Below are 122,467 nucleotides of genomic sequence, written 5' to 3'. Positions count from 1 at the left end.
CTTCCCTTCCTTTTTCTTGTCTAGCCCCAGACTCCCACCCCATGTTGTCCCCAGACCAGCTGTCAGGCCAGGGGGCCTCCCTGAGGCCTTGGAAGTGCTGCCTCAGGAGAGAAGAAGAAGGAGGAAGATTGCTTGAAGAAATAGGGGAGACCTGGTCCTCAGGCTGACAGGGATCAGCAGGGAACCTCGGCTCGCCCACACCCACCAGCTCCCGCATGGCCCAGTCTGCCCACTATGATGCCTGAGTGGGTTTCGGGGTCCCAGCTGGCTCCTGGCTTGGATACCTGGGAAACACTGCGATTCCAGGACCCTGGCCTGGTCAGAAGTGCCCCCAGACTCCCCTCAGTTAGGTCTGACATCCACTCTTCCCCGAGAAGGCCCAAGAGAGCGAAGCAGACCCAGGGCCTGCCAGAGTCCTTTAGTTCCCGGGGACCTCTGCTTTCTTGACTTTCTGCCCCTCCTCCTCCCCATCAGAAGCTACAGGAGCAGCTGAGCAGCTTGAGGGGTGCCCCACCCACAGCTCCCAGGCCAGACCCCAACAGGGTTGTAACGTTGACCCTAGGGTGACTGGCTGGCAGGAGCCAAACACCTGTCTCCACAGCTCTGCCTATGCTCCGACCCACACTCCCACACACACACAGACATGCAAACACACACATGGAATGCTCAACCCAGGACCTGACCCAGCCTGCCCCTCAGGAGGTCAGAGAGGGACAGCTAGGACACTCTCCTCCGCCAGTGAAGTGTTAAGAAGACACTTGGAGGGACTTCCGCCAAGATGGAGGCATAGGTGGAAGCACTGTGCCTTCTCCCACAACCAAGTTTGAACACAACAAAGGTTTGGAGAACTAGGACACACCCAAAGACCAGAAAACGGAATTATACGGAAGTCCGGCTACATCTAACCGTTCAACGGGGACGGTAAGAGAGGCGGAGCAGGGTCGGGCAGGACAGATCCCCCGACTTGGGCACGCAGGCAGCCCAGACCCAGTCGGGGTGTGGGGCAGACTGACCGTGGTCGCACATTCGCGCACAGTGAGACGGACCACACAGGCCCCAGGGGGCGAACCCAGTGGTGGAGGGCTGACGGCGGTGGCACACTTGCGTGCAGTGGAACGAAACGCGTGGGCCTGGTGACAGTAGTGGCTGCGGTGCCGGTGGGGGCTGAGGCGGCAGGCGGCAGAGGGAAGCCATTGTCCCTCTTTGACCCCATACACCACATACAACGTCACAACCCAGGGACTTAGTTGCCCTGTTCTAGTGAACTCTTTAGGGCTCCGATCCTGCTACTTAACAGGCACGAACAGCCCAAAAGATGGTGCAAGAAGAACTCAAAGTCTCAGAACCAATAACTCTAAGCGACCGAGAAATTGCCAGCCTCTCAGAAGCACAATTCAAGACACTATTTATCAGGATGCTCACAGAACTGGTAGATTATAGTCACAAATTACAGGAACACAGTCACAAATTAGAGGAACATATGAAGGCTAAACTAAATGAAATGAAGGGAGATGCACAGGAAACCAATAGTGATAGAAAGGAAACTGGGACTCAAATCAATGGACCAGAAGGAAGAATGAAACATCCAACCAGAAAGGAATGAAGAAATGAGAATTCAAAACAATGAGGAGAGGCTTAGGAATCTCCAGGACATCTTTAAATGCTCCAACATCCGGATTATAGGGGTACCAGAAGGGGGAAAGAAACAGCCACAAGTGGAAAACTTATTTGAACAAATAATAAAGGAGAACTTCCCCAGTCTGGCAAAGGAAATAGACTTCCAGGAAATCCAGGAAGCTCAGAGAGTCCCAAAGAAGTTGGACCCAAGAAGGAACACACCAAGGCACATCATAATTACATTAGCCAAGACTAAAATGAAGGAGAGAATCCTAGAAGCAGCAAGGGATAAGGGGACAGTCACCTACAAAGGAGTACCCATCAGACTGTCAGCGGATTTCTCAAAAGAGACCTTACAGGCAAGAAGGGGCTGGAAAGAAGTATTCCAAGTCATGAAATCCAAAGACCTACAGCCAAGATTGCTTTATCCAGCAAAACTTTCATTTAGAATGGAAGGACAGATAAAGTGCTTCTCAGATAAGGTCAAGTTCAAGGAGTTCATCATCACCAAGCCCTTATTATATGAAATGCTAAAGGGACTTATATAAGAAAAAGAAGATGAAAAATATGAACAGTGAAAGGACAGCAAACTCACAGTTATTAACAACCACACCTAAAACAAAAGCAAACCAAGAGGACAGCTAGATCAGGAGTGGAACCATAGAAATGAAGAACACATGGAGGGTTAGCAACAGGGGAGTGGGAGGAGGAGAAGGGGGGAGAAGGCACAGAAAATAGCATAGAGGGTAGGTAGAAAATAGATAGGGGGAGGGCGAGAATAGTGGGGGAAATATAGAATCTAAAGAACTTGAGACATGTGGTTATAAACTAAGGGGGGAGAATGGTGGGGGAGGGAGTGTGCGGGTGGAGGGGAATGAAGGGGGGAAATGGGACAACTGTAATGGTATAATCAATAAAATATATTAAAAAAAAAGAAGACACTTGGGTCGAATGTCATGACCCCTTGCCCCCTCCCATGACCTCATGTGGCAGCTACTCCAGGCCAGCTTCCTCCAGAATCCCGAAGCCACTCCAGAGTTCCCTCTGTCTGAGATGGCTCTGTCATCTTTCTGCCACACTGAGGCCCAGATATGACCTGAGAGGAGTCCTCTATTCCCTTAAGCTGACCCTGACATCCTGGACAGAATTGAGTCCCCCTCTTTCCCAACTCAGTGCAACAACAGTCCTATCGCAGGGAGGGTCCTGAGCCCTGGTTCTAAGCTGCAGGGGCTTAAGCTGGACCTGGCTGATCAGCACTCTGAAGCCGGTGGTCCCTTTCACCCCAAATTGAAGACGGGCGGGCCTCCTGCACCCGGATGGGGCCCCTCCCCCTGGGGGCAGCACCTATGGACCCTGGGCTTCAACCAGGTCTGCTTGGGACAAGAGAAGACACTGAGGTCCGCAGCAGGATTTCCTGGGGACAGGGTGGCCCCTGTCCCCACAGAGCAGGGGCTTGTCTATTCTGACTGCAGGAGTCCCCAGGGGTCTGGGCTTTCCAGGTCAGAATTCCTCCTCTTTCTTTCTCCTCTTTGTCCAGGTGTCGTGTTCTGCAGGGAGTCCTCTGGATAAGCAAGAAGGACAGATGTTCTGACCCCTTCCGTGACAGAGTCTAGTAGTGAGGAGGGAAGTGGTTTGAGTGAAATGCTGAGCTAAGCAGATTTGTGGAGCATTTGAATCAACCAAGCACAGCTGGTGGGGGCTGGGGTGATGAGGACGTCTAAACAGAGGATGTGAGTGTGGGAAGGATCAGCCTGACCAGTGACGATTGCACTCAGAAGCAGGGCAGGGGTGAGGCAGTGAGGGGTGGGAGGAGGATGCTGAGGTGCTGGCCTGAGCCAGGAGCGAATCCCAGGGCAAAATGAGAAGCCTCCACCACAGTCATTTAAAGGCAACTATGAAATTGCAGCATCTGAACGTTGAGATGAGAAAAAGACCCTGAGACTGGAATTTCTGAGCAGTTCTGAGTTTCAGGACCTGCTCCAGTTGTGAATCCGAGGCCAGAGCAGAAGCTACGGCAAAGGGGTGGGAGCTTGGTTGCAAAGAGTCAGGGAGAGGGGCCGTGCTGACCAGGAAGGAGAAGGGAGTAGTGTTTGTTCTTAGCAGAGCCGAAGGAGCAGAGGGCCAGGGCCTGGGACGGGTGAGGGACCCTGCCCCGCTTCCTGGGCCTCAGGCCATGGAGAGAGAGCGTGCTGCACCCTGGGAGAGGTGGGGACAGGAGATCGAGAGACCATGTGACAGGCCTGGCCGAGTCGGGGACTTCCAGGCCGTGCCCCAAAAAGCTCTGAGGAGGCGGCAGTTACTGAGCAGGGGGAGGAAGCCCCAGCTGTGGTGGGCTGGGCACCGACAATAGCAAAGCTGCAGTTGTGTGTGTCAGACAGAGCGTGCACCTTGCAGAAGCCCAGATGCCCGAGACAAACCCACCCCAGATCCTGCCATGCCCCTGTTCATAGGGCACCCGCCCATTTTGCCACTTAAGCACTCGCTGCCCACCTTGCACCACAGAATGGAAGCCCCAGGAGGGCCTTTCTTCGCCACTTCATTCTGGCGTGTGGAGGTGCCCGTTCACTGAGCATACGTCGAATTTCGGCCTCGCAGCCGCCCCATGGCTGTGCTACTGTTGCTCTCACTTTGCAGGTGGAAAATGGGAGTTCCAAGAGAGTCTGTGGTTTGTTCAAGGTCATGCAAAGTCAGAGCAGTGGAGCCAGGGTGCGTGCGACTCAGCCCAGCTGGACTCCAGAGCCTAGTGCCTAGCCAGCAAGTTCCCTGGAAAGGGGGCTATCTGAGGAACAGGAATCCAAATAGCCAGGCCCGAGAGGGTGGGTCCTCTGGGAGGTTGTGGGCAAAGGCAGCGTCGTCTGCCCAGGCCAGCCCTGAAGGTCCAGAGTTGGGTGGGTGGGGGTCTTGTCCAGCTGCCCTGTGGACCTCTCTGTTCTCTTCCTAATGCTCACACTGGGCTTCTTTCAGTTCCCTTTGGGTGACACAGCTTCCCCCACCGCGTGTGTACACACACACACACACTCACTCACTCTAGCTTCCACCGGAACCAGGCCTCCCACCACACCCTCCACTGATGCCCCAGCCAGAGAAAGTCGAGGCAGGGGCCACCTTCCCATTGGGGAGGCCTGGACACACATCTCTGTGGAGGCTCCTGGGGCAGTGGAGGCCACCGCTCCCCCTTCCCCCTGTGCCCCTGGGGGGAACTGGGAGCGAGCTCATGGGGGTCGGTGTAGCCTCACTTCCCCTTTGCTGTGCTTCACCAGAAGACGGCATCCGGAGGCAAAGGGACCACTCGGTGTGGAAGATACTGATGGTGCTCTCTGCCCTGCCCCCCTCCCTAAGCCATGCCTCTGGCCCGAGTGGTTCTTGGCTTGAGTCCCCCTGGTCCTGGCAAGTAAGCCCCAAGCCAAGCAAAGCCCCTGAACAGCCTGCGTCCCTGGAGCCTCACCAGAGCTGTGAGCACAGTCACATCACCGCGCCCCCCCACCCCACCAGACAAACAACGAGACTCACAGGACCTGCTGAAGGTCACTTAGCTTGGACCCAACAGAGCTGGACGGAAGCTCAAGTGCGGTGCCCCTCCCCCTACACACGCCCCCCCCCCCCCCCCCGCCAGTGGCTCTTGGTGAAGTGCGGAGTCTCTAGGGGCGTGGATCCCCCCTGAGCAAGGGGGAGGCTGTGGGGGGGGGCAGAGTGCAGAATCCTGGTCTCCGTCCTCAAGACTGCAAGCGGGGGTGGGGGTGGGGGAGGGGGTGGGGTGGGGGAGGGGAGGGGCATTCGACAGTAAAAGGAGGCTCTTCCTGACTATGGCTCCAGCTCTATCGGCGAGTCCAACAAACGCTCTTTTCTATGGTGCGTTACAGGCCTCCAGTGCAAACGGTTCTCATTTTGTGGGTGACCACTTTCAACGAAATAGCAGTTCCATTTTTAAAGAAAAACAAAACAACCTACCTACCCACTTTTGCTCCATCCATGTAAATTTGCAAACACATGAAAGAGTGACATACTCAGCAGATACGAATAGTAAAGTGCAATTATATTTTATTTTATATTAGGGCTACAAAAAGTGGGGGATACCGAGGGCGAGACAGAAGAGAAGAAAAAAGGCCCCATAACGAGTGATGATACAGTTCACGGGTGAAGACCAACAACCCAGATTTTCCTCGAGGGAAGGCGAGGATCCAAGTTCTGATTCATCAACTAATATCCTATTTGTTAAAAACACAGGCGCTAAACTTTCAAGGGCAAATAGTACTTTCTGGAACTTATGTATTTTATTTGCTATCTAAAATTTAGTCCTTTAACTTGAAAATGTTCTTCTTTATAAAAATATTTTAATCGACGATTACTGTAGATAACCGTGGGAACGGGAGTGGTTCCGGAGGAAGCTGATCGCAGGGGAAACCAGACGTTCAAACCGTAAATGACACCGGCCGGGACCAGCTTTGGGGCTCGGGACCCCGCCCAGGAGGGGGCGCTTTCCAGAGCAGGTGGCGCCGGTGCAAGACTCGGAGCGAAGGATGTCGCAGGGAAGGAGCGGGCCCTGGGCAAGGCCGAGGTCAGCGAGCCAGGCCCATTTGTGGAACCGAAAAGTATTCAGAAAGGCAGATGGCTGGTCCACGTAGAGGTGAGTGAAGAGGGGGGACAGGCGACGAAGAGTCTGACCCCGAGCGGCCCCGAGGGGACCGGGAAGCGGGGCAGGCGGGGGGCGGAGCAGCCCGGGGACCTCCGTCCGACGGCACGTGCAGGAGTGTGGGCGGCCGGGGCGACCCTCGAAAGAGGTGCAGGCGGGGGCGCGAGGGCCAGGGACCCCCGCTGCGTCGCCCGCCGCACCCCCCTCGAGGCTGGGCGGAGGGCCCGCGTCTGCGGGGACGGGAGAGCCCGAGGCCGCGACCTGCGGCAGCTTCCGGGCCCGCGGAGCGCCGCGCCGGCCAGGGCAGGGTCGGGGTCCCGGCCGCCGGAGGCGCCGCGCCGTCCGTCCGGCCCCCGCGCCGGGGCGTCTCCGGGGGCTCTGGGCGGGAGGAGGGGCGGCCGGCCCGCCGCTCGGCCCGGGCGGTGGCCCCGGGGGCGGGGGCGCGCGAGGCGGAAGTGCCCGGCCGGCGGGCGGCGGCGCAGCTGCGGGAGAGCGCAGTCGGCCCCGCCGCCCGGCCGGTGCTCCCGGGCGCAGCCGCTGACAGGTAGGTCCGGGCCGCCCGGCGCTGCTCCCCGCGCCGGAGGACGCCTGCCGGGGCGGGAGGGGACGGGCGCGGGGCGCGGGGAGGGTTCGCGTCCGGCTCGCGAGGCGCCCGAGCTCCGGTGCTAGCCTGGTGCGGGGTGCGCCGCGCGGCCGGCGGCCTCCGCCGAGTCTCCCACACCTCGGCCAGCACGGGGAGCCCCGCGGTCCTCGCCCTGAGGCGTCCGGGGAGCCCCGCGGCCCCGCCAGCTCTGCTGCCGCCTCTCTCCCTCCGTCTCGCTGCGCGGAGGATGGATGGGGAGCCCCCGGCGTCCGGCCGGAGTCCGGCCTTGACCTTGGCCGGGCGAGGCCCGACCCCCTTTCTGTGCGCTCCCCCGGGTGCCCCTCACCCTTTCGCGTGGAGGGTGAGGTTTAACGGGTTCGCCCTCCCCGGACCGTGAGGCTGACGGCCGGGCCTGGAGCGGAGAGCGTGCGGGCAGGTGGTGTCGGGCAGAAGCGCTGGCTTCTGACTCGTGGCGGAGGGGACCGCGGGGCGCAGCACTTCTTGAACTGGTTTCTGTGCTTCCTTCCCCCGAACTCAAGCACGAAACAATTAAGATTCTCGAAGTGGAGGGAAGAGACCAGTGTGGCGGTGAAACCGTTCAGGAGACGCGAGTACCTGCGCCTGCTCCCCGCGCTGTGGTTTCCGGGACCCCGGGGCCGCGCGGGGACGGAGGGACTTTCCTGGCCTCGCTGGCACCCCGGACGCGCGGGGCGGGGAAGGGGACGGAGTAGACCCCGCCGAGGAGCGGTCTGTGAGCCAGACCCCGAGCCCGCTCCTTGGGGGCGGACCCTGCGAGAGCCGCCCGGAGCGCAGGGTCTAGCCTGGACTCCGGTGCGCCCAGGGTGGGGATAAATGACCAGGGCAGTAAAGGGAGGCCGCGTGCGGGGCCGATGGAGGAAGCTGGAGGTCCTTCGGAGGGGGCAGTCGAGCCAGAGGCTGAGTGCCCGGCTTCCCCTGAACTACTGGCCCGGGGCGCTGAGGCTCCCAGCAAGTCTAAGGAGGCGCTGGGAAAACACCCTTCCTTAAATAGAGTCCCAACTTTGGGGTTTCCCCCTGCATTTCGGCCTTCCCCCACCTCCTTCCCCTGGAAGGAGGCCGAGAGAAGCTTCCTCCTGCTGCATTTGCTGCCCCCGCCCCGTCGCCGCTTGTCTCAGAGTCTGGTCAACTCACCTGTAGGGGGACAGGACTTAGGGTCTCACTGGTGCAGGGACAGCCTCCCCGCACCCTTCTCCCCTCCACTTCTCCCTGAGCTTGGGCCAGGATTTGCAGAGACAACGTGGAGGTGGCAAGGGGCTGCTGCTCAGCCTCCTATGGAGAGGGTCCCTGGTGCCCACAGTGTTCCAGGCACCCCTGGTCGCTGCCTGCCGGGCCTTCAGGGCCCTGGTGTGTGTTGTGTGGCCTCCCTCACCCCAGTGGGCTCCTGGCTGCCCAGCTACATGCTCCACTTTCTGGGGCTCCCTCAGGTGTTGAGCAGCCCACAGGTCTTGTGGCGTTTCCTTGGAGCTGATGCAGGCGCTGCTGTCTTTCCTCACTTGGCAGGGCTCCGATCCCCAAGGCTGGGTCTGGGTGAGGCCGCAGAAATTTCACTCCTGGGAAGGCAGACGCTGCCCTCTGAGGGAAAGTCAGGGCTTCCTCCCAGAAGCCGGGAGGAGTTTCTGAGGGCTGCTCCGCAGCTCCTGGGCTCCCCGGGAAATGTGAGCAACTGCTTCCGTCTGGAGGGGACGTATGGATGGAGCACAAAGACACTGAAACCCAGAACTGCTGGCGTTAGGACAGTGTGAGCGAGGTCTAAGCCTGCCTCCCCGCAGGAGGAAGCCTCTCTGGGAGGCTGACACAGCCTGGTCCTGGTGCACCTGGCTGCAGGCAAGGTTCCCTGAGGCTGGAGAGCCTCTGCCCTGTGCTGGGCAGGCCCTTCCTTGATCTGTTAAACTTGTTGTGCGAGACCCTTTCCATAGCCCCTGCTGAGGCTGCCAGATGGGGGGTGTCCCTTTCTGACACTAGACACTTCCAAACCTTTGTGTGGACCAGCAGTGCTGGGCGGTGCTGGGCAGGGCTGGGCAGAGATGCACCCCAACTTCCTGGCCCTTTCTGCTCTCCCAGCTGCACCACCCGTGGCATGGTGGCAGGCCAGCTTTCCTCTGTCCACCTTCACTGAGCTGGAATTTCCTGCCACTGGTGGCTCTCGCCCCGTATTCCAGGACCAAGGCCTCTGGGGGAGGCAGCCCAAGGCTGTGAACCGCACTAAATGTACCAGGACCGCCAGCAGGCCTAGGGGGTGGGAAATAAATAGCTTACGGGGTGAGAGACTGAGGATTTGGTCTGGGGGACCCAAATGACAATTTCTCTGCACATCCATCCCTCCCCCAGCTCTCAGTGAGTCAGGTTTCTGAGTTGTCTTGTCTGGCCACTTTCATTTCCCCTGGTGCTGGGTGGAGGCTGGTACAGAAAGGGGAACTGAGCTACCCGTCTTCTGAGGCCTGGGGGCAGCGGTGGGGGCTCTCCCACCCTCCCTGGCCCAGCCTGCGGCTGGGCACTGCTCAGAGGAGAGACCCGAACATGGGGACACCTTAACAGGAGGTGGCACTTAGCAGCTACAACCAAAAAAAGGTACTGGGCAGGGAATTTCAGGGAAAACAGGCTCATTGCTCCAAGGCTGATTCAGACCTACAGCAACAGAGGGGAGCCAGCCTCCCGCCCAGGCGGGACAGGCCAGGAAGCCCACCGGGGCTTGAGTGCGCCAGGCAGCAGCCTGGCCTGGGGGTCCTGGTGTCATCCTGGTGTGGATTGAAACCCTTGTCCCTCTGTGTGCAGTGCTCGCTCAGATAGTAAGGATAGCTTTCATCCCCACCCCACGAGTGTCCACCTCACCACCCCGGATACCCCAGTGCCTTCAGCCATTCCTTCCCTTCTGGGCCTGCAGCCCAGCAGATTTCCTCTTGGGTCTGGTCTCTCTCTGATCGGGGAGGTCCTAGAGAGAGCAGGGCTCGTGGGGGCAGGCGGTGGGGGGACAGAATGCTTCCAGCATCTGCGGTGTGTCAGTTGGCTGGTGTTCTTAAGTCCTACTTTGGTCCAGTGAATGGCAGGGTTCTGGGTGAATGGCAGGGTTCTGGGCTGGGGGCAGCATGTGGAAGAAGGGCAAAGTGGGAGGCAGTCCTGCCCTTGAGCAGGTGGCCCACCCAGCTGAAAGGTAAACAGTATGGGGGGGGGGCATTGGTGCAAGGCTGAGTAAGTGCCCCAAACCGCTCATCTCAGCAAGCAGAGTTCAGGGCCACCCACGGTGCCAAGGAGAGTGGAGTGTGAGAGCAGGTGTGCCTACCCCACAAGGGCAAGTGTTGTCACCCTTGTTCTAGGTGGAGTAACCTCTGGGAATGCTCCCCCCAACCCTACGCCAGCCTCATTGCCACCGCCCCATTCCTTCACTTATGGGGGGGTCTTCTGAGGGGATGGAGGTACCAAGGACATGGGAGAAAAACACAGCCCAGGGCCAGGGTGTTGTTTCCTCTTACACACCCATCTGCTCGTGTGCTCAGAAACTAGAGCCCCGCTGAAGGCGGCCTGGTTTCTCATCCCGCTTTGTTCCTTATTTGCTGAGTGACAGCCTCCCCTCTGAGTCTCAGAAGTGGCTTGGGCCTTTCTGCCTCTGATTCTGGGCTCACAGGTTAAGGGCAAGGGCAGGAGAGACACCACCCAGGGTGAAGGGGGGGCAGGAGAGAGCTCAGGACAGTGAAGAGAAGTTTCACGTCCTGAGTCCAGAGACGGGCTGGCAGGGGCAGGGGAGGAGGCATGGGTTTTCAGCGTGGCCAGCTGTCCTGTGACTGGGGAAACGGAGACTGGCCCTGGGAGGTGGCCCCGGCTCCCCCGAGGAGCCACTAGACCTCACCTCTGTAGTTCCCAAGGCTCTGGGCAGCATGGGGCCTGGCAAATGTGAGGTGCTTACTAATTACTGAATGAATGCGTGGTCTGGAGGGGAGGAGCCAGTCTAGGAAGTTGGTGGCTTTCCAAGGACAGATCTAAGTCTGGTGGCAGCTGTCCTGATGATGCAGGTGGTAGACCAAGTAGGCTGATGGGACTTCTCTCAAGATGTCCAGGCTGAGGCGGGGTAGGGGGGCCCTGAGACAAACTGAGGAAGAAAGGAAGCTCTGAGGACTGGGTGGGGAAACCCTCCCTCCACTCGCAGGTCGGCCTCGATCTTGGGCCAGGTTTCCTAGAAGGCAGTGCAGTGAGGGAGGGGGAGGGTGGGGCAGGGCGAATGCTGAGCAAGGATGTGGAGTCAGCTGGAGGCTGGCCTCTGCCTGACACCCTGGGAGCCCTGGAGCATAGAGACCAGCCTTTTTGTCCCGTGTGTCAGTTGCTCACTGGCTGTGGGCTGTGTCCCATGGGGAGGGGTGGGCCTAGCCTGGAGTGTGGCCACAAGGAAGGGCAGCCCTGTGCCTCTGTGCTGGGCCAGCCTCACAGCAGCTGGGGGAGTGATGTCCTGTCTGGTAAAGGGCGTCTGGGTGGGGTGTGCACCACAGGGTAACAGGGTAAACCCTCCCTCCTTTGCCCCCAAACACAGCACAGATGCAAGGACCCTTCGATAAGAAAGATGATGGTCGGAAAGGGAATTGGCTGTGAGCACCCGGAGGCACTGGAGAGACTCCAGCCCCAGGGCTGGGGGGAAGGGAGAGTGCAAACGGCTATGCCTGGGTCCCCGAGTGCCCCCATGCCCCTCTGCCAAAGGAGTGGTCAGCAGCAAATGTGCTGATGCCCCCCCCCCCCCCGCTTTCTCTTGCAGACCCCTTTGCCATGAACCAGCCTGCCCCTGGGGCCCTGCCTCCGCCCCGCCGTGTGCGGCTGAAGCCCTGGCTGGTGGCCCAGGTGAACAGCTGCCAGTATCCAGGGCTTCGCTGGGTCAATGGTGAAAGGAAATTATTTTACATCCCTTGGCGCCATGCCACAAGGCACGGCCCCAGCCAGGATGGGGACAACACCATCTTTAAGGTAAGCCCCGGACGGGGACAGCATGGGCTTCGGAGACACCACCCCCAGAAGAGGGCCCCCCACTCTACCTCAAGTTGGCTGCTTACCCAGCTGCCTTGCTGCAGGTGACCCTGAGCCTGGACTATGGGGACACAGGTGTAACTATAGGAGATGCCTTTTGTGACCTGATCCCCACAGCAAGGTGGGGACTGGCAGGCCCCCAGGAGACGGTCCTGTAACTCCTCCTCCTCCACTTGTCCTTGTCTCATTCTCATTACACATGAGCACACATGTCGTGTGCATGTTGGTGAATGCACACGATAAAACAACAGACAGCAGTGTGATCGGAACATCAAGGTAACTCCATTTTTTGCGTATATTTTCAGGTTTCTGCACAAGTGCATATATGAAATGCAAACATTGAATCAAACTATATATTGTTTTGTAACCTGCATTTTTCACCCCAAAATCAGGACTGGTTTTTCACTCCCACACGTGCCTTGTCACTCTCTGGCCGATGAAGACTCCATTGGAGGGTTTAGCACAGGGAAGCCCCCGGTCCCAGTGTTTTGGGGTTGAGGACCACACTGCCAGGTGCATGCTCTACGCTCGCACCCACTGTGCATCTCCAGTGATGTTCTTTGGGGTTAGCTCCTAGAGGTGAACGTTGCTGCGTCACAGAGAATGCTTATTTTTCTTTTTCTTTATTTATTTGTAAAGATTTTATTTACTTATTTTAAGAGAGAGGGGAAGGGAGGGAGAAAGCGAGGGAGAGAAACATCAATGCATGGGTGCCTCTCACGTGTCCCCAGCCAGGGACCCAGCCATGTGCCCTGACTGGGAATCGAACTGGCGACCCTTTGGTTTGCAGCTGGCACTCAGTCCCCTGAGCTACACCAGTCAGGGCTGAGAATGCTTACTTTTAAAGCTTTGAATATATATTTCTTAGTCTTTGCACTTGGTATTTACCTTTTCAAGATTCTTTTCAAAGACATTTCATATTTTTGAGTAGTATAACAAAGTATACAATGGTTTACAGCAAAAAGTCTTCCTCCCACTCCTGTCCGCAGCCACCCACCTCCTCCCTAAAGGCAATTAGTAGTATCGGTTTCTTGTTTGTCCTTCCTAAAAGATTTTTGTGCATATATGAGGTCTAAAAGGTATCCTGCCATGTACTATGAAAAGTAGAGACATTTATTGAAGAAAATACAAGATACAAGAAACATTGTACACAGGACAATGACACTTCAGTCCCCTTCAAAGTAGGCACCTTGCGACCTCACACAGGTCTCCCAATTGCCAATCAGTACTTTTCACAAGATGATAGAGGTATATGTACACCACACATGCATGTTCTCCTGCACCTCATGATCTTGACGATTGCCACATGTCAGCATAGCAAAATCTTCCTCCTGTCCCCTTGCTGCCCAGTATCCCAGTGGGATTGGCCAAAATGTAACCAGACCCTGCTGCTGGGCATTTAGATTATTTTGGGTCTTTCGCTTTTACAAACTGTGAAATTGCACATGCAATGACTAATCTTGTATGTGCAGAATTTTTGTGTGGATGCTTCTGTATCTGTAGGATAAATTCCTTATAGTTGAATGGCTGGGTTAAAAAATAGAAACATTTGTAATCACCCCAAGTGCTCTCCAAATAATGTCACTAACAATTCACGGGTGTAGAGCCCATCCCCAGTGCAGGCACAGTTGGTGCCCAGAGCCCTCAAGTCTTCGCTGCCACTGTAAGAGGGTGGGTACCGTGATGGGGAGACAAAGCAGAGAAAGACAGTGTGGCTCTTCCCACACCACACTGCCCTCCTTAGAGATTGTAACTGTGTACCCTCGGGGCAGTGAATCAGTGCCTTTCAAAACACCTGGATGTCCTCCAGCTTGTTGGAGCCCTGAGGGTGCCCGGGAGGCCTGGCATCCCATCTCCCACCTGGCAGAGGGGCACTCAGCATGCCACTGAAGGTCTCTTTGCACAGCCACAACTCCCATTGGTCGACAGGGGCCAGGCTTTGTTGAGGGCTGAGGTTCTCTCTGATTGCCTGCCTTCTCTTTCCACTCCAGGCCTGGGCCAAGGAGACGGGGAAGTACATGGAGGGCGTGGACGAGGCCGATCCAGCCAAGTGGAAGGCCAACCTGCGTTGTGCCCTGAACAAGAGCCGTGACTTCCGCCTCATCTACGATGGGCCCCGGGACATGCCGCCTCAGCCCTACAAGATCTACGAGGTCTGCTCCAACGGCCCCACTGCTGCAGGTATGGTGCCGACCCTGCACGGGCCACCTAGGGGGCTGTGGAAGAAAGCCCAGGGCCCTTCTCGGTGCAGTGGTCAGGAGCACGCTTCTCGGTCATAACACCCGGGGCTTCCAGAGGCCACCTGGGGTGCGCCTTTGTCGGGCCAAGGATGGCTTTGGCATGGACCAGGGAGGGCCCCAGTGTGTTTTCTCCAGCCAGCCCTTGTTTTGGCTCTTGGTGGCCCAGGGAGCTCAGTGTCATGGAGTCAGGGAGGTCCCTACTGATTCCTGGAGGCCGTGCACCCTTCACTGCACTGATTGGGCAGCTCCGGGCAGGGGCGGAGCCACAGCAGGAGCTGCCGCTTGCGCCCCCGTGGCCTCCCTCCTCCTCTCCCACTGACTGCCTTCCTATTTCTCTTTCCTCTCCCTCTACCTGCAGAGTCACAGCCCACTGAGGATTACATTTGTGGCGTGGGAGAGGAGGAGGAGGAGGAGGAGGAGGATGAGGTGAGTTGGGCGTTCTCTCAGCGTCTGCCTGCGCTGCCACGGTGGGCCTGGTGGGGGCGCTCTGCTGTCCTGCTCTACCACGCCGCAGCCCCACTCCTCGGGATCCTGCTGCTCTTCCTGCAGCTCCACTCTGAGGTTCTTCTCTGGGATTCTGAGCATAGAAACAAGGTCACCACCTTGAAACCCCTGGGGCCTTGTGGGTACAAAACTCGCTCGCACGTTGCCTGACTGACCCTGACAGTCAGTGACGTTGCCTGACAAGACCCTGAGCAGTTGCTCAGTAGGTGCTATACCTGTTCTTAGGTATTGCACCAGAAGGCAGATGTGGAAACTGAGGCGCTGAGGGATCACTGTCCTGCCCGGGGCAGCAGAGCTGGGGCTGGAGGCAGGGCCTGGCCTCTGCTAAGCCGAAGCCCAGGGAATTGCCTTGTGATTCCCGTGTTATTTCTTTAGCATCAGATCAATTAAATAACCTGTCCTCCCTTCTCTTTGGCCTCTTCCCTCCTCCTTTCCCTTCCTCTCCATTTCAGCTCCAGAGGATGTTACCAAGCCTGAGCCTCACAGGTGGGGCTGGGAGGTGGTATGGTTGGGGGCCTAATATAAGGGGAAGCTGCAGGTACCCTAGGTACCTGGGTGAGGGGTGAAGGGGGGCTGGGGGCAGGCCCAGGGCTGGGACTAGGTGGGCCAGGGAGGCAGTTCCTAAGAGTGGCATTAGAGCTCTGTCCACCCCCACCCTCTGCAGAAGCGGTGCACCCTGGGCCCCCCATGGCACCCTATTCTTTACCCAAAGAAGATGTCAAGTGGCCACCCACTCTCCAGCCACCTGTGGCGCTGGGCCCCCCTGCTCCAGACCCCTGCCTCCTGGGCTCTGCCCCTGGGGACCCTGCTGCCTTTGGGGAGCTTCTCCCTGAGGTTCTGCCGAGCCTGCAGCCTGGGCCCCTGGCTGGCAGCCTGGCCCCCCAAGGCGAGCAACTCCTGCCCGACCTGCTGATCAGCCCCCACATGCTGCCCCGTAAGTAAGGAACCTCGGGCAGGAGGGCTGGGGGTTGGTTTGCCAGGAGGTTGGAGGGTGGCGAAGAAAAGAACAAAAATGCCCATGCCAGTCCCTCCGGGGGGTGGGGGGGCCTGTGTGTAAGTAAGTGGGAAAAGCAACACGATGACCCAGACACGGGCAGAGAAAGTTGTGGGGTGCAGCATGGGGAGGGGCTCACAGACCTGGTGGTCCTGTCCTCTGCCTCACAGTTACCGACCTGGAGATCAAGTTCCAGTACCGGGGGCGGCCACCCCGTGCCCTCACCATCAGCAACCCTCACGGCTGCCGGCTCTTCTACAGTCAGCTGGAGGCCACTCAGGAGCAGGTGGAGCTCTTCGGGCCTGTGAGCCTGGAGCAAGTGCGATTCCCCAGCCCTGAGGACATCCCCAGCGACAAGCAGCGCTTCTACACCAACCAGCTGCTGGATGTCCTGGACCGTGGGCTCATCCTCCAGCTACAAGGCCAGGATCTGTATGCCATCCGCCTGTGCCAGTGCAAGGTGTTCTGGACCGGGCCCTGCGCCTCAGCTAATGGCCTGCACCCTAACCCCATCCAGCGAGAGGTCAAGACCAAACTCTTCAGCCTGGAGCATTTTCTCAACGGTGAGGGCCCCACATCGTGCTCCTCCCGCCCCCTCTCACCCAGGCACACAGTTCTAGCCTCCGACTGATGGTCTTGTTCTCTCTGCAGAGCTCATCCTGTTCCAGAAGGGTCAGACCAACACCCCACCACCATTCGAAATCTTCTTCTGTTTTGGGGAGGAGTGGCCTGACCACAAACCCCGAGAGAAGAAGCTCATCACTGTACAGGTATGTCCCAACCCTCCCAACTCTGCTTTAGCTTAAATATTGGGGAATCCTGAAGCAAGCCCTTGCCCCACAGTGGAGGTTCGGGGCTCTCCGGGCAGTTTGAACATGGCAGCCGGTGGTAATCAAGGCCCAGGGCTCCCCACACATAAGTAGCCTGATGTAGCAGAAATTGGTGCCCCTGCCCCCTGATGGATGCAGTCCACCACCTGCCCCCTGGTGGATGTCCTCGGGCACAGCTGGATTTGACAGCCCCATCAAGGTTCTCACGGTTCTCTTTGCTCCCCAGGTGGTGCCCGTAGCCGCTCGATTGCTGCTGGAAATGTTCTCAGGGGAGCTTTCCTGGTCAGCCGATAGTATCCGGCTACAGATCTCAAACCCAGACCTCAAAGATCATATGGTGGAGCAGTTCAAGGAGCTCCATCACCTCTGGCAGTCCCAACAGCAGCTGCAGCCCATGGCCCAGGCCCCTCCCGCTGGCCAGGGGCCCTGGCCAATGCACCCAGTTGGCATGCAGTGAAGTTGCATATAGTGACTGAAGCAGGCTTCCCGGGAGGCTATGCGGACTGTTGTGGAGGTGTGATGGCCCCACTGGGCACCTGGCTGGCGGCAGGGTCCTACCTCTCAGTCTCCTGGAAGCAGATTTGGGCCAAGGAGATGGAAGAGAGGCCCGAGTTCCAGATTCTCCCTGCAGAAGCTGAAGGAGGCTGGGAGCTAGTTCTGCTTCGGGGCCTCTGACTTCTGGACATGCCTCTCAGCTAGCTCCGGTGTGCTGGCTCTGAAGGGATTCAGCCATCAACACCAGTGAGCAGGGAAGGGCTTCCCATGACGCCGGGGCCTAACTGTACAGAGGGAGTGGCCCCAGAGCGCCCCCATTTCCTCTGGCAGAAAGCCTGGAGTTGTGTGGCAGGTTCCCCTGGTGGGGCCTCTGCAGGTCATGGGCCTGATTTGGGGGTTCCCTAGTTTGAGCCTCACTTCCTCATCTTTCTCCTTTCTGAGACAGATTTGAGCACTTAGGTATTGCACCAGATACTTAAGGCTGGCAGCTACCTCCTTTCTTGTGAATCCAAGAGCTTGGGGTAGAAAGTGGAATTTTATGTATTTTTGGATTAATAAATGTTAAAGACACACTCGGCTGTTTACTTTTTCTGGCACTTGTTTCCATGCTGTTCTGAAAGACCCTATTTCTGATGCCAGCTGGCCCTCTGTCCCCAGCACCTGCCCCTCCACTGCTGGGGCCGATGGCACGGGACCTGCCTTCCAGGTTGGTGAGTCAGTGAGTCTTCATAAACACGCCCCAGGCTGGCTGCTTTCCAGGAGGAAGCTGGCTAAAGCAAGGGTGTGGATTTTTAAATGGGCGCAGAATCTAAAATCTTGTCCAAATCAATTTTCCCATAAGAAATGGGGGAAAAGGGCTGGTATTTCAACTCCATGTAGGGCCATGACAGTGTCATCCTCATGTATAAATCATATGCTATTAATCTAGTAGGACAATGCATGCAAATTGGTAGCTCCTTATTTGAATATGGCTCATAGATGTACTTTTCTGGCCTAAACAACTGTGTTGTTGTTCATCTTTTTGTTATGGAAGATTTCACACATTTGTCAAAGTAGAGAGACTGGTATAATATCCTCAAGTAGTAGCTTCAACAATTATCAATTTATATAGTCTTTCTCACCCAAACTCCCATCCATACCCCCAACTGGAGATTATTTTGAGGCAAATTTTACATGTAGATTTTTGTGTGAATAGTCAGAATATCTCTCTCAAGGACAATATATTCTCTAAAGAACATGTAAGAATATATATTCTTAAAAAAAGTATCACCTAACGTGACAAATAAATTTTTATCGAATACCTATGGTTTAAAACCTAAGATGTTAAGAGAAATTTCATTCCTTTGCAGTTTACTTGTGAAAGAAACCGCATTGCTCGCTCTGCGTCCTGCCCTTGCCCAGATGCCGCCCACCGCCTCTGCGGTGTGGGCGTGCTTGGTCGCTCACATTCCCTGTACACTGGTGCTCTGACCCAGACTCCAGACGCTCAGCTGGATGCAGGGTTTTGTTCTGACCATGTATCAGGGGGCCTTTGAGCTGTTCCCATCTTTAGTTACTGTACATCAGGCTACAGGTAACAGGCTTGTACTTATTTTTTTTTAAGATTTTATTTATTTATCTTCAGAGAGGAAGGAGAGAGGGAGAGAAATATCAATGTATGGTTGCTTTTCATGTGTCCCCTGCTGGGAGTTGGCCTGCAGGGAACCAGCCTGCAACCCAGGCATGTGCCCTGGCTGGGAATCGAACCGCGATCCTCTGGTTCGCAGGCCCGTGCTCAATCAGGCTTGTACTTATTTAGGTCTTTTCGTAGCTTTGTCAGTGTATCTTCGGGCTGGAGTCCCAGGAACGGAATTTCTGGGCCAAAGCATAAATACGTGCGCAACTGTGCCAGATATTGGCAGAATCCTGCCAAACCTATCAGTGTCCTGTCTTCCCAATCTCGCTGGCTCGTGCATTAACTTTTGGGGTTTTGCCAACCTGATGAGGGAGAGAATCTCAGGGCCACTCCTCATTAGGAGTGAGGCTGAACATCTTCAGACAGTTCAGGGGCCTGTACAGATTTTTATTATTATAATTAAAAAAATTTTACTTATAGAAAAGTTGCTAATAGAGTTTCTATACACCTTACACCCAGTTTCTCCAACCGTTAATACCTAACATTACTAGGGCATATTTATCATAACTAATGAAATATGAATACACTATTAACTCCATTCTCTATTCAGATGTTTTTATCTAGTTCTCTTCCATGATCCCATCCAAATTATCAAATTATATTTAACATCTATTCATCTTTGTTAGCCTCCACTGATCTGAGTTTCTCAGACTTTCCTTTTCAGAGTATATTTTACCCTCACATGTGGACATTTTTTTCATTGCTATTTTTAAATAAAGATTTTATTTATTCATCTAGAAAGAAGGGAATGGATGGAGAGAGGGAGAAAGTGATTAGTTGTGAAACCTGGTCTACAACCCAGGTATGTGTGCCCTGACTGGGAATTGAACCTACAACCTTTCATTTATAGGAAAATGCTCCAACCAACTGGGCCACACTGGCCTGGGCTTGAGGGTATATTTTAGAACGTCTCTCACTTGGGTTTATCTGATGTGTTTGTCATGGTTTTTGTAAGAAATGCAACAGAGGTGAAGTATTGCCTTCACAGTATCATATTGAGGGTACATACTATCACCATGACTTAATTACTGTTGATGTTGACCTTGATCACCTGGCTAAGGCTGCCTTTGTCAGATTTCTCCATTATAAAGTGACTTCTCTTACCCCCTGTCCATACTGCACACATATAGAGGTTTCGGAATTGTTAACCCAAACCCCTTTAAGAAACTTGACCTAGACTGAGTACGGTGCTTACTTACACAGTTCCTCCTGTCTTTAGTCTTAGTTTTCAGCCGTTTACCATGGTTAGCATCTTCCTCCCCATGGGCCTGTGTGGCTCTATTTCCTCTTCAGATTGAAATTCATTGTCAACACTTAAAATTAAAGATGTCACTTATCTGATTTCCAGCTTCTTTTTTTGCCAGAAAGTTGGCAAATTCAGAAACATCATCTCATGTTTCCCAATGCCAAGAATCGGCTGGAACTTTAGACGGGAATGGCCCCCGTCAACAGCCGATCCTCTTTCTCTCCTTTCACTGCCTGTCCTTGAAGGCCTTTGAGTTTGCCACCCTCAATAAACGGTGGGGCAGGGAGATGGCAAACAGATGAATTATGGAAGGTTGGAAGGAAAATCTGCACTACGTGACTATTCATACACAGATTTCTCCCATACTGCAGGCAGCTCTTGACAGCCAAGAATCTTCACTGGGCTTCTGCTTTTTAGAATTATTTATTTTTAAAAAGATTTTATTTATTTATCTTTAGAGGGGAAGGGAAGGAGAGAGGGAGAGAAATATCAATGTATGGTTGCTTCTCGTGAGTCCCCTGCTGGGAATTGGCCTGCAACCCAGGCACGTGCCCTGACTGGGAATTGAAGTGCAATCCTTTGGTTTGCAGGCCTGCGCTCAATCCACTGAGCTACACCAGCCAGGGCTGGGCTTCTGCTTTTTGACTTCTTAAAAAACAAACACAGAGACAGCACACCTGGCTATCATTTTTTTTTAAAGAATTTATTTATTTTTAGAAGGAGGGGAAGGGAAGGAGAGAGGGAGAAAAACATTCATGTACAAGAGAGACACTGACCAGTTGCCTCTGGCACGCCCCCAACTGGGGACCTGGCCTGCAACCCAAGCACATGCCCTGACTAGGAATTGAACCGGTACCAAATTTTGGTTCTCAGGCTGGCAATCAACCCACTGAGCCACACCAGCCAAAGATGTCATTTCATACAGATCTGAGTTGTAGTAGCTAGTTGTGGATGAACACTACCCAAAAGAGGGAACATAACCCATTCCAGAGGTAAAAGGCAGGGCAATGCGTGTTGGAATTCACCGCCCCCTAGCCATGCTAGAATCCCGCCTGGCAGTGCTGGTGCTGAAGCTGGAATCCACACAACACTGATGCTCACAGCCCTGGGAGTGAACACTCAGTGTTTCCCTCACTTCCTCCCCAGCCCTCCTTCGCCAAGTCAATCCTTGTATCCAGGTAAACATTCCCTTTTAACTCAAGACTACTTCCTCTGGCACTGCTTCTCACGGACATGAACAACTGTGCAGCATCCATAGAATAAGAGACGGTATCATGGCTTTTCCCATTTTTGTCACAGGATTTTCTTAGAAGCAACTTTCCTCATTTGTTGAAAATGTATCTCAAAAAAAAATTAGGCACACCTTGTTGCATAATCTTGGATTTTTAACTTCTCTAGATTTTGACTTTCTTTTTTGTAAAACAATTCAGTTAAACCAGGGCCACACAAGGTGGACGTGTATGTTGCATTCAGAAGGTGCCGATGCCATTCGAAAGTGCATGCTTCTTTATGTCTTATTTACCCTATATTCTCAGTTACTGAACTTTATAGAACAGGTACAAGAGCATTTCAAGTCCCTTTCCTTCAGTATAATCTTGTGGAGACTAGCCCCAATGGGTAATCTGCATTTCACATAATCATGACTAAAATTTCTTGGCTAAGGCAATCATGGAGATGAGGGAAAAAATCTGGGGACTTTGTGACTTCAGCAGTTCAGGTGCAAGGCTCTTGCTCTCATTCCAGCAGACAAGGGTACACGGGAACACAGTATGCACATTAGGGTACATGATTGCAAACAGGTCATTTTAATAAATTAATGAATCTTCACTTGAGAATAACTTTTCATTGCTTTTAGAGAGGGGGGTGGAGAGGGAGGGAGAGAGGGAGGGAGACAGAGAGAGAGATAAACATCGACGTGAGAGCAAAACATTGCCTGGTTGCTTACTGGATGAGCCCCATCCAGGGATTGGACCCACCACCTAGGCACATGCCCTAACTGAGGAACGAACAGGTAGCGTCTCAGTTTATGGGATGATGCTCCAACTGAGCCACACCGGCCAGGGCCAAACAGTTCCTTTTTAAATTAAAATTTAAGTGGGTATGCTCGTGCCGCCAGAAAGAAGTAACTATTTTTAAGAACTAGTCTGAAATACTCTGTAAGAGAGCGTGCGCAGTGAGGCCCTGACCCCATGACCAGGATGAGAGCTCTGGGTTCCAAAGGTAGGGCTGTGGAGATGCCGTCGATGTTATGCGAGGAGATGCACAGCACAGACCGGTTTTCAGTGGCCAGAGAGAGCTGGATGAAGCCCTCCACATGTTCTTTCAGTCCCTGGTACAACTTGGTCAGAAAAGCCAAATTCCTTAAACAAAAAAGTCAACCAGCTGCTGTAAGGACCAGGCTTCAAAGTTTTACTGTTTACCCAGAAAATGAGAGGAATGTCTGGGGTACTGTGTTGATCCCCAGTAACTGATCATCTCATTCCAAATACCCTTTCGCAGTTAAATTTTTCCCTCCCTTCCAATAATTCCTCTTTAGAGAATAAAACTAAGCCCCACTGATGTTATGCAAAAAACTCTGTTTCACTGATTTCAAATATTAGATATAGCTCTGCAGTCAAGATTATTAGCTCAAAGCCCAATTACGGTATCACACTGTATACTCACATTTATATAAAAGTCAAGAAAATGCAGACTAATCACAAAGACAGAGAGCAGATCAGAGGCCACCTGGGTATGTGGGAGGGACGGGAGATGCACAGGGAAACCTGGGAGTCAAGAACAGGTTCATTATCTCGGTTGCTAGTGATTTCATAGGTGTATCCTATGTCAAGGCTTATTAACTGTACACCTTGAATATGTGCAGCTTTCTGCATGTCAGCTGTACTTCAGCACAGGCTCTGTTTTGTTTTAAACATCAAATACTCAGGGGTTAGAAAACAATCAATCTACTGGGTGGCCACTGTGGGAAGAACATACCTCATTTCTGATCAACATGCCGAGTGACCCATTCTCTTTTCCGCTGAGGCTATATGGAAAGAGAAATGTAGCATGAAGAGTTTTAGGGCAAACGAGGAGAATAAAAGATGCAGGAAGAGCCACTCCCCTAAAATCGAAGGGTCAGTGGCACTGAGGACAGGGCACTTAAACTCCACCCCCGGACAATCAAATGGCAACTAAGTGGTCCGGCTGCACCGTTTCAGAACTACGAGGCAGCGAAAGGAAGTAAAAACAAACACTGATTAAATTTTAAAAATTTATTTTTCTTTTCTTTTTGTTTTTTTTTTCCATTGCTGATTTGTTCTTAAGATGGCTACAACACCAGCCAGAACAGCGCGCTCACACGTGACGCCTGGGCAGGGCTGCGATTTCTCTAAACAGTAAGATTTGCTTTGGACGTGGCGCGCTCACCTCCTCCCCATGAGGTCAAATAATTTCCACATTTTTAAGTAAAACACAGTTTAGCCCTGTAAACACTTCCCACATCCCCACTCTCTTTTGTTCTCTCATGTCTGTGGGTGACACATTAAAAAAACTCAAACTAAAACTTAGACCATATACTCGTATCCCACTCACCGCAATCTTGGCCCTCCTCTTCGAGGCTGATGGTAACCCCGCATGGAGTGGAAGTGGACTAGGGGACGGGACAGGACAGTCGGGGTTGGGGTGTACATAAGTTTTGGCCCTGGCGGGTCCCAGTATCACTGATGTGGCCATGATACAAAACAGAAAAGGCTCCTTGTTTACCCCTCCCTGTCCAAACAACTCTAAAGGTGGCAAGAAACAGCTGGGGAGGATGGGAGAAATTTCTACTCACTTTGTTAAAAGAGAAGGGGAAATGAGAAAGAAGGGAAGGTGTGTGTGTGAGAAAAGAGAGAGAGAGAGAGAGAGAAACACAATAAAAAACCTTAAGAGGTGATCCTGACCCTTTTCTTCCAGTTGCAGCTATTTAACTCATTTGAACTCCCATTTGACTCGTTTTTTGTCACTGCGTATGCACACACATGTCCATGTGTGCACACGTGCGTGTCATCTGCTACCAGGTGGATGTTTCACTTCTGGTTTCAGTTTAGTTTTCCTTTTTTATTTCCTTAAAATTCTTTTTCCTTTTAGAAACAAGTTCGCCAGGAAACCAGCTCCCCTCCCACCACGCCGGACAGGCTGCAGCCATCTTTTTAAGAACTGTGCTGATTTTCCTTCGCACCCCAAACAGGGACTCCTCAGGATGGCCTCGGAAGGCTGGAGTCTCCCTGTCTGGTGGGATGCCCTGGTGGCGGTGAAGGCCCCTCTGCCACAATGGAGGTTTCTGATTGTGGGACACAGTCTGGTTTTTGTTTTCTTCCTGTCTTCTAATTAAAAAAGACATTCCTGGCAAAAGAGAGAAGAGAGTCAACACCTGTGGTCCAGGAGATAGTGTTTCATAAAGTCAAGGCAGGAGTTTCCCTATTGGCTCAGGCACCTCATCCTGACTTGTCTTGAGAACTCAGTAAAACAAGAAGTTGGATTTGTCACTTGTGACGTCAAGGGAGCCACTGCTGTAATGGAACACCACCTCTGGGGCTCTGCTGCCCCTCGGGGTGCTGCGGGAACTGGGGCTGGTAGGTGGGGGGCAGAGGCTCGGCCAGTAGTTCTAGGATGCCCACTCGACACCAACCAGAAAATCTCCACCTCATTCTATTTAAATATTGGGGTTTCATGTAAGATTTTATTTTAAACGAAGGCTTTGCCTCCTGCTAAAAAAAAAAAGTTTAAAAACCAATGCTCCCATCTCTCTGGAAAAGGACAGTATTGCAAAAGTATCAGGCAGAGTGGTTACAGGTGTTAAGTAGAGGGCTCTGCACCACAATGTCTGTATCTGAGTTGTGGCTCTATCTGTACTGACCGCGGCATCAAGTGGATTAACATCTTGCAACCTCAATTTCCTCCTTTGTAAAATGGGAGTAATAATGGTAACTACCCCAGAGAAACTGGACGCGGGTTATCTTAGTTCATACACATCAAGCATGTGGCACAGTACCTGATACACAGCAATGTTCGCTACGACCATTCCCAGCTGTCCACCCAAAGCGTATCACTGTTAGCTTCTACAGACACTGTAAAACCTACGAGTCCAGATGATACCACTACTCACTAAAGAACCAAAGCACTGAAAAAACGCCTGGTGTGGTGAGGCCTCGAGGAGCAGCACCTCACCTACTACTGCATTTCATCTCAGAAGCCACCAATGAGTGCTGTACATGCACAGAGGGTTGACTCCTGGCAAAATAAATTCTGCCTAAGACGTCAAAGGGCAGGCTTGGTGGCATCCAAATCCCGCTACCCAGTCCTTTCTTCAGCTCAGCTTCTTCCTTTGCATGAGAATCAGGAGACAGGAAGCACGGGGAGAAAACTGATGATCAGGAGCTCCACGGAGATGCAGCTCTTTCCCGGCCCTCTGCCTCAGCCCAAACCTGCCATTTCCGTGTTCCCATTGTGAAAGTAGTAAGAATAAGCATGTTTGCTCATTAAATCTGAAAGGTCAGTTTGGGAGAGGAGTACTAACATGGGAAACCTGAGGTTGGCACTGCTCTCACCAAAGTAGCCAGGTTAAAAAAGACTTACTTGTTTGTTAACCATAGACACTTACAGTCCTAGAAGTGTCTGTAAGAGGAAGAGGGGGAGGAATTTTTTTGGAGATATTCTGCAACAGTAACTTCCTTAGGGGGGTGAAGTGGCACCCAAAAGAAGCTGCCGGTTATCTGGCTGCGCTGGCTCAAGGAAATCAGGGCCCTGCATCACCCAGCTGCTCCGAAGTGTTAAATTGTTGGGTCTTTCTCCGACTCCAGCTGTTGTGCTAGTCCCGTGATGGGCGTTAAAAACCTATGTCCTCGCCCAGCACCCCTGACAGCCCGAGGAAACCCGGGAACTGAGTGGCACTCACCTGGGTGACAGGCACAGTGCAGGAGCATGAGCTATCGAAACAACCTGGTGAAGTCTCGCAAGGCCCAGCAAACTTGTTTACATTCCTCAGCACTGGAAGAGAAAAGGGAGGTTGGTCCCGAACTGATGACAAAGACTTACCTCAGAAAAACACCTGCAACATGGACTATGCTTCCCATCTTTCTGAAACTCAAGGGGGAATATGAACTATTGGATAGGAGAATAACTGTAAACTGTGTGGTCCTTAGAGAACAGGCTCTGGAGAAGAACTGCCCAGGTCGGAACCCTGTGGCCTTGAGCAAGTTACCAACCTTCCTCACTTCCTTCCCCTGCTGTCTACCTCCTAACACCCTGAGAATTAAAACAAAATCTCCTTATAAATGCAAAGTGCTTAGGGTAATAGAGCAGTGAAGAAAATTAGTATTCAACAGTTCTGCCTACAATACTTTAACTAAAACTTTGACATAAATACAAGAAAGCCAGAAACTCCAAAGTAAAAAAAAGCAAGCATATTCACCTAAGGCCAATTATTTTAATACTATGAACTGAGTTAACTTAGTACCCTGGTTTCCTCATTCTCCTCCAAAGGCAGATTTTGTTTACAAAGCCCAGTCCAGCAACGGAGATTCTATCAGTCATCGATTTTCTAGTTGAACAGGCTGCGCCTGTGGGGGGAGGAAGCAGGTCCCCAGGCAAACGCACAGAGATGCTGAAGTGGTATGGACAGCCCAATAGTGTCTGACCCTGGTTTTTCAAAAGGCCTCCTTTGTCCAAAGGGCGGAAAAGGAAGCACTTTTATATGGTCACCTTTCTGTGGCCCTGTTTGGTTTGGAAAAACTCAGGGACCACAGCCTACAGCCTAGGATTCCATGTGAGAAGAAAGTTCCCTCTCCTCTTTGTAATGATTAAATGTTAACAGTGATCCAAAAGAAAAGGAGAAATGAGAGCTAGCCCCTTTAGTGCCCACATCTGGATTTCCTCACCTATCGTAAGGTCTGAACCATCATTAAGAACCTTGATTTAGACTGCAGGACTTGATTCAATGGAATACCTCCCCAAACTTTATTTTAGTCTGTCTCCACTCTAAAAATATAATGAGAATGAGGAAGGTGTTCTGGTTTTATCAGAATTCTGCCATTTGCTCTTTGCGAATGGTAAAGAGCAAATTAATATGTTTGCTATTAATGTTTCAATAAGAGCATGACACATCTCAGTCTCCTTCCAAACCAACACACTGTGAAGAAGGCAGCTGTAGTGAGCGAATGCCCACACCACTACGTTCCCAATGTCACAGAGGAGGAAGATACTTGACCCAAGAGAAGCTGCCATGTGGCATGTTGTAAGAAACCAAGACCATAGAAAACAGTTAAACTAGCTGGAGAGTCGAGATTCTTTTACTATCCTGATGTCGTACATGTTTTAAATTCTATCCTTCTTTAACCAGAGATCTTGGTTTAACCTGGGTGAGAAATGAGAACTCCATCCTTAGCCTCTTTTGTGACACATGAGAAAATGCACTGAAACGCAAGGACGGGAGAGCCGTGGCGAGACGGGGTGGAACGAGAGCTGGGTCACAGTGTCGCAGCTCCGCTCACTTCCTGCTCCCAACCCTGCCAGCACCTGTGTTGTTGGTGGCTTCAGCCAAATGTTTAACTTAAGTGCCCTTGGTGATTAAGCCCAAAGAAATGGATTTTAAAAAACCTTCTAAAAGCTAGGTTGCCACTATTTTTTTGGTTCAATTTTCTGGCTTCTAGTCACACAATCCTAACCTCTCCATGATACCCTTTTTTAAAAAAAAAGATTTTATGTATTTATTTTTAGAGAGAGGGGAAGGGAAGGAGATACAGAGGAAGAGAAACATCAATGTGTGGCTGCCTCTTGCACATCCCTTACTGGGGACCTGGCCCACAACCCAGGCATGTGCCTGACTGGGAATCGAACCGATGGCCCTTTGGTTCGCAGGCCTGCACCCAGTCCGCTAAACTACACCAGCCAGGGCCTGTCCACTGTACTTTGATGAGAGTCAGAATATACGCCAAGACAGAGAAATGGGAAATGATGGCAGGATTTCTTCTAGTCATCATCAGTGGTGTTTGAAAAGTAAAAATGGTATTTTAGAATGAAAAAACCCAGCTTTCTTCAAGTTGACCATCTAAAAATGCTAAGGAATTAATTAATTACCAGTACTATTTGAAACACAGGCTTGGACTTGCTGAAATGAAACCGAACCAGTTCCCCTCCCTGCTAGCCTGGCAAACAAGGCAGCATGTTGAGGCAGGAGTTACAGGACCTTACAACCAAAAGGGAGACCGAGTCATGCATGGAACAGAAGGTTCAAGGGCAAAACACATACTAAAGAAAGAGAATTACTAAGAGGAGGTGAGCAATCTCAAATCCTTTCTCTAGCACCTCGACCCCACCCCTTACTTCTGCTCACCCCCGACCACCACGTCACAGCCTGCCGGAGGAGGAGCTGCAGAACCTGTTCAGCTACGAGACCAAGTGGGCCAGACTGGTGGTGCGCCCTGTCTCCCCGTATCACAGGGCAAAGATTACACAGGTTTTTGGTCACAGCACCGCATTATTTAGGTTCCTCTTCCTTGCCCCAAGATTTCAATTAAATTAGGGAATGTCTATAGCTTTTATTTCAGACTCACTCTATCGTTCTACCTGTCATATATTAGCCCAAGTGAAGGCATACGAGCTTGGTGGAGACTTACTCTACAATGAGTGGGTGGCTGCCTTCAAGCTGGCAGGAAACATGCCCCAGCTAGTTCTGTAAGCACATAATGACATTCTGGCAGATTCTTTTCCAAGGAGAAAGTTACCATTCACTGATCACCTACTATATGCCAGATCTCTAGATTTTCACTAGGTATCTCATAGCAGCCCTATAAGATAGGTAGTACTAACTCTATTTTACAGATGAATAAGTTAAGAGTAATAGCCAGTAAGTGGCAAGATTCAAACCAACATCCTTGGCTCTAAGCCCAGTCCTTTGTGGGTTTTCCCCAGGCTCCCAGTTGCTCTGTGGAGATGAGTCAATAGGATCTTGCCCTTCAACTGACCAACACTAGATGGAACAGAGCAAAACAAAAGCAGAGAAAGCAACTGTTATACCTCTTTCCCCTGAGACACCTTATAGGTGGAATACTACTTCTGCTGGGAGGATGCATAGTAAAAATAAATAAAATAACTTTCTAAGGTTACCCCGTCAATATACGCCTCCTTAGTAGAGGGGAAATCCCCTTTTCTGGCAAAATGTGTCACAAAGGCAGGCAGTCACATGCTACTTCCCAGTCATGCATGTCACTTGATCTGTGGCCAAAAGTCAGTTACTTCTGAGGCGTGAAATTAAGTCACTTAGTAAACTACTAAATAGTACTCAAAGGTTTCGGATTTTAACCTCAACAAAATTACTGGATATATATATACTCTGCAAGATAAGAAAGTAAACCATTTTGAAAAATGACATCAATACTTCAAGATGGCCGCATAGGTAAATGCAATACTCAAAGCCTCCCCACGACCACATCTGAATTATAACTAAACTACAGAAACATTCAGAACTGCCTGAAATCCAGCTGAACAGATGTCCTACAACAGAGATTTAAAGAAGCCACATCGAGGCTGGTAGGAAGGGTGCAGACACAGACTGGGCTGGTCCACACCCATGTGCGGCAGGTAAAAATTGGGAGTGGTATCTCACCTTCAGAACCCGCCCTATCCCCCAAGTGCAAGGGGTCCCAGGCCCACACCAGTCCTCCCAACCCAGGGTTTCCAGGGACAGGAGGAGAAGTCCCCCCTCCTGACTGATTGTAAAATCCAGCAGGGACTGAGGCTGAGAGATAGAGAGGGTTTCTGGAGTTCCAGCCAGTTCCTCTTAAAGGGCCTGCTGACTCACTCCCTCTGAGCTCCAGCATTGAGGCAACAGCTTGAAAGGAATGGGGGACATATACAGAGGAACTGAATTATCTGGCATCAGGGCAGGAGATGGCAGGCCAGCTTTCTGCCAGATGCCATTGCTCCTTTTCTGAGGCCTCCCCCACAGAGCCAGCAGGTGGGCGCCATACGTGAATCCCCACCAACCCCACTCACATTCTTCATGCCCTGGTGATTCCCTGAGACCTACTCCTTCCAACTTGCAGGTTCACCCAAGCTATTTCCAGTGGCTTTTCCACAAAAACGGCTTCTCTTGCCTCATGCTTTAAACTTTCCTAAAATCTCTCAAATAAGCAGTATCTCACCTCTGTGTACCCCATACCTCTTGCTAAGTGGCCCCAGGCCCAGCACTAGTGGCAGCTAGCCTTGGTTCACACCTTGGCCTCTCCTGGTCATCTCCAAGCCCAGCACAGGTAGCAGCCATCTGCAGACCACTCTGGAGCTCATGCTGGGTGGACCCAGGCAGGGCACAGGTGGTGGGTGACCTTGTATCTCCCAGGAGGGCTCAGAGCCAGTGCACCTGGTGGACAGCTTGAGATCACACTGGATTAAAACCCTACCACCTCCATGAGTGACACACTCAAGAGGTGGACTCGGTGAGCACCAAAGCCCCACTGAAGCAAGGCTTGCTCTGTAGAGTCAACTCCTGCACAGCAACTCCTCTGCCACAGTTGCAGCCAGGCCTCACAGCTGATTGGCTGGGGGCACAATCCACCCCAGTGACGCCAACAGGAATCAAGGCTCAACCACAAGAGGACAATGCATGCAGCTCATATAGGAGCACACCTGGAACAGCCAGCTCAGGTGACTGGGGCGGCTGCAGCAGTGCCCATCCTACCAAGTCCAGGAGATACAGCAGTTTGCCTAGCGTATGGAAACAAACCTAGGGAATCAGCCAAGATGCGGAGACAAAGAGGTCTCGAAGGAATAGGAAAAAAATCTCCAGGAAAAGAACTCAAAGAAATGGAGGCAAGCAAACTACCAGATACTGAGTTCAAAACAATGGTTATAAGATGCTCAAGGACTTAAGTAAAAACTTCAAGGAACTTAGAACTCCAACAGGATGAAAAGAAAAAAGCCACATAGAAATCATAAAAAAGAACCAGTCAGAAATGAAGGATACACTAACCGAAATGAAGAAAATTTACAGGGAATCAACAGTAGAGTAGATGAAGCTGAGAATCAAATCAGTGATTTTGCATTTAAGGAAACAAACAAACAAACCTAATCAGAATAGCAAAAAGAAAAAAGGAGTCCAAAAAAATTTAAAAATGAGGATAGTGTAAGGAGCCTCTAGGACAACTTGCATCATGGGGATGCCAGAAGGAGAATAGAAAGAGCAAGAAATTGGAAACCTATTTAAAAAAATTCCCTAACCTGGTAAAGAAAACAGACACAGAAGTCCAGGAAGCATAGAGAGTTCCAAACAAGATGAACCCACAGAAACCCACACAAAGACATATCATAATTAACATGCAAAAGGTCAAAGAGAGAATCTTAAAAGTAGTAAGAAAAAAGCAGTTAGTTATCTAACAAGGGTGTTCCCACAAGCTGATTTCTCAAGGGAAACTTTGCAGGCCAGAAGAAAGTGTCAAGAAATATTCAAAGTGATGAAAAGCAAGGACCTACAACCAAGATTACTATACCCATGAAATCTATCATTCAGAATCAAAGGACATATAAAGAGCTTCCCAGACAAGAAAAAGCTAAAGAAGTTCATCACCACCAAGCAAGAATTACATGACATGTTAAAGAATCTTCTTTATGAAGGAAAAACAAAGAAAAAAAGTAAGAACAATAATATGGCAAAATAAATATGTATCTATCAAGAACAGAACCTAAAAAACAAAATAAATACACAAACAGAACAGAAAGAGGCTCATAGAGAGAACATGTTGACAGTTGCCAGATGGGAGGGGAGTTGGGGGGAATGGATGGAAAACGTGAAGGGATTAAGAAGTACAAACTGGTTATTAAAGAATGGTCATGGGGATGAAAAGTACAGAATAGGAAATACAGTCAATAATATTCTAGTAACTACGTATGGTGTCAGACAGGTATAGATTTATTGGAATGATCACTTAATAAATTAGTAACATCTAATCACTGGGGTATACACCTGAAACTAAGACAACGTTCTATGTCAACTGTACTTGAAAAATAAGAAAGGATATTAGAAAATTAAAAAAGAGAAGAAAAAATGACATTAACAAATCAATTCTCAGAAAAGAAGATTAGCTCTTGTATCATTACCTAAAATTTATTTTTTCTCACTTTTAAAAACTGGGTCTGGTTTTAATTGTAAAACTATAAAACCCTTAGAAGAAAACATAGGGGAAAAGTTTTGCGACATTAGATTTCATAGTGATTTCTTGCATATGACAAAAAAAGCACAGGCAACAAAAATACAAACAGATATAGAGAAACAAGACCCTTGTACACTATTGGTGGGAACATGAAATGGCTGCTATGGAAAACAGTATGGAGGTTCCTCAAAAAATTACATAAAATTGCCACATAATGCAGCAGTTCCACATCCAGATATATATCTAAAAAAATTGAAAGCAGGGCCTTGAAGTATTTGTATACTCATGTTCACAGCAGCATTATTCAAATAGTCAAGAGGTGGAAGCAATCCAAATACCCATCAGCAGATGAATGAATAAATAGATTCGGGTATGCATATACAATGAAATGTTCTTCAGTCTTAACATATTTTCACACATGCTTCAACATGGATGAACCTGAGGACATTATGCTAACAGAGTCACAAAAGAAGACATAAATGCTGTATGATGTCACTTGCATGAAGTATCTAGAGTAATCAAATTAAAAAAAAAACAACCACAAAGCAGAATGATGGTTGCCAGGGCAGGCGGGAGCAGAGAATGGGCATAGTTTCAGGTTTGCAAGATGGAAAAATTCTAGAGATTCACAACAATGTGAATGTACTGTACACTTACAGTGGTTAAGATGATAAATTGTGTGTATTTTATCACAACTAAAAATAGAAAACCTTAAGTGCAAATTAGCTTATATGATACTGTTATTTTCCCCCTTACATCTTATTTTTCTGTGTCATATGCATTTTTCTTTTTTTTTTAAAAGTGCTTGATTACTAGTATAGAGACACTGTTAATTATATAACTGTTCTCCACTGATGGGCAATTGGATTACTTCCATTTTTTCCCACTCTTATCAACCTTGCTGCAATACTCATTCTTGGACTTACAGATCATTCCACAACTATATGAATATAAGCCATGGTCTACAATTTAGCCAAAATTCTAAAGACCCTAGACACAAAAAGAAGTATCAGGGCAGGGCAACACACACAATCCAATTTAATTTGCTGTCACAAATATTATCAAGGACCATAAAAGTCTCATAACTGACACAGTGATTTTAATGAAAGTGGTCATTGCCCTGGCTGGTGTAGCTCAGTGCATTGAGCGCGGGCCTGCGAACCACACGATCGCAGTTCGATTCCCAGTCAGGGCAAATGCCTGGGTTGCGGGCCAGTTCCCATCAGGGGATGCACGAGAGGCAACCACACATTGATATTTCTCTCCCTCTCTCTTTCCCTTCCCCTCTAAAGATAAATAAATAATATCTTAAAAAAAGAATGCTAATTATTAATCAAGGTTTAACTGTTCTTCCTTTTTTCTTCCCATAGGAAAAAAAAAAAAGACAGTGGTCAAAAGAAGGAAAGGCTAGACTTTCCCTATTATCTATACGATACTAAAAAAAATGAAACAAACAAACAAAACAAAATCTCTACTAATAGCAGTACTGTAATGAAATTAGGCAATACCCGTATAGCCCAGCAATTAGAAAGCTATATAAAATGTTTATTACATTAACCGTAAAATAACACTCTTATGTACTCTTAACATTTTAACGGAACTGTAAGTAAGTAGCTCACAGGCCTAACGCGTCCCAGAGAAATGTTATGTTTGGTCTGCACGAAAGCAAGATTTGAGTATCTCGAGGCATGGCAAAAGCCACCCAGTTTACTGCGGTTTACATCACTCCGTGTGTTCCAACCCACACTCCACCTACTCAGGCACCTGCATTCTTGACCCCTGAACAGTAAGGCGAACTGAGGAGGACTTCCAAAAGAAAACAGACCTCCTGCAGGGTAGTGTGCTGCTCAGTGTGTCTCCTTTGGAAGAAATAATGCTTCCACGGACTCACTGAGATCTTTTAACAGTTAATGAATAAGAGCACGGTAAAACCAACACACAAATCTACCCCATGGCGATCTTTTCCCCAAGACTGGCTTCCATGGACAATCTCTGCAATTCAAGGCTACATGGACACTAAATCATGAGTATACAAAGGCACACACACACAAAAATACTCTCGGGCAGTTCTGAAACTAAGATGGCAATAAGAAACAGGAATATAATTTTTTCTATACACCCCAGCTGCTGTTCACATTCCTTAAAAAAAAACAAAGAAAACAAAAAACCGTCACTCACCTAGTGACTTGTTTGTGGAAATCTGTGAGTTGCTTGTGTGTCACTGTGACGGCTCCCACAGTTGTTTCTTTTGGCAAACCTTTCAAGGAGTTCTCTAACCATCGGCAGAAAGTCTGCACCGAGAAGAGGAATACGCGATTTTAAGGGAGGCAGGGCTCACTCAACTGGGACTCTACAGGTAATAACACAAACCCACAGGTTTTCCTTAGTAGCATTAGTTCCTTCAGACCTAGAAGTGAATACGAAAATTTAAAAAGTACTATCTTTAGGCCTTCCAACCCTCTGGGGGTTGGAATCAGCTACAAAGGCAAGCCCAGACTTCCCTTCAAAGAGGCAGCAGGCATCATTTCAGAAAGAGCCTTGTACCTCGGAAGGGAAGTATTTTCTGGATGAGGCTACTGTTCTGTTCCTGTTATTAAACTTATGTAATATTTTAAAAAATTAAATAGCTGCTAGAAATCTCTTGAGCATAAAGATCAAAGGCAATCAAAGCAAAGGTTCAGGTACCAGAAAGCAGACAAAAAGTATAGTAAGCAAAGGTGTCAAAAAAGTATGTACATAATATGAATCCAGAAATTCAAGTATTTTAAGGTCATCTCTCTCAGTAGAGGTCATATCAATAAGTTCCTTTGTGTTACCTGCTCCTTTTGGGGGTTAGAAAGTTCTTCCGTTGTTCAGTTCACTCTTGTTGCTATTTAAAAGAATTTACTTATATCCAAACAAGATCTCTTTATACCTTTCATACACACTAAAATGCCTGGCCCTCACACCCCTTCCTTCCTCGTCAAACTAAAAATCAAAATTCTAGAGACTTCCTCTGGTTCCTTATTTTCAGTTAAATTGTTCTTTGAGTTCTAATTTTTCTTCATTTTTTAAAAATATATTTTATTGATAATACCATTACAGTTGTTTTATTCCCCCCCTTCATTCCCCTCCATCCACACACTCCCTCCCCCACCATTCTCCCCCGCCCTAGTTTATAACCTCGTTTCTCAAGTTCTTTAGATTCTATATTTCCCCCACTATTCTCGCCCTCCCCCCTATCTATTTTCTACCTACTCTCTATGCTATTTTCTGTACCTTATCCCCGCTTCTCCTCCTCCCACCCCCCTGTTGTTAATCCTCCATGTGTTCTTCATTTCTATGGTTCCACTCCTGATCTAGCTGTCCTCTTGGTTTGCTTTTGTTTTAGGTGTGGTTGTTAATAACTGTGTGTTTGCTGTCCTTTCACTGTTCATATTTTTCATCTTCTTTTTCTTATATAAGTCCCTTTAGCATTTCATATAATAAGGGCTTGGTGATGATGAACTCCTTGAACTTGACCTTATCTGAGAAGCACTTTATCTGTCCTTCCATTCTAAATGAAAGTTTTGCTGGATAAAGCAATCTTGGCTGTAGGTCTTTGGATTTCATGACTTGGAATACTTCTTTCCAGCCCCTTCTTGCCTGTAAGGTCTCTTTTGAGAAATCCGCTGACAGTCTGATGGGTACTCCTTTGTAGGTGACTGTCCCCTTATCCCTTGATGCTTCTAGGATTCTCTCCTTCATTTTAGTCTTGGCTAATGTAATTATGATGTGCCTTGGTGTGTTCCTTCTTGGGTCCAACTTCTTTGGGACTCTCTGAGCTTCCTGGATTTCCTGGAAGTCTATTTCCTTTGCCAGACTGGGGAAGTTCTCCTTTATTATTTGTTCAAATACGTTTTCCACTCGTGGCTGTTTCTTTCCCCCTTCTGGTACCCCTATAATCCGGATGTTGGAACGTTTAAAGATGTCCTGGAGGTTCCTAAGCCTCTCCTCATTGTTTTGAATTCTCATTTCTTCATTCCTTTCTGGTTGGATGTTTCGTTCTTCCTTCTGGTCCATTCCATTGATTTGAGTCCCAGTTTCCTTTCCATCACTATTTGTTTCCTGGACATCTCCCTTCATTTCAATTAGTTTAGCCTTCATATGTCCCTCTAATTTGTGACTATAATCAACCAGTTCTGTGAGCATCCTGATAAACAGTGTCTTGAACTGTGCATCTGAGAGGCTGGCAATCTGTTGGTCGCTTAGAGTTATTGGCTCTGGGACTTTGAGTTCTTCTTGCGCCATCTTTTGGGCCGTTCGTGCCTCTTACGTAGCAGGATCGGAGCCCTAGGTGTTCACCAGAGCAGGGCAACTCAGTTGCTGGGTTGTGATGCTGTATGTGGGGGCGGGGTCAAAGAGGAACGACGGCGTCCCGTCTGCTGCCTCCTGCCCCCACAGATGGCCAGTGCCGCAGCTGCCACCGTCACCTGGGCCCATGCATTTCATCCCACTGCAGGGGAGTGTGCCACTGCCGTCAGCCCTCCACCACTGGGTTCGCCCACTGGGGCCTGTGTGGTCCGTCTCACTGTGCGCGAATATGCGACCGCGGTCAGTCTGCCCCACATCCTGACTGGGTCCGGGCTACTTGTGTGCCTAGGTTGGGGGATCTTTTCTGCCCGACCCTGCTCCGCTGCTGGCTCCACCCCTCTTACCGTTGGGGTTGAACAGTTAGTTGTTGTCGGACTTCCGTATAATTCAATTTTCTGTTCTTTGGCTGTGTCTTTGTTCTCCAAACCTTTGTTGTATTCAAACTTGGTTGTGGGAGAAGGCACAGTGTTTCCACCTATGCCTCCATCTTGGCGGAAGTCTCCTAATTTTTCTTCATTTTTTAAAAGATTTTATTTCTTTTTAGAGGAGAAGGGAGGGAGAAAGAAGGGGAGAGAAACATTGATGTGTGAAAGAAAGATTGATGGCTTGCCTTTTGCACGCCCCCAACTAGGGACCTGGCCAGCAAACCAGGCATGTGCCCTGACTGGGAATCAAACTGGAGACCAAACTGGGAACCTGTTGTTTGGCAGGCCAGTGCTCAATCCACTGAGACACGACAATGGAGTTCTTTTATGTCTTTCTTAAGTAAGATGCATACTTTGGTTACAGTTTTCAGCTAATTTTTTTACATTATATGTTTTCCCATTATGTTAATTTATGATAACAAACCAGAGCACAAGTAAATATTCTACTAAGAATGCTTAAAAAAATACTGCATGGCAGTGCATTCTCCCTCCTGGAAAGACGCCTGTGCCTTACCCTCACTCTATTCCTTCCTCTAGGCCCATTACCTTTATCTTTTTTCTCTAAGCTCCAAAGGCCCTTCTTTTGCCTTTGTAACCTGTTTCCTGGAGCCCATTTCTTCTACAGCTCATTTCTTTCACTTCTGTGACTTTCTAAATAAACTTTCTCTTACAGTTTGAGTCTTGGCTCTGAATCCTTCCTCAACCAGAACTCAAGCATCGAGGTTGCTGAACTGAGGTCTGGTCTGACTCTACCTGTGTAACACCTGGTGCCATTTTCTTTGTCAATAGTGTTATCATCAGTAAGGATGTGATGAGACCATTAGGATCTGTGCCACTGCACTGGATTAGACAGGAAACAAGTGCAATAAACCCTCATGTACAGGGAATTCAAAACTATTTGCAGAAAGTTCATAATAGGACTCACATCAACTAGAGTTAACAGACCAAGAACAAAGAAGTGTCACAATCTTTGCTGGACCCCTGCTGGTGCCCAGATGTCTGTGGCCCACAATCCCCTCTTGTCCTTCCCACTTCTCCTTCACCTGACAGCCAAGAAAGTTGAGCTCTGTACTTTCTTAAGATGGATTTGAGTCACAACTAAGTCTCCCATCTTCTTGGTTGGCACCTTTTCCATCAACAAACCTTTCCTTACTTAAAAAAAAAAAAAAGTACTGCACAATTTTCCAAATGTATCCCTCAAGGAAGACAACACTGTATTCAAACAAAAAAAGACAAGCAGGGGCAAAAGATTCAGGAAGAATCCTTAACTGACAAAGTTTTAGTATCCAAAAACCGCTCAAAAGTTAACTATAGTAGCCCACCCCCCCAACAAAAACATTAAGAAACTAAATTTGGCCCCAGCTGGTATGTCTCAGTGGATTAAGCACTGGCCTATGAACCAAAGGGTCGCCGGTTCAATTCCCACTCAGGGCACATGTCTGGGTTGTAGGCCAAGTTGTGCTCCCATTAGGGGGCACCTGGCAGGCACATTGATATTTCTCCCTCTTTCCCTTTCCCTCTCTCTAAATAAAATAAAACCCCCTAAAAACCAAAAATTAATTAGCTAGCATATAATGAGCCCCGTCACTTTTTATTAGTAAAGGACATCTGAAAAATTAGGTTGAAAATACTGACTTAATTTGTCACAGGTGGGTATCCAACAAAGCAAGGGGGGGAAGAGGAAAGCGCTTAAACAGTTCACTCAAGTCAAGAGACAAATCTGGTGTGTCATCTTCTATTGAAAATTTTGTGAACTCTGAAAACCGTATGATTAAAAAAATACAAGAATGTAAATTTCCCTTGGACTTAAATCCTTAGTTACAGTTTTAATTAGTTTGTTTATAGGGTATAGACAACCCAAATTTATGTAAGAGTTCCTTTTGTAGTTGATGTTTATAGAAAACCATAAATTTATTTTTTAAAATTTATTTATTTTTAGAGACAGGATCAGGGAGGGAGAAAGAGAGGGGAGAGAAACACCGATCGGTTACCTCTCCCACGCCCCAAACCAGGGACTGGCCTGCATACCCAGGTACATGTCCTGACTGGGAATCAAACAGAAGACCTCTTGGTTCATAGGTCGGTGCTCAATCCACTGAGCCACCCGGTCAGGGTGAAAACCATCACTTTAAATTGCTTGACAATGCATGGGTCTACAGTAAACTGTTCAGTGCACACAGCTACCTGGTTTCTGTTCCTGCCCAAATCTGCTGTTTTCATTTTCTTCTTCTGTTAGCATTTAACTGTTTACAAATCAAGAATGTTTTTTTGCAAAATCAAAATTATATATTGTCTTTTGTTACCTGGGAATCAAGCACATTTGTAAAAAAGTGAAAAAGTATGGAAATTTTCTTTCTCATGTCAAGGACTTTTGGAATTAAAGTTGTTGGTCCCCAGGTTCACAGAGAACTTTCTGTAGGAAAACAGGCCCCACCCCCATTAGACTGAAAGAGCACACGTAGTGAACAACCAGCAATGGGTACCGTTGGTACAACTTATTTGTTTATAAGCACCTGAGCTGGTATGGAAGAACTGCAGAGCTATTTGATAAAACCAGTCTCGAAGGAGCCTCACAGAGTTTGATATGTAAGAATTAAACTACACATGGCTGTTTCTGAAGTACAAACCTAACAAAAATGTAAGAAATCTATTAAGCATCCATCCTACATTTGATTGTTTTTTTTGTTTGAGCCAAAGGTCAAGTAAAGCATAGGCCACTAAGACAGTCACTGAATACTGGAGATGAACATACCAGATCGGGCAGAGACTCTGGCCCAGTCATATTCAGTCTGATAGTAAAAGAGCACTATCGTTTGTGAAACTGCTGAAATTGAGGCTAAGAACTGCCATCAATGATACATAGCAGGACATAATGTTAAGATGTACGTGGACTTCAAAATTCTAAGATACTCATGTATCTGGATTTTCCTCTTCTGGAAGACAGCTCACTTTAACTAGATCCAACTGGGCACTTTTTGGAACTGTTTTTATATTAATATTAAAAATTATAAATCCTACTTTAAAAATAATTTATACGCTGTTATACCTTAGCACTACACTCAAAACTTTCACGCAGTACACATAATGAGATTTATGATCACATGGGCCCAGGACTGAAATCTTTTGGACATTACTGGATAGTGTAAAAAATACCGCCATGTTTAGGTGATGAAGAACTTGGCTGGAGAATAAAGACAGGAAGCAAATAAATCTAACAAGGAAAGAAATCCAAATATATAATGTGGGCCAGTTTTATATCTATATGCCTTCAAACGCTCTCACTAGATGTATTACCAGGGAACCATACATTATTATCTAAGGAGCATGAAGTGAATTAACACTGAATAACATGTAATATTATACAAGCGGTTTTTGGGCATTTCCCACAAGTGAACCAATTTTTCACTTGATGGCCACAGAGCTGGAGTCAATGCTTTGTATGCACTCCTGGTAATACATAAGCTTTAGGACAGTGACAAATATTTGTTTTCGAGAAGCCAGTGATGAATTAATGGCCTCATATAGGCCCTTCCATCTAACAAATAAATTGAGCAATATGCCTACATTAGGTTTCATGAACGTACAACAGGGCTGGTTTCAAAGTTATAGTTGGCTGCAGAAAACTGAAGTTTGGGGCTGGGAGAAATGGGTTCCTACGGAAACTAATCTTACCGGTCTGTCAACCTGCATGATCTCCCAGAGCACTTCGGCCACGTCCGGCAGGGTGTATGGGGGGAGACAAAAGCAGCACGTGTGGAGCAGCTGGCTTACAAGCTGCTGTCCAAGCTGGTTCATCACCTGTCCAATCAGTTCTTTCCGTAATTCAAAGTCGTCTTCGTGCTGTCAGAAGACAGAAGCAATGGGTAAGTTCTAATTTCAACATTCCAAATAACAAGTATTCTTTTTCCTTTAATTAGTACAGCACTTTTTAACTGGTGTGCTGTAGGAATTTTTAAAACACTCAATACTTGACTATTTAGTCAGGGGCACTGACCTCTTTTCCCTGGGATTGTCAAATAAAAACATCAGAACTTCCTACATCAGTCAAGACACAGGTGTAGGTAAATGCAGCTCGCCTCCTTGCACAACCACAGCAAAATCACAGCTAAACTACAGAACAAATCTCACTCAGAGCAGTCAGAAAATCAAGCTGTATAGGAGTATGACAACTAAGGAATGAAACCACATTCATCCAGACAGGCGTGTGGGACAGAGGGCTGGAGAAGCAGAGATCCGGAACTGGGGAACTGGCTGGTTCCAAACCCACGTGTGGTGGACATGAAACAGAGGGATATCTCAGGAGTGAGGGATCCCAGCCCCACACCAGACTATCCAGCCCTGTGTCCCAGTGCCAGAAAGATAAGTCCCCATAAATTGTGGCTATAAAATCCAGTGGGGGGTTGGATCAGAGGAAGCGACTATGAATTCTCAGTGCTCTCCTCTTAAAGGGCCTCATACCGCACACGGACTTATATGGACTCACTTCCTCTGGGCTCAAGCACCCAGGCAACACCTTGAAGGGAACCTGTGGCACACGGGGAGGAACTGAAGGCCTGGCATCAGGGCGAGAGCTGAGGGAGAGCCTCCTCCCAAAGAAAACTGCAGACAGTGGCCCTGGTACCTTTTCTGAGCTTTCCCACACACAGAGCCATGGTATGGAGGCACATATCTGAATCTCCATCAAGCTGGCTCACACAGAAACCCTCCCCCTGACAAGTACCTAAGGGTCCACCCCATCCAACTTACGGGCCCACCCAAGCAAACCTCCCACCCTGGTAACAGTAGCTTTTCCATATGAAGGGCTGGGCCAGGTGCAGGCTTCAGACCTTCCTAAATCCACTCACACAAGCAACACCTGAGCCCAGCCCTGTACCTCTCAATGAGTAGCCCCAGACCCCTGCAACAGCAGCAGCCAGCCACCTGCAGATGACTTCACAGCTTATGCCAAGGGGCCCCGGACAGAACACAGGTGAAGGCTGACCTTGGCCTGCACCACCTGGAAACCCCAGAGCCTGCGCACCCAGTGGACGGTTACGGACCACCTCAGAGCACCCCCCAACCACTTCTACAAGCAACAGAGGGAGGTGGTTGCTGGCCAAGGGTCACAGCCAGTCCTACCAGTTGTCTGGACTGGGTAAATCTTTCCCACTGACCTGCTGATAGCAATCAAGATTCATCCACAAGAGGAGGGTGTCCTCAGGTCACATGGAGGGTGCACCTTGAGTACCCAGCTTGGGTGAAAGGGGAGGCTGTGCCACTGTACCCTAAAGGACACCTACGACTTTATACTTCAGGCCATGCCACCAAGACACAGAGTTCAAGCAGCTCCCCCTGGTACACAGAAACAAACACAGGAAGCTGCTAAAATGAGGGGACAAAGAAACACGGCCCAAACGAAAGAACAGATCAAACCTCTACAAAAAAACTAAACAAAATGGAGATAAGCAATTTATCAGATGCAAAATTCAAAACACTGGTTATAAAGAGACTTAAGGAACTCAGTGGGTACTTGAACAGCATAAAAAAGATCCAGGCAGAAATGAAGGATATACTAATTAAAATAAAGAACAATGGACCAGGAATCAAGAGCAGAGTGGATGAAGCCAAGAATCAAATCAATAATTTGGAATGTAAGAAAAAAAAAGAATATAAGGAAGACATCCAACCAGTATAGCAAGAAGAAAAGGGAATTCAAAAAATCGAGGATAGTGTAAGGAACCTCCGGGACAGCTGCTCCACATTCGCAATATAGGGGTGACAGAAGAAGGGAAAGGGCAAGAAACTGAAAATCTACTTGAAAAATAAAAGAAAACTTCCTTAATTTGGTGAAGGAAACAGACATACAAGTCCAGGAAGCACAGAGTCCCAAACAAGACGGATGCAGAGAGGCCCACACCAAGATACATCCTAATTAAAATGCCAAAGGGTAAAGATAAGGGGGGGAGCTTAAAAGCAGCAAAAGAAAAGCAAATAGTTACCTACAAAGCTGTTCCCCTAAGACTGTAGGCTAATTTCTCAAAAGGAACCTTGCAGGCCAGAAGGGACTGGCAAGAAGTATTCAGAGTGATGAAAAGCAAGGACGTACAACCTAGATCACTATAACCAGCAAAGCTTCCTTTAGAATCCAAGGGCAGATGCAGTGCTTCCCAGACAGGGTAAAGCTAAAGGAGTTCATCGTCACCACACCACTATTGTATGAAATGTTACAGGGACTTGCTTAAGAAAAAGAAGATCAAAACCATGGACATTAAAAATGGCAATAAATACATTAACTATCAACAATTGAATCTAAAAAAAACCAAACTAAGCAACTAAGCAGAACAGAAACAGAATCACAGATATGAACAACACTGGGATGGCGGCCAGTTGGGAGGGGCATCTGGGGAAATGGGGAAAAAGGTACATGGATTAAGAATTACAATTTGGTAGGCACAGAACAGGCAGGGGGATTTTAAGAACAGTACAGGAAATGGAGTTGCCAAAGAACTCACGCATGATCCATGGACATAAACAAAGCATGGGGAGTTGCTGGAGGGAGTGGGGAGTACTGGGTGGAGGAGGGTAAAGGGGGAAAAATGGGTACAACTGTAATAGCATAATAAAAAAATTGACAACAGCCAATACAACAATGGCCATTCAGTGTAAACAAATCAAAATTATACTTACTTTTTTGTTATATTGGCAAAAAAAATATCTATCTATCTATCTACTGTGTGTGCCACAAAATTTTAGTAATTAGTTTATATGTGCCATGAAATGAAAAAGGTTGAAAATCCCTGGTCTAGCAATTTCTCTCTCCAGGGGAAGAAAGTACATTTATCATACAGAAGGTAAATTCACAAAAGTATACTAGATAGTTTGTCATCAGGAAGAAAATAACTGAGTTTGGTATCAAGGAAATGGGCACGAGTTTCAGCTGAGATTATCCCTTAGATTTTTCATGAATAGAAGGCAGAAGAGACACAATGGTTAAAGATTAAGGGTAGCATCCTGGCTGGGGTGGCTCAGCTGACTGGGTGTTGTCCTGCACGTTGAAAGGTCGGGTGCAGGTTTAATTCCCCATCAGGGCACATGCCTGGGTTGTAGGTTTGGTTCCCAGATGGGACACGCACAAGAAGCAACCATGTGAGATTGATGTTTCTCACATTGATGTTTCTCTCCCTCTCTCTCACCCTCCTTCCCCTCTCTCTAGAATGTAAGAAAAAATTATTTTTTAAAATAAAAAAGATTAAGTGTAGCAATTTTTAAAATCTTAGCAAAGTATGCTTATTTTCTTCTTCAAACCAACTGAAATAAGAACTGAAGACATCTATCACATAATTTTTGTATCAAAAGTATTTTTTCTTCTTATAGTCTTTGAATACAAATATATTTCTAACATCTTGTAAAAATAAGTTTTTAAAAACTGCATTTCACTTCTAATGACCTTTAACGTCTAGTTTTCTTCTTCTCTCTCCTTTTACTACCAGATTTCTCAATAATGATTAGCACGTATTCACATACTTGCTTACTTCTTCACTGTTGTCCCTTCCCTTCAATTCTGTTCTACATCTGGCCAAATCTACCTTTGAAAACTTTGTGAACCACTTTTTAGGTTAGTGACTGGTCCACTCTGGTATAGGCCTAACCAACACGGATCAAATAAGGAGGCAGAAACAGCCAAACACATGAGGAAGTGGTCTGAAAAGAGAATGAGCTGCGAAGTAGAAAAGCTAGAATGTTCATACTTACATCGTTGGCTACTCCTGTATGGATGAGGTCTCGCAGGAACCTCATGACACTACAGTTGGCATCCCGGTGGTCCAGGGTGGTGGAGGCAATGGCCCACTGTAAGATAGGGATAACCACCTGGCTCCTCAGCAAGGTAACTGGGCTACGCTGAATAAACCTGGGTGGAAAAGACAAGCTAGGTGTAAATGACAGGAAAAGGCTACAAAAAGCAGCCACGGCAGAAGGCACAACTAGGGAGAAAGTAGAAAAGATCAGTGGTTGCTAGGGTTGCGGGGGAAGGAGATGAACGGGTGGAGCACAGGGCGTTTTTAGGGTGGTGAAACCATTCTGTGCAATACCGTCACGGTGGCTACATGTCATCATACATTTGTCCAAACTCACAGAAGGGACACCACCAGGAATAAAACCTAATGTAAACTACAGATTTGGGGTGATCATGTGTCCATGTAAGCGCATCAGTTCTTAACAAACAAACCACTCTGGTGGGGGATGCTGACAGTGAGGAAGGTGGTGGGCACGGGGGAAGCAGGAGGTATGTGGAAACTCTATTACTTTCCACTCAGTTTTTCACAAGGTTTCTCAGATCATTTAATGTACGTGGAGAATCTCTAAGAAAAAGATACAATATTTTCCCGAATATTTTTCAAACCAGGTAACCGTCTGTACAAAGAACATCTATAGGGATTAGTTTTCAAAAAACACACCTTGGGAAAACAGAGGTTGACAACTCACTGTGCCACATGGGGGAAAAAAAAGATTTTCTAACTTGTCCGAAAACTAACAAAAAGTGTTCAATTCTGAGATGAAATAGTCAAGTCAATACTACTTTACATTTGTAAGTGATAAAATATATTACATATATAATTATATATAATAATGTTTTTTAAATATGTATTTAATAACTTTTAAAAATGTTTTTATGTTCACTACCTGGTTTGATTCAAATTCCTTAGCTAGGAACTAAGAAGGAATGCAAAAGTTTGGCAATAATGTCAGTGTACTGAAAAAAGGAATTTAAGTACTAGGTAAGGTAGCAGGCGAGGGGCAGGGCTGGGAAGTATAGCACCAGATAACTTCTAAGGCACCTTTTAATCCTAAATTGTTTCCCCTGAGATATAATTATACCTAAAGGACGCTACTCAAGGAGAAAGGTGGAGCATGACATCAGAGCAGTGTACAAAGTTACAACTACGGGAGATTTTAGCAATGACATAGTCGAATGTTTTTATCAAGCTCATTTTTATTGTCACACATGTGTTTCCTCCTTCATGATAGGAACTGAGCTACTTTTTCCTGTCCCCACCCAATTCCTCCTCCTCCTCCTCCTCCTCCTCACTTCTGAGCATATTTTGGCTCAAAATTTAACTCTGGGTTATGAATCATTAATCTATGTACTCCACTTACCTCATTTCGCACAGAAGAAAACAGCCAAGTGTTAGGTGACAAGACTAAGAAGTGACTGGACAGACAGTAAGAGAAAGGGCTGCTCTTGGGAAGAACTGACCTGGTGGCTAGTCTGAACAGGTCATCCACGGTGTCGGGGTGATTCTGGAGCCCGTTCTGCTGCTCTAGGAGCTGAAAGGTGGGGAAGCACAGTGCCTAAAAACAGAGGTGATATTAAACCAAATGCTTGTCTATAAATGCCACAGCATTCAGACTTGCTGAACATCACAACATATACACAGGAACAAAGAGGGAAGCACAGACAAGACAAGACTAAGATCAAGAAAAGGAATACAGAAATCTTTCTCAGCTGACATTAACAGTTTTCATATGAGATCCACATTTCAGAAAGGGTTGAGAATACGAATTTTACTTGATAAGACAGATGTCATTTCAAAGCTTTAGAAGTTTCTGAGAGTAAAGGCTGTGCTTATATCCTAGATATGGTCAGTCTACTAGGGGGAAAGATGAAGTTTTAATAGTAATATATGAAGTAATAAAAGAAGTTCTAAATTGAAAGGACACCTGGGAAAAAGGAGCATCATGATTTAACTACTTCATGTACCCCCCTCACACCACCATGACTGGGAGTGGGAAAGGCAGTGGATCAGGAGGCCTTATCAATGCATGCTATTTACCCTAAGACCATCCCTGCTAAGTGAACTAGTTCACTGGCTGTTCCATGCAAGAATTTAAAAATACAACCATGATTGAGCTCTATGGAGATCCTTTATTTTACATCTATCTGCCCACTTCCCCAGCCCAAAAAACACTGTTTCTGGAGAGCATAAATTAAGGAGTAATGATCATAACATTTATGTGGTCAATCTTTCTTTCTCCCAAGCAGACTTGTTCAGAGAACTAGGAAGTCTCTAACCCTCCTTGTTATTAGAAAATCCGCACGCTTGGGGTACAAAGATAAAGAAGCAACAGAATTAAAGACATGGTAAGGAACACACCGGTAGGCCTTTAGGCTCTCCAAGTCCAGCACACATCTATACTCCCCAAAAGAAAACTACCTGGAGCATGTCTAGTAATCCCTGCCGACAGCCCTCTTCCATGCCATACTCATCCACGAGGATGCTGCCAAGGTACAGGAAACAGGAATGCTGATGTATGTGGTACACATTCACCATCTGCCAAGGGAAGCAGCAATCAGTCCAACTCTACCCCTCAGTAAGCATCAACTTAGAAAGCTGTCCAGGGGAAACATTTAGAGACAGACTGGTGCCTTCTCTTTCAGGTAACAGAGAAAAAGTGTGTTGTTGACACTTTTAAAACCAGGGCTCAATTCCTCAATAATTTTCAAGTACTCTATGTAGACTTATTTCAAGCCTTTGACCTTTTATCTTCCCAAAACAATGTTGTAAGAGAGTTGTATATTTCAAGCTGGCAGACATTAAAGAACTATTTTATCCAAGGATTGTGTAATATTTATAAAACCATAGCATAGTATACTCAAATTTTTTAAGATCTAATGGTTGCTCTCATTTTTAAATTACTATAGCCACAGCAGGGACAAAAATACCAATGACCTCATCTTGGACACTGTGAAAGCATTGTTTTAATTCTGAGTTGCTCCTAAAACCCTGCATTTAATCTTTTAAGTAAAAAACAAGTGTTTCCAATCAAGGTATCAGTCTCAAAAGAAAAGAAATTTTTTAACATAATATACACATTTAAATTAAATGATTTGTTTGGGACTTTTACCTACTATTCTCCAAAAACTAAAAGGCATCCGTACATTCATCTTTTTGAAACACTCATCCCAACAGTGGCCAGAGGTAACCTCTGAAAATGCCTTGTTCTTCATTTGACCCAGAAAACCCCACAAAATCACATAAATCGAGAGGCTCAAATCTTTGTAATGACTTTAAGAACACTCGTGAAACTGCCCAGGCCATCGAGGGTACCATTAAGACCATTAAAAAGCCACCAAGTACCTGAAGGATGTCCCTTTAAAGAAGCCATGTGTGGCATTTCGTCATTAGAATGGTGGACTTGGTAGGTGTGCCCAGGCCAAACAGTGAGAGAGTGTTCAATTTCTGCTGTACATGCTTAAGAATGCAGAGAATAAACCTGAACTTAAGGGTTTAGGTCTAGATTCTCTGGTCACTGAACACATCCCGGTGAACAAAGCTCCCAGATGCAGCACAGAACTTACAGAGCTCACGGGCAGGTTAACCATACATGGGCTCTCCCTGCCATACTGAGATGATTGTAACTGAAAAAGAGCAGAATGTTCCTACACCAGGGAAAGTTGAACAGAAGAGAAAGCTACCCAAGAAGAAACTGAAGAAACAAAAGCTTATGGCCTGGGAGTAAATTCAGCATAAAATAAATACTAATAAAAGTAAAAAAAAAAAAGCCACCACAACACACATGCATTGATCTTATATAAAGTCAACTCTATAAACTTAAATCTCAGTGTTGTACCCTTTAAATATACATACACACACACACACACACACACACACACTCTACTTAGTGAATAAGGACTTAAGTAAGGCATTGGCAACCTTTTTCTTAAAGGGCCAGGTAGTAAATATTTTAGGCTTTGCCAGTCATACAATCTTTTGACTACTCAACTTTACCACTGTAGCACAAAAATGGCCAAAAGATAATACTTAAATAAATAAGCATGGCAATCATTCAGTAAAACTTTATTTACAAACTACAGGTCCATTGGCTCTATTTATTTATGGGACTTAATTTTCGTCACATGGACTTAATTTTTTCAGATTTTTAAAATGTATTTTATTATGATACTATAATTGTTCCAATTTCCCCCCTTTTGCCCACCTCTACCCAGTACCCCTATTCCCTTCTGCAATCCCCTCCCTTAGTTCATGGGTCATGCATATAAGTTCTTTGGTTTCTCCATTTCTTATACTGTTCTTAACATCCTTCTGTCTACTTTGTACCTACTAATCTGTACTTCTTAATCCCTGCACCTTTTTCCCATTCTCCCACATTCCCCTCCCAGCTGATAACCCTTCAAGTGATCTCTATATCTATGATTATGTTCCTGTTCTACTTGTTTGCTTAGTTTGTTTTTTAGATTCAGTCATTGATAGTTGTGCTTCATCGCTATTTTAATATTCATAGTTTTGGTCTTCTTTTTCTTAAATAAGTCCCTGTAACATTTCATATAATAGTGGCTTGGTGATTATGAGCTCCTTTAGTTTAACCTTGTCTGGGAAGCACTTTACCTGCCCTTCCATTCTAAATGATATCTTTGCTGGATAGAGTAATCTAGGTTGTAGGTCCTTGCTTTTCATCACTTTGAATACTTCTTCCCAAGAGGAAGCCTTCAAAGCTTCTTTTGAGAAATTAGCCTACAGTCTTATGGAAACTCCTTTGTAGGTAACCATCAGCTTTTTCTCTTGCTGCTTTTAAGATTCTTTTTTTTTTATCCCTTCCCTCCACTTCCAGCTGCTTTGAAGATTATTTATCTTTAACCTCAGGCATCTTAATTACGATGCGTCTTGGTATAGTTCTCTTTGGGTCCAACTTGTTTGGGACTCTGTACTCCAGGGACGTGTATATCTATTTCCTTCACCAAATTAGGTAAGTTTTCTGTCATTAATTTTTCAAATAAGTTTCAAACTGCTTGTTCTTCCTCTTCTCATTCTGAAATCAGTATGATTTAGACATTGGTAAGTTTGGAGATGTCCCAGAGTCTCCTTATTCTATTCTCATTTTTTGGATTATTTTTTCTTGCCATTCTAATTGAATGGTGTTTTCAACCTTATGTTCCAAATCATTGATTTGAATCTCAGCTTTACCTCCTCCACTGTTGGTTCCCTGTGTATTTTTCTTTATTTCACTTAATGCATCCTTCATCTCTGCCTAGGTCTTTTTTAGCTATTGTAGTACCCAATGATTTCTTTGAGTATCCAGATAACCAGTGTTTTGAACTCTGCATCTGATAGGTTGTTTATCTCCATTTATTTCATTAGTTCTTTTCCTGGAGTTCTGTTCTTTCATTTGAGCCCTATTTCCTTGTCTCCTCAATTTGTCGGCCTCCCTGTGTTTGTTTCAGTGTATTAGGTAGAGCTGGTTTGATCCCCTGTCTTAGTACTGTGGCCTGCTAAGGCACCTGTAAATTGTGTGAGTAGAGCCTTAGGTAGTTGCCAAGGCAGGGCAACCAGCTTCACTGCTTTGTGACTATGTGGGGAGGGCTCAGATCAGGGTCAATACTGCTGCCTGGCCTCTGGACTCTGCCCAAGAGGAAGCTGTCTCCCCATCACTCGTCCCCTTGCTAGTCATTTCACTTTATCCCCTTCTCTCCACATGTTACTTGTGCCCTTCCAGCTGTTGCCCTGGTGCTGAATCCCAGAGGGGATGGGTCTGCTTGAATCTTAAGTCCATTGCAGGCCCTTTAAGAGGAGTCACTTGAGAATCTCGCAATTTCTTCTTCTGCCCAACACTCACTGGTTTTTGCAGACAGAAATCACAGGGACTTATCTTTCTGGTGCTGGGGCCCTGGGCTGGGTGGTCTGGTATGGAGCTGGGATCGCTTGCTCCCAGGGTATCCCTCCCAATTTTTATCCACTACGTGTGAATGTAGGACCGCCCCTTCCATCTCCTTTCTGTGCTCCGAGTCTCCGTCTCTGCCTCTCCTATCCATCTGGATGAATGTGGCTTCTTTAAATTCTTGATTGTTGGACTTCTACACAGCTAGATCTTCTGACAAATCTGGCTCTTACTTGTTTTGTACTTCAGCTATAATTTTTTCTGTAGTTGTATGTGGAAGTGAAGCATGTTTACCTACACCTCCACTTTGGCCAGAAGTCCTTGTCAATGGGCTGACTTTAGAATACACTTCCTTATGTAGGTGCTTCCCTACTCTATTGAGTTGGTCACATACTTAATTAGCAGGAATAATAAAAAAAAAAAACAGTATCAAAGTCATGAGATATCCTCTACCAGCGAAGGAGCATTAAATCAAGTTATATTGGACCCAGAACATATTGCACCAAAGGGGACCCTTAACCAGAGGTGGACATGGCCAAATTGCAAACATACGCTGTTACACTCAGGATACAGAAAAATCACATAATTAAAATTCTGCTAAAATATATACTTGTACAAACTTTAATCAAATCTACAGTTTAAGGAGGCAAGGTCTTACAGTGTCAACTGACACTGCACTAGGATGACCTTGTCTAAAGGTGCTTCTGTAAGAGTGAAGCACCAGGGGACAGATTTTAAGATGGAACTCACCGTCGGGGGGAATGTGCACCTACTTAAAACCTCCCCCCTGCCCAGATAGAAAAGAGTCACTTCAGGCTGGGTGGGTATAGTCTAGAAGTTTTCCTCACAGCAGGGGTACAAAACTTTCCACACAGCAGGGAACAAGGACACTTGTTTAGAGTCCTGCAAATGCAGGATTGGCACTTGGTCTTGCTGCATGAACAGCAGCTCACTTACCTCAATCTAGTTCTGGCCCTGCTATGAGGTTAAACTTTAACACAAACAAATTACTTAGTGGGCTACCTTACCAGTGATAGGTGCCTCATATAGTTCTAGAAATAATCTTAAGAGAACATCATACAGCAAATCATACCATCTTACATATCAATCTTGGTGATAAAAAGAGCCAAATTTGTATCTTTTTTTTTTTTAAAGATTTTATTTATTTATCTTTAGAGGGGAAGGGAAGGAGAGAGGGAGAGGAATATCAATGTATGGTTGTCTCTCGTGCATCCCCTGCTGGGAACTGGCCTGCAACCCAGGCATGTGCCCTGACTGGGAATCGAACTGCGATCATCTGGCTCGCAGGCCCGCGCTCAATCCACTGAGCTACGCCAGCCAGGGCCCAAATTTGTATCTTGACAAGACACTTATGTGAACAACTGTGGTCAAAACAGAAAACAATCCCTTTGGGCCAAGAAATAATAAAGTTCGATCCACCATATTTTAAAAAGGGAAATTAATGTAAAAATACTTAGCACTGGCATTCAGAACTGAGCATAAAGTCATTCTCTTTTCCAAATTTCACACTGGGATGTATCACTATTTAGACAATCATTATACGGAACATATTATATAGACTGTTTCCCTTGTAAGACAAAATACCCTATCACAGGCAGCATGTATTTCTTTCAAATTATTTTTTCCTTCATATTTAATAAATACAAAAGGGCTTCATCAGCAGAGATTTTGTCCCACCGGCTCCTATTTCAAACTCCTGCATTCTCCCTCTCACAGAGAACTTACCTGTGTGACCAGCGGCTGCAGCAGGGCAGCAGATCCTTTGCCTACACAGCGAACAGCGAAGCGGAGGCATCTGCAACATCGCTCCACAATCCGATTATCAGCTCGGTGCTTATTTAGAGTCTCAGATAAAACTGGCCATATCTGAGTTAAAAGTGAAAGAGCACAAGAAAGAAAATAATGAACTAAAAGCTGGAAAAAAAAATGTTCCCAAGTTGGTAACATCTGATGTGGCTTTCAAGTTACCTGGTAAAGCTTTCTTTACAGGAACACACATGGCCTGATTCTGCCAGTGGGTGCGTGTAAATGTGCAGAGATTCAAAACACTACCTGTCACTGAAACACAACCATTTCTTAAGAGAAGCACAATGACTCTTTAGAACCGCAAGGGGAGCATGTCTTTCATACTACCTTTACTAAAAGACAAAGACATTTTCCCCAACTTTGAACTTCCTGATTTAGGATGAAAAGAATTAGTATGAAAATGTTTAAAGGCAGTTTCAAGAAGGTGGAAGACTTTGAACAAAAGGACTACCACAAAGGACATAGCATCGACAAAACTAAACACTTCAGATTACTTGCCCCGCTGCCCTGCAGTCTGCAAATCACTTCTCCCTCCAAGTTGCTAATCAGACCTGACCCTGCTTAGCTTCCGAGATCAGATGAGACGGGGTCTGTTCAGGGTGGTATGGCTATAGACTGAAAAGTACGCCTCAAATGTGCATTTTGATCCTCACATTACTCTTAGTGAAAAAAGCGTAAAGAAAGTATGTTATCAATGGGAAACTAAAGTCAGGAAGGTTAACTGGCTTTGTGGAAAAAAAATGTTAGTATTAATCAGGCCTCCTAGCACCTCTAGGATTCACAGTTAATCTCTTCCTACATCTTTGGCCTTTCAAAATTTCCCTACAGCCAATTTTCTTTAAAAAAAAAAAAAAAAGGAAAAAGAGGAAGGGGAGGAAGGAAGGGAGGGAGGGAAGGGCGAGCCCCAGCTGCTGTGGCTCAGTGGACTGAGTGCCAGCCTGCAAAGCAAGAGGTCACGTCTGTTCAACTCCCAGTCAGGGCATATGCTTGGGTTGTTAGCCAGGTCCCCAGTTGGGGGCATGCAAGAGGCAATCGACTGATGTGTCTCACTCATTGATGTTTCTCTCCCTCTCTTTCTCCCTCCCTTCTCCCTTCTCTAAAAATAAATACAATTTTAAAAAAAATCTAAAATCAAAACTATGTATTTGGATGAATCCATTCCTCTTTTCATGGGTATTTACACCATATCAACAAATTAAATCTCCCTTTGAAGCTGGAAGAAAGTACCTTCTCACTCTAGTTGCAGCACTGTAAGGAGAGAGGAAGAAAGTCTGGTTCTATAGGTATCTGTTAACACTTACTTCTTGTATGACTTTTTGGCACGGATGAGTCTGTCCGTTTTCCACAATGGGATTGGTGTGTCTGCAGAAAGACAACGGCCCAAATTAGTGAAAGAAGAGCAATTTTACTGAGGACCCAGAGCCCTGTCCCTGTCACTCTACTTAGTACCAGTCTCACCAAATTTAAAAACCCAGATAGTAAGGTTATTTGTAAGGCTCAAAATCTTTCCCTCCTATCCCACTTAAACAAACGCAAATGGTTTTTAAACCATCCCATCATTTATCGCCACCTTCAAGCCACTGCCACTAGAACACATAAACTCAATCTAACTCTGGGTACAGGGGTTGCGGGTGTGGGACACCACAACCACCACTTTCATTTTTTCCCTTTATAAACCTGAATATGTAGTCTCTTCCGAATTGATAAACAATATATACAGACTGTCTGAACCCACCATGAGAAATGAAGTTACTATTCTCAGCATTAAAAGTCAAAAGCTTCAGGAAATCTAGTCTACCCAAGATGTTTCCCATGATTCTAGTCTGAACCCAGTGATACATAAAACACACAGGTCCACACAATGTGTCAAGTCCAACTCTCTCTCTACTTCTAGAATCCACTAATTTGACACAGGAAAAAAAAACCCTGTACAATGAACTACCAACCCCTTTAAAGAAAAAAAATCTTAAATTAGAAAACGTTCAACAGCAATTTAATTAAAATGTACTTTTCTTTAAACCTGGGCAATTCCAACTATTGCAGATTTTTTCATTTATTGTGAAATAAGAATTTCGGTAATAGGCGTTCAGAGTGGCATGTAACAGGGCTCTCTCCTTATTACACAAGCACCACACCGACCCATATAAAGATAGCTATTGACAAAAACTAATAAGCTGTCCTGGCCGGTATGGCTCAGTTGGTTGGAGGGTCACCCCGTAACCAAAAAGTTGCAGTTTAATTCCTGGTCAGGGCACATGCCTAGGTTGCAGGTTTGGCCCCGGTCCAGGCATGGGCACACGCGACCCCTGGCCTGGACACATATAATCCCTGGTCTGGGCATGTAGGGGAGACAACTGATTGATGCTACCATTTTGCGTTGATGTTTTTCTCTCCCTTCTTCTCTAAAATAAATGGAAAAAAATGTCCTTTGGTGAGGATAAAAAGGAAATCTAATTAGTTAAAAACAATGCCTATTTTAACTTATTCCACAGAAGCTTTTATGCAACTTACTACTCTGATATTCCAGTTAAACCTATGGGTCTCACAAGCTATACATTATGCAACTCAGTAAGGATCCTCTTTGAACATTGTCACTCAAATGCTTTTATTTTCTTGTTTTTGTTAATCTGTCTTTTAAAAAATATTTTATTGATTATGCTGTTACAGTTGTCCCCATTTCTCCCTTTTCCTCCTCCACACAGCATCCTCCCCCCCGAGTTCATGTCCATGGGTCATGCATGTAAGTTCTTTGATTTCTCCATTTCCCATACTGCTCTTAACCTCCCCGTCTGTTTTGTACCTACCCGTGTGTACTTCTTAATCCCTGCACCTTTCCCCCCATTCTCCCTCATGCCCCTCCCCAACTGGCCACCATCCCAATGTTCTCCGTATCTATAATTCTGTTGCTATTGTGCTTGTTTCCTTAGTTTAGTTTTTAGATTCAATTGTTGATAGCTGTAAATTTATTGCCATTTTAACATTCATAGTTTTAATCTTTTTCTTAAGTGCGTGCCTGTAACCTTTCATATAATGGTGTGGTGATGATGAAATCCTTTAACTTTACCTTGTCTGGGAAGCACTTTATCAACCCTCCCATTCTAAATGATAGTTTTGCTGGATAGAGTAATCTAGGTTGTAGGTCCTTGCTTTTCATCACTTTGAATACTTTTTGTTAGTCTCTTCCAGCCTGCAAAGTTTCTTTTGAGAAATCAGCTTGAAGTCTAATGGGAACTCCACTGTAGGTAACTGTCTGCTTTCCTCTTGCTACTTTTAAGATTTTCTCCTTAACCTTTGTCACTTCAATTATGATGTGCCTTTGTGTGGTCCTCTCCGTATCCAGTTCCTAGTTTGGACCTCTGTGCTTCCTGGACTTGTACATCTATTTCCTTCGTGAAATTAGTAAGCTTTCTGTTATTTTTTCACATAAGTTTTCAATTTCTTGCTCTTTCTCTTCTCCTTCTGATGTGAATGTTGGTGCATTTGAAGTTGTCCCAGAGGCACCTTATCCTATTCTGGTTTTATGCTTTTTAAAAAATATTTTATTTCTTTTTAGACAGAGGGGAAGGGAGAATGAGAGAAACATTAAAGTGTGGTTGCCTCTCAGGCACCCCCAAGTGGGACCTGGCCTGAAACCCAGGCATGTGCCCTGACTGGGTATTGAACCAGCGACCCTTTGGTCTGCAGGCCAGCGCTCAATCCACTGAGCCATACCAGCCAAGGGCTTGGATTCTGTTTTTTCCTTGCTCTTTCTGCTTGAATATTCTTTTCTTCCTGATATTCTAAATCATTGATTTAATCCTTGGCTTCATCCACTCACTGTTAATTCCCTGTAATTTTTTCTTGATTTCAATTAGTATAATATTCATTTCTGATTGGATCATTTTTATGCTGTTGAAGTACCCACCAAGTTCCTTGAGCATCCAAATAACCAGTGTTTTGAACTCTGCATCTGATAGATTGCTTTTCACCATTTTGCTTAGTTTTCTTCTGGAGTTTTGTTTTGTTCTTTCATTTGGCCCCTATTTTTTTGTCCCTTCATTTTAGCCACCTCCCTGTATTTGCTTCTATGGATTAGGTAGAGTGCTCTGACTCCCTGTCTTAGTAGGATGGCTTAATGTAGAAAAGCCACTGTTAACTGCTTGGGTGGACCCTTAGGTAATCGTCACGGTGGGGCTTACCTTTTTAAGCAGGTGAGTGGAGTCTCAGATATGACACTGCTGTACTGTGGCTTTGTGTGGGAGAGGACTCAGAAAAGGAACAATGGCCCCTGCCTGGCCTCTAGACTTCTGTCCAGGAGGGAGCTGTCCCCCAGATATTGCCCTGATGCAAAACACCTCAGTTCCTCCCTGTATGCCACTGGTGCCCTTCAAGCAGCTGCCCCAGTGCTGGGGCTCAGAGGGAACAAGTCTGTGTAATTCCATTGCAGGCCCTTTGTGGGGACACGCCCGAGAATCCTGAAGTTTCCTCTGCTGCCCCAAACCCCACAGCCAGAAGTTATGAGGACTTATATTCCTGGCACTGGAACCCGGGGCTGGGTGGTCTGGCATGTGGCTGGGATTCCTCCCTCCTGATTTTTATCCATCACACGTGGGTATAGGACTAGCCTGTTCTGTATATCCAACCCTCCTACCAGTTTGAATCAATGTGACCTCTTTAATCCCTTGGTTGTGGGACTTCCATACAGCCTGATTTTTGACAGTTTTGAGTGATAGCTATTCTGTAGTTTAGTTATAATTTTTGCTATTGTTGTGTGAAGAAGTAAGCCATATTTACCTATGCCTCCATCTTGACCAAAAGTCCTCTGCTTTTCCTTTTTTAAAAAGATTTATTTATTTTTCTTAAAAGCTATTTATTTATTTACTTATTTATTTATTTTTAGAGAAGGGAAGGGAGGGGGAAAGAGAGGGAGAGAAACATTTAAGTGTGAGAGATATACACATATCAGGAGATCAATCAGTTGTCTTTCACACACCCCCTACTGGGGACCTGACCCAAAACCCAGGCATGTGTCTTGACTGGGAATCGAACTGGTGACCCTACAGTTCACAGGCTGGCACTCAGGTCACTGAGCCACTCTGGTCAGGGAGACTTTATTTATTCTGAGAGAGAAGGGAGGGAGAAAGAGAGGAAGAGAAACACTAATGGGCTGCTTTCCGTACACTCTGACCGGGGACCAAACCTGCAATCCAGGCAATGTGCCCTGACAAGAAATTGAACCCACGACCTCTCGCTTTGCAGTATGATGCCCAACCAACCAAGCCACACCGGATCATGGTTAAAATGCTTTTTTAATCATTAGGCTCCTTTTAATTCCAAAGGATTAATTTTACCTGGTAACTGAAACGACTTCATCATTGCTTTGTACCCATACACTACACAATGTATCTGACAGTGTGTGTCGTCCCTGAACGGCAAGCAGCAGCAGCATCACCAGGGAACTTATTACAAATATAAATTCCTGGATCCTACCCAAGATCCAAATAACCAGATCATCTAGGGAGGGGACCCAACTATCTGTGTTTTGGTAAGCCATACAGGTGACTCTGATGTACGTTAAAGTTTGAGAATCACTGCTCTAAAGATTGGCAAAATTAATTATATTTTATTAAAAGGTCCTTTGACAAAAGTCTTCCAAGAACAAGTTCTTAGACCTTGCCTTTGCCCCAAGACCTCAGGCAATGGCCCTGATTAAGTTTCCAGACAAAGGAGATTACAGGAGACAGTTGGAAGTTTGAGGGAACAGAACATTTGCTTATTACTTTAATGCATAAGGGTCTCACTTGTGCTTTAACCCAAGACAGGCACCTGGAGCCCCTGTTCTTACCTAAATATCACTGCAAGACGGTCTAAGAACACAGTGGGGTCTGAGGATATGCCATTGCTGGGCTCCTGAGACAAGAGCTGAAGAGACAGACATCAACACGCAGTCATTACAGATGCAAACCTACAGCAAACGCTGCAACACAGAACCTTACACACCAACCTGTCTCAATCTGTTTATTTCTTGAAAGTTACTCAAATGGTGTAAACTTTTAATTCATATTGTCGAACTACTTTAATCGTTCTCACTGCATTCTGGCTAAGACTACACACTACTAACATTTTAATATATAATCATTGTGGAGTGGAAAACATCATTTAGTTTTTTTCCATGTACTTTTATTACGATTGAGACATTATATAACTTAGTATAAATTATATATTAAAATAAAGATTAACTACATTATTATGACTGAGACACTATGATTTAATATAAATTACATCTCAAAGTAAAGCTTACATATATTATGTACTACATAATCTAATTATATTCATATTCCATTAGAGCTTTATATTTTAAAGACAAGGCAGGTTGCCCCTTATTCTCCTTTCCTAAAATTTCTTACATATTTCCATCAGCATATCATTAGAGAGAAACTCAAGAATTATTCTGTCATGTTCTCCTAGAAACACTACTGGCATGTTCACTGTTACTGCCCTGGAGATGTAATTTGAGAAGACCTGCCATCCTTACTTTAAGGTAACTTGTTAACCTAAGTGGCATTTTCCCCGTTATTATATCTTCTAAATGATATCACTGATATAGCAAAATATATTGATTTTTACATACTTATTCTGCGTGTACAACTATTTGACAGACATATTAATTTTAGTAACTTTTCAGTTTGTTCTCTTGGCTTTTATAGGTAGATAAAAGAGCAAATGTAAATAAATAATTTTCTCTTTCCCTTTCTAACATCAATGTAAACATCTTACGTCACTGAACTCACCTTTTTTAATGCGAGGACCTGAACAGAACACAGCTCACTAAGACATTCAGTAATCTTATCCAACGGTAGTCTGGCCAGGACAAGAGCTGTTCCTACACGATGAAGGAAGACACACGTGAAGAAAAGAAAATCTGAAGTGAGGTAATGCACTGGCCTACACAGTTAACCAAAACAGCTGTGGTCCTGTTCTTTCAAACAGATCAGTACTATTTTTTAAATTGCAACACTTTGTTACTGATGGTTGGCTTTTCTTTACAGCAGCCTACTGGTTTAAAGATGTTTAAATATATCCCCCCCTCCAATTTTTGGAAGACTTGAAAGCTCCACAAAGCCGATGCCAAAGCTATTTTTATACAGCATAGTATAATGGTTCTCAAACTTCCCAGAGGTTCTGATTTAGTGGGTCAGGGAGTGACTTTATTTTTGATAAATACTGTAGGCAATTCTTATCTTTGGAAGTTGGAGAAATACAAACGTTAATTTGTTTTTGAAAGAATGAGCTGAAATTAGAGAGTTAATTCTAGTTCTACCACAACAGAATCTATAAACTGCGTTTAAAACACTCTCTCTGGGCATCAGTTTCTTCATCTACAAAATGAGTGCTTTGAACAGAAAAGTAATAGTCAAGTTTGCCTTTAAAATTTGTTTAAATGGCTGCAAAAGTCTTCCTCCTTACTTTTTCCCCAAATAAAATCTTAACTTAAAACTCTACTTAAAGATAGGGTAAAAAAGAGAGAGAGCGAGGTCCAAGTGGGGCTAGACCCCAAGACCTTTCCCACTCAGCTTCCCTCTTTTCACAGTTCCCACCAACTGCTGACGTGACTCCCCCAAAGCAAAAGGATGACGTATTAGACTAGGTCTCCTCCAGGCCCCAACTATCTCTCATCTCCTGAAATATCAATAAAAAAATAGTAATCAATTCTCAGATGTGAATAAAAGAAACAAAATGATTTTTCCTAACAGTCTGTTAGCCATGGACATATAGACTTATGTTGAAAACTAGATTTTAAGTTAAAATCTAACTTAAATATAATTGTCCCTTTTAATTCATTCCTACAGAAAAGATTGTAACTGAAAACAGTTTTCTATGTTTAGAAGATACCACTGAAAACTGAGATGCCACATTCTATTACAGGTCAGACATCACTTTAGCATCAAGGTTAAATTTCACTAGAAAATGACAAGATGACAACAACTACCACAGTAGTAGTTACAAAGAATACTTGACTCTGATTTAATGCCTAATTATCTATGCCTATATAAAGGGAAACAAAAACCCATGCACAAAAAGAAAATACGTCTTGCAAAATGTAGTTACACTGGCTGATAGAAACCTCGTTGCAGAAGTGAGCAAGGACAGAGCTAGTTCCCATAAAAGGTCATCCAGTCTTGCCAAGGCTAACGGTGTGCCATCCGCATGGCCTCGACAGATGCCGCACAGGTCATGTTACCCAATACTTTAGTTGGTACACTCCCACTCCCTCTCAACCACCAGATGTACAGGTTTCACTAGCTCACAGGACATCTCAATTTGTTTTCAGCAAGTTTAGTTAGAATGAATTTTCTTTCTAAGAGCCAGTAAATTGTCAATAGTTGATCACTCATGGAAAATCTGTTCCCTCTTTCATAACAATCTTCCAAATATTTAAAAATAACCATCATGCTTAAAGTCTCTTCTAGGTCTTTTTTCCCTTAGCCTTAACCTCTCTAGTTCTATTACTCTGAGCTTCATCACCACAGACAATTACTCAGTGCAAGCTCATCAGCTATGGTTAGAGACCACAGGGACCCTTGGCTTCCACTTGTAGGACTGATGGAGGCACGCCACCTTTAAATTTCCACTCACCTCACCTCTTTGGTATGGCAATGCTTACTTGGTCTCCCTTTTTATTCTTCCCCCAACTCAAAAGAGGAACTGTTTAGTTCGAATGTGCTGTCTCGAACCAAAATCTCGGTCAGTACTATACATCCCGTAAGCAGTTTGAAAACATTCTGAGAATGTATGGACACATAATCAACTCTCCCCTCTGAGAGGAAAGGCTACCTTACCCATCACTAAGTAAATTAAACTGAGAAACTGGGACATGATGGATGTAAGGTAACTCCCAGAAGTGGCTTAGAAAGACGGTTCCTGGTTAATGTCTTAAGTAGATACCTTTTAGCAAGCCCACAGCAGCTTCTGGAGACAACATGAAGGAATCAAGGGAACGGGCAATCTCCAGGAGTCCATTAAAGTGCTGAGCCATGTGGTCTCGGCAGACAGAGCAAATGTTGTGAATGGCTTTGGCTGCAGCAGAAGCCAGAGGCTTTTCACACAGGCCTTTCATCAAATAGCCCAATACGGGGTCTAAGGAAAAAAGCCATATGACAGTGATTACAATTTGAAACTTAAGGACAAAGTCTAGTTTGTGAGAACAAATGTTTACATTTCCTTAAAAATCTTTTTAAATTAACTTGAGAGAGAGAGAGAGAAAGAAAGAATAAAGGGAGAGGAGGAAAGGGTGAGAGAAAGAGGAAGTGGGGGGGCGGGGAAGAGACTGATTCATTGTTCTGCTTATTTATGCATTCATTGGTTGATTCTTGCCTGCTCCCTGACTGAGGATCGAACCCACAACCTTGGCATATGACAATGACTCTAATCAACTGAGCGACCTGGCCAGGGTCCCCCCACCCCCTTTTTTAAGCAAAAGAACTATTTTTTAAAAATAAAATGTGTTCCAATACCAATATATAAAACATAAAAATGGAGCTGATCTCACTGACACGGTGTCAGGAAGCCCTGGGTCCTATTCATCTTCCATCTCTTTCCTCATGGGCATTCATCTGCTGCTGGTGGCTAGGGCTACACAAAGCATAGTGTGAAAACCAATGGTGGACAGGATCATTCAAATATTAATAACAGGACAATATAAGAAAGAATGCAAGATGCAGAGAGTTACCATTCTACTCCCAGATGCATCACTGTGTAAAAATAGCCTACATTAATCAGAACAATGACAGTTATCTAAAGCTGACACTTTTACCTTTGCTTCTTTATAGTTATCAAGGGCCTTAAAAACATGCAGGTGGGTCTTCAGCACTTCTAGAAGAATTATGGTTTATTTTTTACCAACTATAAGTGTTCCAAGAAAGCTTATTATAAAGGTGAAGTTCTACAAAGCAAATGAACTTAGCAATAACTCATAATATATCTACTTTCAGCGTCTAGAAACATCCTACCTAGCAATGAAAGAGATATCAGGAAAACAAGAGAAGAGGTGAGAGAAAGGAAGGGAAAACTCAGAAAAATTAGAAGCAGTAGTGGCTGAGGGGAGAGTTCGCACATACCAAGGAACTGAGGATTCCGATCAACCACCTCACTCATCTCTCCAACCAGTTCAATGCTGGTGTACCGCACAGCCATATGCACAGTCTCTGGGAGACGGACCACTCCTTCCAGGACCTCCACAAGCGTTGGATTGTTCTCCCTGGGCACAGAGGGCAAGCACTCAGAGTTACTTGAAGATTTCAGAGATTAGGTTTTGGCCAAGTAACAGGCTGCAATGACACAAAGCATTGCTAAAGGGCTTCTTTCTACATAAATAACCATTTGGATAAAAGTACTTAACACTTAATATGAAAGTTTTTTAAATCCTAAAAAAAGGGGGAAAGAAAGAAATGGAAGATATCACTGTTTCGGGCGAAGCATATTGCTCCCTTAATCTTCTGAATGCCAGTGAAGTGTCTGAAGACACACAGTGCTATTGAATAAGGCTCTTCAAATTGGAGAGGCAGGCATCTACTACGAACGAATTTCTTTTAAAGAATCCATTTTGTTTATTCCTGTATCTGCAGCACCTAGAACAGTGCCTGGCACATAGTGGGCACTTAATAAATATTGCTGAATGGCTAAGTAAATGAATGAATACTTCCCATAGACCACGTTTTATTAGTTGTTATTCTCCAGAATATTTCTTGTAGCTGGATACTAGAAACTTTAAGAACAGTTAGTCATGGGTGGGCCGGTTTACTAACTAAAAGAACACGAACACAAGCTGCAGGTATAGATAAAGTTACCTTGTCTTAGAACATGAGGGAAAATTCAAGTTAACGCAATACCTTCCACAGCTCCATGAATTTATATTTTCCTTTTCCTTCTTTTTTTCACTGCCCAACAATGCTAGTTGTTTAAGCAGAGGATACCCCCAAAGGTGGTAGAACATCCAGAAATGAAAGATGTTTAAAATGTAAATAATATCCTAAATTACAGCAAGAGCACTCCCTGCTGATAAATGAAGTCTATTAAGTCCTTCTTATACACTAAAAAATTACAATCATGCAGATGGCTTGAAATGTGGATAAGTATAAAAAAACTGTCTCATTTATGCCTATTTTTCCCGGGGACACTAAGCTAATTATTGATACATTTTACCTACCCCTTTTCACATCAACACATATCAGTTAGAATACTAGTGATTTTAATAATCCTCAGGCGGTCACTGAAGGGTCAAAAAAACACCAAAACAGGTGTAAAAGCAAATAGGACAGGATGTAATTCAGGACCAGAACTTAATAGAGACAAACAAACCTATCCTGTGTCCTTGAATATTTACCGAATTAGAAACAATGTAAGATTTCACTGACTAGGCCCTGTAAAGTAGATAAGAAAGAAGCACTGTACTTTTTATAAATACATGCCTTAACCATCTCTCCAATCAAAGCCCTGGATACAGAACTCAACTATAAATATCTGATCTTAATGCAAGTAAACCTCACAGATATTAGCATCAATTTACAAACTTATAGCACAGAGTGAACTGTTTTTAGGAATTCCCGTTAAAACCATAAATGGAATTCTATGCTAAGTGGTTAGAAGTCAAATTGTAATAATTAAAAAATTTCCAATGGCAATTGCGCTTTAGATTTTGCTACTCTTTTAGGTAAAATGGTGCCTATGCCTTCCTTGCCTTTCTGAAACTCACAGACGACTCTCTAAGACAGAAAAAAAAGGAGAACAATATTTTTAATTATACCAACTTTCACAAAGGCTCCTCAGTTAGATAAATAAATCAGCATCAAGAACAAAATAATTTTAACTCTAGGAAATGTGGTTATGACATAGATATCAGCAACGCATGCTACTCTGGACTGGACTCTAGGAGTCAGAAGACTGGACAGCAATTACAGAGGATGTTCTACGAGTTTCCAAACATATTATCACATAAGAAAAACGGTGTCATTTTCCTTCCTTTGATATTTAGAGTTCCCAGCAAAAGACTTATTAGACACTCACGGATCAACACTCTTTGCTATAGCAGCCATGATAAAGAGAACCGCTTCTGTCACCTCCCAGGGTGGGTTGCCTTCTTTCAGAGTAGAATATAACTAGAGAAGAAGAGGTGGATTACGGATCCATTAAAAGGCAAACAGAATAGAATTCCAAAACAAACAAAACAAAAATCCTGTTAGTTAAAAAAAAAAAAATCCAGTCCCTTGTTTCTAAATCTAATTAACTGTCTCTCAGAGCCAGGGGAGATTATTATTTTCATTTTCATAGCTTCACTAATTATAAATCTGTAAGTAACTGCTAAGGTCCCTAAGGTCCCTAAGGGTATACCAAGATTATTGTCTGCCCCCACAAAATGACTACTATGGAAAAAACAAAACATATTACTTTAAGTATCTTCTCCTGGACCTGATAATAGCTGATAAATACATAACCACACTTCAAACTGAAATAAATGTAAATTATATATGCATTGGCTTTATATTTCCATTGTCTGCATTGAACTAGTAACATAGACTAAATTCCTAAAAAGTAGCTGTCTAAAAGCACCTATCATAATACCATATCCAAGCAAGAGGGAGTTGGGGGGGTGAGGGGGGAAAGGAAGGAGACCAAGCAGAATGTGCAGAGAAGTCCAGGAATAGCCCAGGGAATATCCATCTGTGGAATGTGACTGTGTTAGTCTAAATAAGATTTCTATTGTCAAATAACAGACACCGCTAGGTAAGACAAGGTTAAATAATTCTGTTGTTAGAGGATTTCACAGAGCCTTTAATATATTATTTAAGTCATTTCCCCATTTCAACTGATGCTAGAGCCTTTTCTGCCAAAGAATATCTCACAGGACTGGTATCTTGGACAACACTGATGATTTAAGTAAATTTGAAAACTGAGGTCTGGAGAAGAACAAGTAAAACCTGCCTAAAGCCACAGAGCCAGTCAGAGAAGAAATAAAATCTGAACACAGGTTATCTGCCTATGACCTGGGAATCTTATTCTTTTCTAAGAATCCCCAACCCTTTGTAGTTAGGTCAATAAACATACTCTGCTTAATATAAAGAAAAACAGTTATAGTTTTATTAATACTTTCTAGATCAGATTAAGCCCCCAAATGGCCAGGTTACAAAAATATTAGGTTAGTTCAGTATTGCCAACAAAGCATCAAAACCAGTATTTACGAGCTTAAAGTACAATCAAACAATATGAAAACCACCTGAAATTATGCTAATATTAAGTGATGTGAAATGGTGATGACTGCAACCTTATGAGGTAAAGTGTTACTCACTGTCAGGAAAACCACAGGACTATGAATCTATTCTAGTATAATCACCTCTGGGATGAAACTGCACAGGAATCCAACCGTAAGTGTGGACAAAGGAAATGCACAATGACTAAAGGAGTTGCCAGGAGTTGGTCAAAATTATTAAAGGACACAAACGTGCTATTTTTCCTGGCAAGGTCCAAATTCCCAGTAAGTATCTTGGGGGCTTTAGTTTATTTATGATCTTCCACTCCCGCTGGACAAGTGGAACGTCTCTTATTAGCAAGAGCCATAAAGCAAACTGTAACTGAACCATCTATAGACTGCAATTGGCTTGTAAGAGAGTAAATAAACATAGCTACTATATGCCAGGCAGTGTGCTAGGCACCTGCATATCTATTGTTCTATTTAAGCATTGAGATTGAAGGAAAAAATGGAACATTTACAGAAGACATGGAAGTGAACACAATTAGAGTGATCATTAAAACTGGTAAGAATCGCCAAATGGGCTTACCTGAGCAAAACACTCCATAGACCCAATCAGGAAAATCAAGTCTTTTACGAGGTCTGATACCCTCATTCGAAACTCCCCAAAGTCATCAGTCTCCTCAGGAACCCCCTCCTGAAATATCAAACCAGATAACATTTGTTTTAAACTCAATAAGGCTTTCACTGATGGGTACAAAATCAAGGAAAAAGAAGAAAAGGCCATCAAGTAGTCCAGTCCCAATGCACAAAAGACAGATCACCTAAAAAAACAAGGATATTTTACTTTAGAGTGTCTCATACTTTTAGGTACTTCAAGTCAATAAAAGGAAGTGACCTGGAAGAGGTGGTAATTTAAGAGTCTGTAAGCTAATTTAGACACGGTCTAGCTTTTTAGTACTGAATAAGCTTCTGAAGCTTTATGGTTCAAGATCCACTAAAATCAACCATTATCACAATAGCTATATGCAGAATAAAATTCTTTATATAAAAAAGATTTTACTTATTTACTTTTAGAGAGAGAGAAAGATGGGGAGAGAAAAATTGATGTAAGAGAAAAACATCAATTGGTTGCCTCTTGTACGTGCCCCAACTGGGAACTGAACCTGCAACCCAGGCATGTGCCCTGACCAGGAATTGAACCGGTGACCTGTAGCTCTGCGAAACAATCCCCAGCCAAGTCACAACCAGTCAGGGCAAAATAAAATTCTTTAAAAAGCATTTTATATAGGTGAACAGACATATTAAAACAAGTTGTAGTAAATAATAATAATAATAATAATAGAATTTAAGTAATAGATATATAGATATTCACTAATAAAATCGTTTCACCTTTGTGGCACATTTGAAATTTCTCATAAAAAAAATAGAGATCCTGTACATTTCAATGCTTCTTAAATATTTCTTATTCGAATGCACTCTTAAAAGTAAACAAAAGCTTACCAATTGTGAGATGATTAAGGACATATATAAGAATCATGGACCATGAAACCTGAAAAAAAGCGCTTAGTACTATCGAGAATTGCTGATCTAGTTCAACCTCCCTGCTCTCAGATGAAGAAATTAAAGTGAAGAAGTGAGGAGGAAAGGAAATGATGCCTTTCTCAGACGAGATCGTGACTTGTAAGGCACTGCCCCCTACAAGTGTAGGAAATTACCTGCAAGGGAAATGGGGCCAGAGACCAGCAAAGGGAAGAAAGGGATCAAGCAAGTAGAGCCATTAAACCCAGAGTGGCCTGCTTTTATTTACATTATCAGTCTTCCAAGTAAGATGTAGTTAAAGAAAGGATTCATTGGTTAAAGAAAAGTATTGAAAACCACTAGACTAGATCATCACTAACGCTCTGCAGACATAAAATAGCATGACTCAAGCAAGAATGCTAACATTAAAATGTGGAGAATAGAAAGTTTTCATGTCAGATTTAACTGTAAGCAATGGGGAAAAAAACAAAGAGACAAACCCCGCCCCTCACTCCAGGTCCTAAATTGAAGACAAGGATTAAACCAAATAACCAAAAGGATGAAATAAATGCCGTAAAATTTGAAGAGACTAAGCTAAGCAAAAAAAAGGAGAACTAACAAGCAAAATAGAAACAGACTCCTAGACAGAGAGCAGGCTGACAGCTGTGGAGCGGGGAGGGAGCTGGGTGGATGGGTAGAGGGACTGAGCAAAAATAACAGAGAAAGAACGCATGCATTCGGACACCATCGTGCTGACTGTGGTGGGGATAAGTGGTGATGGGCAGAGACTTGACCGGGGGGTGGGGAGGGTGGTGGGGGGCGGTGAACACTCAGTACAGTGCACAGATGACACATGGTAGAACTGTGTGCCTACATAATTAACTGGTGTCACCTCAACAAATTCAAGAAGAGAAAAGAGAGTTTTCAAACAGACTATTTTATAATATTTCAAGTGTATTTTCCTCTACACAAATAAATTACTTCTAGCCCTGGCTGGTGTAGCTCAGTGGATTGAGCGCGGGCCTGCAAACCAGAGGATCACAGTTTGATTCCCAGTGAGGGCACATGCCTGGGTTGCAGGCCAGGTCCCGGCAGGGGGCACATGATACATTGTGTGTCCCTGGCAGAGGCAACATACACTGATATTTCTCTCCCTCTCTTCTTCCCTTCCCCGCTAAAGATAAATAAAATTAAAAAAATAATAATAAATTACTTCTATATTTTCTTTTAAATTACAAAATCAGTATATGAAACAAATATATATGCATGTGGGAGGGAAATTATGTTACTTGCCACATCCTCAATATTTCACTTTTGTGTTAGTTTGAATCCAACAGCATATTTTACACTATTAAAAATCCAGAGTACAAAATTCTAGGTTCTGATTTTTTGCTAGCATACCAACCATGAAATTCAACAGCCATTATTTCTAACTGCAGTATAATGGTACATCAAGTTGCTACATCATTAATTGATATAACTCTTCTTACATGGTTGTATATGGATTTACCATTTTTTACTTTTTAAATTTAAAATAATGACTCTTTGTTTCTAAATTTTAATTTAGTATTTTTGAAAGCGGGGAAAGAAGGGAAAAGAGAGGGGGAGAAACAGTGACTCGGGTGAGAAAGATCAATTGGTTGCCTACCGTGGCACCCTGACCAGGGACCAAACCACAACCCAGGCATGTGCCCGGACCAGGAGTTAAACTAGTGACCTTTTGCTTTGCAGGACATTGCCTAACTAACTGAGCCACACCAGGTAGGGTGTACCACTTTTTTACTTTTATAGATAATACTTTCTACATAAAGTGGGGTTTTTTTCCCTTCTGTAGAGTTATTTAAAGTAAATTCCCAAGAGAGTTACGGGCTCTGCAGATTTAATTTCTTTGTATATAGGCCTAATCTCTTCATCGTACTGGCAGTAACTTCTTCAGTCTAAGCTATAGAGTGACAACCCCCCCCTGCAAATTCCATTAGCTTTATTCTCAAAAGTTCCTCTTCAAAATAGAAAAGAGGAGGAAGTTAAGATTAAAGAAGCAGAGAAGAAAACGTACATGGTCTGGTTCCAGCTGGCAGTGTCGAGCCAAGGCATGAAGCAGCCTCTGAATGTAAGCTTTAAAGATGCCATGAATAACTTCATCGTTGGTTTTGTACAAATGCTCCCCGAGTCGGTACCAAAAGTTAAAGGAAATTTCTACTACCTGTTAAATTAGAGAGAGAAAGAGAAAAAGGAATGGAATGAGATTTACTTTCACTAGAGCCATAAAGGAACCAAGGTAAACTTTAAAATGATGTGAGTGGAAGCAATTAAGAAGCCATCTTTTTTTCTAGCAGATTTAATATCCACCTCCCAAATTACTTTCTTATGTTAGAACCACAATTCTCTTTAGGATGACTGGCTTTACATTCTGCATTTAGCCCTGAGATAACTTCTGCAACAGTGTATTAGATTCTGAATTTAGAGAAGAAGACAGAAAAGTGGAAGTCTCTTCAAAATATTTTTCCCCAAATTCTGAAATAATTTCATTTTACGCCTGAGATTAGAGCACCTCTAACCAGACAAACCATCTGCAAATCCCTGAACAAACCAACCTTATGTCACTTTTATCTACTTGATTTCTTAAATGGGAGAGAAAGGGGAAAATTACTTTATCCACAGCTTATCTTAGGGCACTGTTTAAACAAATGGTAGTCATTGTGTAGTACTATACTTCCTTCCCAAAATATTTTGAGTTTCATCCAAATCTAGATATCCTCATGAAATCACAAAAGAAATAAACATTATTGTTTTTGTAAATCCTCACCAGAACATTTTTTTCATGCTTTTAGAGAGAGAAATAGCGATATGAAGGAGAAACATTCATTGGTTGCCTCCTGTACACACCTAGACTGGGAACTGAACCCACAGCCGAGATGTGTGCCGAGACCAGGAATCAAACCTGCAACCTTTCAGTAACCAGATGATGCTCCAACCAACTGAGCCACACCAGCCAGGGCAACATTATCTTTTATCTGATAATAAAAAAAGGGCTGAGAATCACAGGACTATTGTGCCCTCCCTAAGAAGGGCCCTATATCATCATTTTCCTATCAAGGATCCAAAATAAAGCTATCTAACACAATACCCAGCCCTGGCCGGATCACTTAGTTGGTTTTAGTGTCATCCTGTACATCAAAAAGGCTGCAGGCTCAATAACTGGTCAGAGCACAAACCTAGGTTGCAGGTTCAATCCCCAGTCAGGCAACTGATCAATGTCGATGTTTTTCTCTCATATGGATGTTTCTCTCTCTCTCCAATTAGTAAACATATCTTTGGGTAAGGATTAAAAAAATATAAAACAATACCCATCTTGGAGGTTCTTTCTCACTTCTTACACTATTAAGAGAATGCAAAACTACTTGAATAAATGAAGAGACTAAAAAAAGTCTAGCGAACTTAAGAGAGAGGAAGGGTGTCTTACACCAATTTTGGAATAAAGAAGACTCTTTAGGTCCTTTTAATCCCTTCTCATTCCCATCCATAATCTGGGGACAATTTTGGGTGTTAGATCTGTAGAGATATTGTTAAGAACTGGGGGGAGGGGAGGGGAGGGGGGCGGGTGGTGGTGGTGTGTGTGTGTGTGTTTTTAGCTGTAAAGCTCTAGGAATAACTGGAGACAGAGAGGGGCTCAGCAGAAAGACAGGTGGCTTCCTAACTGGCTCCCTGAGAGGCATATACCAGTCAGCCCAGCTAACCAGACAGAAAATAGAAAAGGGTTCAAAGAGAAATAAAATGATTTTTTAAAAATGCAATACAGAGGCAACCCCCACGTCAAGAAAAAATAAGGCTATAATTTCCCACAAATGTACAGCTGGACAGGATACAATGGAATATAGACAGGAGGCAACATAAAACTTGAATAAAGGCTTTAGCATAGTATAAATACTACCTCATACTGAGGGTGTCCTGCACAGATAAGGAGCAGTTCCAGAGTTCGTAGGTCCCCAAGACCTTGGCCTGGAGTACAAACAATTTTTTCAAGAAAAGTTTCACATAGTTCAGTGAAAATACGGCAGTAATTCAGAACTCTGCAGATGAAAGAGGAAGGAGAGCACCAAATCAGACACCTTGGTATTACACGTATACACTCACCAACAGTTAATCAAAGAAAAAAATCCTCAGCCAAGGGACACACAGTGATTATTTGCTGCGTCGTACTCCTATTTCCGTGACATCCACCATTCCTTACATCATATCCTTTCATACATATAAGCAAATGACTCATAAGCCACTTGGAATCCTCAATTACTAAACATGTGAATAAAATGCCCATCAAATCCACTTAATACTTCAAATTCATCCCTAAGTCTTAGAGCTTTACCCCCTTGTAAGTGTATAAAAATCACTACTTTCCATGATCACAACCTTTTTCCCTGTATGCAATTTGCCATTCTAGGTTCAGATGAGAAAGCAGGGTTGCAGGATGCAGTGTAGATATTTACACAGTCACGAAGGATAACAAAGAACAGATAAATAATGAAAAGTGGCTAAAAAATGCTAGACTGCACGTGAACCCATGGCTACTGCCTTAAATACTCACTTGTCTAAATCTTCACGCGCCACAGCCATATGATAGGCAGTCTCCAACGTCAGGACTCCTTGAAACAGCTGCATGGCTAATGACAAGTTCGTCTCCACATTCTCAATGGCATAGAGAGCTGAGCACACACAGTCTGAAGCAGCTTCATGTAGGTTGGATGAGGTCTTATCTTGTTGCTAAGAAATAGCAGGAATAGGGAAGAAGTATGATCATTAAACTGAAATCCAAGTAAAACATAAACAATTATAGCCTGTTTCTGATCATGTAAGTAAATGCCTAAAGCCTGACAGACATGACCTTTGACGAGAGTATCTGCCAATCCTCCCAGTGCTATTTCTATTTTCCTATTGCCAAGCAAATCAGCCTTTCTGTACCCCAATCATGATCATGACTTCTAAAATCCATGTCTTTTCATATCAGTCTCTCCAAATGGAATGTCATGTGTGTTCCCTGCCTTAAAAAAAGTTTTAAAGTTGATTTTTAGACAGAGAAAGGAAGAGAGAGACACTGAGAGAAATTTCAATTTGTTGTCCCACTCACTCATGCATTCATTGGTTGCTTCTTGTATGTGCCCTATCTGGGGATCAAACCCACAGCCTTGGATTATCGGGATGATGTTCCAACCTACTGAGGTACCTGGCCAGGGCACCCTGTCCTATTTTAGTCTCTGGATATTTTTCCACCCTTTTCCTGGCATTATAGTGCTATCTAAAATGAAAGGGTCCAGCGAGTATCAAGGACCCATACATAACACATCAATGTGTCATTTTCGAATATCAAAGTGAAGAGCTTCTCAAAGCTTCTGCAGAGGAGAGAAGGTAACTCAGAAAGTAACAAAAATCAGACAGTTATCCAGCTTCTCACTAACAATAATGTCTGCCAGTATATAAGAGGCACTGAGAATTTCGAAGGGAAAGAATACTGAACTCTTGAGCGCAGGCCTGCGAACCAGAGTATCGCGGTTCGATTCCCAGTCAGGGCACATGCCTGGGTTGCAGGCCAGTTCCCAGCAGGGGATGTGCACGAGGCAACCATACACTGATATTTCTCTCCCTCTCTCCTTCCCTTCCCCTCTAAAGATAAATAAAATCTTTAAAAAAAAAAAAAAGAATACTGAACTCTCTGCCTAGCCAAACCAAAGTAAGAATGAAAACAAACTAAAAATATTTCTCAGGCATGCAAAAAAGAGTTTACTTTCCACATATCCTTCTGAGGAAGGTATTTCAGGAGGCTCAAAAACCAGTTAATCCAATCCAGAAGCATAGTAAAAGTAAATAAATCAAATCTTTGTAAAACATATAAATAATGTTATTTTTAAAGAACATTATTTCTTTAATTTTTATTTATTAGATAAAAATGAACATTATTAGAAACACAACTTGATATTTTTAAAATAAGGAAAAAGAGACCAACGGTGTTTTGTTACTTGAATTTTAATATGTAAGTAACTGATCGTGCACACATACGATTGCTTTCCCATTAACCCTAACTACATTCCAGTCTGAATACTGAAACTGATACTTACTCAGGCACCTGGCAACAAAGGGACACTGCTGCTTTCCAACTATACACATAGAAATATGAAAACACTGCTTTGTCACTGAAGGTTAGTTCCTGGGACTATGTGAGAGAAATACTTTTGTAATGAAGCCACTACTTACCAAAACCTCAAAAAGGAGTGCTAATAACTTATTGTTAGCCATGAAGTTACTATCCAGAACACCTAAGTTAAACCAACTTCCCAAACAGCGAAAGACCTTCATAAGCATTTTCTCATCTGTTCCTACTTTTTCTACACAGGTCATCTGAAAAAAAAGGAAAAATAGTAATGTCAATCTTTGTATTTAAACCATTATTACAATTTTCACTATCACAGATGTAATAATGAAAACAGTAACAGCTGGGGATGGGTGGGGCAGGAAGCTGTGGTGGGGTGAAAATGGAGACAACTATACTTGAGCAACAATAAAAAAATTTTAAAAGAAGTAGTAACAACTAACAGAAGTTCTTTGTAAGTATAAGACTTGGTTCTCAAAACTCTTTAATTCCTTTGATCCCCGCTAAAACTCTGTATGTAGGTACTACTATTATCTTTGCTTTCTTAGTTGGGAAACTGAGATACAAAGAGGTTATACACTTGCCAAAGACAGACATATTTTGGAAACAGCTATGTTTCTTAGAGCCCACTTCTGCATTAATTTGGTCTTATCAGTCTTTAAAGCAATACTTACCTATGGTTATTTTATAGAATAAAAATAAGCTAGTCGTACTCCTGAATATTCCCACATGAAAAGCTGATGTTTTAGCTTCAGCACTTGAACACTCAAGCAAATACGCCACCCCACGGAAAGTGACAGTTTACAAAAGAGATAAACAAAAGTTAGACTAAAATTCACCATTGCTTCTCTCGGCAAACTTGGTTTTGTGAAGTATATTTTTCCAAACAAAAGTGTAATGTAACTTTCTCTAAATAAAAAGTGTTTAAATCACGACTGTGGAATTACAGGAATTCTCATGATGATATTAAGGGGAAGTAACCAAAACAAATAGAATGCCCCATTTTAATAAATGACATGAAAAGAACTTTTCAGCAGGAGAAACAACTTTACTTTGGAACTGTTTCTCATGAAATAAGAGCTCTCCCTATCATTTAAGGAGCCTGACGATTCAGAACACATAGAAAGAGGCAGCTATAGAATCTGGTCATTCAAGGGCCCCACGTGCCTTTATTAAACTTAATCACAATGTCATCAAACTGCCATGACCACTAAGGAATTTCTTTTTGCTGACAGTTAAAAATAAAACCCTGAATACATTTTTGGTCTATCTACTGGATGCGTTGTCTCTTTTCTTCATAAATGCAATATAATAAACAATTTAATAACCTAAAAAAGTGTTTAAAAATAACTTTTATAGGCAATGATTAAGAAACATGAAAATGGAGATAAAAATATTTTTAAAAAGTCAGAAATGAAGAATACATAACAGGGTAGCACCAGTAGAGTAGGTGAAACAAAGGATCAAATCAGTGTTTCAGAAATAATGAAGCAGAAAATACCCAATCAGAAGAGCAAAAAGAAAAAAAGAATTAAAAAATATGAAGACAGTTTGAGGAGCCACTGTGACAGCTTAAAGGGTACCAACATTTGCATCATGGGAGTGCTAGAAGGAGAAGAGAACAAAGAATCAAAAACCTATTTGAACTGTACTGAATTGAAGTGCAATAAAAAATGATGACAAAAAACTTCCCTAACCTGGTGAAGAAAATAGACATACAAGCCAGGAAGCACAGAGTCCCAACAAGATGAACCCCAAAGAGGCTCACACCAAGACACATAATTAAAATGCCAAAGGTTAAAGATAAAGTGAGAATCTTAAAAGCAGCAAGAGAAAAAGCAGTTAATTACCTACAGTGGAGCTCCCATAAGACTGTCACCTGATTTCTCAATAGAAATGTTGCAGGTCAGAAGGGATTGGCACAAAATATTCAAAGGGATGAAAAGTAATCTTGGAGGATAAACCACCAAGATTACTCTATGCAGCACAACTCTCATTTAGAATCAAAGGACAACCCTGGCCAGGTACTTCAGTTGGTTAGAGTGTCATTCTGTTATACCAAGGTTGCAAAGTTGATTCCAGGCCAGGGCATATTTAAGAATCAACCATATAGACTTCCGCCAAGATGGAGGCATAGGTGGAAACACTGTGCCTTCTCCCACAACCAAGTTTGAATACAACAAAGGTTTGGAGAACAAAGACACAGCCAAAGGACAGAAAACTGAATTATACAGAAGTCCGACTACATCTAACCATTCAACGGGGACAGTAAGAGGGGCGGAGCCAGCAGCGGAGCTGAGTCGGGCAGGACAGATCCCCCGACCTAGGCGCTAGGTGCGCAGGCAGCCCGGAACCAGTCGGAGTGCGGGGCAGACTGACCAAGGTCACACATTCGCGCACAGTGAGACGGACCACGCAGGCCCCATGGGGTGAACTCAGTGGCGGAGGGCTGACTGCTGTCGCATATTCAAGTGCAGTGGGACGGAATGCGCGGCCCCGGTGATGGTGGCAGCTGCGGCAGAAGCGGCAGACGAGACCGCCATTGCTCCTCTTTGACCCCGCCCCCACATACAGAGTCACAACCCAGCAACTGAGTTGTTCTGCTCTGGTGAACACCTAGGGCTCTGCTCCTCATATGTAACAGGCACAAACAGTCCAAAATATGGCTCAAGAAAAACTCAAAGCCCCAGAGCTGATAACTCTAAGCGACCAAGAAATAGCCAGCCTCTCAAATGCAGAGTTCAAAACACTGGTGATCAGGATGCTCACAGAACTGGTTGATTATAGTCACAAATTAGAGGAACATATCAAGGCTAAACTAAGTGAAATGAAGGGAAATGCACAGGAAACCAATAGCAATGGAAAGGAAACTGGGACTCAAATCAATGGAATGGACCAGAAGGAAGAACGAAACATCCAACCAGAAAAGAATGAAGAAATGCGAATTCAAAAAAATGAGGAGAGGCTTAGGAACCTCCAGGACATCTTTAAACGTTCCAACATCCAGATTATAGGGGTACCAGAAGGGGGAAAGAAACAGCCACGAGTGGAAAACTTATTTGAACAAATAATAAAGGAGAACTTCCCCAGTCTGGCAAAGGACATAGACTTCCAGGAAATCCAGGAAGCTCAGAGAGTGCCAAAGAAGGTGGACCCAAGAAGGAACACACCAAGGCACATCATAATTACACTGCCCAGGATTAAAATGAAGGAGAGAATCCTAGAAGCAGCAAGAGATAAGGGGACAGTCACCTACAAAGGAGTTCCCATCAGACTGTCAGCTGATTTCTCAAAAGAGACCTTACAGGCAAGAAGGGGCTGGAAAGAAGTATTCCAGGTCATGAAATCCAAAGGCCTACAGCCAAGACTGCTTTATCCAGCAAAACTTTCATTTAGAATGGAAGGACAGATAAAGTGCTTCTCAGATAAGGTCAAGTTCAAGGAGTTCATCATCACTAAGCCCTTATTATATGAAATGCTAAAGGGACTTATCTAAGAAAAAGAAGATGAAAAACACTAACAGTGAAAGGACAGCAAACTCACAGTTATTAACAACCACACCTAAAACAAAAGCAAACCAGGAGGACAGCTAGATCAGGAGTGGAACCATAGAAATGAAGAACACATGGAGGGTTAGCAACAGGGAGTGGGAGGAGGAGAAGGGGGGAAGGTAAAGAAAATAGTATAGACAGTAGGTAGAAAATAGATAGGGGGAGGGCAAGAATAGTAGAGGAAATATAGCATCTAAAGAACTTGAGACACGTGGTTATAAACTAAGGGGGGAAGGGTGGGGGAGGGGGTGTGCTGGGTGGAGGGGAATGAAGGGGGGAATAGAACAACTGTAATGGTATAATCAATAAAATATATATATATTAAAAATAAAAAAATTAAAAACATTTTAAAAAATTTTAAAAAAGGATCAACCATAGAATAAATTCTAGCCAAGATGAAGGCTTAGGCTGAAACATTTTGTTTCCTTGCACAACCAAAAGAAGGATAACTACCAGTTTAAAAATAATAAACAATCTGCCCTGGCTGGTGTAGCTCAGTGGATTGAGTAGCCAGCCTGCAAACCAAAGGGTTACCAGTTCAATTCCCAGTCAGGGAACATACCTGGGTTGCAGGCCAGGTCCCCAGTGGGGGCCACACAAGAGGCAATAACATATTGTTGTTTCTCTCCCTCTCTTTCTCCCTCCCTTCCCTTCTCTCTAAAAAAAATAAATAAAATCTCTTTTAAAAAGACCCTTACATTTTCTATGCTTTAGATTGAAAAACACATACAGACTGAAAGCAAAAGGATAGAGAAAGATATTTCATGAAAATGGAAACAGGAAAAAAAAAACTGGGTAGTAATACTTACACCAGACAAATCAGACTTTAAAACAAAGGCTTAACAAGAGACAATGAAGGACACAGTAATTCCACTTCTAGGTATTTATCTGAAGAAACCCAAAACATTACATCACATATGCAGCCCTGGCTGGTGTGGCTCAATGGATTGAGTGCTGACCTGCAAACTAAAGGGTCGCAGGTTTCATTCCCAGTCAGGCCACATGCCTGGGTTCCAGGCTAGGTCCCTAGTAGATGACACAAGAGGCAACCACACAGTAATGTTTCTCTCCCTTCCCTTCCCATCCCTTCCTCTCTCTCTAACAATAAATTAAATCTTTTAAGAAATCTTGAAAAAAATATGTATGTATATCCATATGTTCACTGTAGCATTATTTACAATAGCCAAGATATGGAAGTAACCTAAGTGTCCATCAGTAATAGATACGTGAATAAATAAGAAATGGTGCATATATGAAATACGACATGATTCAGCCATGGAGAAAAAAATGAAGGGGGAATAAGAGGACTAAATGGTAATAGAAAAAAATAATACAATAAAGAGTAAATAAAAAAATAAATAAAATGGCTTTAAAATAGTATTTAAATAAATAAATGCATGGAATCTTGCCATTGACAAAACATGGGTAGCTCTAAAGGGTACTGCACTGAGTGAAATAAGTCAGGTAGAGAAAGATAAATGCCTTTTGATTTCACATATATGTGGAATCTAAAAAACAAAGTAAACAAGCAGACCAGAAACAGACTCATAGATACAGAGAATATTTTGAAGGCTGCCAGATGGGAGAGGGGTTGGGAGACAAGTGAAAAAGGAAAAGGATTAAGTACAGATTGTTAGTTACAGAACAGTCATGGGATGTAAAGTACAGCATAGGTAATATAGTCAATAATATTGTATGTCTGATGGGTATTAGATTTATCATGGTGATCACTTCGTAAGTTATATAAATTTCTAATTACAGGGTCATATACCTGAAACTAATATAATTTTGTATATCAACTGCAATTGAAAAATTAGAAAAATACTAGAAAAGAAGAATGGATCCATTTGAATAGATTGGAAAAATAAAATACTAATAAGAAAGTGGGATGGAATAGGACCATTAAAGAGAATATGGGGGAAACTGAATGAAAAGGTTTTAAGAGGATTCTGGTACCCTCATACTATAGCCGAACAACTATTTTTCTTAGCAATTATGTACTACTTTTATCGTCTGGTTCTGTAACATGACAAGCTACATGACAGAATTACAGACCTTCTTATTAGATACCATAGGGATATATTTTTCAGATTCCATCACACCAAATCAAGCCTGTGCCAATTAGGAGGAAGTGCTAAGTCAGGCACATGCTTGAGAGCCCAAGTGGCTGTTACACTTGACCACTGTGGCAGTGATGATGGCCTTAAGGAGAGCGGTGTTGACTGGATTCTTCTGACTTCACTTAAGCACTTACAAAAAGAAAATGACAAGCTTAAGTTCACTGACCTTCAGCTCAAGTCCCAGTCTGAGAACCAGAGAGCTTCTGTAACAGCTATAAATGAAACTCTTTATTTTGGGGTAGTTGTAGGGCTGAAACTCATACACAAAATTTAATTGTGTGACTTGCTGATTATAAACAACAGTTAAATTTATAATCCCACTAAGTTTCTCACATGAAAGTTAGGAACTGTTAAAAGAGTGGGATTCTGAAGTGTGGCAAGTAGACATCTGGTTGGATCCTAATGAAACTGACCATCTTCAAGCCCAGGTCACTCTGACTCTCCCTTACCAGGGGAAGAAACCTGCCTTCCAGTGTCTGAGGAGACTAGCCTTCCTCAGCATGAAAGCCCTGTAACAATATATACACTGTAAGGGGAGGCCCATTCTCTTTAGGACCTACCACAACAGCCCCACTGCCATCCAAAACTAGAGTCACAACTCAGCATGTTCCAAGGGGACAGGTACACACAGGAGGAAATAATTTACATACCAAAAGAACTATCAAACTTGCTAATACATATCTGAAGAAACCTGGGGAACATATGTGGGAGATTTTCTAAGTGTGTTAAACCAAGGGAGGATGGGACCAGACTAAACTGAAATCATTCCTGTGAGTGTAACTTCCTAGAGATTCTAGGTTTCACTGAGTATATGGAGCCTCTGGGAAACGCCAATTGGAAAACCATAGTGTAAATATCTAGGATTCTGGAGCAAATTTATGCCCTCTTCTGCAGGTAACTATTTTTCTTTTGGGAGCAGTTTCTGGCTTTGCTACTCAGCCCAGGTAGAGACTGAACATCTAATGATGGGACATCAAGTGATCACGTGGTCTGAACTTCCCATCACACAGCAGTCTGTCAGAACTACTTAGCCATTAGGTTGGGCCTGAGTAGAAGCCATCTGTCATCAAATGAATACAATTTATAAGGAACTAAGTTCAGAAACATCTGGAAGGTAGCCCTGGCCAGTGTGGCTCAGTTAGCTGGAGCATCATCCTGTAAACCAAAAGGTAGTGGATTCGATTTCCAGTCAGGACACATGCCTAGATTAAGAAGGCAACCAATCAGTGTTTCTCTCCCACATCTATGTTTCTCTCCATCTCTCTCGCCTGCTCTTCCCCTCTTACTAAAATCAGTGACCGTACCCTAAGGTGGGGATAAAAAAAAGAAAGAAAGAAAGGTCTGCAAGATACAAGCTATATGAGCAGGTGGCTCACATTCTCTCAACACCAGTTCTTCTTACACTGATTTACCCGCCTCGATCCATGTCTACGCCCCCCTGGGGTGTTCCGTACAGCTAGGTAACTGAAGCAGAAAACTCAAGCATGGATTAGATGGGTCTGCACAGTATGCTTGGACCACCTGCAGGTGGACAACTACAGCAATGCAGTCCCACTCAAGCACCTCAGTGAAGGAGTGTTGTTGAAGACAAACCCCCCTACTGGGCAGAACTTGCCTATTTTCTACTTGTTTGTTACACCACTGCATAGGAGTTTAAACGTATGAAGAAGAGTGCATATGGAAGCTGCCTGTCAAATGAGAAGGCCATGGCTGGTTCCAGATTTAGTGCTACTCAGCACCAAATTTAATCTTAGACTACTCTGTAACAATGGATCTAGGCTCTTTCAATATTTTTTTTCTGTGCCAACTAGCAGTAACTTTTTTTCAAAAGGACATTGGCGAGAAACTGCCAAAGGAAAGGGGTCCGTCCCGCTTCCTGGATCCAGCGTGCTCACTTGGCAGCCTTCTGCAGAGCGTGCCTCTCCTCCCCAGACTCCTGGCTTCTCTGGTGCGGCGCTCTTGCGGTGCACTGGCCAGCAGTTTTCCTCAGTCTCTCTCTCCCCATCCCCTACCAACAGTTTTCTAGCGAAATGTTTCTGGCTCCTAAGGAATATACAGTAAAATCCTCATTTAATGCTGTTGATGGGTTCTTGGAACTATAGAACAATGTATGACAAAAAAATTTCACCACTGACTAATTGATATAAGCAAGAGTTAAGTTCCTAGGGCATCTCACCAGTTTTAGAGGAAAATGTCGTCGAATAAAACAACATTATTGAAGGACCCACTACACAACTTCTCCATCACCAGGTTGAGTGCGCTCAGCTTCTCCAGTCCCCAGAGGACAGCAGCCAGCAGCCTCCCCTGGTTCCCACGCCCAAGTGCTGTTGTGGCGGAGTGCCTCTACCGAGGCACCTCCCCTGAACAGCTTTTCTGGGCTTCCTGGAAAGCAGATCTCCACCAAGTTTAAGAGGACAGATTTTCAGCAGCATGCAGCACAACGGCTTCTCCACCAGGGCTATGTCCTCTCCATTCCTTGGAAACTCTATCTCAGCCTTGGGGTTAATGACTGCCCCATATTTTTTTCTCTTTGTTTTATTGTTTCTGTTTATAGTTTTTAGAGCTCTCTTTATTTCTTACTAGACAATCCCTCACTATTGCAACCTCCTGTTAGAATTAATCATGCTTTACATTAAACATTCGCACCTATCACTGTGTAGTTTCTTTCTACTGATTGGACTCAGATTGACTTTAAATGGAACCAAAGACTCCAGCTTGATAAAAGGAGGTAGCAAGAGAAGTAGGTTATCTTTTTTTTAAAATTTATTTATTTTTATAGGGAGGGGAAGGAAAGAGAAAGAGAAACATTGATTGGTTGCTGCTCACACACCCCCAACAGGGTACCTGGCCCAAAACCCAGGTATGTGCCTTGACAGGGAATCAAACAGCAGCCTTTCAGTCTGTAGGATGATATCCAATCCAATGAGCCATACCAATCAGTGCAGTATGTCATCTTTTTGTATTAGCAAGCAAAAAAGTTCTTCAGTGGCCAAAGTTATGACATTTTAAGCATCAGAAGAATGATTTCAGTGGAGATCCTAAATCAACGAAAATCCGTGAGTCAAGGCCTCTGGTCAAGACAGAGGCATAGGTAAATGTGCTTTGCCTCCTCACATAACCACAGAAAGAATTACAACTAGACCTCAAAACAAATAACACCTAGAACTGTCAGAAAATTGGGACTTCCCGAGCTGTATGGAAGTCCCAACAGCCAAGGATTTAAACAAGTCAAAGTCATCCAGATGGGCAGTAGGGGCAGAGACACGGTATGGCCCAGAGATACGGTGTGCTGCAGGGAGGCAGCGGCAGCAGAAGGGGTAGTCCCACTTTCATGTGTGGTGGATAAAAATTGGGAGGAATACCCTGGGAGGAAGCAATCCCAACCCCAGGCCAGACCACACACCCAGGATTCCAGCACCAGGAAGATAAATCCCCATAACTTCTGGCTATAAAAACCAGTGGGGGTTGGGGCGGCAAAAGAAACTGCCATATTTTCAGGAGACTCAGCTTAAAGGGCCCACATGGACTTAAAACACATGCAGACCCACCCCCTCTGGGATTCAGTACCAGGACAACAGCTGGAAGGGCTCCAGTCGCACAGGGCGAGTGCTGGGCAAACCTCCAGAAGCCAGGCAGTGGCACTGTTCCCTCTTCAAGCCTTCCCCTCACACAGAGCCACAAAGTGGTGAAGCGGGCTGCCCCACCCTGCCAAGTACCCAAGGCTCCGCCCCATGCAATTTACAGGTGTCTTTTCTACAACAGGCCATACTACTAAGACAGGGAGTCAAAGCAACTCCACCTAATACACAGAAACAAACTCAGGGAAGCTGCCAAAATAAGGAGACACAGAAATATCGCTCAAATGAAAGAACAGAACAGAACCCCAGAAAAAATACTAAACAAAATGAAGGTAAACAACCGATCAAATGCAGAGTTTAAAACACTAGTTATTAGGATGCTCAAGGAGCTCAGTGGGTACTTCAATAGCATAAAAATGATCCAATCAGATATAAAAATTACACTGGTTGAAATGAAAAACTTGCAGCGAAACAATAGAGGAGGAGATGAAGCTGGGATTCAAATCAACTCTTTGGAACACAAGGAAGAAATAAACATTTAATCTGAAATGTAAGGAGAAAAAAGAATTAAAAAAACAATGGAATAGCGTAAGGTGCCCTCGGGACATCTCCAAATATACCAATACCTAAATTATAGAGATGACAGAGGGAGAAGAGAAAGAGCAAGAAATCGAAAACTTATTTGAGAAAATAATAAAAGAAAACTTCCTTAATCTGGCAAAGGAAATACACATACAAGTCCAGGAAGCACAGAGTCCCAAACAAGTTGGACCCAAAGAGGACCACACCAAGACACATCATAATTTAAATGCTAAAGTTTAAAGATAAAGAAAGAATCTTAAAAGCAGCAAGAGGAAAGCAGATAATTACCTACAAAGGAGTTCCCATGAGACTGTCAGCTGATTTTTCAAAAGAAACTTTGTAGGCCAGAAGGGACTGGCAAGAGGTATTCAAAGTAATGAAAAGAAAGGACCTACAACCTGAATTACTCTATCCAGCAAAACCATCATGTACAATGAAGGGCAGATAAAGAGCTTCCCAGACAAGGTAAAGCTAAAGGAATTCATGAGCACCAAGCCATTACTACATGAAATGTTATAGGGATTTACTTAAGGAAAATAAGATCAAAACTATGAACATTAAAATGGCAACAAATTCACCACTATCAACAACTGAATCTAAAAAACTAAACTAAGCAAACAAGCAAAACAGGAACAGAACCATATAAATGGAGATCATTTGGAGAGTCATTTGCTGGGAGGGGGAAGTGGGAGAATCGGGGGGGAAAGTGCAGGGATTAAGAAGCATAATTAGTAGGTATAAAATAGGGAAATGTGGAGGAACAGAATAGGAAAGGAAGAAGCCACAGAACTTACATGCACAACCCATGGACATAAACTAAGAGGGAGGACTGCTGGAGGGAAGGTGGGATGCCGGGCAGAGCCGGTCAAAGGGAAAAAATTATGACAACTATAATAGCATAATCAATAAAATATATCAGAAAAAAAAAGAAAAAAATCCTTAAGTCCATAATACTTCATAAAGAGAAAGCCTGAGGGGGAAAAAGTAACATTTGAGATGGCTTTAAAACAAACCCTTATTTTGAAAACATAAAATTAAAAAAGAATGAAGACATCTTGACTTTCTCACCAAAACTCAGAAGACTGCCAATATGTAGTAGAATGAATTATACAACTAATAAAATACTATTTGCAAGCTACAGTGAAATTAGCAAGGCAAAGAAATTTTGCACAGAAAGCTACTTCACAATTATGAAACTGAGTTCCAAAATGACCACCACGGTTTCTGCTCTTAGGCAGCTAGTACTTGAAACCCACTCACCAACAGAGATACCACTGTACTAGAGTAGAAGGCCAAATCTTCTATAATTTCTGTGCGCCGGTTAGCTCCAATTCGTAAGGAACGACTATGTACTTCTTCAGGCAACACTGTAAGGATCTCCAACAGAAAAGGCAGAGAAGTTACATCATTGCTGTATCTAGAAAAGAAGAGACATAAGTTACTACTCAGAATCAGAAAAAATGCAATCACATAGGTTAACAATAGCCATCAGAATAACCTATGACAACAAAAGCAGCATTCGTACCATTAAAAAAAAAAGATAAATTTCTAAAAGGTAGCTAAAAATCAACATTTTAACTTGTATAATCTTTGACCCAGCAATTCCACCTCCAGAAATCTATTCTTCAAAAAATCTCATAGGAACATACAAAGATGTGCACTGCAGTACTTTTTTATTATAGCAAAAATATTGGGAAACCATAAAGGTCCTTCAGAATTAAACAGGATTAAAATGGTTACAGATAATTATACAATGGAACATGTATTGCCATTATAATGAGATACCTATCTATGTCTTAGAGGAAAAGAACCACAACTTATTAAGTAGAAAAAGTATATGAAACATATTACATATGAGTGAATGAAAACATATATAAGCATACATATATTAAACTAGTATGTACACTCTGGCCAAGTTGCTCATTTGGTTGGAGCATCATCTCCTACACCAAAGGGTTGTACGTTCGATACCTGATCAGGGTGTGTGGAGGAGGCAACCAATCGATGTTTCTTTCTCACTACCTCTCTTTTCTTTCCTCTCTCTCTAAAAATCAATGAATCTGAGCATTATATTCTCAGGTAAGGATTAAAAGTAAAATAAAATATGTATGCCCTTATTTATTTTAAAATGCGTAAAGGAAAGTCTAGAGGGATATATAGCCAATCATTAGTAGTTACAATGAAATATAGGAATAAGGAGAAAGGAAGGTTTACTTCTTACTTTCAAATAAAAAATAAACTATCCAGAATTCCGGCCAACATGGAGGCATAGGTAGACACACTGTGCCTCCTCAAACAACCAAAATAAGGACAACAACAATTCAGAAACAAAGTAACAACCAAAACTGAAAGAAAATTGAACTGTACGGAAGTCCCAACAACCAAGGAGTTAAAATACACACATTCATCCAGACCAGTAGGCGGAGTGGAGTTGGGCAGAGGAGCGGAGGGAGAGGGGTACGGAAAGTGGTGACACTGGGTGGGCAAGGGAGCAATGGGTGCACAAGGAGGCACCAGGCAGACCCTGGGCACCCAGGCGGTGGCTGGCAGATCCTGGGCATGGGGTGGCAATGGGCAGACCCAGCGAGGCATCGATTGAGAAGTGGGGCACTGTGCGCAAGGGAGCTGACTCACCGGGCAGCAGACCCACATTCCCAAGCAAATAACTGAGGACAGAGACATAGCGCAACCCAGGGTCCTAGCGCTGGGATATAAAGCCTCAAAACACCAATTGAAAACACTTTTGGGGGATTAAGGCGCAGGGAGAGCCTCCCACCCTCACAGGAAAGTTCGTTGGAGAAACCCACAGGGTCCTAGAACACACACAAGCCCACCCACACAGAAATCAGCACCAGAAAGGCCCAGTTTGCTTGGGGGAAGCAGTGGAAGGGACTGAGGTGCAAAAAAGAGCGGAGCAAAGTGCAATTTTTTTCCCTATCAGACCCCGCCCCCACATACAGTCACAACCCAGAGACTTGAGTTGCCCCACCCTGGTGAACACCTAGGGCTGCGCCCTTCACACATAATAGGTGCAAACAGACCAAAACATTATGGCTCAAGCAGAAAAATAGCTCAAAGCCCCAGAGACAATACTTCTAGGCAACCAAGAGGTAGCCAACCTATCAGATGCATAGTTCAAAATACCGGTGATCAGGATGGTCACAGACCTGGTTCATTTTAGTCACAAATTAGAGGAACAAATGAAGGCTACACTAAGTGAAATGAAGGGAAATGCACAGGGAACCAACAGTGATGGGAAGGAAACTGGGACTCAAATCAATGGAGTGGACCAGAAGGAAGAAAGAAACATTCAGCCAGAACAGAATGAAGAAACAAGAATTCAAAAAAATGAGGAGAGGCTTAGGAACCTCCAGGACATCTTCAAACATTCCAACATCTGAATTATAGGGGTACCAGAAGGGGACGAGGAAGAGCAACAAGTGGAAAACTTATTTGAACAAATAATAAAGGAGAGCTTCCCCAGTCTGGCAAAGGAAATAGACTTCCAGGAAGTCCTGGAAGCTCAGAGAGTCCCAAAGAAGGTAGACCCAAGAAGGAACACACCAAGGCACATCATAATTACATAGCCAAGATTAAAATAAAGGAGAGAATCCTAGAAGCAGCAAGAGATAAGGAGACAGTAACCTACAAAGGACTTCCCATCAGACTGTTAGCTAGTTTCTCAAAAGAGACCTTACAGGCAAGAAGGGGCTGGAAAGAAGTATTCCAAGTCATGAAATCCAAAGACCTACATCCAAGATTGCTCTATCCAGCAAAGCTTTCATTTAGAATGGAAGGGCGGATAAAGTGCTTCTCAGATAAGGTCAAGTTAAAGGAGTTCATCATCACCAAGCTCATATTTTATGAAATGTTAAAAGGACTTATCCAAGAAAAAGAAGATAAAAAACATGTATATTAAAATGACAGCAAACTCACAATCACTAACAACCACACCTAAAATAAAAACAAACTAAGGAAACAACTAGAACAGGAACAGAACCACAGAAATGGAATTCACATGCAGCGTCAGCAACAGGGGAGTGGGAGGAGGAGGTGGGGGAAGGTACAGAGAATAAGTAGCATAGATGGCAGACAGAAAATAGAGGGAGGGCAAGAATAGTATGGGAAATGTAAAAGCTAAAGAACTTATGACGCATGGACATGAACTAAAGGGGGGGAATGTGGATGGAAGAGAGTGTACAGGGTGGAGGGAATGAAGGGGGGAAATGGGACAACTGTAATAACATAATAAATAAAATACATTTAAAAAAATAAATAAACCATCCATATAAAGTCTTCAATGACATACTATGGTTGGAGATAAAAGACAACCACTTTGTTAAAAAATAATTTCCTGACCAAATGCCAAAATGCAAACAAGCAACAAGATTACCTTGTCAAGGGCCCTGGCTGGTATAGCTCAGTGGATTGAGCGCGGGCCTGCGAGCCACACGATCACGGTTCAATTCCCAGCCAGGGCACATGCCTGGGTTGCAGGCCAGTCCCCAGCAGGGGACGCATGAGAAGCAACCATACATTAATATTTCTTTCTCTCTCTCTTTCCCTTCCCCTCTAAAAATAAATAAATGAATAAACTTAAAAAAAAAAGAACCTTAAAGAAGAAAAAAAAAACAGAGAAGATGGAACCCGGTAGTATTCATTTAAAGAAAAAAAAAAAAGATTACCTTGTCAAGACCATAAAGGAAATGCTTTATTTAAAGTAGCAGGCTCCAAGTATTTAAAAATAATATCCTCCCTTTGACAGACACGAAACACACCCCAATCAGTAAAAACATACATTCATAACAATTTACAATGAAGTATCACCTCAAACATTCTCTAATATTTTTATAGAACTGCTGATATATCAGTGCAAGTGACTGATGAGGCAATGAAAGACTTTGCTGCAGTTAATTTAAGTGATGTGCGTATGTAAATTATGAGGGTTTTTTTTCTTCTTTTTAAAAAGGTTTTATTTATTTACTTTTAGAGAGAGGGCAAAGGAGGAAGAAAGAGAGGGAGATAAACACCAATGTGTGAGAGATACATCAATCAGTTGCCTCTTGCACACCACCAAATAGGGACCCAGCTTGCAACCCAGGCATGTGCCCTCACTGGAAAGAAACAGGCAACCTTTCGCTCACAAGCCAGCACTGAATCCACTGAGTCACAGCAGTCAGGGCTATGAGGGTCTTTCATGTTCCAAGTGACATATTTCTGTATTTAAATTTTAAATGATTTTCCATTACCTAACAAAGGTTAATAGTAAATAATTCCATGTTAAGAGCCTGGGGAAACAGTTCAAATGTCTAGCTGCTGCTAACAAATTTCTCTATATAAGTTAATAGTAATCCCAAATGCTAGCATACAGTCAATGCAAAGTCACTTACTTTTCCACCAACGTTTGTACACATCCCTTCCAGGAAGGCATCTGTAGGGCAAGGTCTGCTATTGCTAAAGCCAGCTGAATAAGGAGAGAAATTAAATAAATGAATAGAACAGGGGAACAGAAACAGGGTTACCACCAATATTCACTGAAAAACAAAGAAACTAAATTTCTTCCAAACAATATGACAAGACTAGCACACCCCCATCTCCTGTGACCCCCGCCCCCAACCATCTGTATCATATAAACTCTTATAGGCTAGCTACACATTGCTGGGATTTGAAAGGTAACCTTTGAAAATGAAAAACAAAAAACAACAAAAAAGAAAAAACCGGCTACAGACTTTCCTCAGAATATATACTTATTTTTATTTGGCAATACTGTAAAACTTCATGGACAGATAAATAACGCTTTGCCAAAAGGCCAAAGCTACTGACAAAGTTAGCCCACTGACTCACTCAAGCAATGGACTGCCATTTCCGTTCTCTTTCCATTTCTCATCTTGAAGCCTTATGCAAAAGCCTCCTTCCTCTCCAAGGGCACTTCTGTGCCAGGCAGAGAGAACACATGTGGGTGTGTATTCACTAAAGCTTCCAGTCTCTCTTCCTAACATTATTTCCTTGTCTAGCAGGGGAAAGGTCAAATACTCTAGTTCACTGCTCTGTTCACGACCCTTTTATTAGCCAATCAGTCTAGGGAAGATGTTTTTTAAAGATAACTAAGTAGACCCCTGGCCCAGAAGAGCGCAGCATTTTTATCATATGCAATTTTAACAAAGGGGGTGTTTGTGTGTGTAGTGCACCTGGCTGCCCGTGAAAACCTATATTCACCTCCCTCACTTCCAGTATTCAAATTAGTTTGAAATCAAATGAACTCTAAGATTAATACAAAAGATTTAAATTTTTGCTTTCTATCCACCTATATGAATATATCAATGAATACGTAATAAACTTAACAGTACTTCACAAGGCCCAGCAATGTCCCTTCCCAAAAGGAAGTTTATCAAAATTAACTTGATATCCAAGTGGTCTTAACAAATTTCCCTAATGAGAAGCCTAGGATTTACCTGCGTTACAATGACAGGTGACAAGTCTTTCAAGTTCTGGATATGGGTTAGTAATGAGTCCCGTAAAGAGGCATGAGAGTCTGTGGGGAGCTCATAAAATGAGGTCTGGATCTTCATTTTCATGGTCTGTGCAGCAAAATAGCATGATTCTACATCCTGTCGGATCTGTAACAATTGGTCTGAAATTTCCCATGCATGAACCTGAAAATCAGATCAAACAAAATGGCTTAAAAACTACTTTTCTAAATTTTAGTATCACATAACCTCAATACATATAAATAAATCAGATGAAAGCATAATGAAAGAANATCATATGCAATTTTAACGGAGGGGGTGTTTGTGTGTGTAGTGCACCTGGCTGCCCGTGAAAACCTATATTCACCTCCCTCACTTCCAGTATTCAAATTAGTTTGAAATCAAATGAACTCTAAGATTAATACAAAAGATTTAAATTTTTGCTTTCTATCCACCTATATGAATATAGCAATGAATACGTAATAAACTTAACAGTACTTCACAAGGCCCAGCAATGTCCCTTCCCAAAAGGAAGTTAATCAAAATTAACTTGATATCCAAGTGGTCTTAACAAATTTCCCTAATGAGAAGCCTAGGATTTACCTGCGTTACAATGACAGGTGACAAGTCTTTCAAGTTCTGGATATGGGTTAGTAATGAGTCCCGTAAAGAGGCATGAGAGTCTGTGGGGAGCTCATAAAATGAGGTCTGGATCTTCATTTTCATGGTCTGTGCAGCAAAATAGCATGATTCTACATCCTGTCGGATCTGTAACAATTGGTCTGAAATTTCCCATGCATGAACCTGAAAATCAGATCAAACAAAATGGCTTAAAAACTACTTTTCTAAATTTTAGTATCACATAACCTCAATACATATAAACAAATCAGATGAAAGCATAATGAAAGAAAATCTGACAAGCTAAATTACCCAATAATTCACCCAATACTTTGAATTCTACATTTATAGGCCCCGTTCAACAAAAATATTACCTAAATTCTTCTGATTTATTCTAGGAAGTCATATATGAAAGTTATCAACTGAATCAATAAATCTAAACCTACTGATTAGAATCATTCATTGTGTGGGGGGGAAGAGTATGAAGAAAAAAATGTCACAAAAGTTTCTACTAAAACTAAAATGTCACTGTATAACTTTCCAACCCTAATCTATAGGTTGGGTATTTCTTCTCTCTTTTTTTTTTTGATATTTCTTCTCTTTTCCATTTAAAAATAAATAAACTTTGTTCACTCTGAGAATTGAGTCTGGAAACTATTTTAATATATCAATAAACAGGAGACTATATTTCATACTAGTCTCAATAGGCCTATATTTCAATCTTTAGTTCCTGACAAAACCTCAGAAAAACTATCTCAACCCAAGTGAATTATCTCACATAACTGAATTATTTTTTATGTATTTCTATTTGGCAAAGTACCATATATGCTACTAAAATCATTTTCACAAGAGAAAATAAATTTATCTATAGAAATAATAAATAGAACAAAAGCACAGAATTTGGTCTCTAACAGCTAATCATACTAAGAAAAGGGAGTCAGTCCTGTACTGAAAGATAACTTTGAGAATAAATCAAGCAGTATACAACAGGCAACTAAGTAACAACTGATAAATTCTAAAGCACCTACACCAATTCTACACCAAACTGCCTCTGCATGGGAGGAGGCTAAAACGGACTAGCAACGATGGACTGAAAAAAAAATTTCAACCTCAACTCAGAATACAGCCAACTGTGAAGAAAGATCACACAGATTTACCTAGTCTATTTTTTATGAGGATAGAGCACTTCACAAGTAATGCATTAGTGAATCTTCAAGATCTTTCCAAAGATAAACAAGAAATCAAGGAAAAGGGTAAAATAAATGTCCTGTACAAGTTCCCAAAGCAAATTAAAACTAGAGACCTTAAAATTCACCACAGATTTCTTGAAATAAAACTTAGCTTTAAGTCAGTAAGCTGGTAGAATATACTTTAATCATGAAACATTAACTTTTTTCTAAATAAAATGTTTTATTACCTTTTTTGGAATTTGTACCCCAGTATATCACATAGCCACATAGCTTTCAGCCACATAGTTTTTATCCCCCCACCAAGACTTTATTTATTTATTTTTAGAGAGAAGAGAAGAGAGGGAGAAAAGGAGGGCAAGAAACATCAACGTGAGAGAGAAACATCAATGTGTTACCTCTCTATGCACCCAGGTAAAGGACCAAACCCGCAAGCTAGGCAGGTGCCCTGACCAGGAATGGATCTGGAGACCTTTCGATTCGTGGGACGATGCCCACAGCTGAGCCGCACACACCACGTATGTCAGAGCCCAGCCACATAGTTTTTAGTTATTCATTGTTCAACCAGTAGCCCAATCACATGCTACTTAACCAGCCATCAAAATATATTTTGCTCAAACTGATATTTTTAAAGATTTTATTTATCTATATTTAGGGAGACAGGAAGTAAGGGAGAAAGAGGAGAGAAACATAGATCAGTTGCCTCTTACATGCCCCCAACTGGGACAGCCTGCAAACTAGGCATGTGCTCTGACGGGGATTGAACCATCAACCTTTTACTTTGCAAGATGATGTCCAACAACTGAGCCACACAGGTCAGGGCTCAAAGTGATATTTTAAAAAATAATAGCAAAAAGACTCTATGAAGCCTTGGAATCTCCATAAATTCCCTCATAAAAACAGCCAACTTCTGCTCTAGATGGAGGTATTGGCAGATATGGCTCACCTCTTTGCAAAACCACATCAAAATTACAACTAAAATATAAAACCACCATTGCTTGGAACCATCAGAAATCCAGGTGAATGGAAGTCTGATAACTACAGAATTAAAGAAACCACATTCATCCAGACTGAGCACAGACCAGGCATGCTGGTGCCATATCTGTGACACTGTCTGACCTGTGTAGGAGATCCCCAGAGACTCCACCCCACCCAGCTTACAGGCCCACCCAAGCTGCTTTTCCATATGAATGGCTGGTATTGGCTCATGCTTCACAGTTTCCTAAATCCTCTCAAACAAGTAATAGCTGGCATCTGTGGGCCCCAGGCCAGGCACTAGCAGCATCCAGCCTACATTCACAGCTTGGCTTTGCAGGTGATCTCCAAATAAGTAGCATGAGTAGCAGCCCTTTGACTGCTTTATAACTCAGGCAAGACAGCCTTGGGCAAAACACAGGTGTGGGTGCTGAACTTGGACTGCACTACTTGGGAAACCCCAGGGCCAGCACACCTAATGGATAGCTACAGACCATGCTGGAGCACCATCACCCTGTCCCTGCAGAGCTGATCCTTCATGGATGGTGGAAGTTGGCCATCAGTGGTCACAGTCAATCCATGCAGGTGACTGGCCTAAGTAATTCCTTCCCATTGATCTGCCAACAGCAACCAAGGCTCAACTACAAGAGGAGGGTATACTCAGCCCACATGAAGAGCACACCTCAAGTACCCAGCTTGGGTGGTAGGAAAGGTTATACCACTGGACCCTATAGGACACGTACTACATTAGGCCCCGCAACCAAGACACAAAGTCAAAGCAATTCTACCTAATACATAGAAACAAACACAGAGAGGCTACCAAAATGAGGAGACAAAAAAACATGGCTCAAATGAAGGAACAGATCCAAACTCCAGAAAAAGAGCTAAATGAAATGCAGATAAGCAATCTATCAGACAAAGAGTTCAAAACACTGGTTTTACGAATGCTCAAGGAACTTAGTGAGGACCTCAGCAGCATAAAAAGATCCAATCAGAAACATTAATTGTAATAAGAACAATTTACAACAATAGAGAGGATAAAGCCAAGAATCATATCAATGATTTGGAACATAAGAAAGAAAAAAACCAATCAGGACAAGAAGAAAAAAGAACCCCAAAATATGAGGATAGTATAAGCATTCCCAGGACAATTTGAAGAGACCCAACATTCATATCATAGAGGTACCAGAAGGAGAAAAGAAAGAGCAAGAAATTGGAAATCCACTTGAAAAAATAATGAAAGAAAACTTCCCTAATTTGGTGAAGGAAATAGCCACACAAGTCCAGGAAGCACAGAGAGTTCCATACAAGATGGTGTCCAAAGAGGCCCAATCCAAGAGACATCAAAATTAAAATGCCAAAGGTTAAAGATAGAGAATCTTAAAAGCAGCAACAGAAAAGCAGACAATTACTTACAAAGGAGTGCCCATAAGACTGTTAGCTGATTTCTCAAAAGAAACTTTACAGGCTCGAAGGGATTGGCAAGACATATTAAGTCATGAAAAGCAGAAACCCCGAGCTAAGACTGATCTACCCAGCAAAGCTTCATTTAGAATTGAAGGGCAGATAAAGAGCTTCCCAGACAAGAAAAAACTAAAGGAATTCATCATCACCAAACAGTTATTATATGAAATGTTAATTTAAATGTTAATTTTAAAAAAGATCAAAACTATGAACAATAAAATGGCAAAAATACATATCTATCAACAAGTGAATCTAAAAAGCAAACTACACCGATAAGAAAAACAGAGACAGAATTATGGAGACAGAGTGTTTTGATGGCTGCCACATGGGAGGCAGGTGTGAGAGAAAGGGTGAAGAGGAGAGGGGATTAAGAAGTACAAACAGGTAGTTACAGAATAGCCATGGGCATGTAAAGTACAGTACAGGAAATGGAGTAGCCAACGAACTTATACTCATGACCAATGGTGTGATGATTGTCTAAGCGAGTGCGGGGTGCTGAGTGGAGAGGGTGCACGGGCGGAAAATCAGGACAACTGTAATAGCATAATCAACATAAACTTTTAAAATCTTTTTTAAAAAGTTTTATTTATTTATTTTTAGTGACACGGGAAAGGAGGGAGAAAGAGAGGGAGAGAAACATCAATGTGTGGTTGCCTATCATGTGGCTCCTGGCTCCTGTGGGAACCTGGCCCACAACCCAGGCATGTGCCCTGACTGGGAATCAAACCAGAGACCCTTTGGTTCACAGCCCATGCTCAATCCATTGAGCCATACCAGCCAGGGCAAAATATAACTTTTTTTTCAAGATTTTATTTATTTATCTTTAGAGGGGAAGGGAAAGAGAAGGGGAGAGAAATATCAATGTACGGTTGCCTCTCATGTGCCCCTTGCTCAATCCACTGAGCTACACCAGCCAGGGACAAATATAACTTTTTTAAAAAAATTTATTTAGAGGGGAAGGGAAGGAGAGAGGGAGGGAATATCAATGTATGGTTGCCTCTCATGAGCCCCCTGCTGGGAACTGGCCTGCAACCCAGGCATGTGCCCTGACTGGGAATTGAACCACAAAATATAACTTTTTAAAAAAAGAGCAATTAAACAGGAAAACCAAAGCACTGTGGACATTTATAACAAAACTAGGTGTTATCCAGTTATCTCCAAGAACTCCAAATTATAACTGGCTGGGGACAAACCAGTAATGTCTGTAAGACTTGTATAGTTTCAGCTTCAGGAAAAGTAGAAGTAGAAGGAACAGGCTAGCTAACAGATCTTAGAGCAGACGAACAACAAAAGAGCCAATAGGTACTCACTAGAAAGCACAGGGAACCAATTTGAGGACTGTATTCGAAAATGAAAAAGGTTTTAGTGAGTAGAAAAGGTGAGTAGAAGAGGCCTACCTAAGGCCTCAGGAGAAGGAAGTCGAGCCTCTACAGACTCTCGAAACGGAAAAGCTACAATGGGGCTCCAAAGTGAGGAGAAAGTGGTATGAACAGAATCAAAAATATACAAGACAAGTACAACAGAGACAAAAAGGAAAAAGGAGAAGGTAACAAAGCTAGAAGTCTTAGCAATAAACCACCATATTTGTAAATACTACCTGAAAACAACAGATAGGGAAACTCTTTGAATTTGGAAATACTATCCTTAACTATGCCTTCTAAAAGTTTGGAAAAACTAATTTCACAAAAAATAATGACTGATATGTACACACACACACACACACACACACACGTGGAAATCAAGAAAATAATGAACAGAATAACATCCCTACAAGAAAAGCAGGCCAGAAAAACATTTTAAAAACCAGTCAGAAGTCCAAAGGACCTAAGAACCAGCCTGAAAGAGCTCCCAGTGGCCACAGCTAAAAAACCTGGAGTAACAAAATTGATAGTTTTAGATGATAACTCAAAAATTTAAAAAAATCCGGCCCTGGCTGGTGTAGCTCAGTGGATTGAGTGCGGACCTGCGAACCAGACGATCTCGGTTCGATTCCCAGTCAGGGCGCATGCCTGGGTTGTAGTCCAGTTCCCTGCAGGCCAACTCCCAGCAGGGGACGCACGAAAGGCAACCATACATTGATGTTTCTCTCCTCTCTTCTTCCCTTCCCCTCGAAAGATAAATAAATAAAATATTTAAAAAATAAATAAATAAAAATAAATAAATAAATAAATAAATCCATGAGTGCATACTGGTGTGAATTAACAACTGAGTAAATACCTCTTAAGAAATTATTTATAGGATATAAGACACCTTTTCTACAGAAGAATGATAGTTAACATAGAAGAAATGAGAAAAACAGAAAAATCACCATTAGAACATTTCAGGTAATAATTGCTACTGGCAAGTTTCACATATAAATGATAGAATTAGTGGGTGAAACTTTAAAGAAAAAGATGGTATTGAAAGTACCCCCAAGTTTATTAGTTATTGTAGTAGTCTTACTCAATATCCACAGTCTTTGGCACTTAACCATGTAAGAACTCAGACTACTCTGCTGGAGAGACAGTGTCAAGAGACCAGGAGCCTTGATGGGTGTGGCTTAGTTGGTTGGGTGTCATCTCACAAAGTGAAAGGTTGGTAGTTCCATTCCCAGTCAGGGTACAAGCCAGGGTTACAGGCCAGTCCCCAGTTAAGGGCATGCGAGAGGCAATAGATGTAGTTTCTCTCATACACCAATGTTTCTCTCCCTCTCTTTCTCCCTACCTTCCCCTCTCTCTAAAAAAATAACAGATAAATAAAATCTTTTTTTAAAGGTTTTTAAAAAATATTTTATTTACTTATCTTTACAGGGGAAGGGAAGGAGAGAGGGAGAGAAATATCGATGTACAGTTGCCTCTCGTGGGTCCCCTGCTGGGAACTGACCTGCAACCAGGCATGTGCCTTGACTGGGAATTGAAAGGGTGACCCTTTGGTTCTCAGGCCTGCGCTCAATCCACTGAGCTATACCAGACAGGGCGGTAAATAAAATCTTTTTTCAAAAAGAGAGAGAGTGAGAGAGACACCAGGAAATCTCTGGAAAGTCAGGAAAGCAAGAGGAGCACAGCTAAATTTAGCCTATCAGTCATTCCTTCCAGAGTGGCAAGCATGTAAGTAAAGCCATCTTGGAACCTCCAGAGCAGCCCTCCCACCACATGTATGCCTCGTGGTGTACGATTATCTTCCACAGAGTCCCACTTGAATTCGTGACCTACAAAGTGATGAGGCATAATGAAATGGTTTTTGTTCTAAGTCACTGTTCTGAGGTCCCGTAATTTGTTTCACAGTAGTAGATCATGGGAACAGAGAAAGACAATCGATAGCACGTGCATCCTGGGAATGGATACCATACTGACAATAGGTCCAAATCAATCTGTCTCATCAAGCCTCTGGATCCAGCTAGCAATCTGCAGTAGAACTGTATCATTAACTATACAATCACCAAAATCCAGACTGTAGGGACTCTCAACATGTCAAATGGCCGACGTTCCTCCACAGATTAATAATCTACAGAGAGAAACTTCAGATTAAAAGACACTTGAAAGACATTTTAAAAACCAACAGGAAGACCAAAGTACAATGTTGAAGGATACCCACTTGGGTGATAAAACCATAAAGATAAACAAAAAAGAGATTAATATGAAAGGAAAGAGGTTACTTTTAGGGAGAGGGAGCAGTTATGTCAAATCAGGCACAAGGAAGACTTCTGGAGTGGCCAGCGAATTTCTTGACTTGGGTGTTGGCTTCAAGGACACTTATACAGTAATTCGCCAAGTTATACATTTGTTTTGTATAGTTTTCTGTATCTGTTTTAAAACAGAATACAACAAAACAAACAAAAAACAATACTGCCTATTAAACAGTACTAGTATTAGAGCCTTTCTCCCTTGTGAAAAATTCACTGACTGTGCTGTGCTATGTGAACTTTAATCTGAGTGGCTGAAACTAGCAAACAATACCAACTGTAGTTGTATCATTCTGGGTTATATATATTTCTGATTTAAATATTTCTATCTCCTTAGAAGGAGAGATCTCAGGGATGAAGGGCAAAACCAAAAGTCAAAACAAAAATACAAAAATATGATTTCCTTCTGGAAAACTGTGGGTAGGAATGAAAAGACTTATTTTCCAAGTACCTTTAATATGTTTGAATATTTTTTAACATATCAATTGGAATTGCCTTTAGAAATAAAGATGTATTTACAGTCCTAATATGAAAAGATCTCCAAAATATAATGTCCAGCAGAAGTAACGCCTGCTTCGGTGTGGTTGGTAGGCAGTAATACGGATGTAATAATTTATAGTTTTAATTTGAACATTTCTCCTAAAATGTCACATGGTGTGCTTGAGTGTGATATTGTTATGTTACAAAATTACATGCTTATAATTTTGTAATGAAAGATGGGTGTTATTTCTTCCAGACCCTGTGTATAATTAAAAAACAAAGATACAGATCTTGTAAGATCCTTTTTGTAAATATTTGGATTACACTATTTTTTTTCTTTAGAAAAGTGTAGTGAAGTTTTTTTAACCACAGGAGTTAATTTTATGCCCTACATGTTCCCCAAACAACCTGAAACTATCACTCTCATAGCATTTATCAGGTGTATTAACTTCAGTTATAACACACTAGCTGGCATTACAACAATTTTACAAGTACAAAGATAAATAAAAAATAACTTGTTTAGCCCTGGCTAGTGTGGCACAGTGGACTGAATGCTGGCCCGAAAACTGAAGAGTTGCCGGTTTGATTCCCAGTCAGGGCACACGCCTGGGTTGTGGGCCAGGTCCCTGGTGGGGGGCATGTGGGAGGCACTGCATTTTGGTGTTTCTCTCCCTCTCTTTCTCCCTCCCTTCCCCTCTGTATAAAAATAAATAAATAAAATCTTTTAAAATAATAATAATAAAAAAATTTAAAATAACTTGTTTGAAGACATCAAAAACTACCAAGACAAAAAAAAAAACAAAAAAATACCAAGACAACCAGGACATGAAGCCACAGATTCCAGAGACAGGGAATAGAGAGCAGAGTTCAGCGCAATATTTAACTCCACTTTTCCTCTCAAGGCATTTACCTATTTGAAAGTGGAAGACAAAAGGCTAAGAAGATGCTAAAGATCCTTGGGCAGTCTAGTAAGACTGGGGTGATGAAAACAAATTTAGGGCTCACCAAGGAAGAGAAGCCCAGGTAATACTCCACAGTTTCAGCTGGGACACAGCAAAGGAAACAGGAACTATACCTCAAAAGACTGAAACATCTCCAGGACAGACCAGATGCCAGACCACAAAACAAGCTTTAATAAACATAAAAGGGCTGAAGTCAAAGAAATTATCTTTTTTGAATCACAATGAAATTAATAGAAGAAAACCTGGAAAATTCACGAGTATGGAAAAATTAAATACATTCTAAAGCATCCAGTGGGTTAAAAAAGAAATTAGAAAATATCTTAAGACAAATGAAAATGGAAACACAATATAACAAAACTTATGAAATGCACTGAAACAGTTCTAAGAATTTTACAGTTTTTACACTTACATTAAAAAAAGAAGCACATCTCGCCCTAGCCGGTGTAGCTCAGTTGGTTGGAGCATTGTCCCGTAGCCGAAAGGTTGCGGGTTCGATTCCCGGTCAGGGAACATACCTAGGTTGCAGGTTCCATCCCCAGTCCGGGTGCGTATGATCCCCGGTCCAGGCGTGTAGGGGAGGCAACCATTCGATGTTTTTCTCCCTCCCTTCCTCTCTCCCTTCCTCTCTCTCTAAAAGCAATGGGAAAAAAATGTCCTTGGGTGAGAATTAAAAAAAAAAAAAAAAAGAAAGAAAAGAAAAAGAAAAAGAAGCACATCTCAAACCAACAACCTAACTTTACACCTTAAGGATCTAAGCCCTGGCTGGTGTAGCTCAGTGGATTGAGCGCGGGCCTGCGAATCAGACGATTGTGGTTCGATTCCCAGCCAGGGCACATGCCTGGGTTGCAGGCCAGTTCCCTGCAGGCCAACTCCCAGCAGGGGACGCACGAAAGGCAACCATACATTGATGTTTCTCTCCCTCTCTCCTTCCCTTCCCCTCTAAAGATAAATAAATAAAATCTTAAAAAAAAAGGATCTAGAAAAAGAAACACTAAACCCAAAGCTAGCATAAGGAAGGAAATAATAAATTAGAGCAAAAATATATAAAACAGAAAATAGGAAAACCAATATATGATTCTTTAAAAAGATCAACCAAATTAACAAACCTTTAGTCTAGATTAACTAAGAAAAAAGGCAGAAATAAAATGACAGTAGGGACATTTCTATCAATTTTATAGAAACAAAAAGGATTATAATACTATAAACTATACACCAACAAATTACATAATACAGATTAAATGCACAAATTCCTAGATACATACCAAGACCGAATCAAGAAGGAATAGAAAATATGAATAGACTGTATTACTATAACTAGTAAAGAGATTAAATTAGTAATCTAAAACCTAAAACAAAGAAACAAAGTAATCTAAAACAAAGAAAAGCCCAGGACCAGATGGATTTATTGGTGAATTCTACCAAACATTTAAAGAAGACTTAACACCAATCCTTCTCAAACTCTTCCAAGAAAATTAAAGAAAAGGGAAGAACACCTTCTAATTCATTTCATGAAGCCAGCATCATTGTTACCAAAGCCAGACAAAAGATTCCATAAGAAAACTACAAACCAGTATCTCTTATGAATACTGATGGGAAAAAAATTCAACAAAATACCTGAAAACCAAATTCAATATTCATCCGTGCGCAGGGGCCCTGCTAATCTTCTCTGTATCATTAAAAATATGGAACGCCTCATGAATTTGTGTGTCATCCTTGTGCAGGGGCCACGCTAATTTTCAAATTCAGTATTACATTAAAGGATTATATACCATGACCATGTAGAATTTATTCATGAAATGCAAGGGTGGTTTAACATATTAAAATTAAACAATGTAATAAACCACATTAATAGAGTGAACAAAAACATAAACATCTCCATTGATGCAAAAGAGGTATTTGACAAAATTTAAAACTCTTTCATGATAAAGATACTCAACAAACTAAAAACAGAAGGAAATCAGCCCAGCATTGTCAAGACCATACAGTCATGCACTGGCTGCATAATAACATTTCAACAATGGACAGCATATGCATGGGGTCCCGTAGATCACAGTGGAGCTGAAAAACTCCTATCATCTAGTGACACTGTAGCTGCCATAATGTCATATGTATAGCATCTAGTCATGCTAGTGTAAACACACCTACTGCCCCGCCAGTGACACAAAGTATAGCACATACAATTATCTATAGTACATAATACTTGATAGTGATAATAAAAACTATGTTACTGGTTTATGTATTTACTATACTATTTATCACTTAGAATATACTCTTTCAACATATAAAAGAAGTCTGCTGTAAACACTATGCAGTTATGCAGAACAGCCTCACACATCTTGTGTTTACCATGTCTCATAATTATATCATTTTCTCTTGTGCTTAATTTAATACCATATTTTTTTATATATTTAGTGTAGCCTAACTCTACAGTGTTTATAAAGTCCACAGTAGGGTACAGTAATGTCCTAGCCTTCATATTCATTCACCATTCACTCACTGACTTACCCATAGCAACTTTTGTTCTGCAAGTTCCACCCATGGTAAATGCCATATATAGGTGTACCATTTCTTTTTTTAAAGATTTAATTTATTTTCGAAAGGGGAAGGGAGGCTGAGAAACATCAATGTGTGGTTGCCTCTCATGCACCCCCTTATTGGGGACCTGACCTGGCCTGGGTTGGGGACCCAACCCAACCCAGGCACATGCCCTGACTGGGAACTGAACCAGCGATCCTTTGGTTAGCAGGCCTGCACTCAATCCACTGAGCCACACCAGCCAGGTAGATGTACCATTTTTTAAAAATCTTTTTTTATCCTCACCCAAGGATGTTTACTGATTTGGGGGGTGAGGGGGTAGAGAAGCATCAACGTGAAAGAGAAACATAAATGGGCTGTCTCCCATACATGACCCGACTGGGATCAAACTCACAACCTTTTGGTGTGTGGGACAATGGTCCAAACAACTGAGTTACCTGGCCAGGGCTTTTTAATCTTTTGAATGTTATTTCTTATGGTAGCTTTTCCATATTTGTTTTTTATTATAATAATATTTTGTTAAAGTATAGTTGGCATATATTATAATATTAGGTACAGGTGTACAACATAGTGACCTTTTATATGTTTAGATACACAAATACTTTCCATGTGTTACAACTGCCTACAGTATTCAGTGTACTAACAAGCTGTACAGATTTGTAGCCTAGGAACAACAGGCTATCCTATACAGTCTGGGTGTAGTAGGCTATACCATCTAGGTTTATATAAATACACTCTATGATGTTTGCACAACAATGAAATCACTTAAGGATGAATTTCACAGAACATACTGTCATCATGAAGTGTCACATGACTTTATATGAAAACCTACAATGAACATCATACTCAATAGTCAAAGAGTGACAGCTGTTAAAAACCACAGAGTCAGGAACAAGACAAGGATGCCCAGATTTGCCACTTCTATTCAATGTAGCATTAGAAGTTCTACCCAAACCAATTATGCAAGGAAAAGACGAATAAAGCATCCAAATTGGACAGGAAAAAATGATGTCTGCTCAGATATAACATGATCTTATATGTAGAAAGCCATAAAAATATCCTCAAAACCTGACAGAACTAATAAATGATGAATTCAGCAAAGTTGCAAAATAAAAAATCAACACACCAAAATCAGATGTTTTTATACACTAACTGAACAATCTGAAAAGAAAATTTAAAATACAATCGCATTTATAATAGTAGCAAAAGGAAGAAAACACTCAGGAATAAAGCAAGGAGGCAAAAAGACTCAAACAATACTAAAAACTACAAAAGATTACTGAAAGAAATCAAAGACACCAATGAATGGAGAGAGCCTGTGTTCGAGGACTGGATGACATGCTCCTGTTGTCAACACTACCCAAAGTAATCTACAGATTCAATGCAATCCCTACCAAAATCCTAATGACTTTTTTTTTTTTGCAGAAATAGAAAAATCCACCAGAAAATCCATATGGAATCTCAAGGAACCCTACACAGCCAAAACAATCTTGAAAAAGAACAAATCTGAAGGTCTCACATTTTTTATTTCAAAATATACTACAAAACCAAAGTAATGAAAACATTATGGTACTGGCATACAGATAGATATATAGACCAATGGAACTACCTCTCACAAACAGTCAAATGATCTTCAACAAGGGTGCCAAAGCACCCTGCCAATGGGGAGGGTCTCTTTAACAAATAGTGTTGGGAAAATTGCATCGCTATATGAAAAAGAAAGAAGTAAGGCCCATATACAAAATTTAACTCAAAATGAATTAATGACCTAAATATAATAAGACCTGAAACTATAACTCTCAAAAGAAAAACGGAGGAGGGAAACTTCATGACATTAGATTTGATAATGATTTCATAAATATGACACAAAAAGCACAGGAAACAATAGTAAAAATAGATCAATGGGACTACATCAAACTTTAAAACTTCTATGCAGCAAATCAACAGTGAAAAAGCAACCTAAAGAATGGGAGAACCACCAATCTGGTAAAGAGTTAATATGAGGAATATATAAAGAACTCCTGCAACTCAGCACCAAAAAAACAAATCACCCAGCTACAATATAGGCAAAGGACTTGAAAAGGCATTTCCCTAAAGGTGTTATAAAAATGGCCAACAAAATATGCTCAACATCACTAGTCATCAGAGAAATGTAAATCAAACCACCATGAGGTATCACTTCACACCTGTTATGATGGGCACCAAGGGAAAAAAAAAAGTACATACTGGTGAGGATGAGGAGATATCAGAACCAGTCTGCACTACTGGCAATGTAAAAAAGTATAGCCACTATGAGAAACAGTACAGCAGTTCCTCAAAAAGTTAAAAACAGAATTGTAATCCAGAATAAATGAAAACAGAACTTGAAAAGACAGTTACATGCCCATGTTCACTGCAGCATTATTCACAAAAGTTGAAGAACTCAAAAGTTCACTGACAGATGAATAAATAAAATATGGTATACACACAAAATGGATAGTTATTCAGCCTTAAAAAGTAAGGAATACCATTATATGCTACAACATTGATAAACTTTGAGAACATGATGCTAAGTGAAATAAGCCAAATCCATAGAGACAAAGTTAGAATTTCGGTTGTGAGGGCTAAGTGGAGGAGATGATGGGAAGAGTTACTGTTTAAAGAGTACACAGTATCAGTTGGAGAAGATGAAAAAGTTCTGGAGATGAACTGTGGTGATAGTGGTACAGCAATGTGAATGTACTTAATGCCACTGAGCTATACACTTTAAAATGGTAAATTTTATGCTATGTACATTTTAACGCCAAAGAAAGAAAGAGGTCCTGGCTTGTGAAGCTCAGTGCACTGCGCATGGGCTGTGAAACAAAGGGTTGCCGGTTTTATTCCCAGTCAGGGCACATGCCTGGGTTGCAGGCCTGACCCTCAGTGGGGAACACTCAAGAGGCAACCACACATTAATGTTTCTCTCTCTCTCTCTCTCTTGCTCTTTCCCTTCCCCTCTCTCTACAAATAAAAATAAATAAAATCTTAAAAAGAGAGAGAGAGAGAAAGAAACAGTTTAGAATCTATTCAACCCCTACTTAGACTAAAGGAATCTGGTCCTATCATAAAGACCTGCCTGAAGCAAAGAAAACCATCTCAGGAGAAAAAAAAATCATTTATAATCTCTTTAACTTTTCATAAACAGTATACCCAGTAACGAACAAAAGCAAGGCTAAATGATAACAAAAAAAGTAGGGGGAACAGACAATAAAAAAACACCCCTATTTAATAAGGGAATTAATAGATGAGGACTAAAATAACTGTGATATCCTAACAGAAGTGATAAAACATAACATCATCAATAATGAGACAAACACATTTTATGTGACTCCTGATGTGACCCACTAAAAATGACAAATTATCACCCAAATAGTATTCTTCCAAAAAATGTTTAACCTGAATGCAGTCATAAGAAAACAACCAGACAAGTCCGAACAGTGGACATATTAAAAACAACACCAAATTGGGCCTAGAAGTGTTTTTTAATGTGGCTATCATAAAAGAAAAGAAATACCCCAGGAACTAGAGAGACATAACAACTATAAGCAATGCATTATCCTTGACTGGATCCTACATCAGAGAAAGTAAAAAATCTGTAAAACTAAGAATCTGTAACTGAGACAATGAGGAGACTGGAACATGGACTGCACATTAGCTGTTACCATTGTATCATGTTGAATTTCTTGAGAGGGACAATGGTTTTAGTTTAGTATAGAAAAATGTCCTTGTTCTTACAAGATATATGTCAAAATGTTTGGGGTACAGTATTATGAGGACTGAAATTTAATTCTAAAAGGTTAAAAAATACACACTCAGAGAACAGACAGAAAAAAAGGAAATGGGGCACTATCAAATTGAGGAGAAGGGTATATTTTGTTCACTATACTATTCTTTCAAGATATCTTTTTCAAAATGAACATTTGGAAAAAATAATAAATAGCTGGTTAATATATTCAGTGAATTAGAAGTGGAGACTTTCTATGAAGAAATGGAATCTATAAAAAGAGTCAAATGAAAATCTAGGACTAGAAAATACAGTAGCTTAAATTAAGAACCAGATGGAAGAATTAAACAGCAAATCAAACAACTGAAGAGAAGATTACTAGATTACAAAATAGAGCAACAGAAAATAAGATCAAAGCACAAAGTCAAAAATGACAGGAGATAAAGATGGGAAGGATCCGAGTGACATGTGAAACAGTGAGAGTTGAACACACATACAACTCAAGTCCCAGAAGGAACAGAAAAAACAGGTCAGAAGAACTATTTAAAGAAAATGACTGAGAAATTTCCAATTGGAGAAAAGACACCAAACCACAGATTTAAGAAAATCTATAAACCTTAAGGACAAAAAAAAAAAAAAAAAGGACCTACACACATCATAATAAACTACTTAAAAAAAAAACAAAGAGGAAAATCTTAAAGGCCAAAGGAAAAAAGATGTGTTATCTTTAAAGAAACAATTAAACTGATAGCTGACTTGTTGACATAAAAAACAGGAACCAAGCATCTTCACAGTACTGAAAGAAAGTAACTGCCAATCAGTTATTTTAAACCCAGCAAAAAAATCCTTCTGAAAGTAGACAAAATTAAGACATTTTAAGGTGAAAAAGAAAAGTAAAAAAAGAGAAGGGAGAGCCCTGGCCAGGGAGCTCAGTAGTTGGAGTGTCGTCCCGATAAGCCGAGATTGTGGGTTTGATCCCCAATCAGGACACATAAAAGAATCAGCTAATGAATACAGAAGTAAATGAAACAAGAAATCAATGTCGCTCTCTCTCAAACAATTAAAAAGAGAAAGGAGAGAGTTCATTAACAACAGACCCACAAAGAAAAAAATATGAAAGGCTGTTCTTCACAAAGAAGGAAGATAATTCTGCATGGAAACGTGGAAATCAGGAAGGGACAGAATAACTGAAAAGCTAAGTATGTACCATAAGTATCTATGAACACTGACTACATAATACAGTAACAGATACTGTGGGGTTTAAATATACCTGAGAAGTGTTCTACATCCACCTAAGATGTAGAAAGTTGAAAAGAACACTGTTTTCGAGTCACCAAAAGCAAATAAAACTACAAAATAACTTTTCTTAAATGCATCATCAGAAAGCAGAGGTCCCAGGACAACCAAGTGGACTGAAATCTAAAAAACTGCCCAACAATAGTAGGCAAGCACTGGCGGATCTGGAGTAGAATAAAAGAGGAAAAGATGCAGGGCACTAGTCAACCAGGTAATAAAAATTCAGCTAACATTATCAACAAACCATTAAGGCTGAGTGCGGGCTAACATGTGCCAATTAAATCCCTGGGACTCAAACATAAGAAGCCTTCACAACCACATACAGGCTCTTCTCCACAGATGTCAACCAGATACTCAGGGGAAAGACTGCAAATGGGGCAGGAGATCAGAGAAAACCTCCTTTGGTGGGTTAGTCCTAGAAGACAGGAGCAGCCTCAACTGCAGAAAAAGTGGCACAAAAAGCTCTGAAAAGACCCTTTTACCCTACCGAACAGAAGTCTTAAGTTGTGTGGGAGGAGTAACACATCACATCACCCTGTGGCACAGTTTAAGACCCATCACTGTTGCAGTAAGGGTAAAAGAAAAGTCCTCTTTCCCTGCAGGAAAGGGCATAAATCAGTCTTGAGCCAATGATGCAATCTATACCAGGGTCACCAGAGGTCTACCACTGAGGAAATAGCAAAAAATGTTTATCCCGCACAAGACCAGAGAGATGCAAGGCAAAGCATGAATGCCACGGGTGAGGGTGGGATCAATGAGAAAGTCCCACCAATGAGAATAGGTCAGTGCAACTGCTAAAGACTATGGTAGACCAGGGCAACAGAACTTTGGCCACAAGAGGCACTTAAACATATCTTTTCTAAAATAAAAATAAAAATAAAAATAAAGCATATATTAAATTATTAAGTATGAAGCAAGATGACAAGTTACCATCATCTCCTAAGTCTGACACATCTTTGTTTTCACAAATGGGAAGCCCAGTCTTTAACTAGGCAGCTCCTCTACTTAAAGGATTGGGAGTCAGCTGTAAGAACAGAATCCAAAATGTATACAGGGAGAAAGTGCAACAGAGAAAAAGCAAATCAGTTCTTTACAGATAAAGAAAACAAAGGCCCTGAGAAGATGAGACATTTTTCATTCAGAATCCTCATTTGTGGGACTTCACTTCCCTTGACCAAAAAAAGACTTGGGTTTTTTTGTTTTAAATATGTATTTTGTTTTAGCAATGAGAAAGTCATTATTTTCCTAGTTAAAATCTGAAGGTTTAAAAATTTCAGGGTCAGGCCCTGGCTGGTGTAGCTCAGTGGATTGAGCACGGGCCTGCAAACCAAAGGATTGTGGTTCGATTCCCAGTCAGGGCACATGAATGTGTTGCAGGCCAGTTCCCAGGAGGGGACACACGAGAAGCAACCATTCACTGATATTTCACCCCCTCTCTCCTTCCCTTCCCCTCTAAAGATAAATAAATAAAATCTTTAAAAAAACTATAAAATTTCAGGGTCAGGGAAAGAACCCTTAAAACCTCCACAAAATGAATCTTTTATGGAATAAGCTTACTTTAAAATATTAACAGTATTTTTGAAAAAGCAAAAAACAGCACTTAGCCAGCCCTAGCCAACTAAATCAAATATAAAACTTATACTTTCTAATACTCATTATACTAGTATCTAGTTTTTTAATTTCTTAATAAATTAAAATATAGATGGCAGCTATATGAATTTGCTAAGACAATTCTAAGAGGAACTAGTCTTAGAAAAAAATCCTAAATTGCTCCTTGTGCAAAGGTATCAGGTGAAACCAAAGTGAAAGAAGAGCTGTCTTCTCATTTCAAGCATCCCTATTGGCCTCAATGCTGCCTCACCCACTGGTCAAATGTGTCTCTATTTTCAAATATCTGCCTTTTGGGATAAGAATAAATGATAAGAGAGTGACATCTAAAGAAACCTGGCAAACCTGAATATCATAAGTACACCATCAAAAGTTACCTGGGATGATACTGCCAGCACTATATATTAAGGGGATAGAATAGATTAGTTTAAATTCTAGACGGGTTTAACAATCGTTGGCATGCCAAAACAAATAATCTTATTCCTTTCACTGAATCATAAAGAAAATGCAACCAAATCCTGATACCCCAGGCACTATAGTATAGCACTCACTGTTCTTCCCTCTGCTAAGCTGCAGAAAGAAGGAAGAGAAGGTAGGAAAAGAGTTTCTTTAGGAGAGAATAAAGCACTTACACTTCATAGGACTTTCTAGCCACAGATGCCAGGTGCTACCCACTGAAATCCAGGCTTGGACTAAGCTCCACATTTCTGAAAGGACCATTTCAACCGAAGCCTGGGGCTCAGAGTCAGCAGGAGGAAGCTGCGGCTCCCACTAACAGCACATTTCAAAGAGGCTGCAACAAGAGAACATTTTCCATTTAAGTATCTAATTCCAATCTTCCATTTCACAAAGCAGTAGCAGAACAGGCCTTTACATTAATTTATTCAAAAGATATTTCCATAACTATGTGATGAACATGAAGCAGACTATGGCCCAGCAATTCTTTCACAGACATATTCTAAGTCTTTTATTATATACTTCACAGCAAATCCTAAAAGTTGTTGCCCCTTCTTCCTTTAATGGTGCACTGTTGCTCCAAGACTCACTTTTATACCAACAGTTCTAAAACGGCCCAATCAACCAAAATCATTAAGTAGGCCCTTGACAAAGCAAGAGAACTCCCAAGATAGGAGCCCCTAACAATTCATTAGCTGCCAAGAATTAGAAGTGGATTAGGGCTGCTAGTTAATCTTACACAAAAACCTCCTCAAATTAAGCAGAATTACTTAAAATACCTCACTAAGGACAGAAGAATTCTGGCAAACAGAAAATGAGGTTTTGAAAATAGAAATATTTTAATAAGATTTGAAAAGTAAGCTAAAAGTGACCGGTTACTATACTTTTTAAAGCATTTCAATGAGTAAATAATACATTTATTAGGTAAAGACTTTCAAATATTTATAGTGTATTGGTGGGGAGAGAGAACTAAGTCAGAGCACAAAGTAAAAAGAACTCCTAAAAAAAAAAAAAGGAAAGAAAGAAACTACCAAGAGTACCAACTAGGCTCTCTCTTGTTACTTCTACCCCAAGTCCTTTACGGTGCCCAGCTTTAATAACTGTACTCTGAAAATCAGCCCAGACTGGTGTGGCTCAGTTAGTTGGGTGTCATCCCGTAATGGGTCTCCAGTCTCCAGTTCGATTTCCACACAGGTCATATGGCTGGGTTGTGGGTTCGGTCCCTAGACAGACATGTATGAGAGACAGCCAGTCGATGTTTCCCTCATTTGCATCAATCTTTCTCCCTCCTTTCTCTTCCCTCTAAAGCTGTCAGTAAGCCAACACATTTTAGACATATGCCCTGTAACAATGTGGTATAGACCTAGAAAATCAAAATTTCCCAAATCAAAAAATGTATTTATCATTTTCATGATACAGGTAAAGAAAGAACAAGTCTAATTTACCTAAAATAGAGAAATGATTATTTTAAGTTAGTCAACTATCTTAAGTTTTTGTATCTAATCCTTTATGAGAATTTTACAGATTGCTGTATCTGTCACAAGGTACTCTCTCATGGTTTTCTTAGACAGCAGAAGAGAAAGGGGCTTGAAGAAATATTAAGAAAAAAGTTATGGCATTCAAAAGATAACCATCACTACCCCAAAATCATATCTTTCAAAATAACTTGTTTTGCAGGATGGCTTGAAATACAGAAACCATGATGAAATGAGGCATAGCTAATACCTTCGCCGCAGCCGTGATGAGCAAACAACTCCCTCCTCCAAAAGCAGAATGTAAACAGAAATAATCATAAAGCCATGAGCAAGCTCCAAGACCCACAGATTATCTTTGTGTATATATAATTTGCTTTTCTAGAAACAAAAAAAAAGCTTATTTATAGAGTCAAGTTCAGCCAATTTACATTTTCAGAGCCATCTCCATAATTAAAAAATTGAAAGGAATATATTATCTCCCGTATGACAGACAAGAGATTCCTGGCTTAAAATAATTCTTTAAAATACCATAAACTACTGAAATTACAGGAGAAACACTCAAACACTTTTCAAGTCTGGAAGACCAGAGCGCCCATATACACTGTTCTATCTTGAGCTCAAAGAAGAAAATCATGACCAAATGGCAGCACTGCACACTGTGCCCTCCTCAGTGTCAGATGAAATCCCAGAGTTTCGGGCATAAGCACTTTCAATCCTATTCCATAATGACCTCTGTCAAACCAATTTTGGCTCAATTTGTACCTGTCAGTCACACATAATATGGTACTGACAAATCTTGCCAAAATTTTTTCATGACAAGTGTAAAGAATCTGTATCCAAACTCACCTTTGTATGAAAATATTAACCTCATGCATGGCCCTGAAAAAAAGATAAATAAATTTGTGTCCATAAAGTTAACTTGGGCTGAGAACGACTGAATCCATTCCTTGCTAATAGCTTCACTATGAGCCATATACTAGTTAGCCCTGCCTTAAAGTAGAAAATGCCAAGCTTGTAACCATTTCACTTAAGCAAAAAAGTAGCCCATGTGAAGGCTTCCTGAAAGCCAAAAGTATACAAAATATATTTTCTTTAATCGCTGGTCTCTATTGTTGCCTGAGTAAATTTTATATATAAACCAGAGGAATGAGAATATTAAGACCCACTCAGCATATGTTAACACCATGATGAAGATTCAAGTTTTCTTTCTTTTTAAAAAAATTTTATATATATTTTTTAAGATTTTGTTTTTAGAGGGGGGAAAAGAGGGAGAGAAACATCAATGTGAGAGAGAAACCTCAATCAGTTGCCTCCCACACGCCCTCAACAGCCCCCAACCGGGGGACCTGGCCCGCAACCCAGGGATGCACCTCAGCTGGGAATGAACCAGCAACCTTTTGGGAGGATGCCCAAACCACCGAGCGACACCAGTCAGGGCTCAAGTTTTTCAATCTTATAGAAATATGAGATGTCTAGCTTAATGTATTGTAAAAAATGCATTCAAGTGTTAGAAAACTCTGAATGTTTATGTATAAACATGTATATTTTCATGTGTAGCTTCAGATATGTTATGTCTACTCTGGGTATGTGTTGGGGCTATCTGTTTAATGGCATTACATTATGCCTGAGACAGAAAACACAGAAACAATGAACACAAAAACTGAAAAGAATTGTGCTATGGGCTTCAAAAAAAAATAAGTACAAAACACAATGAACTTTGTTAAAAAAAATTTTTACCAAAAGAAAAAAATACATTTCATAATAAGTTTCATTAGGAACTCTACCAGAAAGAAGAAAATTAAGTCAGTACTTTTAAGGGGTTCTGCATAACAAACATTACAAAATTATCTCCTTTAGCAGGACTGAATATTTTTTAGAATTGATTTTAGAAAGAAAGAGAGAGAGAGAGGGAGAAATATCGATTTGTTATTCTATTAATTTATGCATTCACTGGTTGATTCTTGTACGAGCCCTGCCTAGGAATCGAACCCACACGTTGGTGTATCAGGATGATGCTCTCATCAACTGAGCTACCTGGACAGGCAGGACTGTGAACTTCTAATCAAGAAATAAAATTTCTCTCTGGGGCTTCACCTACATAGCACTAAAAGAATCTGTGGTAATACTTTCAGTAATACCAGGTACAAGCTAGGGAAATACAGGAGAGGTAATCAGCAACATCAACTTCCTATGAGTTAAATTTGTTTTTAAGTTCAAAAGAGCTTAAAATCCTATAAAACCTGGAAAAGTATTGCAGTGTCTCAGAAAAACAAAACAAACAAACATACAAACAAACAAACCAACCCTATACATATACCATAAGATCCAGCAGTGCCCCTTCTGGATATATCCTCAGAAGAACTGAAAGCAGGGAGCACTGTGTGTATTCACGAACCCATGTTCAGAGCAGCAGTATTCAACACAGCCTAAAGGCAGAAGAGACTCAAGGGTTCATGAACAGATAAAATATAAACAAATGTGGTACATACGTTACTACTCAGCCTTAAAAAGGGATAAAATTCTGACACATGATATCCCATGGATGAACCCTGAGGGTATTACGCTGAGTGAAATAAGCCAGTTGCAAAAGAACAAATAATGTATGATTCCACTTAAATGAGGTTCCCAAATTCCTAAAGACAGAAAAGGGAATGGTGGCTGCTCAGGGTTATAGGCGGGGAGAAATGGGGAGTCCACTGTGTTTAAAGGGCACAGAGTTTCAGTTTCACCAGATGGAAGAAAGAAGCCCTGGAGATGGATGGTGATGGTTGCACAACAATATGAATGTACCTAAAGACACTGAGCTATACACTCAGAATGAAGTTTATGTTGTACTTTACCGCAATTTTTAAAAAGAATGAATTTTCACACATGCCACAATGCAGACAAACCTTGAAAACATCCTGCTAAGTGAAGTAAGTCAGATATAAACAGATAAAACAGTGTATTACTGATTCTACTTATCTATGGTACCTAGAGTAGTCAAATTCATAGAAACAAAAAGTGAACTGTGACTGCCAGGAGCTGAAGTGAGGAGGGAATGAAGCTACTGTTTAACAGGTAAAGTTTTAGTCAGGGAAGATAAAGTTCTAGAGATGGACGGTGGTGATGGTTACACAACAATATGAGTGTTCTTAATGCCAATGAACAAACTATAGACAAAAAACTAATTGAAATGGCAAAGTTTGTTATGAGTATTGTACCACAATAAAAAATTCATACACTGGATCTTCCACTTCCCTAATAAACATCAGTGCAATTAACAGGAGAGAATGCTAAAGAAATACCTGGCAAGTTTTGGAAGAAAACTGTTATAATTGTAAAATGTAGCAGTGCTCTCTGATATCACATATCCTGAATCAAACCATCAACTCTGGCCCAAGGCCTGGAAAGACGAGAATAAAGCAAACCAAATATGGATGAACGCCACCAGATAACACACTTACCATGCCAACAGAAATACCACCACAAACTCTTGTTGTTGTTGTTTTTTAAAAAACTGTTTTCCCTTTTATGGGTGTTTTTTAAATTTTTTTTTTACTTTTATTCATCAGAGAGAGGAAGAGAGAGACAGCGATTCACTGTTCCATGTATTTATGTATTCACTGGTTGTTTCCTATATGTGCCCTGACTGGGTGGGATCTAACCCAAAACCTTGGTGCAATAGCATGACATTCCAACCAACTGAGCTACCTGGCCAGGAGTACAAATTATTATTCACAGGCTCCAACACAACAAAAACATGAAAGGTTTCCATTTGCACTGACCAAGACCTGATTTTAACTTTAATTTAAATTTAAATTTAAATAGCCACAACATCCATCTGGCTACCATGTTAGATGATACAGCCAGACTGGTAAATCTTTGGGAAAAGGTCTTCGGTTTTTATCATTTACTTGCTACCAATGCAAGGCATACAGTACAGCTGACCCTTGAACATGGGTCTGAACTGCATAGGTTCACTTATGTGCAGATTTTTTTCAATAAATATGGTAAATGTATTTTCTCCTCCTTATGATTTTAATATATTTTCTTCTCCAGCTTACTTAATTAATTTAGTTAGTTTAGAGAGAGTGAAAGGAGAGAGCAATACTGGTTTGTTGTTTCACTTATTTATGCATTCATTAGTTGATTCTTGTATGTGCCCTGACAGGGGATCAAACCGGCAACCTTGGTATACTCGAACAACGTTCCAACCAACTAAGCTACCAGCCAGCTTACTTTCCTGCAAGACCACAGCATATTAGATGTATAACAAACAAAACATGTGTTAATTGACTGTTTATGTTATTGGTAATACTTCTGATCAACAGTAGGCTATTAGTAGTCAAGTTTTGGGGGGAATCAAGTTCGTACACAGATTTCAACTGCCCCCAACACCCGCACTGTTCAAGGGTCAACTGTATTCCTATGTCCAATAAACCAACTAAGCCACAGAAGTTGTTCAGGAACATTTTCTATTTTCTAGAAGGCTTTCTTTTCAAAAACATGTTATGTTTTAAGGATCACCTGACTAAAGAATGACAGCGTAAGAATAAAAAAAAAATGCCCAGATTTTCAACTCAATCAAATCAATGGCTAGAGAAAAAAAATCAAAGACTAAATGTTATAGAACTATACTAAAGAATCAAGATTTTCCAAAGAGGGAAATTACTAGGAAAGAAGTTTAAATCTGATATTCCATGACCTTCCTGGTATTTATTGAATAGAAGCAAATTCTCAAGGATATAATGTAACCACAAAAGACAGCATCTATCAAAGCATGTATGATTTCCTTTGACTTCTGCTTTTCATTATTTTTTTGGTTTCCAGAATAAACTATAAAACTTTTGAGATTACCTCTAACCCAGAGACTTATCTCTGTAAAGAAGTCTCATAGCCTCCTCTTTATAATCTAAATTACAAACTTACAACAAATGAGTAGCATAATCATTAGCCTATAAGAAGATGGTTTTTCCTTCCATGGCTTCCTACATTGTCTACTAATTTTGGTTACAGGAGGTAGACAAAGGAAACTACTAAGTGTTCAGAACAGTCCACTGTTAGATAGATAGGCTTCCTTTTTGATCCATCTCAAAATAAATTTTTTAAAGATTTTATTTATTTATTTTTAGAGAGAAGGGAAGGGAAGGGGAAAGGAAGAGAAAGAAAAACATCAATGTGTGGTTGCCTCTCACATGCCCCCGCTGGTGACCTGGTCCACAACCCAGGCAGGCGCCCTGACTGGGAATCAAACCAGTGACCCTTTTGGTTTGCAGGCCAGCACTCAATCCACTGAGCCACACCGTCTGAGGATGTAATTTAAAAGAAATAATTTATTTCTTTTATAATACTTTGAAGATATCAGTGGTATCTGCCTATCACATAAAATAAAACCATGGCTATAAGTAGTTTTCAAGAATTTTGGTGGCAAAAACGTTTAGAGTAATGAATGTACAATAGCTTCTTTAGAAAATGGCTGTTTTAATATAAATATCAGTGAAAGAGAAAAGATGCTGATTCACAGTACAAACACTAATCCATATCCAAATTACACCTCTGTATCACGTCTATTGTCACCAGGTCATTAAAACTATATTAAATGACACCCTGGCTGGCACAGCTCAGTTGGCTGAGAATTGCCCTGCAAAGCTAAAGGTCACTGATTCAATTGCCAGTCATGGCACATGCCTGGGTTGTGGGCCTGGTTCCCCAAGTCTGGGCACATGCTAGAGGCAACCAATGGATTTTTCTCTCTCACACTGATGTTTCTCTCCCTTTCTTCCTCCCTTCCCCTCTCTTGAAAATTAAATTAAATTAAAATGTAAAAGAAACTATACTAAATGACTCTAAGATTAGTAAAGTGCAGCGTGAAGGGAAGAAAGGTAACAGTTTTTCAAAATGTGTATCCTTCAAAGTGGTTTTGAAACAAACCAGGCAAAATCTATTCCTTGCCAATTTCAAACTAAAAATTAAAACACTAAAAAGAAAGAAAGAAAGAAACCCACTCTTCTTCTTACTACACTGTAATAGAGTTCTAGTTTAAAATGTCACTTAGTGACATCAAGAAAGCCTTACTAAGTCAAAAAACTCCTCTCCTTTTCTATACCCAAGTCTTTCAAAGTATAAAAAGAGGGCAAATGTAAACTTATTTCATAAAGGTTGTTTAAAAGAAAAAGAATGGAAAGACTCAAAACATCAACACCAGAGGCTGAATAATAGTATTTTCAATTCCCCAGAGATACAGTGGAATATAGCAGCAAAAATAAATGAAATCATAAAGACAAATTTGTTATCCAACTGTTCCTTTGGAGATACCTCTACGCTGCTATTCACGCAAATGGGGTGGGCAAAAGTAGGTTTACAGTTGTATATGAAAGTTTATTCTTGTACTACAACCATAAGCTGCATGTCTTTGTTCAGATGAACAACTGTAATCCTACTTTTGCCCACCCCAATCTTGATCCTTTGTTTCTTTCTTTTCAAATTTTATTTATTTATTTTTAGAGAGAAGGGAAGGGAGGGAGAAAGAGAGGGAGAGACATCAATGTACGGTTGCCTCTCACACGCCCTGTACTGGGGGCCTAGCCTGCAACCCAGGCACACGCCCTGACTGGGAATCGAACCAGCAACCCTTTGGTTCACAAGCTGGCATTCAACCCACTGAGCCACACCAGCCAGGGCAGTTTGTCTCTTTCTTAGTAATCATGGTTTATTCCTTCAATTATGGCTGTCAGATTATATAAACAAATAAAAGGATACTACAATCTACTAGGGGAGAGAAATCAAGCAAATTTTTTTAAAAAGTAAAAAAAAAAAAAAAACACCCACAATTAAATAAAGTCTTCTAGGTGTTCAGTGTGAGCAGAAATGACTTTCAGTTGAATAGAACCAGTTAAGACTTCAAAGAGAAAGTGGAATTTAGCCTGGGTTTTGAAAAGATGGGTTAGTTTCTTCATTTAAAGAAAGCATTGGGAAAGAATAATAGTAAAAGCACTGAGGTAAGAAACAATCAAAGGAATCACAATAATGGGCAAAGGTGGCATTCCCCCAGCCCCCCAAACCATTTGCTTATTATGGGAGGTAATACAGCTGTGTGAATGCTGGAGGGAAGGTCCCTGTAATGTAAGAGGAATTCTGAAGATGCAAGTGAGACACAGATGACCAAAAGATCAAGGTTCTGGAGAATCCAGAAATGAGATGCAGAGCATCTGTATCAAATAGGAAAAAAAGAGAGAAGCAGTTGAATACACCCATGCTGAAGTTTTACCAAATCAAAGGTGAAGAGTTAATGGTATATTCAAGAAAGTGACTTGCAATGATAGAACCTGGAATCCAAACTGGATGAAGACAAGATTGAATAAAGAAAAAGTAGGGGCTTTGTCAATGGAACAAGGTTTTTATGAAATTCAGTAACTAATGCAGGAACTTCTGTTTAACATGACTGAACTGATTGAACACATTGGTTTGCCCTCAGATACCTTTCAAAATCCACTAAAATCAGAGTTAAAAGATTTTTTAAAAAAGGTTGGTTAGGGAGGTTGGGGAAACCCACAAGAACAAAGAATGGAAACACGACAGATATTGGTTGACACACGTATGGAAACTAGAGCTAATGCATGAGTGTTAACTGTCTTGGCAGGTTAACTGTGGAAGAAAGCTGAAATAAGCCTAGGTGCTAGGTGATGGGAAGGAGACCACCACCAAGGGAAACCCATTGCTTCATTTGCAAAATCCCAATTAGGCTCGGAAATTAGAAGTACTAGGTACAACAGATGTACAGGTAGACCAGAAAACAAAGGAGTAAGTGGATCCAGAATCTGTATAAGCAGTTAGATTCCCAGATTTTCTCCCTGACTCTGAGAAGCCAGGCTACTCTTCACCCACCATTACAGAAGACTCAAGGTTTCCTTTGGGAACACTGAAGTAGTAGGACTACAGAATCTTGTACAATAGACTCACATAAAAGACAGAACTATCCTATTGAAAATGAGAGATTAATGAACTGGGAGATTATGAAATGGGAGATTAGTTTAAAGCCTGCAGGCTTAATGGTGAGATCCATCCCTTGGGTCATTATCCCACTTGCAACCAGCAACCTTGTTTACAATCCCCAGGCAGAAGACCAGAGGATTTCTCTCAGGGTAGAAGTGGCCCAAGAGAAAGACAATGAGAGAAGGGATTTAGGTCCCCTTCTCAACTGCCCATTTAATGAGGGACTAATCCAAGAAAAGACCATGGCATCAATAATTCAGTGTATCCAACACAAGAAAGAAGTGAAGGGATACCCTAGGATAGTGTTAAACGGAGATCCCAGGACAATAAATAAGCAATACAACTGGAGAACAACCAGGACAGATTTGAGCAAGGGAATGGAAGCTCTCAGAAGTTTCCTTCCACCAAAAAAAAAAAAAAGGGAAAGAAAAAGAAAGAAAACAGTTACTAGGTTGAACATACTAAGATGATACACTTACTGAAAAAGTTTGGGATGAATTTCTATAGATATATATAGAAAAAAAAGCAAACGTGGGGGAGAAAAAAGGTAATGTTAACCATGAGAAAAAAATTGCACTAAATGGGAAATATTACTATGGTACATATGCTGCATGGTTAACCATGCGTATTAATTTAACCAAGAAAGAAGTGATATAATTATCTGGGAGAGACTGGATGAGAGGAAGTACAGGGAGCCTAAGTCCTCATCTTTCATAGGAGGAAGTCTATACATAACGGCTCTCTCTCATCCTAGGCAGTTTTCTTGTAAAATTTCCACTTTATAACTTTTAAAAAAAGGTTTTAAAGTTGAGTTTGGAATCCCAGTTTTAAAAAAGTACAACTTTAATTTTTATCTAAATTAAAAATCGCATGAGATTCTTGAGCAAATGAAATAAAAGAGCGGGCTGTGATCAGAGCAGAAAGTCTGAGTTGGTGATTTGGGGAGCTGGTGACTTTCAATAACGACAAGATCCAGGGTGTGACTATGTGATCAGATTGCTGACAAAAAGAGTAAGGAACCGAAGCCAAAGTGTCAGCTGACTTGTCAGTCCAGGTGCAGAAGCTGCCTACAAGTGATGATGATGTGTGGCCGTGCTTGGTGTTTTCCAGGTCCATTTTTCGGCCCTCCCCACTGTGTTTTCTGCCGCAGTATGTAGATCTGTATGGACTCTATCAACAGGTTCCCATGTCTCCTAGCTTCTGGCTGGGTGTGTCTAATAGGGAACCCCAGGGGGGAACTTAAAAGAATAAGGTCAAGATATTTATTCCTCCAACTTCCTTCCTGCAAAGTCACCTCATGCTGGCTATGTTCCTCCAACTGAAAACTACTCCTTAAGGCAGCCAACTCCATACTCTTCTTGAAAGTTCAAGTAACCACTTTCTCCCCTACCCTTTCCAGCCCATGGATGTTAACATTTGGCTATAGGTTACAACTACGTCTTTAGGTACCACATCTTTACAAATAGTGCCTTTATAAAAGAAACCCTCCTGGGGATAAATAAATAAATAAATAAAAAGAAAGAAAAGAAACCCTCCTCAAATTATCCTATTTCAACTGCCTTGTTGGGACCCTGTGTGATGAGTTAATGAGGATGAAGACGATGACATAAGGTTGTAATGCAGAGCAGAGTAAAGTAATACGAGAAAAGTGACTATCATTTAAATAACAATTGTTGCCCTGGCCAGTGTGCCTCAGTTGCTTGGGCATCATCCTGCAAACCAAAAAGGTCAATAGGTCGGAGCACATGCCTTGGGTTGCAGGCACTGGTACCCAGTGGGGGCGCACGCCAGACGAAACTGATATGTTTCAATGTCTCTCTCTCACACTGGTGTTTCTTTCCCTCTTTCTCCCTCCTTTTCCCTCTATCTAGAATCAATAAAAGAAACTGAATAAATAAACAAATAACAACCAATAACAATTTTGAGCTCCATGTTCCATGAACTTTTCTTAGCTCTTTGCAGGTATTAATTCATCTAATCACAAGTACCCAATGGGGCAAGCAGAGATTTTTGTCTGATTCATTTCCATATGCCAATGCCTAGCACAGCTGCAGGTACAAGGTAAGCACCCAAACGCTGATTTAAAATACGCACAACAGGCCAGTTTAGTAGGGAAGAGCTGACTTTTGGTATGGTGTAGCATTTCTATTTACTTTGAAAACTACAGAAATCAGGGACCTCACTCCCCAGATCACAAAAACTAACACTAAACAAGACCATATGTGAATGATTTTTCTCGTGCAGCCTACAGCGAGTCCCATGAAGTCATCCAGGACTTGAGTTCCCAACTGCTTTTTTTTTAAGTGTAATATTAAAAGTTACAAGTTTTTAAATAGTATGCACTTGCAGCCTAGGCTGATTTAAAACAGAAGAGCACCTTTAAGCATCAGTTATTAAGTAGTTGGGTTTTTTTTAAGAGCAGGGGACAGTTTTTTTTTTAAAGATTTTATTTATTTATTTATCTTTAGAGGGGAACGGAGAGAGGGAGAGAAACATCAATGTATGGTTGCCTTTTGTGCATCCCCTGCTGGGAGTTGGCCTGCAGGGAACCGGCCTGCAACCCAGGCATGTGCCCTGACTGGGAACCGAACTGCGATCCTCTGGTTCGCAGGCCTGTGCTCAATCCACTGAGCTACACCAGCCAGGGCCAGTTTTTTTTTAATAAAATGCAAAAATAAGAATGGTAAAGCCAGCAAGATCAAGCACACACAGTCGCACAAAAATAAAGCATGGCAAAGGTATGAAAATTAGAGAAGGAAACATAAGACAGTGAATCAAAGAACGCAGAAATACAATAGGTATAAAAGATTGTGATTAAACCCCTCACTGGACGCTCACAGTTACATGGAATAATCAAGGAAGCTATGATACCCACATTCTATAAAGAACCGATAAGACAAGGTCAGAGAACCAATATGCAGCAAAATAAGAACTCCAAAGGTTTTTTGAAATCGGAATTGATGTTCTTTATCTTAAGATTACATTACACTCCAAAACACTGGCAAATTTTACGTGTAGAAGAATCCAGACACCTTAGAAGTTTCAAGAATAAAGAACTCAAACTAGAGTGAAACATCAGCAAGAAGAGTGAGGTGTAAGGCTACTACTGGGAAGAAATTACCAGACGCAACACTGGGACACCGAAGGGAGACAGATAAAACATTCTGAAGTAGAAGCTGGAGAATGCCTGGAGCTAAATTTGGTTGAAGGAAGACAAAACCAAAAAAACCGGGCCTATGCAGAAGTACCAACGGTAAAACTTAAAGAGGACTACATCGATGCCAAAGTAAAGTGTAGGACCTACCAATCAGAATCTACGGGGTGGGGAAAGGGCCAGTTCGTGACCAGCCAGCTGCGACTTTTTTCCAAAAAGCCGCGTAGCTAGCTGTAGATTCTCAGCCCCACCCCGCGGGAAGCAGCTCCTCCCGGAGGAGGACCTCACGAGGCCAACCACCGGGTTCGGACTCCTGCTCCAGCTCAGTTCCCACCCCGCCCTTTCCCCCCGCGGGGCAGAACGGCCTCTCCCGGCCCCTCACCGAACGCTGCAGCTCCCCAAGCCAAAACGAGGCGCGCTCCTTTCCGCTGGGATCTGGGTCGTGGTAAAGCGCCTGCACTGCCTGGTACACAAGCTGTAATGTTGGCTTTGCCCCTTCCATGGTAGGGGCGGTGGCAGGGGCGGTGGCGGCGGCAGTGACGGCTCTGGCTCTTCTCCGAGGCTTCTCCGGTTGCTCCGCTTTCGTGCTTCCTTACTGTGTCGTCCTCGGCCGCTCCCCGACTGGCGCCATCTCCTCTTTGGCCGTTACCAGAGCAGAGGGGTCCCCGGTGGAAGTTGCCCCCTCGGAAACAGGGGTTAGATCGTACTCAGGTTCCTGGCCCTTTTCCCGATCTTCCCAGTAGACTCCAGATTTCTGAGTCCACACGCCGGTTCTCGCCTCCACACCCCGCTGACTGGTCCTCAGAAGTCTGTTTCCGCACCAGACAAACCACGTTTGTCTCAGTAACGAGTCTAAACCGCGTAAACCCGGACCGGAAACGGCACCGCGGCTACCTTTAGCACACTTCCGCCTGGTGCAGTGCAAACGGCCTCCTTCCTGGCACGCCTCTTCGTGTCTACCCGCCCTCTCCCGGAAGTGGCCCTGCAAGGCCAAGAGCCGGAGAGAAGTGCTCGCGTGTGGTTCTCTCGGTTCCTTGCGTCCGACTGGATCCTTAGGACTCACTTGTATTCCATACCTGAGCCGCTCTCCTCCTCTTGACGATGGATCCGAGGTGTTTCCTCTGCATTCTGATTTCTCCATCCCTCTCCAGAGAATTCCTCCTAACCCTAGTGGCCAAAACACGTCAATTCAGCCATCCGACGGGTGCCCACTGTACTGGAAATCCAATGACTTGGAAGAGAGGTTTTCTGTGTTGACTGTAGTGGAGGAGGCAGACACGTAATCAAATAACGGTTGTACAAACGTTGAAATAAATTTAAAATGCCTAGAATCCCTGTTCAGCCCCCTTTCCGCTAAGTTCTGTTACTCCAAACGGTATTTCTATTGCTCAGGACACGCTGAACTCCAGAGTATTTGTATACATCTTTAAGGTCATTCCCAC

At 42.8% G+C, this 122,467-nt stretch overlaps 2 protein-coding genes and 1 pseudogene across 8 annotated transcripts; 1 reads left to right on the top strand and 2 right to left on the bottom strand.

Annotated features, from left to right (window-relative positions):
* The first annotated feature begins 6,221 nt into the window (after positions 1–6,221).
* On the top strand, positions 6,222–17,508 carry IRF5 (interferon regulatory factor 5). 4 transcript variants are annotated; one of them, XM_037049234.1, is made up of 10 exons: positions 6,222–6,241; positions 11,605–11,810; positions 13,862–14,051; positions 14,469–14,536; positions 15,067–15,100; positions 15,279–15,548; positions 15,779–16,171; positions 16,260–16,378; positions 16,665–16,952; positions 17,043–17,508. In XM_037049234.1, exons 1-9 carry the CDS (start codon positions 6,223–6,225, stop codon positions 16,893–16,895), a joined length of 1,530 nt encoding a protein of 509 aa, XP_036905129.1. In that variant the 5' UTR covers position 6,222; the 3' UTR covers positions 16,896–16,952; positions 17,043–17,508. The 4 variants fall into 4 exon arrangements, with proteins under 4 accessions (XP_036905129.1, XP_036905130.1, XP_036905132.1 ...); XM_037049235.1 differs by lacking the exon at positions 6,222–6,241 and adding an exon at positions 6,702–6,791; XM_037049237.1 differs by lacking the exon at positions 6,222–6,241 and adding an exon at positions 8,942–9,105.
* A 6,034-nt stretch (positions 17,509–23,542) lies between these two features.
* TNPO3 (transportin 3) lies at positions 23,543–121,930 on the bottom strand. 4 transcript variants are annotated; one of them, XM_037049232.1, is made up of 24 exons: positions 121,408–121,493; positions 108,599–108,759; positions 90,039–90,239; positions 88,359–88,432; positions 84,229–84,385; positions 73,242–73,385; positions 71,581–71,756; positions 70,930–71,068; positions 69,055–69,201; positions 66,067–66,174; positions 64,298–64,389; positions 62,353–62,492; positions 61,181–61,372; positions 59,026–59,117; positions 58,080–58,156; positions 53,557–53,617; positions 52,175–52,315; positions 46,969–47,085; positions 46,011–46,105; positions 44,507–44,663; positions 40,448–40,615; positions 34,197–34,309; positions 25,772–25,863; positions 23,543–24,219 (listed from the first exon to the last, which is right to left on the bottom strand). In XM_037049232.1, exons 3-23 carry the CDS (start codon positions 90,159–90,161, stop codon positions 25,803–25,805), a joined length of 2,574 nt encoding a protein of 857 aa, XP_036905127.1. In that variant the 5' UTR covers positions 90,162–90,239; positions 108,599–108,759; positions 121,408–121,493; the 3' UTR covers positions 23,543–24,219; positions 25,772–25,802. The 4 variants fall into 4 exon arrangements, with proteins under 4 accessions (XP_036905127.1, XP_036905125.1, XP_036905128.1 ...); XM_037049230.1 differs by lacking the exon at positions 108,599–108,759 and having other exon boundaries at positions 121,408–121,930; XM_037049233.1 differs by lacking the exons at positions 108,599–108,759; positions 121,408–121,493 and adding an exon at positions 99,298–99,386.
* Positions 100,459–100,548, bottom strand: LOC118989259 (uncharacterized; annotated as a pseudogene).
* Positions 121,931–122,467: the final 537 nt, after the last annotated feature.

The sequence above is a fragment of the Sturnira hondurensis genome, unplaced genomic scaffold (genome assembly GCF_014824575.4).
Source record: "Sturnira hondurensis isolate 20B ecotype Veracruz unplaced genomic scaffold, ASM1482457v3 Scaffold0006437, whole genome shotgun sequence".
NCBI classification, from domain to species: domain Eukaryota; kingdom Metazoa; phylum Chordata; class Mammalia; order Chiroptera; family Phyllostomidae; genus Sturnira; species Sturnira hondurensis.
Note: the sequence above shows the minus strand (reverse complement) of the source record. Positions and strands in the feature narration are given on the sequence as shown.

Coding starts and splice junctions, on each gene's coding strand:
- TNPO3 (XM_037049230.1), bottom strand. CDS start 121,527: ATGGAAGGGGCAAAGCCAACATTACAGCTTGTGTACCAGGCAGTGCAG. Junction 53,618..58,079: donor CGTCTTGCAGTGATATTTAG/GTAAGAACAGGG, acceptor GTCTTTCTGCAG/ACACACCAATCCCATTGTGG. Junction 34,310..40,447: donor TCATGCAGGTTGACAGACCG/GTAAGATTAGTT, acceptor TTCTCGGTGCAG/ACTTTCTGCCGATGGTTAGA.
- IRF5 (XM_037049234.1), top strand. Junction 14,537..15,066: donor AGGAGGAGGAGGAGGATGAG/GTGAGTTGGGCG, acceptor TCTCCATTTCAG/CTCCAGAGGATGTTACCAAG. Junction 16,172..16,259: donor CCTGGAGCATTTTCTCAACG/GTGAGGGCCCCA, acceptor TTCTCTCTGCAG/AGCTCATCCTGTTCCAGAAG.